We start from the raw sequence: 141,899 nt of genomic DNA on the forward strand, positions 1-141,899 counted from the left end.
AATTAAGGACCAATTAAGGCTCATCTTTGAATCCATTCTCCCTGCTCAGCAAAGCCCTGGCTCGCTTTTAACGGCCAGCAATAGGTCAAGGTCCTTGTCCCTTTCATCTGAGGATCTCACAGCCCTTGATGAGGCTCGGCTGCCTCTCACTGTGGTAGGTAAAGGCCATAATGTTATTTTAATATCATGAGCCTCATTTATAAGGATAAATTACAGTGGGAGATAAAGAGCACATGGACCCATGTGGATAAAAATAAAAACCCATATTGCCCCATTATCTGGCATTGGTTAAGCTTCTGCTTGTCGAAGTTTTTTTGGCTAATTTCTCTCCTTTATTATTTTTTTTCTATTTTTTTTTAATGAAAAGCTATTTATTTATAGCTAAACGCCAACTTTGAAGCCCGAGCCAAGCATTTGGGAGCTGCTCTGATAGAGCCCTTAAAAAGGAGAATTATGTGCGTTTCAGATGTTTCCAGAAGTTATTGTTTCAAGGCAGAGAGGACCATGACATTTCTCCCGAGGAGCTCTCCCTCCCCTCGGCACTTCCAGAGGACACAGGCAGAGCAGATGTCTCCGAGCTGGGAGAAGAGAAGGGGTGGTGACAAGTGTGTGTGGGGGAAAGGCACCGGGGAGGGCAGCAGATCAAAGGGGGATTTAGACAGGAAAAGCCCAGAAGGTCCAGGGCTGGGGGAAAGTGTTCCGTGGTGCCCCACACGTGCTGCTCACCAGGGACACCAGTGAGGGAGATCAGCACTGAACCCTGGGATGGTTTGGGATTAAAGACTTCCCTTAAAGTCCTCCTCATTCCAGGGGCAGGGACACCTTCCACTATCCCAGGTTGCTCCAAGCCCCGTCCAACCTGGCCTTGGACATTTCCAGGGATGGAGCAGCCACAGCTGCTCTGGGAAATGTGGTCAAGGATCGTGAGCACCTCCTTCAACACTGACACCATCGTGGGCTTCAAGCTCAGGAACTTCTTGCCATGGAGTTCTCACAGGACAAGTGTCCTGGGTTGCAGTGTAGGATGTGCACACAGTATTTATCCCATCCCCATCCCCATGAGCTGCTGGAACCAGGTGGGGCAGTGTTTTCCCAGGCCCCTCCTTTGGGCTCTTCTGCTCATGGCCCATCAATGCCTTGCCCAGGACTCACAGGGAACTCCCTCCAGGAGCTCTCTCTGTTTAATGGGCCATCAAGGAGCCACTGCACGACTCCTCATCCCATTGGGAGATGCTCCCAATGCCCAGGGGGAGGAGCCAAGCATTCCCACCTGGAGAGAATCTGGGATTTGGGACAGGACAAGCAGCCCTGAGCCACTGGATTCCCAGAGGAGCAGAGCTCCCAGACCTTTCTGTGGGATCACTGCTTCAGGAAGAGCCCCTCACCTGGACTGCTCCCACCACCCTGCTCAGGGTGTGTTCTGACTCTCTCAGTGCTCTTTTGTGTTTTTGCATTTATTTTATTTTATTTTTACCTTTTTTCCTTTCTTCTTATTAAATTGTATTTCTGACTTGGAGCCTCTCACTCGTTTTGCTTCCAAACCATGACAGGTGCCCCCCTTGATGCCCCACACCTCCTTTCTCTGGGGCTCTCTGTGCCAGGGATACAGGGATACAACAGGGATACAGGGATACAGGGATGCAGGGATGCAGGGATAGAGGGATGCAGGGATACAGGGATACAGGGATACAGGGATACAGGGATGCAGGGATGCTTTTGGTTTTTTGTAACATCACAGAAGAAAGTTTCCAAACTGGAGTTGCACTGTTTGCAAACGTCTCAGTCAGAAAAACACCAAAATCCCAGCTTTTCATCCCGGAGCTGTGATGCCACTGCGGACAAGGGGAGGAATAGAGAAGTTCAGGCCTGTTTGAAGTGCAAATCCCAACTCCCCCTCCACTCCAGAGCCACCAGCAATGTGTCCACGAGCCAGAGATCTCCCGTTGTCCCCCTGGAAATCTGAAAGCCATCAGCACAACTCGGGAAAGGGAGGAAAGGGAAAATGTGTTTGCCAGTTGCAGCAGATGTGAGGGCAGTGTCCCGAACAGCTTTTATTATTCTATAAATATTGGGGGCAGGAGGTTGTTATTAACCATCAGTAATTAATGCAACGTGTGCTGTCCAATTAACGGCGTCCTGCCCTCCTGTGCATGTGGGGAATTCCCAGATGTGGCACAAAGCCAGCAGAAATTGGGAGCATCCCTGAAATCCAGTCCCCCCGAGCGTGGAGGATGAGCTGATCCGAAAACAGATGATGCCAAAGGCTGCAGACATCAAAGCCTGCACAGGCACCACCCTGCACATCCTCCAGGCACACGCAGGGAATGCCAGACCTGGAGAGGCCAGCATGGAGAGGTGGTGAAGGGAACAAATTCCAGAGCTGCAGTTGCCCCCTGCATGTTAATTAGCACAGCAGAGAGCTCCAGGACATCTGCATATCCCAGGACACTGCTGGCTCCCAGGAAACCCCGCCCTGTGCAGCACAAGGTGTGGAAATATCCAGAGGAAAACTCCTCTGGATGCTGCTGGAAAAGCCTGGAGAGCATTTTCATTCTTGCTCCTCTTCCAGAAATATCTGAGGCTGGATGTTTCACATGGTGCTCTGTGAAGTCAGGACTGATGGAGGAAGCCAAGGAGATATTTGGGGTGTGAAGGTGGACGGGTCACGTTGAGCCCCTCTGGGCTGGGTTAGTGCAGGGACCTTCTGCTGTGTGAAGGGAAGAAGCTCAAATGTGCTGGTGGAAAACTGGGAGAGTATCTGGTGCTGGTGTGGGGAATCAGGAGCTTTCAGAACCAGCCACGTGGACCAGGATGAATTTTTTCCATGTTGGGTTTGCCCACAGCAGCGAGGATGACACTCAGCACTCCAACACAAACCCTGTCTGAGCCATCAGGGCCAAAGAAATGATTTCAGGAAAACTGGGAGTCATTTTCCACTGCAGCCACATAATGCCAGGGCACCAAGTCCTGGGAGCCCACAATCCAGTGCCCATGAGGGATTTGCTCCTCTGCCCATTGATGGAAGTCCCTTAGAACATCCCCTGAGGTGACCTGTCAGTTAAACCCTCAGTTTAACTCCTGAGATGGGTCTGTGGGCCTGAGCAGCCAGAAGCATCCCTCGGGAGCAGCAGGACAGGCTGCGGGGTGGGAGTGTCAGAGCAAGGAAATACCAAACCTGCCCTGGCTGCTCCTTTCCAACCCAACTGCCAGTGAATGGGAGCCAATAAATGGGATCTGAACTGGCTTTGGGAAGGGACCAGCTCTGCTCCCTCATCCGTGTCTCTGCCTGGACCTTCCTGGGAGTTCCTGGATGGAGGGGGGACCCCTGAGCACCAGGAGCACTTGGAAACCTCTCCCCTGATCATCACTGGCAAGCCCAGGGTTTGTGACTCTGGAAAGGCTCTTGTTTGGATTCCCACCAGCAGATTTTGGCCGAGTGCTTTGGGAAGGCTCCTTGAGGGATGCTCATGGTGGGAGGAGAAGCCAGGCCTGGGTATGTGCCTGGTATTATCCTCTTTAGGCTTGGCCTGAAGTGCAAATGCATCCCTGAATCTGGTGGCTTGGGATGGAGTCCTGGGGACGTTTTCCAAGCCTCTTTCCTCAGCAACCTCCCACTTAACACATCACCTTCCCCAGACCCTTCATTTGCAGGCTCAGCTCAGGGTAATTTGCCATCAATTAAGAGCAAGGGAGAAGCACAGGGGGGTTGTAGCAAAGGGTTTAAAGCCCCTCCCCTGGAGGCACAAATCCCACACACAGCCCCTGCCTGAGCTTCCCACGGCCACGGGGTTTTGGCTTCGGGCTCCTGGTGCTGAGGTGTGAGGGAGAATGAGTCGCACCACGAGCACCTCCAGTGATTTATTTTATTGCCTGTGTGCAAAAGAGCCTTGGCACACTGAGGGGAGGTGGCTGCCAGCTCCAGGCCAGCCAGGCTATCCCTGGTGGAAAATGAAATGGATCAACGGGAACATTTTTCCATAATAGCGGAGCAAGGGAAGGAAATGATCCTCCTTGAACATCCATCTCTAATTCCCTGACCCTGGAGCAGTGTGGCAGCCAGGCCCTGGGATGAGGAGAGCTGATAAAAACTCTTGTTCCCAGCTCCATCTGGGCGATCCAGCAGGGAGAACTCGCCTCAGAACCACCCAAGGGCCATTTCCAAGCCTTTCCCATGTCCTGCATTGAGGCCGTGAGGTGACTTCTCTGGCACAAGACCCAGGCAGTGCCACCACCTCAACGCCTGGGGTGGGAGGAGGATGAAGCCCCCAGTGGGATCCACGTGCTGAAGAATTCCTGAACTCCTTCCTGCCTCGCTGGGCACTCAACTCAACCCAACCGAACCCAACCCAACTCATTTCAACTCAACCCAATTCAATCCAACTCAACCCAACTCATCTCAACTCAACCCAACTCAACCCAACTCATCTCAACTCAACCCAACTCAACCCAAAGGAGTCTCTCCTGAAGGTTTTAACTCTGAGCCTAAAACTCCCAAAACTCCCCAACTCATAAAATCTGTCAGAAAAGGCCACCTGGGTCACCCAGGGGTGGCAGAGGAGCATGCAAACTCAGGCACAAAAAGTGTGCCAAGGGGAAAATATCCATAGGAAAATATAATAATATATATTATATATAAAAATATATAAAAATAGATAATTAGTAGAGAATTAATAGATAATTAATATTCTCTCTGTTATTCAGCCTCACCTCGTGTCCCTGAGCCCACCAAAGGACCATTTTTCCCCCTGTAAAGCAGAATGGGGCACTGCTCTGAGCCCTTCCCTGCCTCTCCTCTATCTCAGATGGCATTTCCTCCAGTACAGGGGGACAAATCCTGAAAATTCCTTAGCTCTGGAATGACATTCCCAGCCTTTGCCAACCTGCTGCTCCCAGCGTGGACTCTCCTGTCACCCACTGCCCTCCAGGGCTCTGACGTGGTGCTGTCCCAGGCTGGGCTCCAGGGAAATCTCCTCCTCCTCCTCTCCTGGCAGGGCTGCTCCGTGTCCATGGGAGCAGCAGAAGGATCCAGAGCAGGCCTGGCAGGAGGATGGAGCTGGGCTGTGCTGGGGTTATCTCTTTAACAGGTTTCTCCTGTCCCTGAACATATGTGCAGGAACACATCCCTGGAAAAATATGTGAGTGGGTGAGCTTGGCCCCAGCTCCCTCCCAGATGGGACATTCCAGAGCCCACATCACAAAGCCGTCAGCCGGGCTTTGACAGAGCTGCCAGCACCTCCAGCCTCTATCAGAGCCCAAAAATGTCCATATGATCCCTGCTCCCCCCCAAAAAAAAACTCCTTCTTGCTCTCATTTACAAGCAGGAAATGTTGGCAAAAAGGGAAAAGTAGGGAAAAAAAAAAAAAAAAAAAGAAAAGAAATGAGAGGGAAGAACAAAGCTTCCAGAGGAAAATGTGGAAGAAGTGAGACATGAGGTGGACTGTTGATGAGCACAGGGATGGCACCCCAAGGGGCTCAGACACCAAATTTCACCCCCAGAGTGCCCAAACCCATCCAATGTGGGCCCATTCTCCATCAAACCGTGCAGGGTTGTTCCACAGCACCTCCTGCTCCTCTCCTGCCACTTCCAGGAGATGCTCCCAGGCTGCTCAGCCCTTACAAGCTGTAGCAGCACCTCTCCCTACAAAAGGGGTCTTTTGGCTTCAAGCAGCACCGGCCCCACAGTTTTAGGGGCAGCCCCAGGCTGATCCCGTTCCCATCTGCAGAGAAAGGAGGTTTTGCTGAGGCCGGGGTGACATCCCCCAGCTGGGATCCATTTCACCACTCCAGAGATTGTTCCAGGCTCCAGAGCTCTTTCCCTGCACACAGCCGAGTGTAATTCCCAGGAAAAAACCAGCTGAGCCCTTGGCCCCAGCTCAAAACACATTAGGAAATCAAAAGCATTTATTTTATCCAATTTTTCTCCCGAGCTTTGCTCAATCCTCCCAGAACAAGGAGCTTTAATAGACTTTGGTTTGTGACTGCAGACACCTTCCATAGCCCGGCTCTTTCATCACGTGGGAACTCGGATATCCATCATCTGGAATCCACTTAGGGCCGTGTTCTCCCTCCCTGCTCCTGGATTTGCATTTTGTCCACCGGTGCCTAATGAATTTAGAGCGTCAGGGCTTATAAATCATGGAATCCAGCAACTCTTTGCATCCCATTTTCTTCCAAGGATCCCCTGAGAGCCACGAAGACATTTAAAACCTCTCAGGGCTGGTGCTGTGGGGATAATCTCCAATCTGAGTGTTTGCTGGGCTCAGATTTGCTAAAATATGGCAGATTTGGAGGAGGTGCAGGAAGGAAATTGTTCACCAGCTCAGATTGAGCCTAAAATTTTGAATGAATTTGGCAAAAAATTGTCCAGGCAAACCTTACTCCTTCTTGGCATTGCCCAGAAGAATGTTTGGTGTAGGGTTTAAAAAAAAAAAAAAAAAAAAAAATTATGGATATCTTAGTCTTTAAAGCAGCCAGCACAGCAGGGTTTACTCCTCACCCAAAAAACTTCCTCTAGAATGTCAAAAGAACCGTTTGCTCCTTCCTAAAATAAATAATTTGGCACAAAAATCCCATTTGCTTTGACCTGGCCTGAACTTCCCTTGGCTCTTTCCTGCTGCTTTCACTCCTGTGCCTTGGCCCCAAACCCAGGGATGGCTGTGAACACCTCGGGCTCAGCTGCCTTGGGATCACATCCCCGACATCCAGGAATGGGAACCAGGAGCACCCAGATTTGAGGTGGGTGGGAGATTTTGGTGTGTTCCCAGTGATCCAAAGGCACATCCCAGAGACACTCCCAGGAAGAGAAACACCAACAGCCTGGACAAACCCACGTTCAGCCCCTCAAAACCTTTCCTATTTCCTTAAAATCAATATCCCATTGCTTTCCAAGGATAAAACAAGCCCCCACTGCTCACCAGGACCTGCAGGGAGCGGATGATGTTATTATTGGATTTTTCCCACACAAACCTGGATCCCTGAGGTCTCAGTGGTCAAACCTCACACATGATCCAACCGCATTGGAATTTTTTTTTCCCGTATTTTGAGCCACCAAACACCTGGTTGCTTCCCAAAGCCAGCAGCTCTGCTTCAAACCCCATAAATCCAAACCCCCAGGCTTGGAATCAGAGCTGGGCTCACCCAGATCCTTAAAGCAAATTTTGGGTTGGGGTGGGGTAGTGATTTACTTTTTTCCCCCATTGTTTCTCAAAATCCTTATTCTTTAACAAACTTGTTGCCAGCCAGAAGACAGATTTTCTTTGAATGTCAAAACAGGATGTTTTTGACAATCTCAGGACATTCAAAGAGCGGGGTTTTTTTTGTTTTCTTTTTGAAACAGGAAACTCGTCTGAGAGCCCTTTCCTGCAAATGGTTTCGGTTGTGACAAAACTGCCACTTTCTGACAGAACTTGGGGTAATTTTTTCATACAAAAAGATGCCACAGGTAAAAATTTTTGCAAAACCTATCCAGGTTACTCAATCCTGAAGGCAGGTGTGGATTCTTCTCCTAAAAAAAAAAAAAAAAATCATTAAAGGGGAATATGTTGAGATTGAGGTGTGGAGCAGCTGGTAATGGGAATGTTCATGATGGACATTTGGAGATCAAGGGCATTAAAGTGGGTCTGTCCATGGCATTGCCATCCAGGTGTCTCTGCTGCATCCCCAAATCCCCACAGCACCTTGTTGGGCTCAGGGGGACGGAGGATGCTGGAGAAACACCAGTGAAGCAGCACTGCTGAGATGCTCAGCTCTCAACAAGGAACCGAAACGAGATTTGCAAGTCAAACTCTCTCCCCTCTCTGCACCCAGAGGGAAACGAGGCTCCAGCAGCTCCAGGGGGCTGAAAAGAGGGTGGGGAGTTCATGGTGGGTGACAGGGGAGGAGCTGGTGAGGTCTGGGTGGTGGAAAATGCTGTGGGAAGTCCTGGGTGTTTTTCCTGGGTGTTTTCCATGTCAGTGTCTGGATCCTGCAGACCCTCAGAGCTGCTCTCTGAGCTCTGCCCCTCCCAGGTGCTGAACCTGAGCTGTGGGGGGATTGCAGCAGGAGGAAACCCCAGCCCTGTCACCACTGAAAATGGACCTGAGGCTCTGCATCCCTGGAGCTCATCACGTGAACCTGGGGGGATTAATGAAGCCATTCCAGGAGCTCTCCCCCTCTCTCAGCCTGGCTTTGACAACCTCCAATACAGGAATGGGAAAACCAATCTGGTTTACGCTCAGCCACAGATATTCCAAGACTTTGGTCTTTTATTTGCTTAGAGGTGGAATCAACTGATCCCAGCCTGGCTTCACACCATCAGCTCCTTGTGGGACCGACACATTCACACCTGGATTCAAACTTTGGCTGGATCCTCAGCAGGACGAGCACCCCACACTCCAAATGTCACAAGATTGTGACATTTGATTGAGTTGAAGTGGCTCCTCCAGAGGCTCCTAAACATGCCCTGGGCATTGCATGGCAAAGCTCTGGGATGTCTCCATGAGATCCCAGCTCTGTCAAAGCCCAGGGAGCACCAATGAGCCTAAAGGGGGACGGCAGGACCCCAAACAGAGAGGGAAAGGTGAAATCACCATTGAGACACGTCTGGTTTCTGTGTAGTTGGGTGGTCTGGAAGTTCTGGGATTAACGGGATCCATCCACAGTTTTTTGCATTTCTCCTCTCTGTTTTTGGCCAGGCTTCTGGGAGGACTTGCAGGAGAAGGCAGAATATCTGTATCAGGAGGAATGCGAGGAGGGAGAAGGATGAATGATGGAGAAGGATGGATGATGGAGAAAGATGGAATGAGGGAGAAGGATGGATGATGGAGAGGGATGGAATGGTGGAGAGGGATGGAATGATGGAGAGGAATGGAATGAGAGAGAAGGATGGATGAGGGAGAGGGAGGGAGAAGGATGGAGAGGGATGGCATCTCCCCACTAATGACTCCGGAGACCGGAGTGTGCAGCGCCAGCAGCCGCCTGGGCTGGAGTTAAAGGGACCGTAATTACCTGATTAGTGCCTAATGAAGGACAATTGAAATGGATCAGCCACGCTTGGAAAAACCAAAGGAGTTTCTAGGGAGACCAAACCGCTGAGATCTCAGCTGGAGGAGGGAAAGGGAGGCTGCAGGTCGAGGAGGACAATCCCATTTCTGACTCACGATCCCCAAATCTGACCCATCCCGGAGCCATCCCATGGAATGACCTCATCCCATAGACCCAGCTAAAGCCAAGCCTGCTCGGAAAAGAGGGAAGACAAATGGCATTTGCTGCCCCAGAGCCCCGGCGATCCCTTCTCCCCCGCGGCCTGGGGCGTGTTCCAACCACGGCGGCTTCCAGCACGTCTCGCAGCGCCCGGGCAGAGCTGGGAAATGATGTTTAATGTGTCTGCCTGGGAAGGAGCTGATTAATTTGTCTGGGGGCATGGAAGTGCTGCTCGTGTTTGTGGCCGTGGAGCTGCTTTCATCCAGGGAGGCTCAGGAGAAGCTGTGGACACCCAGGAGGAGTTTGGGGCAGCTATTTATTTGCTTTATTGAATAAATACATTTAATCCTTAAGCCTTGGCTGACCTCCTGCATGAATGGGCGCCCTGTTGGGAAAAAACCATCCCACCCAAAGCAGGGCAGCTCCTCTCCTTGCCCACATCCCTGGCTGGGGTGGGAATGCCGTGCCAAGGGGAAGGGCAGGGACCTTGGCACGACAAGAAACGATGCCGGGATGGAGGAGGAAGGCCTGCGGAGATTATTCCTCCCGGCGCACAGCTGGGTTATTTCTGCTGCCGCCAGATAAAAGGCTGGAAGTTTATCCAGGCCGGGGTGTGTTTCCTGCAGACAGGTGAAACACCACGGGGCTGAAGGGAGAGGAGACGGCGTTTGGGAATCCCCAAAATCCCACCGCTCCCCCCGGCACGAGGGGTCTGATAACAGCCCCGGAAACCCATCAGAGACACCCCCCGGCTCTGCCTCCCGTCACCGCGCCCTGCCAAGGAGGATCCTGCACCTTGTCAGCCTCCGGCTAATGGGAACCAGCTGCCCGCGAGGGACGGGGCCAGGCAGGACTCCTGATCCTCGCCCAGAGCCCCGGGGGAGGGAGGGATGGGGATGGGGTTGGGATGGGGATGGGATGGGGATGGAGATGGGGGGCCCAAAGAACCTGGCTGGGGGATGCTGAGGATGTTGAGGATGCTGAGGGTGATGAGGATGCTGAGGATGATGAGGGGGCTGAGGGGGCTGAGGATGCTGAGGGGGCTGAGGATGTTGAGGATGTTGAGGATGCTGAGGATGTTGAGGGGGCTGAGGATTCTGAGGATTGAGGATTCTGAGGATTCTGAGGATGCTGAGGGTGATGAGGATGCTGAGGATGATGAGGGGGCTGAGGGGGCTGAGGATGCTTCCTCCCCCCCAGAGCCAGCCCTCAGGCCCTGCTCACCTGTGGGCACAGCCGACACTTTGCTGAGCTGTTTCTCCACCTCACTGGCGTTTCCCATTCCCCGGGGTGGGTGTGAGGTCCCTGCCCCTGTCCCAGAGGGATGATTTGTACAGAGGGAATTCCACACCCCAGAGCTCAAGGCTAAAGCTCACACCCAAGATCCAAACTGATATTTTATCCCAAAATATCCACTTCACTCCTCAGACTGCAGCAGAGCTCAAATCACTGCTCTGCACAGAGAAAAGACCTCCCAGGAGATCTGTGGAGAGGATTGTGCTTGGTAAGTGACAGAATCCTCCTTCCCTGTGCCCCCACTCTCCAAAACCATGCAACACCCCAACATCTCGCCTTTCCTTTCAGGATTCTCCCCCTGTGTAAGCTGGGAATGGGAGCAGGGTGAGGATTGACACCCGAGCCCAGGCTGGGCTTCTGGGAAGAGCAGCATCTCCAAGGAACCGGCTCCATAATTGGGTTAGCCACGCTCATTTTCAGGAACAGGTTGCCGTTAATGAGTTTTAATTAAAACCATCTCCACGGTGTCAGCAAGTTGAGACCGAGGGCAGCGTTTCATACCCACAGTGATTTTCCCAGCTGGATCCCAGGCAGGGTGTCTGCCAGCATTCCAGTGTTGGGGAAAAAAAAAAGCCAGTTTTGGGGCAAAAAAGCACCAAATTCGCCAACCCAAGTGGCTCCAAGCCCTGCCTGGACCCTGAATGGGTGATCTCTGATTCCATGGACATTTCTGGGAAAAGCTGCTGCTTTGGGGGGGGGAATGAGGAGGAGACCAAATCTGACCTGCAGTGAAAATCCAGGGGAAAAAAAAATACTTTATCCAGAAGTGTTTTTTTTTTTTTTTTTTGTTTTTGTTTTTTTTTTTTTTTTTTTTTTTTGTTTTGTTTTGTTTTGTTTTGTTTTGTTTTGTTTTTGTTTTGTTTGTTTGTTTGTTTGTTTGTTTGGTTTTTTTTGTTTTTTTTTTTTTTTTCTGACATTCTCCCTGCACAGTGTCCTGGGCAGAAAAAAAGACCAACCCCAAAACCCTTTTCTTTTGCCTTTATGGGACTGGGACTCTGCACTCCCAAATTCCTGCTGTTCCCTTCCCAGCCCAGCCTTGGAGAAGAATAACCCCACTGAATGGGCCAAGTTAATCAGGTGAGCTCCTGACTCACCTCATTTATCTTCCCCGAGCCCGGGAGACCCAAAAAAATGGGATTAAGAGCAGCGATAAACAAAAGATCCCAGACGGGCCGAGAGATTTGTGGATTTTCCCCTGATCTGAACTCCGGGCCCAACATTTGGTTTTTATTTGGGAATAATGGGAAGTGACAGAATTGGGCTTTTTCTGCCTCGCTTTCTGACTGATAAAAATATCCTGGAGGAGGTGAGAGGAAGGTCTGGGAAGGGGATGGACACTGGGATCCACTAATAAATATTTTTTTGGGATTTAATGGAGGTTCTTCTCCATCTTCTTATTGCAGAGGGGTGGGAGCTCCCACCTCCCCTCTCCTGGTGCTCCCCTGGATCTCCAGAGGGGAACAGGAGCTCGTTGTTGGGTTATGGAGAGTGCAGGGCTCGGGATGAAAACACTCCCCAAACATTCCCAGCCTCCAGGGCCACCTCCATCCATCCATCAGCCCCAAACATCCATCACCCCCAGAGCCCTCCCTGCATCCCTCTGATGCCTCACAGACCCCACAGCAAATCCCACACCAAATCCCACAGCAAATCCCTCAGCCAGCCCTGCTCCCCCTCCAACAGATCCAACAGAAATCCCATTTTCCAGCTAAAAAACTCCTTTCCTCACAAACATTCCCAGTTCTGCCTCCACCAGGGAATTTTGGGTGCTGTGGATCAGAGGCTCCGTGTCTGTAGGACATGGAAATGCATCCCTGGACGTTTTTGGGGACAAATGGAATTTTCCAGGAATTGTAAGGAATAAGAGACGTGGGGAGGGGGGTCCCAGGGTTGCTGCAGTGACAAACAGAGCTGGATCCGTGGCCTGGGGACGTGTTCCAGGCCCTTCCCATCCCTCTCCTTTCCCTCTGGCAGCCCCAGGGTTTGTTTTCTCCACCTTGAGTCCTCAGGGCTGCAGACCCAGCACTGGGCTGGGCTCTCCATGAGCAGAATTCCCACATTTCTTCTCATTTTCCCCCTCCTTTATCCCACAGTCCACAGGGAGGGAAGAACAACGTGTTTGGAGATTAAAACCCACCCAAACGAAGGGAAACCCCCTTTTCTCACTGATTGTTTGATGCAGCTCAGCACCCTCCTAATCTTGGGTGTCCAGGAGCTTCTTCTCTTTTAAAATCCAACAGAAGAGGAGCTTGGGGGAGAATCCTCCTGTTTTCCCTATCAGAGCATCCCCCGTGGCCGCAGTGTCACAGCTGGAGCCCTGTCCCGGCTGTTATTGTGAGTGTCACCTTACAAATCCCTTTTCCATGCCCAAATCCCGGGGGGAAATTAAAGGGGCCAAGGTCAGGACCTTGCCAATAAACAGGACCCGGCCCCCCTGGGGCCTCCTGCAGTGGGGATGGAGGGGTTTGTCAGCCTGGCCGTGCAGAGCCGGGCTCTGGGGTGGGCATTGTCCATCCCTGTCCATCCCAGGACACGCTGACCCCTGGAGCAGCAGGGCAGGGAGGGGCTGGAGTCACTCACAACCCTCTGCAGGTCGAGCTGGAATCGATCATCTCACAGAGAGACAAAGGGGAATTTGTTGGATTTTTTTCCCCAGAAATGTCGATGGCCGAACTCCATCATTTTCCAGGGAATATTCCTAGAAAATATTCCTGGAAAATATTCCTGGAATATATACTCCTGGAAAATATACTCCTGGAATATTCCTGGAGTGTTTGTAGGCATGGATCACACTCAGGGGGGTGGAAGCTCCTTTGAGCAGAACAAATCATGGAAGGAAACTCAAAGCTGGGGCTGTGGGTCCATTCCTGGCCCTCCCCAGGGTGGGTTTGCAAAGGGGTTTTGGCATCTGCTGAGGCAAAGGGAGGGGGCAGTGCCCAGGCCCAGGAGATTTTGGGTGCTGCCCCTGAAACCCCCAAAGAGCCTTTGGGTGCCCTGGGGATGGAACAGGGACCTGCCACACCTGGGACCTGCCACACCTGGGACCTGCAGGGGGCTGGGAACAAAGAAAAAACAGAAAAAAATGAGGAAAATGAGAGAAAGAGAGAGAAAAAAAATGATGTTTTAAAGAGAGAAAAGGAAGGGCTCAGCAGCACGAAGCTGATCAGGTCAAGGAGCATCTGGAGCTGGTTTTAGGTCCAAATTGGAGCAAAATTTTAACAGACTAAGTCTGGTTAAACCCAGATTTTCATCGCTGCAAATTGAAACTTTGCTGCATCTTCAGGAGTCAGTAAAGGACACACATTTCGTGTTATATTAATATATATCTCATATCTTCAGGAGCCAATAAAGGACACAAATTTCATATCGTAGTTATAGAATATTTATATAATATTTTATATTTTCATGAGCCAATAAAGGGCACAAATTTCATATCATATTTATATAATATTTCATATTTTCATGAGCCAATAAAGGACATAAATTTCATATCATAGTTATATAATATTTATATAATATTTTATATTTTCATGAGCCAATAAAGGACACAAATTTCATATCATACTTATATCATGTCTGCCATCTCCAGGAGTCAATAAAGGACCCACATTTTATATCATATTTTGTATCTTCAAGAGTCAATAAAGGACCTATAAATTTATATCATATTCATATAATATTTCGTGTCTTCCAGAGCCAATAAAGGCCCCACATTTCAGATCACATTCGTATCATATTTTGCATCTTCAGGAGCCAATAACGACCCACATTTTGGAGCAGATTTTGCATCTTCAGGAGCCAATAAAGGCCCAGCATTTTGTGCCATAATTTGTATCACATTTCACATCTCCATGAGCCAACAAAGGCCCCACACTTTGGGCCATATTTGGCTCTATTTTCAGAGAGGCCCAGGCAGGTTTTGGGTGAGATGCACCCCAGCCATGTGAGCAGCTCCAAACCTCTTTTTCTCTGTGTTGCACCTCCCCAAAAAGCAAACTCTGCAGATGCAGAGGAGAGATTTCTGTGGGTCCTGCCCTGCTGTTGCCAGGGGCAAACCCCAAACTCTGAGCAAACAGAGCGACACCAGTTTAGGGCTGGATGTGACAGAACTCCCCTCTCACTTCTGCCTCACTTCAGCTCGGTGCTTTAAAGGCACAAAGGTGGGTTTTTTTTATTTTTTGGAGGTTTTTTTGGGTTTGGTTTGCAGCTGCAGTGAAACTCTCGAGATCAAGATAAAGGTTGCGTGGCAACCCAGCGCCCTGTGATGGGTGAAAAGTGACACAAACATGATCTGAAACGTGGGGCCGTTATTGGAGCCTGAAGACACAAAATATGGTCTGAAATGTGGGTTGTTATTGGCTCCTGAAGACACAAAATATGATCCAAAAAGTGGGTTGTTATTGGCTCCTGAAGATGCAAAATGTGATATAAATATGATCTTAAATGTGGGGCCTTTATTGGCTCTGGAAGACACGATATATGATATAAATTGTGTTGATAAATTGTTGTGTTGTATGAATACGATAGAAATTTATGGGTCCTTTGTTGACTCTTGGAGATACAAAATGTGATCTAAAATGTGTTCCTTTATTGGAACTCCTGGAGATGGCAGACATGATGTAAGTATGATATGAAATTTGTGTCCTTTATTGGCTCCTGAAAATATAAAATATTATAGAAATATGATATGAAATTTGTATCCTTTATTGGCTCCTGAAGATATGAGATATATATGAATATAACACGAAATGTGGGTCCTTTATTGTCTCCTGAAGATGCAAAATGTGATCTGAAATTTGGGTCATTATTGACTCCTGAAGATGCAAAATGTGATATAAATATCATCTGAAATTTGTGTCCTTTATTGGCTCCTGAAGATCTGAGATATGAATGAATATAACACGAAATGTGGGTCCTTTACTGACTCCTGAAGATGCAGCAAAGTTTCAATTTGCAGCGATGAAAATCTGGGTTTAACCAGACTTAGTCTGTTAAAAGTTTGCTCCAATCTGGACCTAAAACCAGCTCCAGATGCTCCTTGACCTGAACAGTTTCATGGTGCTGAGCCCTTCCTTTTCCCTCTTTTTCTCTTTTTCTCTCATTCCAGGAGCTGCAACCACAGGAGTCAGGACAGGGGAGGGTTGGAGGAACCTCCAGCTCCTGAGGGTGGAGGAGAAAATTATTTATGAGCTCCAAGTCCTTCCTCAAGATTTGCTCCTTGATGAATCCTAATGGTTGGACTTCTCCTTAATTTAAAGGATTCTATTATTCCATGATTTTCCCATAAAAACTCACAGATCTCTGCAAATCCACTGGAAGGGGCCGAGGTTGGAGATAAAACCTCCAAAACTTCAGAGGCTCAAATAAACTTTCTTTTGGAATTTTTTTTTTTTATTATTTCTTTGCAGAGTTTTTCAGGAGGATGGCAAAGAAAAAATCCCTGCTTGGAAAAACAGGGAAACTACGGCACAGGACTTGAAAAATCCTGGCCAGCTCAAACATTCCACATTTATTGGAGGATTTTTTTGGAGCACATTTCTGGGTGGAATGAACCAGGGAGCTGGTGATAAACCAGTAAGAAAATAATCCCGTGTCCAGGGAAACTTGGGCTGCTGGATCAGGGGAGGGAATTGTGCTGGAAAGGTCAAGTTCAACTCCAAAAAAAAAAAAAAAAAAATCAACCCCATGTTTGGACAAGTTTCCCCCTTTTCTGGAGGAAAAGGAGATTTTCCCATGAAAAATTGTGTTTTGCTCATTAAGAGGAGAAGCTGCTCTGCCCCTTCAAATATCCTGATAAATGCTGGATAAATAAATCTTAAAGGAGCTGTTTAATAAATGATATTTTTAGGCTTCCTCAGCAGGTCCCTTCTGATCCTTAGAGAAATTCAGAAGATGCCTGGGAGCAGCAGGAATTTCAGAGGGAAATAAATTCTCCTCTTCCTTTCCCTCCCAATCCAGGTGCTCCTTTAGGAATCTCCAGGATCAGAAATATTCCAAATTTTCAGCTTTTATTTTATGGGTCAGCTGGGAAGGAAGGATCCACCCCCAGGGACAATTTGCATTTTGTGAAATCCTGATTTTCCATGGATTTATTAATTTTTATTGTGATCAGCCACAAGCCCTTCCCTTCTACAAGAAAATGTTTTAAAGGTCTCATAAAGAGATTTTTGGGCCCAATTCCACTCAAATACCAACAAAAAAAGCAAAGAGCCCCCACTTTTCCCTCCAGTTTTCCAAGCAGGGAAGGGCTGGAGCATCCTGGACCCAAGGACTTTGCCTGGATTCGCTCTTTCCCTGTTTTCACACACAAAACTGGTTCATTAACGAAGCCTGGTGGAATTATATCCCCTCCTGTAAAATCCCACAGGCTCCGAATGAAGGGAATTGCTGCATTTGATCCCCATTTTCCCCTCCCTCCATCCCTCCCACTCCAAATTTCCTCTTCCCCACCTCGTAAAAGGGTTTTCTCCCCCAAGAAATGCTGTTCCTGCTTTGCTGATGGGGTCAAGACCTTTCTTTTTTAGGTTTTTGGGTTTTTTTTTTTTCCCTTTTTAAATCCGTTTTATTGCCCCCAGGGAAGGAGGTTTTCCATCTGGGAGCTGTGTAATGTAATCCAAAAATAACAGCAGGGCCCTGGGGAGGGACCACCAAAATCCCTCTGGAATGATGGGGAGAAGGGGAAAAACTCTGGCAAATCCTCATTTATATAAATATATTGATATATGATATATTTATATATTATGTATATTTAAATATTCTATATTTAGATATAAATATATTTCTATATTCTATATTTACATTATATATATATTTAGATATTATATACTTAAATATTATATATTTTTATATATATTCCTATATTATATATTTATATTATATATATTTAAATAATGTATATTTATATATAAATATATTTCTATATTATATATTTTATTATATATTTTATATATTTATATTTATATTTATATATAATATATACGATGCATTCACATAAATATATAATAAATATATTCTGTATATTCTCTATATTATGTATAATATTCTGTGTATTGTATATATTAAATACTTGTAAATAATATATACTAAAATGTATAAATATTATAAAATAATATTAAATAATTGTAATTTTTTTAATAAAGAGATCTTAATATATATGTAAATATCTGCTGAAATAAATGCATATTCAAATATATATAAATATTTGAATAAATACCTATTTAAATTAATAATAATAATTCATAAACACTAACTAATAAATAATAAACACTAACTAATAAATAAGTAATCTCTATATTTATGTACAATATTCTTTCTATGTATTATATATATTAAATACTTGTAAATAATACATACTGAAATGTATAAATGTTATAAACTAATATTAAATAATAATAAATTTTCTTTAATAAGGAGATCTTTATATATGTAAACATCTGAAATAAATACCTATTTAAATATATATGTGAATATCTGAATAAATCCCTATTTAAATTAATAAATAAACAATACCTAATAAATAAGTAAATCTCATCTATATAAATATTTATCTAAATACTCCATTCTTGAGGGTCGCCTCCTTAAAGAAACTCTTGGATAATTAAAAAAATGAAGCAAGTGAGACTGGGAACATCTTTTTCCCCACAGAAATCTTGGCAACCTCTGGATTTGGGCTCTTTTCCCAAAAAAAAACCCAAAACACTGCACCAATGGAGATGAAGGGCCAGAGGCAGAGCTGAGCTGGGCAGCATTTCCTTGGAAAAATAGGGAAAAAAAGGAAAAAATCTGGGGAGAATTCACCTAAAAATGGAAAAAACCATAATTTTTTTTCATTTTTTACCAAATTTCTGAGTTTCCTGCTGTGCCTCATACCCCAGCAGGAATCCCTGGGGGGGATTAGATCCCACCTGGGACCTTCCCAAATTCCCAGATCGGGAATCACACTCAGCCCTGGAATTCTGCCTCAGGTCCCAGTTCCAGCCAGCAGGAATAAGGGATTTTTTATTCTCTATTTATATCTCACTTTTATATAGATATTCAACCTCTATCATATATTTTATACATCTCATCTATTTAATTTCTATGCCCTATTTAACTCCCAAATCCCCAAGGAAGGTGTTTTCCAAGTCACCTTTCCCCATTCTCCCCTTTGTCAAACCCCTCGTGGCTTCCAGGCAGGAAATAAAACTCAAATATTTTGCCCCTTTGCAGCCAAACTCAACCTTTGTTTATTTTAGAAACATGGCTTGGAGAGAAACTCATAAATCCCTCATCTCCCAGAGCTCCCAGAGCTCCTGGAACATCATTTTTCCTTTGAAGTGGAAAGTGGGGAAAGTAAAGGCTGGGAAGAGAGGCAGGTCCTGCACAGCCCAGTTTTTCCCTCTCCCCTTTCAGAGTTTCCAAAGGGTTTTTCTTCAGTTTTAAAATGAGTTTCACTCTTTGGTTTTGGTTCAAAAATTGCAGGAGAAAGATCCCAACCCTTCAGATTCATGGCTCCTCCCATAGGAATTCTTTAAGGAAAGAAGAGAAAACGAGACATTTGGCCTTTTTCTCTTTATTTGAGGAGAAAAATTTCCTCATTTGAGGAAAGATAGCAGGGGAAGTGTAAAAATTGGGATTTTCGGTGGTTTTTTGACTCTCAGCACCGCTAGAGGGCCCAGAAAGTGCTTTAAGTGATGCTGGTGCTTTCCTGGTTGTGCTTATCATAATATCCAGTGCCCTAAAAAATGCTTCTGCATCACTCGATCCCTTCGACACTCCCGGGGTGGGATCCTGGATAAATTTAGGGTGTCCTTGTTGGGGAGGTGTGACCCTTCACCCCTGGCCTGTTGGGATGTTCAGAGTTAAACCTTGGTGGGGATTTAAACCCAGCCAGGCACTGGATCCCCCGAGCTCCATCCACAACAAATCAGCATCCTTGGATGGATTCACCCTTTTTGAGGGAGTGGGAACCCCAAATCTGACAACAGGGGAGCTGCAATTGCCAAACCCAAACCCCAAAGGCTGCAAGAGAGCCCAGCCTTTAATGAGCCTTTCCAACTCCAACTATTCCAGAATTCAGTGATTTTCTGGGGGTTCACTGTGTGGTTTGAGAACAACTTTCTAGGGGTTCATCGTATGGTTTGGGAATGACTTTCTGGAGGTTCACCATGTAGTTTGGGAACACTTTCTGTGGGTTCACTGTGTGGTTTGGGAACGATTTTCTGTGGGTTCACCATGTGGTTTGAGAACGACTTTCTAGGGGTCCACCATGTGCTTTGGGAACAACTTTCTGTGGATTCCCCATGTTCTTTGGGAACACCATCACCCCACCAAAGCCCCATTACCCTGCAGGCCCCAGAGCTGCGTCACCGCCCGGCGGGGTGGCCTTGGCCCTGCTCTCGTCCTCTCCAGCCTTTTCCATCCTCCCGCTGCCCATTGTTCCCGCAGCCCGGCCCTGACCCCGGGTATTTATAATCCCCCTTTCCGGGCCGGCATTGTGTGCCTGGCCCGGGATGAGCCGCGCTCCGCTCCCGTTTCCGCCTTTCCTGTTTACAGCGCTCGGGTGGAGCCAGCCCGGCCCCTCCTCGGAGACCTCTGCACAATTCTGCTGCTCCTTCCAGCCTCTCCTTCCAGCAGGGACACGCTCGGTGCCTTGGGATGGATCCAGGAAAGCCAAAAAGTCCCCAAAGTTTGGGAATGGTTGGGTTAACAGGGATGAGCTCGAAAACACCTTATTGCTATTGTCACCAAGTCAAGGCGCTGCACCAGCTTCATACCATGGAGAGTTTTTGTCCTGGCAATAAAATCTGGGTTATCTCAAGTTCTCCGACCTCCCCGAACCACTTTGTGACCTCAAAACCACACCCAGCCTCAGATTTGAGCCCCAAATGGATTTTTTTTGTCACCCAGAGCAGGCAGTGCTGTAGCTCAGTAGGCCTTGGCCATGCCTTGACACAGGGCAGCCTTGGATGTGTTTTGTATTTTAAAAAGTGAGGAAAAAAAAAATCTCCATTCTGTGCTGCTCCTGTGAGCAGAACTGTTCATTCCAGCAGCAGAGACCTTTTTCCCAGATAGTTTTCATTGTTGGGGGAGGTAAATCAGCACTGGCAAAGGGCAGAGCTGGGGCTGCCAAGAGCTCCTGGTGACCTGTGACAGGATGGGCTTTGGGCTCCTCTCTGCTGCAGGGCTCCACTTCAGCCTGACCTAAAAAAGAACTCGGTGTTTAATGGGAAAAGGTGTGGCAAGAAAATCAGACCCGACCCCGGCTCCAGTCGCTGTTGTTCGGGTGAGTGGATGAGTGTGAGGGATCCCCAGCCCTCCCTGCAGTCGTGTCCCGGCAGAGGGAGAGCCAGGGCAGAGGGAAAAGGTGCTTGACTCGTGCCAGAAAGAGGAAAAATTGCAAAAAGGAGGCAAACCAACCTCTGGGTTTGCTCTGAACGGGTTGTGATGAGGAGGGTGGGCAGAAAAAAATAAAATTACAAGAAGGAGGCAAAGCAACCTCTAGGTTTGCTCTGAACGGGTTGTGATGAGGAGGGTGGGGAGAAAAAAATAAAATTACAAGGAGGCAAACCAACCCCTGGGTTTGCTCTGAACAGGGTGGGCAGAAGGGGGACCATCCCCACCCTCGTCCTCTCTGCACTGCGCTGGGATTTGTCCCAGTTTCCCCAGTTTTGGGTGACCAGGGCCCTGGTTAACCCCACAGTTTGCAGAGGTTACCACAGGGCCGAGCCCTGGGCAGCCCCAGGAATGGAACAAAGGCAAACACAGCCCTGCCAGTGTTAATCTCCCCCTGGCCGGGCCGGGTGGGGCCAGCCCTGCAGGAAACCCCCATCCCAGGCCATTCATTAATTAATCCAAACTGGATAAATCATTATCTCTGCTGCCCGTCCCCACCTGCAGCCGGGGCCGTCACCTCCATCCAACCCATCCCTGGAGGAACTCCAGGCGTGTTTTCCCCCTCGGATGTGCAGAGCAAACAATGGCCCTGACTCATGGGGCTGCCAGGTTTGTGTGGGTTTTTCCTGATCCCAAACCGTGCAGGGAGAATTTCCCCTGCAATCCCACCTGCAGCCCTGGCAGATGTGCAGAGCCCACGGCCGTCACTCCACATTTATCCTTTATCTGCCCCCGACAGGCCAGGCAAACACAATTCCAGATGTTTCCTACCCCGGAGCCCAGCCCAAGGTTTTGGGGTTTTTTCGGTGTTGTTTTGGGTTGTTCAGTGTTTGCTCAGCTCGCCGGGCACTGGGACATCTGGAGAGAGCAGCTGCCTGCAAACATTGATTTTAAATTTTTTTCCTCCAAAAAATAGGAAAAATGATATTAAAAATTCCATGCAGCTCCTGATAGTCAATATTTAATATAAAAATAAAATCTCATGTGCTGTCAAAAATAAAATCTCGTGTGCTGTCAAAAATAAAATCTCGTGTGCTGTCAAAAATAAAATCTCATGTGCTGTCAAAAATAAAATCTCGTGTACTGTCTAATTTGTTGGGGCATTGATACCATTATTTATGGGGAGAGGGATGGATAACAGGAATAATCCCACCTAAAGGAGGTGGTGGGATCACATGGAAGGATGGCAGGATCTGAATTCCCTTTGCTGGGAATGGCACCGGGATGGAAACCAAGCTGGAGGCTGGTCCATGCCCTCCACAGGTTCCCCTGGTCCCTGGGAGGGACGGGATCAAACAGCTCCTGGAATGGTTTTGGGATGTGTTGGTTTTGGCAGAACGAGAACTCCGAAGAAAAACAAATATTAGAAAAAGATATATATATAGATTTTAGTTTTTGCTTTTTAATTTTATTTTAACTCCGAAGCAAAATATTTTCCGTGGACAGCCCGTGTCTGGCTGTCGCTGCCTGTGAAGTGGAGCTGATGAAGCTGATCCAAACATCCCACCCACGGCCTGGGCCAGTGTGGGCTGGAGCTCCTCGGGCTGGGATTCCTCTCTCCTCTGCCAGACCCGCGCCAGGCACTGCAAACTGAGCTTGGCCAAAAGCACAAATCCCACCCTGCATCCCCCCCAGCCCCCTGAAAACCTCCCCAAAGCAGAGCTGGGGAAGGGGCTCCTTGGAAGGGCTTTTGGGGGAGCTGGTGCATCAGGGAATGTGGGAAGGGGTGGGATGGGGGAGTTTCCAGCAGGAAAATGTGGATTTTCTCAGGGTAAAAAGGAGGATGGGGCTGGAAACCTCCTTCAGATGAGCCGGGAAATTGGTGGAGGTGAAACTGGAGATGCACGTCCCTTCAGATGGCAGCCAGGAGACTGCTGGGAGTGCTGGGATTCCACCACGGGGCTATGCCAAGTGTCTTCTCTGCATTAATTCCCACTTAGGACCTGCCTGGGTGAGCCCCTGCACAAGTCCCCAGCAGTGCAGAAGGTTCTGGTGCTATGGATGAGCTCTCTGGAGACAGAGATTCATTCCCTCATTTGGAGGAAAATGAAATTTCTCCCTTGACCTGAATCCTGCAGTCACAGATCCATGGAATCATCACTAGTTTGGGTTGGAAAGGATCTTTAAGACCACCCAGTTCCATCCTCCCTGCCATGAGCAGGGACACCTTCCACTATCCCAAGTTGTTCCAAGCCCTGTCCAACCTGCCCTTGGACACTCCCAGGGATCCAGGGGCATAACTCCATCCCTAATTAATAAAGGGAAGCAGACACAGAACAAGGTCACACACTGATGGGGTGATGGAGAAACCCCCCAGTTCCTCCTCCATGTCCAGGAGAGACTTCCCAAGGCATCCCTGCTCTGTGGCCACCAAACCCTGATGGATTCATATGGAACATCTGAAAAAACAAGAATTAAAGGGATTGGAAAGGGAAAACTCTTTGTTTCACTGCCTGGTGAGGGGCAGCTACAGGGACTGGAATTTCCCTTTCATTTTTTGCACGAGCTGTGTGTTCCTTCCCCTCGTGGCCATCGAGGTGAGGCCTGGGCAGTTGTTGGTTTCTTTATCTTTCTTTATCTCCCAGATCTGTGGAATTGCTGGAGGAGTTCCAAAGTGCTCTGCAACCTCCACTGGGTTGTTGGGAGGAGCTGGTCCCGTGTCCTCATCCTCCCCACACGGAGCAGGCAGGGAACAAACTGGGACACACAGGTTCCCTGAACAGAAAAGGTGGAGAAGGACCAAAATCCACCAGGAATCAACAGCAGGGAGGAAACAGGAGCTGCCACCATAAATAATGGCCAGAGGAGCTTTGGAAAAGGAAAAAAAAAATTCCAGAGAAATTCCAGAGTGAGAGCTGGGCTAAAGCCTGGAGGGCTCCCCCTCCTCTGCAGCCTCCAGGAGCTCTCTGTGCCCAGACATAAAGAGCAGGACAATTTGGGAAGTGCAGGATGGATTTCCTCCCCAGGACCCTTTGGATCATCTCACCAGTGCATTACATCCTCTAAAGTTTATAAATCAATTAACTCAGGCCTGCTTAGCTAATTAGAGGCTGCTTACACTTCCAGCTAATAAAATATTTGTCATTTCTAAGGCAGGTGGGAGTTTTTCTTCAGCTTAACACAATCACCCTGACAATCCCTGCAACTGAAGAACATTCCCAGAAGATTTTTTTTTTTTTTTTTTTTTTTTTTTTTTTTTTTTTTTTTTTTTTTTTACCAGAGGTAGGAAAAAATCTGATTAGGTAAGATGACAAAAAACTTGCATTCCTGTAGTTTTTTCCCTGCTGGAGTGTGGATGGATGGAAATGATGATCCAGCATCACTCAGTGCAGCAGTGGGGATGGAATTTGGAGGAAATTTTGGGATTAAGTGTGCAGAGATCTGTTGGTCACTTGAGTTTAATGGATTTTATAATTTTGGTTTCATCTTTAAGCCAAGCTTTGCTGATTTTGGGAGGATTCAAACTCACCTGCCTGAATTTTGGTCTTTATCCATCTCCACATTTTTAATTCAACAAAAAAACTCTTTGGATGTGCTGCTGCACCCAAATGGGGTTTTTTTCCCCCTCCCATCTTCCCTTATTTTTTAATGGACTTAATAAAGACGGAAACGCATCAGCCAAGTCCAGCCCATGTGGCTTTAATACCTCAATTTAATTAACATCTCCCAAACCGGCTTATTAAAACTAAATTAAATCCCGATTTGAGAGGTTTAATAGATCACCCAGACCTTGTGCAGAGACAACTGCAGCTGTGGGAGCGCCGGAAAAAAAGGAGCTGAGCTTTTCCCTGCTCACCTTTGTGGGGCCAGAGCTGCTCCATCCCCATTCCCAGGCTGCAATCCAGGGATTTATCTCCTGCCGGGATAAATCAGGGTCTGGAAATAAATAGGCAGGAGCTCCTTGAGTTTATCCTGGAAAACAGGAAAAAATACAGAAAATTATGCAGAATATACAACCTTTTCCATTGACTTTTTAAAAATCCATTTACGTAAACCATATTTTTGTGAGATTGTTTTTTGACTTATTAAAAAAACAGATGCTCAGGTTGAATAAGAATTATCCTAAAAATAGCCCTGTTTGCCAGATGTGCCAGTGGGGAAGGGGTTTGGCTTTGGGGTTAGGTGGAAACTCACCTTTTTTTGGAAGGGAAGAACAAGCAAACATCAATATATTTTGGAAATTTTTGCTCCCAACAAGGAAAGTGTCGCTCAATTCTCAAGTTTAGGTTTTCTTTGCCCAAGATTCAGGCTGGTGGTTTGAGTGGTGGGTTTTTCTCTGCCCTCTGAAGGCTTTGGGTCTGGCACGAGAATGAACTGGAGTCTCAAGGTCTTGGTTTTCTGGTTTCTCGTGTTGTTTATTAATTCTTATCTCACAATTCTCTGTGTCCCCCAAGGTGTTCACAGCAGCCTGGACACGAGGGGACTGCCCTGTGATGGGAGGTCACTCTGCCTTTATACAGATAATTCTGTGGTTATTATTGACCATTCCATACCAATGCCCAGTGCCTGTACTAGAAGGGTCATCTCTACTCTGCCCCAATCCACTGAAACTCCCCTGTGCCCACGTCACTGCAGACAATGGATGCCAAGGGAGAAGGAGAAGAACTCAGGGTTCCACCCTAAATCCTCCATCTTGTCCCTTTGCACCTCCATTCTAAAAACCCCAAACTACAAAACTTTTCACCTGGTGATAAACCACACCACTGTCTGTCACACATTTGTGACTTGCAATTCTTCTCTCTGTTGGATGTTTTTCTCATGGACCAAAATCAAAGCCTGTGTCCTCCTGGGCTCTGTGCCAGGCAAACCCCCCTGCACAGACCCCAGACCCTCTTTTTTGGGTCCCAGATCTCTCTGAGGTCTGTGACTATCCAGGGTGCCCAGAGAGATGCCCTGGGCTCCAACACTCCATCAGCCTCTTTAATGGAGGAGCTGGTTCCTTGTCCTGGTGCCTCCCCCCATCCTTTGTGCCCTTTTCTCTCTATTTCCCTTTTCCCCTTTGCTCCCTTCCTGCTTCCTGGGGGTGTTCTGCCTTCCCCTTCTCCTCTCCACTTCCATGGGTGCTCTCCCAGCTGAAATCCTCCAGGAAAGGATTTTTCCCAGCAGGAAAAAGGCAGAGCCGAGAGCTGACGGGGGCAGCATCTGCTTTCCATCATCCCTGCCAGGCCGGGCTTAGCTCTGCTCCAGCCTAATCCCAAAGACATGCCCCAGGTTAAATCCCTGTTCCCACAGCTCTGCTCTGGAGGGTTTGGAGCCCCAGGGAGCTGCTGGGGCTGAGGCTGAGCAGGGGAAGCTCCAGGATGGGCGGGCAGGGCTGGAGCTGCTCCCTGGGGTGCTCCAAGGAGCGTCTCTGGGGAAGGGTTTGGTACCAGGGCTCAGCTGCTGCTTTCAGGGGTCTCCCCATTCCTGGGGCACCCGGAGTGGTGGGAATGGCCATCCCCAGGTGTCGGAGTCCAGGACATCCCCTGGGATGAGCTGAGACCCGGGAAAGGGAGTTTGAGCCCTGGGCAGGGGGTGTGGAGCTGGTCCAGGGGGTTTGGAGACCTTGGCACAGCCCAGGAAAACACCGGGATTGATTTTAGTCTCCAACACTGAGAGAGGAATTGCAAACCACCAGGATGTGAAAATAGTAGTTTAGCACAGTAGAAGATGAAAAATTCAGTAGTTTTGGGGTTCATAGAATAGAGGTAAATGGGGGACAAAATGGTGGGATTTGGGTGGTGCCTCGTGTCCCTCTCCTTCTCCCCCGCCCTCCATCCCCTGGGGTGGTGATGGCACAGGGCAGTGACAGTGGGTTGGCTCAGAGCAGAAATTACCTATTCTGCTATTATTAAAAAATATTAAGCATAGTGGTAGTAAGTTAATATAAGTGTACTTAAATTATCTCTTTGGTCAAAATAACATCCAATAAACATATAAAAAAGACTCTGCTACTGATGTACCAACTATCAGCATCTCCCATCTAAAAAAAAAAAAAAAAAAAAAGTAGGCCAAAGCTCAAACTAAAAATAATAATGAAGACACAGCCATGAAACACACAGGCTCTAAAAAAGCAACCCCAAAAAACGACCATACAAAACAGTTCCTGAAATATGGAAAACTAGTTTATAAAAAAATATAAATATTCAACAAACTAATGCAATAAAAAAGTATTTAATGAGGGTGTCTAATATAGCAAAAGTAGACTTTGCTGAGTGCCAAGTACTTTACCTTTTTATCTCCTAATTTTCTTAATTTTTTAATTAAATCTATCTCTTAAAATTTACTTTTAATCTCTTGAAAGTGAACCTCATTTTCCACAATCTCTGAGCCCAAAAAGTGCCCCTGCCCATCCAAACCAGCCCCGTGTGTGTCAACCAGCAGCGGGGAGAGCGTGGCCAGGATGGCTCAGACTCCAAATAAAAAAATATTTAAACCACATTAATTAGTTAAAACCCCGTTGTTTCATCATTTGGTAGTAAAATGATGATTTTAAACCAGCAGCTGCTCATTTTGCAATTGTGTTGACGAGGATTTTCCATCCCCTGCTGACGTTGGTGGGGTCGCATCACCTGGAAATCTTCTCCCAGTGAGTGGTTGTTTACTGGAGAGTTTTAATCCTGCATTTACAGCCCCTCTGCTGCTGGAAATCCCTGGAAATCTTCTCTGAAATCAGGGGAAAGGCATCTGCAAAAAAAAAAAAAAAAAAAAAAAAAAAAAAAAAAAAAAAAAAAAAAAAAAGCCAAAAAAATCCTTCGTAAGCGGAAGGAGATTTGAATCATCGAGTGCTGGAAAACTTCTCTCATCTATTTATTCCTGAGCCTGACATCTCCCAGAGAAAAGAAAAAAAAAAAAAAAAAATACCCAACCACTTTCCGAGCTCCAAGAGGGGTCTGGAAAGGTTAATCCTGGCAGGATTTTACCCTCAGCCCTTCTGGAAGCTGTTTCTCCATGGAAAATGTTCTCCTGGCCTGGGCTGGGCTGGGCTGGGGTGTCCCGGGGGCTGCGGGGCAGGAGGAGGGTCAGCCCCGGGCTGGGTTTGCTCCTCACTCTGTTAGTGGGGTGAGATAAGGGTCGTGTGAGAATTGCTGGGAAAGGGAAATATTCCCTAATACAGCTCCAGTCTTGGGGGACAGATCCCTTTGCCCTAAAAACAACTGGGGGAAATCTCTTTCCCTAAAAACCATTGAGGGAAAACTCCCTTTGCCCTAAAAAGCACTGGGGGAAAACATCCTTTTCCCTATAAAGCACTGGGGGAAATCTTTTCCCTAAAAACCATTGGAGGAAACTCCCTTTTCCCTAAGAAGCATTGGGGGAAATCTCTTTCCCTAAAAAGCACTGGGGGAAAAATCCCTTTGCCCTAAAGGAGCATCAGGGGAAAACATCTTTTTCACTAAAAAGCACTGGGGGAAATCTCTTTCCCTAAAAAAAATCAGGGAAAAGCTCCCTTTGCCCTAAAAAGCACTGGGGGAAAACTCCCTTTTTGCTCCCTTTTTCCTGGAGCTTCTCCCTCTCCCCCACAGCAGCTGCGATAACCTGAATTTCCCAGGGCAAACACCAAAGCCGGGGGGGTTCTGGGGCTCCAGAGGGGGCTTGTTTTGGGATTTGAGGCAACAAAATCATCCCAGTGGATCTCCAGTCGGAGCAGAGTTTGCTGAGGCCCTTTGGAGATGGAGCAGGGATCAGACACGTGGGGAGAGGGAAGAGGAGGAGGAACCCAAGGCTGCTTTTGATCCCTCTCAACGTTCCCCCATGTGCCCAGCACCTGAGAAAGGCTATTTATAAACCTGCAGGAAGAACAGGGGAGCCCATAAATCTTCCGGGCTTCCTTTTCTCTCCGGAGCAGCAGGAAAATTAAAACCACCCGTTGGATTTCCCTGGATGCTCCGTCCTCCTGCCAGAGCCTGGAAGTGCCCGCAGGGACCTGATTGCCCCGACCTGGGGACACTCAATAATCCGTCAGGAGGTGAATCCACACCCTGGACAAGGGGGAAGACAATTTTCTTGACTTTTTGAGGTTGTTTCATATAAAAACCCCAAAGCTCCTGAATGTTGAACTTTGCTGGTGCTGACATTTCCCTGTGCCACCCCCACGTGTGACGTCCCAGCAGCAAGAATGTAAAAAAAAAAAAAAAAAAGGGAAAATTGCCCCCAATCCACATGGAAAACTCTCCTGGAGGGAAAACTCCTGCAGGAGGAGGGACCAGGGGCGTTTGGGGCTGGTTGGAGCTCAGCATCCCCCAGGGACCAGCCCGAGGCTGCAGCAGGGGCTGGGATTGTCATCACGTTATTAAACAGTTCTATAAAACATCCAAGTTTTCTTCTGGTGGGAAAAAGCTGCAGGAGGGAGGATGAGGGATGCTGCGGTGGATTTTTATTTTTTTTTCCCTGATTGCAATTTTCTTTGCCTGGATGTCAAGCCCTGGTGCTCCAAAAACATCCCAGTGACTCAAAATTATTCTGGATACTGATTAAAAAAAAATCCTGTCACATTTTGGCATCACACAATAAAAATCTGGAGAATTTTCTCCTCATCATCTTCCAACCAATTCCTAGAGAGTGTGGAGTGGAGATAATTAACTGAAGCTGCATTAAGTGCTTTGAGAATCCTTCTCTCTAAAGTTTTCCTGTGATCCCTGCACTTGCAGCGATCTTTACCTGAGCTCATCCCAGCTGACACAGCTGGAGAAGTGGGAAAAATCCAAATGTGAGATGCCCAGGGATGGAGAAGGGTCAGAGGAAAGGATTTAGACCCAATCCTGTCCCCCTGGGTGACATCTCTGCTTCTCCTGACCAAAGAGTTGGGATGAGATGTTTATTGTCCAGCAGCAGCACCTGAAATCACAGAATCGTGGAATTATTTTGGTTGGAAAAGATCTCTAAGGTTATTAAATCCAACTAAAATCCCAGAGGGACTCACTGAGGTCTTGTAGGATGGTCTGGCTGTGACACCACCCACCCTCCTGTGATCCCCAGGCCATGGGGGATCATCCATCCCTCCCTCCATCCATCCATCCATCCATCCATCCATCCATCCATCCCTCCATCCCTCCATCCCTCCATCCCTCCATCCATCCATCCCTCCCTCCATCCATCCCTCCATCCATCCCTCCATCCATCCATCCATCCATCCATCCATCCATCCATCCATCCATCCCTCCATCCATCCATCCATCCCTCCCTCCATCCATCCATCCCTCCATCCATCCATCCATCCATCCATCCATCCCTCCCTCCATCCATCCATCCATCCATCCATCCATCCATCCATCATCCATCAGCTGGATCAGAAGAGGCTTTTCATGGAATCCTGGAATTCCAGAGTGGTTTGGGTTGGAAAGGACCTTAAAACTTCTCCAGTCCCATCCTCTGCCTTGGGCAGGGACACCTTCCCCTATCCCAGGTTGCTCCAAACCCTGTCCCATCTGTCTTTTTCTCTTCTCCATCCTCCTTCCTCCCTGCTCCACCATCCCAGCTGAGCTTTGTGTAGGAGTGGGAAGTGGAATCCAGGGAGCTGGAAAAGGGTGGGAGAAGAGGAAGAAGAAGAGGAAGAGGAGGGAGTTTCAGGCCCAGCAGCTCACTGAGGGTTTTGCCATCGCTGCTTTTATTTTTACTCCCTTTATGTTTGTTCCAATTTTGAAATTCCACTTAAAAAAAAAAAAAAAAAAAAAAAAAAAAGGAAAAAAAAAAGTCAAAGCCCTGCCTGGAATTCCTTCAGCTGCCCCTTCCCAGCCTGTGAATTTCCCAACGCCTCGGCAGGGGCTGCCTGGACTCCGTGGGCCCAGAGCCAGCTCTGGTTTCTATTACAGTGATTGATGCCAGGGACACGCTCAGATCCCAGGCCTTCCACGCTGCTCGGGGATTTGGGGAATTTTGGTACCAGCTCTGGCGAACCCCTTCATTCCTGCGGGGCAGCCGGGTCGGGTTTCCAGCTGGAGTTTGTTGCTCTCCAGGAGGGTGGGATAAGGGCAGAGCAGGGCAAGCCCAGAGCTGCTGGGTCTGCCTGCTCTCTCTGCTCTCTGCTGGGGATTTATCCATCCCCAAATCCCAGATTTCTCCATCCTCAAATCCCAGTTTCTCTGCTCTCTGGGATTTGGGACAGGACAAGCAGCCCTGAGCCACTGGGTTCCCAGAGGAGCAGAGCTCCCAGACCTTTCTGTGGGATCACTGCTTCAGGAAGAGCCCCTCACCTGGACTGCTCCCAGCACCCTGCTCAGGGTGTGTTCTGACTCTGGCAGTGCTCCTTTGTGTTATTGCATTCATTTTATTTTATTTTATTTTTACCTTTCTCCCTTTCTTCTTATCAAATTGTATTTCTGACTTAGAGCCTCTCACTCCTTTTGCTTTCAAACCACAACACCAACCCAGCCCACACTTCTGTCTCTGGAGCCTGAGCAACCAACTGGATCCCAGCTTTGTCCCTCTGGTGATGATGGGGATGAAGAGCTGCATTCCCTCCTCGGAACCAGAGTGCTGAATAACCCCACACCCCTCATGTGCTTCCTGCTGGCTTCAACAGGACCTCTTGTCTGCTTTCCTGGGGACAGGGAAAGTGCAGGGAAAGTTCTTTCCCAGGGCACCCAGCTGGCTGCAGCAGCAGCCTCACCCCTGGAACAATGCTTGGAAAGGAGGATGGGGGAAAAAATAGCCCAGGATGACGATGTATGAACCATCCAAGCAGCAGCAGTGCATAGTTTGTGGTGGAAGTGTCCCGGAGTTATTTCCTATGGAGGTCTGGGTTGGGTTAGGCAGCCCCACTCACAGGCTGGGATTGTCCCAGCTCAGAGTCCCTGCGCTGGGCTCATTCATTGCTCACCAGCTTTCCTGCTCCAGGCTTTGCTTTTCCCAAGGAAATCCACTCCCAACACGCAGCTCTGGAGGATAATCAGCTGCTCTGTGCTGGTGTCCCCGCTGTGTCACCTCATTTTGGTCCTGCCCAAGGATTTGGGGTGAAATCTTCAAATTCTTCTTGCACCCAGATCCCTGAGCTGATCCAGCCCTTATCTCTGAGGGATTATCTCCATCTCCACACTGGGGAGGGACTCCCCACTTGCAGATCTGTGCAAACCCCTGGTTTAGGCTCGAACAAACCACCCCCAAGTGATTCCTCTCAGCTTTTCTCGTGCGGTTAAACAAGTTCGAATCACCACCCAAATTGTTTATTAAACTAATTTTCACTAAAATGCGCCACTTCTGGAAGCAGCCTGTGCCCCAGTTTCCCCTCTCAGAGGGGGAATCCAGCGCTGCAGCTGCTGAGATTTCTAAATCCACGCACCAAACCTGGATTTGTTCTGTTTATCATTTCCATAAACCTTCCCAGTAGGAATTGCACATTCCTCGTTGCTAATTTTATCAGGGAAGAGCTGCAGAGATTCCCCAGGCTGATATCAGGAATGCTCCTGTGGAAAGAGCGTCGTGTTCTCCTGCCAGTGGCTCTTCCTGAGAGGGAATTGCAAAAGGATTTTTTGTCGAGTTGTTGGGCAGATCCCAAATCCCAAACCTCCCCTGGGGGATCCCTGCCGGCCCCCCCTGCCCTTCAGACAGGAAGCAAAGCCTTTTCCTGCTGCCAGATCCCCCTGCTCGGCTTCCTGGGTTCTTCCAGCAGAGGATTCTCCCCCCTGGAGCAGAGCCCCTGGCACAAGGACCAGCACCAGCTGGGAATTTTGCAGGAGCAGCCAGGACAGGGAAGGGGAAAAACATAAAAACCCCCAAGAAAAACCTCAGTGTGGGGAATTTTATTTTTTTTTTTTCTTGGAGAAGATGATTCCCTGGTCCAAAAGAAACCCCTCCTCTGGCAGGGCTGGAGCTCAGCAGACTTTGCTCTCCCCTCCAGCCTCCCCAGGCTGCTCCCAGCTCCCTCCAGGGCTGGATTTGGGCTCAGAGCCTCGGGCTCTCGGGAGGTCTGTGGTGGGCACCTCGGTGGTCTGCCCCAAGCCAAGGCCCTGCGTGGCTCTGGCTTCACCTCCTGCTTTCCAGCTGGGAAATGTCGTTAATCGGAGCTGGAAATCCACGGCACCGTTCCTGCCATTCCGTTTCCACAGAGCTGGAGATGGAGGATGGGGGATGGAGGATGCCAAGGATGAGCTTGGGAGGAGTCTGGAATATTTGGGATGGTGGGAGGGGTGGAGGAGAAGGGGAATGTGGGGAGGCAGTTGAGGGATGAGCAGGAAGGAGGAGGGAGAGGCTCTCCTGGGTCCATCAAGGGCAAGCCAAGCTCAGGGAATGGGGAATTGGGAAGTTTACCCCATGGAAAGAAAGCCTTGTCTTAAGGAAAAGATAAACTCAGTTCAGCATCAACATCCCTTCCCTTCCAACTCTGAAGGCAGGAGGGTGATGCAGCATCTGGGGAGCATCCCCACCTCAGGGATACAGAATTTTGGGGAACATCCCCACCTCAGGGACACAGAATTTTGGGGAGTATCCTCACCCAGGGATGCAGCATCTCAGAGAGTGCCCTCACTCCAGGGATGACGTTTTTGGGGACCATCCTTCTTTGATGGATGCAGAAATTTGGGCAGTATCCCTACCCCAGAGATGCAGAATTTTGGGGAGTATCCTCACCCAGGGATGTATCACCTATGGGACTATCCTGACCCTGGGGATAAAGAGCTTTGGGGAACATTCTCACCCCATTGATGCAGAATTTTGGGAAGAATCCTTCTTTGAATTCCAGGGAACATCCCTGTGCCAGGGATTCTTGGTGAGCATCCTCTTTGCCAGGGATGCTGCACCTTGGCCACCATCCTCCCTGCAGGGATGTGGCACCTTGGGGACCATCTCTGCCCCAAAGATGCCGAATTTTGGGGGGACTATCCAAGGGACTCTTGGGCACCAGGGATGCCACACTTTGGGGACCATCCCCACCCCAGAGATGCAGATTTTGGGGCCCTCAGCCCCTGGCATGGGCGGTTTGGCCCCGGCAGTGCCGAATTCCTGCCCTCCAGAGCAGCCTGGCACAAAGGGCTCATTGTGGGAGCAGCTTTCAAGCCAGGCCAGGCACCGGCCGCGCTCCCGGGAGCGGGAAAAGGCCGCTGGAAGAGACGGAAAGTTGCTGTTGGATGAGGTTCAGAGGCCGGGGCTCGGCGGGAGGGAACTGGGGGAGGAAAGCAAACAGCGGAAAGTGCTGACTCCGAAAGGCAACCCCGGCAGCCCACGGCGGCAGCCTCGGCACGGACGGGGAATGGGCACCAGAAGTGTCCCCTAAATCTGTTTATTTGGGGGAAGGTGCGCGCTGTGCCTGGGAACCACCAGAGCGATGTGTGGAAGGGTGGGCATGTCCCACATGGAGTCATGGAATGGTTTGGTTTGGAAGGGATCATAAAAATCGTGCAGAAGGGATCACCCAGGAGGGAGCCGAGCTCATTCCCTTATGCTCAGAGCCTCCTCATCCTCATCCTCCTCATCCTCCTCCTCCCACCTTTCCCTCTACTCCCCTTGAATTCACCCCTCTCCTCTTTCACTGCCTCCCCTGGGAGACCTCAGGGATTCCCAGAGAGCTGCCCCAGCCCGTGGGTGTTTTTAGTGGGAATGTTCCACATTCCCTGGGAATGGGATCTGGGGACCTGCAGCATCCTCGGGGCTCTGCAAGGAGGGAAAATCCCCGAGGGCTGGGACACCTTCATTCACCCCTTGGGGGTTCGGCTGCTGCCCCTCCAGAATCTCCCTTGGAAGCGGCACTGGGAAAGGAGCGGGAAGGAGCCAAAAGGAGCCTCTGGATGTTTATTTTCCTGGGAAAACCGAGCACGAGCCCCGGCGGCTCCCGCTGAGATGAAAAAGCCGCGTCAGGATGAAAATCCCGCTTGGGTGGAGAAGGGAAAGGCCAATCCCACTTGGAGCTCCAGGGAAAGGACGGGTTGGGTTGGGGGCTCTCCCAGCGCTGTCCCCGCTCTGGATCAGGGATGTCCCACCCTGTGAGGACCACCAGGATTCTCCATCCTCATCCTTCAGCATCCCGGGATGTCGTTTCCTTGCGTGGCTAAAAAATTGTTATAAATGGAGATAATTCCTTCTCCTGGATCTGCCCTCTGCTCTTCCCAGTATCCGAGTGTCTCATTCCTGAGCGATGGGTCTGGTCCTCGGGGTGCTGAGTCAGTCCATGTGGCCACCGGTGTCCTTTGGGAATTTCCCACTGCTATGGATGGTCCATAGAATTCCATTATGGAATTTCCCAGCTGCTGGTCCATGGACGTCCCCCAGATGCCGGAGTCATTAATCACCATTTCAGGGGCTCCACTCGAGCCCCAGCAGAGTTTTCCTCCTGGCTCCATGAGCACAAGGAAACACCAGAACCAACATAAAAATCCCTGGAAAAAAACATCCCGACTCTTGCGCAGCCTTGGGAGTTGGAATCCTTGTGGGTCCTTCCAAGCCGGGGTATTCCATAATGGATCAAACGTGGTGTTTTTCCAGGATCTGAAGCACAATGTGAAGGATTTCGAGGTGGATTTCTCCTCCCCGAGGGCTCCAGGAGGAAAGTGAATTCCCAGCGCATTTTCCCGGTCTGGAGGTTGGTCACACCCATCCCCGAGTCCTGCTGGGGAAAACGCCCCTCTAGGGCTGGTGAGCCACAGACACCCCACACTCCCAGTGAGGATTTGGGGTGAGAGAGGGTTTGGAAATCCTGGAATGTGGATCCACGATCCCAAAGTGAGAGGGAGCCACAGGAGCATCACCCCAACCATGAGCTGCGGTGTCAGCCAGGCCCTTCCTTCCCTTAAAACCCCATTTCAATAATGGAAAAACAGAGAAATTGCTGGAATTTCTACGTTTTTGCATCGTTTTCCCACTTTCTGCCCCAAATCCAGAGAGGAAAGGCAAGGAATGAATAACCACACAGGCACCAAGAGTTAGGAATTATTCTTCTTTTAATTTCACATGGTTTAAAATACGATATGAAATAAGGCTACGGTATATAAAAAACTCTCCAGCAAAATGATGTGCCAGCATCAGCAATTAAAACGAAAACCAAATCCCTTCCTTCTCTAGGAATTCAATGGAGGAGGGATTTTTATTTTTTCTTATTTTTTTTTAATTTTTTATTTTATTTTTTTTTTTTTAATCCTTTAAAAAAAGAAACGAACGGAACCAGACACAACACACGGACACACACACACGTCGCTACATCTCTAAGCTACCTCAGCTCAGGTTTTTGTTTTTTTTTTTTAAAAAAAAAGCACCTGCTTTTTCCTTGTTTTTGTTTTTTTTTTTTTTTTTAATATCTCACTTTTAATTTTTTTTCTTCCCCCCGCTTTTAAAAAATATAAATTATATGAAAATACACCGTTGGAAAATAGTCGAACAGCACAATATAACAATCTCTTTTTTTTTTTTTACTTCTAAGTTTATCAGCTTAAAAAAATGTGTAAAACCAAAATAAAACAAAAAAAAAAAATCCTTTTTTTTTTTTTTTTTTTGGCTTTTTTTTTTGTTGTTGTTATTTTTTAATTTTTTTTTACTGAGGCAGTTAATTCCTGGAGATATTCCATTATAACATATATTGTATACATAGATTTATCCTTTATTTAAACCTCTTTGGAATGTAGACAAGAGCTCCTGGGTGTTACACAGACCCGACCAGGGAGCACAAGGCATTCCCAGTTTTCCCAAAGTTTTAAGGAACCAGCAACTAAATCTTAAAAACTCAGAGAAAACCCCTCCAAAAAAAAAATCAAAATTCAAAAGGTGGAGATGTTTTCTGCAGCATCTGGATTTACTGGTGATTTCTGGGAGCGCTTTTTGTTGGAGAAAGTGAAATTTGACATTATATTTTTGCCCTGTTTGGTTATTTCTCCCCCAGTGTCCCAGGATTATTGTGATCCCGCACGTGGAGATGGGGAGGGACTGGCAGCAGGAAAGTGCTTGTGGTTTTTTGTCATTATTGGTGTGGGGTTTTTATCATTTTTGGTGTGGGTTTTATCATTATTTGGGCTTTTCCCCTCTATTTTTGAGTTCTCAAATAGCAACGGTTTGCAAGTTGAGCTCAGGCTGTGCCAGAGGAGACACCAACCCACATGGAAACATCAGGAAATGAGCAGGACACAGAAAATATCCCAAAAAAACTCACCCAGAGCACCTGAGACGTTCCAAACCAAGACAAAACAACCCCGTTTCCAACGGTACCTGCCAGGGGAAATTCCCTCCTGCACAGAGAGAGCCCCAGCCCTGCCTGATCTCCATCATCCCTCCTAAATCCATCCTTCTGGGCCAGCAGGTGGGAATTCACCAATTTTTGGTGGACTTGGAGGAGCTCAGAGGGTTTGGGTTGGGCTCCTCTGGCTCAGCACAGCCCTCGCCAAAGGCCAGCAGGGAAAAGCAGGAGGGAAAAGGAACCAAAAGCAGAAGGAACAAAGAGAAATCTGCACGTTTCCAGTGTATAAACAGCACCCAGCTCTGGGATGGCCTCTCTAGAATGGGAGTGAAAGCAAAGGAAAATGGGAAATGGTGGAGCTGACGTGTCTGGGGTTGTTCACAGGCTGTGAGATGGGAGGGCAAAGGGAAAAATGATCAAGAAACTCCAGCCAGAGGATTCTCCCAAAAAAATCCAGATCTGCTCCCCATGGCTCACCCTCCCTGACCTTTAACCAGCTCCCCAAAATCTCTGGGAACTCGCAGGCTCAGCTTGGAAACCTGGAATAGGCACAGTGGGTGAGGGATTCAGCCGGGGATGGGGCTGTACCCAAACCTGCAATTCCTCCTGTTGTAGGGAAATGTAATCCCTTTCTTTTTATTTTTCAGCTGGAGCATCCGAGCCAAGCAGGAGGGATGTCCTGGGACACGGCCCGTGCCAGGGGCAGGATCTGGGATGTCTGGCAGTCCTTTGGGAGGGTGGAAAGGGGATTTAAGTGACTCATGATGGGCAAGCTCTGGGCACTTGGCAGCAACTCTGAACATCCCAAAAACCCCCCTGTGATTGCTGGAAATCCAGCCCTGCCTGTTGGGATGGTCTTTAGCAGCTCCTCCCTGTGCACTCTGTGCCCTCACACATCTCCTGGCTCCCTGTGCAGCTGCCTTGGCTGGGGCTGGATCTCAGCCTCACCTCTGGGGGTCTCATCCATGATTTGATATCCCAGTTTTCCTTTTCTCCCTCCAGCTTGGCCAGGCTGCCTCCATCCTCCTCCTCCTCCTCCTCCTCATCCTCTCTCCTGCCCAAGGAGATGAGCCCAAATTCCACTTCTCAGTGGGCAAATTTCCTTTCCTCCTTTGGGGTTCCCTTCCCCTTCCTTCCATCCCCTCTTCCCTCCTTTCCCTCCATCCCACCCTTTCCTTCAGACAACCCACAGCACCTGGGGGTACCAACCTCCCTCCACGGACCCCCCTCTGCTTCCACCCCCTGGGCAGGAGCTCCCCCCTGGCCTTCCCATTTCCCCTCCAGCACCACATTTTATAGGGACACAGCAATTCTGGGGCTGACTTTCCCTAAAATGACCAGGTTTAGGATACAGAGGGGCTCCATTTGGGGATTGGGGTCCCCTCCAGCTCTGCCCCTGTGTGGGGGGATTTGTGCCTGAATATCCTGACTATTTTACACAGATTCCTGATCCATTGGGATCAGGCAGGAATCACCTCTGGAAAGGCTGTGCCCCCCTGATTCCCAGAGCTGCCCCACTGTGCCTCTGCCATGAGCCCTGTGCCCCAAAGACACAGACAAAGCACACACAGAGAAGGGATTTTAGCAAAGTACAAAATGCTGCCTTTAAATGCAAACACCCAGGGGGTCAAATATTCCCTGGGGCAGCCAAATCCTGCGGGGATCTGCCTTTGGGGTTGGAAACAACCCAAATGGGGATGGGAACAACCTCTGACCCTCCAACTCCCACCCTGCACATCCAACCTTATCCTCAGCCTGCCCAGAGCACCCCAGGGAGCCCTGGAGTGACCCCTCGGAGCAAAGCAGCTGCAGGAAGGGTTTGGGGGCCAGGAAGGGTTTGGGGGCCAGGAAGGGTTTGGGGGCCAGGAAGGGTTTGGGGTTCAGAGGGAGCAGCTGCCCCAGGACTGATCCCAGGCCATCCCTGGTGACACCGGCAGTGCCCCGTGTCACTCACACCCCGACAGGAGCGCTGGGAGCAGCAGCCCAAGAGCCATAAAGAGCCCATTTGCAGGGACAGTTTCCTTTCTGCTGTGCCCACACATGGCCATAAAGACAGAGCTGCTTGAAATAGGAAGGAAAAACCATTTCCCTTTGGGTTTTGAACGTTTTCCTGATTTTTTCCCCTCAATTAACTTGCATATTTTCCATTTACCGCATTGAAAACATGGGGATTTCTCGCCATTCCCCCTCCCAATTTTTTTTTTTTTTTTTCTGTAAGCACCAAAGTGTCCCTTGAGCAAAAGAAGTGATTTGGAAAACGCAAAAAAAGACATTTTGAGAGGATTTGTGCAGCCAAACATTTAAAAAAAAAAAAAAAAAGGCGGGGATTTCAACCAGCATTATCAGCACAGCGTGTGGGGCTGGAAACACGAGTGGCACCCCCAGCCAGCATCAGCACAGCCACTCTGGAGTTCATTTTCCTTCCCATCCCAGTCCCAGCATTCCGATTCTCCAGTGGGGTCTACATAAACTAATTCCTCTCTTTCGCTTTTTTTCCTCCCTGGGATAAAACTCTCCGTTGGCGGAACAGAAACAAACACACAAAATATTGCAATACTGAGACCATCTTAGAGCTTAAGACTATTTAGAAAAAAAAAAAACCCAAAAAAACAAAACAAAAAAACCCCAAAACAAAACAAAAAATAAAATAAAAAAAAAATACTGGCACAAAATTTAATAAAAAAAAAAAAAAAAACAACTTAAAAAAAAATATAAAAAAGTCTTGATCCCTCCAAGGAAAAAAAAAAATCCATCTCTCGTAGAAAAGAAGACAATGGACAGAAAGGTGATGAAACAAGAACAACAGTCCTTGGCTTTTTTCCTATATTGCCCCTCCCCAAAGCAAGAATATTCACCCATTTTGGTTTTCCAAAAGTAAAAAAAGTTTAAATTCCTCAACTCCTCAGGAAGATTGTCATTTCTGACCTGTCAGTTTGTGTGTGAGCAACCAAAGGGATCCATTTGATCGCATTTTTTTTCCCTAAACAACCAAGGGTAGGGGAGGGGGATTGTCGGGTTTTTTTTAAAGTGAGCTACATTTTTCTGGCTTTCTTAAAACTCAGAATTTTTCCCTGTCTTGGAGCTTTCAGGAAACCAACAAAAAAAACCCCCCAAAAATTCCTCCTCTTCCTCCCCCCTGACATCCTGAAAGCCGCGAATCCGCGTGGCCCTTGAAACGAAAACAAGCAGAAAAACAGCGAAAAAATCGGTAAAAAAAAAAAAATCAAAGAACCACCAAACACGAGTCCCGTGGGCTCTCCTGGAGGACAGGTGGTGTCCCTGTCACTCTGTCACTCGTCGGCGTCGGGTTTGACGTCGAGCATGGCGTGCAGCTCCTCGGGGGTGTAGCCCAGCAGGCTCTGCAGGTCGCAGACGAAGCGGTACACGTAGCGCTTCCCGGCCGTCTTGTGGATGATGTTCTTGTCGTAGTAATAGCGCAGCCCCCGGCTCAGCTTCTCGTAGTTCATCTTGGGCTTGTTTTTCCTCTTGCCCCATCGCCGGGCCACCTGTCGGGGGGAGGGAAGAGTCAGCCTGGATGGGTTGGGACATCCCCAACCATGTCACCTTCCCATCATGTTGTATTTCTCAGGGGGATGGTTTTTCACCCAATACCCCTGAAACCATGTAGTTTGAGCCTTCCTTCCTTTCTTGACCTCATTGGCTGAGGTCCAGTTATCTTTCCCTGAGCAGGAGAGTAGATAAGGCCCTGTTCTTCCTTGTTCACCCTCTTTCCCCCAGCTTTGAGAATTAACGCCTTGGATTAATCCCAGGGGAAGAGCCTCTTTTGGGATCTTTTGTCTTGTCCCTGAGATATTCCTCCAAAGCCTCTTAAGGAGCTGAGCAAGCCAAAGAGCCACGGGAGGTTGCGGGGGGATATTTCACCATGAGGGAGGGGGAGGATTTTCCTCGTCATTAGGAATTGATGGAAAATTGGGAAAACCAACCTCTGTGCAATGGCAGAACGTGGCAGAGCGCTCCAGGAGGATTTATTGGGATAATTTCATGTCCTATCTCAGATACATCCTCATATCCCAAGCCCTTCACCCCTTTCCCAAGGTTCCTCCTCCACCATCTGCCAGTTCTAAACCAGATGACACCAACATGCAATGGCCCAGTGTCCATTACTTTGCACTTTGGCAGGCTCCAGTCACTCATGGAATTATTTAGGTTGGAAAAGCCCTCTAAGGTCATGGGGTCCAACCATTCCCCAGCACTGATCCATGTCCCCAAGTGCCACATTCACACAGCTTTTAAATCCCTTTGTCCACACCAATATTTCTGAGGAATTTGGGTTGTGCACTGAATTCCAGGGCGCTTTACCTCGTCTGGGTCTGAAAGTTTGAATTCCCAGCCGTCGCCTGTCCAGCTGATGAAGGACTGACAGGACTTGTCGGTGAGCAGTTCCAGCAGGAATTGCCACAGTTGGATGGGTCCACTGCCTAAAAGACAAAGGAAACACAGGTTATTAATGCCAGGAAAAGCACAGCTTGTTCTGTCTCAGAGGGGGAAAAATCCCCATGCAAATGTGAATAAAAGTGAATAAAATAAAACATCCTCCTGTCAAGAAGAGCCACCAGCAGCCACAGGGCAGGAGCTGAGCTGGGAGTTAATCCCCACAGGTAACAGAACTTCCTATTTGCAGGAAGAGCTGAATATTCATGCCCCGGAAGGCTTCACGTGGAGTTACATAAATAGGATTATTTTCCTGGCACACAAACAGGAGGAGCCACTGCCTTGGCAGCGGAGCAGCACCAACCCCTCCGTGCCAAAGAGCCGCCGGCCACGGCTGAACTCGGGCAGACTCCACTTCCCGACCGTGACTCTGCTACGAGCTGCTGATGGAGATAAGGGAGACCCAGGTACGAGAATTCCTTGGCCTCTCTCCAGGGCGTGTTGCTACAGGAATGGGCTCGTGGGGAGGGCGGGGGCACACAGAGCTCCCCAGCCCAGGATCTCCTCATCACCACCTTGGCACAGCCTCGGCAATTCCGTAAGGAACTCCCTGTGGCTGTGGCTGCCCTGACCCAGCTGGAGAGGTGTGAGGTGATGTGGAACATCCCATGCCATGGGCATTGCACCCCTCCTTCCACACCTGGTCTCCACCTCCCCTCCAATCCCCCACTTGGGCCATCCCCAGTTTGTCCCAGTGCACTCAGTCAGAGCCTGAGGCTGGGTTTGGCTGAAGTCATGGAGAATTTTGAAATCCTTATCTCTCCCTTGGGCTTGTGTCGCAATCCAAGGTAGAGGAGAAGCTCTGGGGCTAAAATATCTTTGATGAGCAACTTCCAAACGTGGCCATGCCCCAAACATTGCACTTAGCCCTGGGCAAGGTGTTTTGGGAGAGACCCTGCCATGGTTTAAACCAGCTTGCAATAGATCACTAATAGTGACAATATTTATAACGAGACAGCCAGAGGAGAGAGGAAATTATTTATCCCATGGGGAATTGCACGGGCTGAATTAGATAGGGCAATCCCTGTGCTGACAGCACTGAGCAAAGCTTCAAGCAGGGAAAAAACGAGTTGTGGACTCAGAAAAAGGGACGGAGCCCAGGCTGTTTCAGGAATGACAATGGATGAGCTGTGGCTGTGGGATAACCCACGGAGGGAAGGGAGCACTGCTCCCCTTCCCCACAAAGTTCAACATCACTCAAAAGCTGCTGGGGAGGAGGAAATGAGAGAGCTGGCTCCAGGATATGGGAATTGCCATGTCCCATCCAGCCCTTCCCAAATTGTTGCCCTCCTGTTATCCCATGGAACCGCTCCAGGGGTTTGTCGGCGCCAAGGCCGGGGGTTATCACAGCCACGGGCAGGGCAGGGCAGGGCAGGGCAGGGAGCTCCAGCTCCTTCTGCTGGAAATGGGAAAGGACTCTGCAGGGAAAGGCTCCAGCCCGTCTCTCCTCTGGAGTTTGCCAAGATGTTGGCTCCACAACACTCTCCAGTGGGGATGGAGCAGGGTTATCCTGGCCAGGATGAGGGAGGAAATTCAGATGACGCCTTTGCCTCTTGTTGAAAGGGGAGAGTGAAAAAGCCTGGCCTGAAGTGTCACCACATCTCCAGGCTCAGCCTTATTGATAGCAGTGAGCTCGAAATGCAGAGAAAACACTGGGGAAAAGGTTTAGTGGCTGCCTGAGGTGTTCCCCAGGTGAATTCCCAAGGGGATGAGATCTCTTGGCCCATCTGGCCTTACACTGACTCCCCACACACGGCCAGGGAGCATCCAGCTCCCAAATCAAGTTAATCAATCACAGCCCAATGAGCCCAAGGCCAGGCCCACACCCTCCCATTGATTTCTCTCCTGTCCAACTGAAGAATAAGGATTTTTAGTTGATTGGTGCCCTAAAATAAGAGGGACAGAAATTCATCACCTGGGGGCCAGGTGCTTTGGTGAGGAACTGCCCCCAAAACAGTCCTGGGCCATCCTGGCCCTGCAGGACCTTTGGAGGTTCCAGCCTCACTAACCCTGAGCCAACGGCCAGTGCCATCCCTGTCTGGTTTCCAGCTGGCAGGGAGAGGTGTTGGGAAACCCAGGAATTCTTGCCCTCTCTCCAGCAAGCAAGGTGAGGCTCCTGCCACCACCCCCGGGGCCTCTCTGCTGGGTATTTCGGGATTTCCAAGGAAGTGGTGTCATCCTTGGAACAGGGATTCCCAAAGTCTATTCCCAGCTGCCTGCAGGACAGGCGTAAAACCCCAAATTCCTCTCTCTGGACAGGCAATTATGCGAGGAATGTGTTTATGTAGGGCTCCAGGCATGTCCCAGCTCCTGCAAACACCCCTCCCTGCCCCAGGGGGAGGCAGCCGAGCCTGGCAGATGTGGCACCCTGGAGATGGCAGGAGGTGGCAGGAGCCAAACCCCGGCACATGCCCGGGCCTGTGCCCCAAATCGAGGCTGGCAGGGAGGAGAACAGAGCAGGGAGCAGTGCTGGAGGTCAGGGCATCATCTGTGCAGATGTAATTAGTGCTGGGAGGGGCATCTGCACAAATGAGACACTCTGCAGCCAGCCAGGAGCAGGGAATATCTTTCCATGGGATTTCAAGGTTCTCGTGCAGCAATTCCACTCCCTTCAATGTCACAGGGCAAGCAGGACTCCCCCAGGCTTGTCCCTGCACCCCAAACCTCCTCCTCATCCAGTGCCCATTTTCCATCCCTGCTGCTCCAAGCCTTCCCCTCGTCCCTGCCAGGGCTGGAAATCCCCATCAGGATGGGCAGGTTGGGATCACTCCATGGCACAGGCACACACAGCCAGCCTGTGTACGAGGCCAGAGGGTTCATCCCACCACAGGGTCTCCTGCCTTGGTTATCCCAAAACCTGTCCCCACAGCCTGGATTGGGATGGTGCAGGGGCACAAGGCAGCTTTTATGTCACACACACACCCAGGGGCTTCCCAGAGCAGACCCAGCCCTGGCCCCACACAAGACAAGGGGAGGACTCAGAGGGGAGGGGGTGTCCTCCCACCCTGCCACGACCTCCTGCACCCACGGGGCTGCTAAAAATAGCCCCCCACAATGGGGGCCCTGTCTGGCCCCGGTGGCACTGAACAGGCTCCTTCTGCAGGGACTGTCACAGCACAGGAATTCTGCGGCGTCAGGGGGAAAATATTCCTCTTGAGGCAGCTGACGGCCGGAATTGTGGGAACTGGGAACTGCCTCGTGGGGCTTCCTCAGCACCAGAATCCCAGAATCACAGAATCCCAAAATCACAGAATCACAGAATGTGCAGGTTGGAAGGACCTTCAAGATCATCGAGTCCAACCCAGCCCTGACACCACAACCAGGTCATGGCATCAAGTGCCACATCCAGTTTCCTTTTAAACACATCCAGGGATGGTGACTCCACCACCTCCCCAGGCAGACTATTCCAATTTTTAATCACTCTTTCTGTGAAAAACTTCTTCCTAATACCCAACCTGTATTTCCCTGAGACTGTGTCCTCTCGTTCTGTCAGTTGCCCTGATGATGTCACCAGAGCTCAGGGTTTGGTGCCATCCCTGTGCCATCCTGACAGGTCTCCCACCTCTTTCCCAACCCCTGGGACACCAATCTCAGCTGGATGAGGCCGTTCTGGTGTCACAGTGATGTGGCACCACCCGGGGAGGGCACAGCCCCAGCCCAGGCACCTCTCTCAGGACGGTTTTACACATCCACCCCTCCCAACGGCCTCTGTTTTGTTCCTCTTGGTTCAAACAAGACAAAAAGACCAAAAAAAAAAACCCCACCTACCAACCCCCCCCATCGAGGCACCTTTGCCTGGCGCTCTGCGGTTTGTGGTTCCAGCCCCACAAAACAATCAGCCCTGGCAACGTCTCCAAAACAGCTCCTGCCCTGCTCACCTGCCCACCCTGCCCGTCCCCTCTGATGGCACCAAGTCCCCCAAAGTGCTGGGAGTCCCCATCAGTCCCTTGTCAGAGCTCCCACAGCTCCTCCCCAGCCCCTGCCCAGGCATCAGACACTGCAGGGTGGTGGAGCTTGGACAGAGGCATCTGTTGGAGATTTTCTTAGAGAACGAGGGCATGATTTATATTTGGAGTAAGGTTTGAACTAACCCAGCCTGGGCCTCACTTTGAGGCCTGTGGCGCAGTAAGAAATTAGTTGGTGAAGTTGGTGACGCAGTTAAAATTAGGGATTAAGGTGTTAGTGGGAGATAGTGGGTTTTCCAGGGGTTAATAGGTATAGGTATTACTGTGAACCCTTTAGCCACCTTAAGGAGTGAGTGAAACAATATCTATTTACATTCTTTCTGTGCTGTGAGCCAGTGAAAATGTGTTTGCATTTGTAAACTATATAGAAAAGTATATATCTGATGAGTGAGACGAGACCTACACAGATCATCAACTCCAGCTCCTGGCCCTGCATGGGACAGCTCCAAAAATTCCACCCTGTGCCTGAGAGTGTTGTCAGAGGCTGACCCCAGAGGCACCTGGAGTTTTGTGAGCTCCACATCCCCCTGGCAATGGTCCTGCAGGCCAGGAGCTGCTGAGCAGCACCAGCTGGGTGTCTGCAGGAGCAGCCAGAGCTGTGCCCCCCATCATCACCCCCAGCCCGGGCTGGAGGGGCCCTGGGGAGAGCTCTGAGCTCTGCCACGGTTGGGCAGCAGAGCGTGGGGCTGGGTTTGCTCTCCTTTGCACATCTGGCAGGTGGGGCAGGAGCCACTGAAGCAGCCCTGGTCCCACCCTGGTGGTGTCCCCACCCTGGGGAGGCCAGGAGGGCACTGAGCCCATCGGGGAGGAGCTGCTGGGTGGGTGGTCATCCTGAAATCACCTGCAAGGGCAGTGATGGTCGTGAGCCAGGAGGGATGGGGTGAAGCCAGGAGGGACAGGGTGAAGCCTGGAGGGACAGGGTGACACCATCCCCTGCTCCCAGCAGGCTCAGAGGAGCTGCTGTGCACAGGGAGGGGGTCCCTGCACTCCCCAACTCCTGTGCTGCAGGACAGACACTCTGCTCCAGCAGTGCAGGCAGGGAGGATGCTGGTGCTCCCAGCAATGCTCCTGTGCAGGCTGGGGAAGGCAGGGACAGCCAGACCACTGGGGTGTGGCAGGAAAAGGGACAGCAAGGCAGATTTTTGGGTGCTGATGGCCACAGCACAGGGGGGAATGTCACCTGTGGAGGCTTCAGAGCAGCAGAGGGAGGGGCAGCAGCACCTGAAGTGCCACTTTCCTTGAGACTGCCTCGACTTTCTTGTGAAACAGCAGTTGTTCTTTCAGTGCTGGGTCACAGATAAGCATCGCTCACAGACAGGGCCCGGGGAGGCTCCAGGCTGTGCAGCACACACAGCTCACACTGCACTGGGGCTGAGAGGCACATCTGGGGCCCTGACACAGCCCTGTGGGTGCTGATAGCCAGGTCAGGGCCAGGGCTGGCCTGGGCAGGCCCAGCTCAGTGGAGAGAGGCTCTGGGGGGGATAATGTCTGTGGAGGAGGCTGTTCCTGCACTGCCCCCTGAATTCCCAGTGCCCAGCAGGATAATGAGGATAAAATAAAATAAAATAAAATAAAATAAAATAAAATAAAATAAAATAAAATAAAATCTGCCTTAACGTAGAATCTCAGAATCAGAGAATTTCCTGAGCTGGGAGGGACCCACCAGGATCATCCAGTTCAACTCCTGGCCCTGCACAGACACCCCAACAATCCCACCCTGTGCACCCCTGGGTGTCCCAAAGGCTCCTGGAGCTGTGGCAGCCTCAGGGCTGTGCCAAACACTCTGTGGGGACAGAACCTTTCCCTGATCTCCAGCCTGACCCTGCCCTGGCTCATCTCCAGCCATTCCCTCAGGTAAAATCCAAGCTGGCCAAGCTTTGAGCAAGCTTCAAACCCAAGTGTCCAGAGCTGGCCCTCCCTGTAATAATGGAAACTTGAAGTTCACCAACTCCTGAGCAATTACATTTCTCCTTCAGAAAAAAAAAAAAAAAAAAAAAAAAAAAAAAAAAAAAAAAAAAAAAAAAAAAAAGATAAGAAAATTGCATCAACCTCTCTCTGCGAGGCAACCATGGCAACTTGTTAAAATAGGTCAAGATGTGGGGGCAGATAAGGCAGCTCTGAAAGGCCTCCAGAGCTGGGTGAAGAACACACCAAACACATCAAACGCAAGCGGAGCTTCCGCCAAAATGCACCTTCTCACCCCCGAGCGCGCCTGGGGGGCAGATACCATCAGAGCCTGCTGGGGCCACCTCCCTGGGCACCGCAGCAACAGGGCCTGGCACACAGAACCTCAGCGAGAATGGCAGGTCCTTGAAGGGCACAGAAAGCTCTGGGGATGAGGGATGAGATGTCCCCGTCCGTCCCGCCAGGTCTGCGGGGTCACCTTGGTGTGTCCTCACACCTGGAGGAGGAAATGGAGCCCCAAGGTTGGGGTGGTTTGGGGTCTTGGGCTGGCAGAGGCTCCACCTCCTCAGCAGAGCCCAGACTCTGAGTTCCTCTGCTCTGGCTGCCAGACAGAACTTCCTCCACTGAGTAAAGCAAGAGTAGAGCACAGAAATCCCAGAGCTCTGCCTGAGTCCCCACCCTGAGCTCAGCGGGGCCAGGCCAGACCTCCAGCACGTCCCAGGGGCAGCCTGAGGGGGGCATTTCACCCTGACACAAACACAGGGAGTGGAGAGCCCCCAGTTCTGCTCCAGTTTCAAACCCAACACGTTCTGCTGGCAGTCCCCAGGAGCTGCTCTCACAGTGACCCAGCTCAGCTCCCTTGGCTTGGAAAACCCAGTGCTGAAGGTCTGGGGGCTTTGAAACTCTCAGAGGACATCTCTGGAGTCCCTGCCTGCCAGGGTCGCCTCTCCAGGGACCTTTTCCAATGGCAAAAGCTGGTTTTGCTGGCCAAAGCACTGACTACTGCTGGAGCAGGCACACAGAGCCCCAGCTCAAGCATTTCCCAGTGATTCCAGATTTTCCTCTCCACATTTAAAGCCTCTTAAGTGAAGCAATGCAAAAAAATAAATTAAAAAAAATCAGGTGTTCCCATTTATTGATCCCAGCAAAGTGCCTGGGCCAAGGGATTCTCTTCCCAGCTCCAAGAGGGATTGGAAAATATTTCACAGAGCAAAGCCTTTGGAATTGTGCTCTGGCACTGAATGAGCCCAAGGTGAGGGCGCTGCTCCAAGGGGAGCCTTTGGGGTGCTAATTCTCCTTGGAAACTCACAGGGCCCAGCCACTGACTCCAGCTCCTTGCCTTCCTCCAGGGGTGGTTCTATTGCACTCTTTTCCCCGAGCTCCAGCAAACGTGGAGGGAAATATCCAGCTGGGAAAAGGATGCTCCTGGTTTGGCCAGCACCGCGGTGCCTCAGTTTCCCCAGCTGCCCAAATGGGCTCCTGCACACCCAAAGCACTTCCAGGGGCTGTAGGGAAAGGCGTTGTCAGGGGAAAATAGGAATAAAAATAGGAATAAAAATTTTTTAAAATAAGAATAAAAATAGGAATAATTTTTTTAAAAAATAGGAATAAAATTTTAAAAAATAGGAATAAAAATAGGAATATTTTTTTTAAAAAAATAGGAAAAAAAATAGGAATAATTTTTTTTAAAAATAGGAATAAAATTTAAAAAAAAATAAGAATAAAAAATTTAAAAAATAGGAATAAAAATAGGAATAATTTTTTAAAAAATAGGAATAAAATTTAAATAAAATAGGAATAAAAATAGGAATAAAAATAAAAATAGGAATAAAATGAGCACCCTGTGCTCAGTGGTCTCTTTTCTCAGGAACACCAATTTCCACAGCACAGCAGAGAATAAGCCCCAGGTCACAGCCCCTCCTCTCCCTCTCCCCCACATCCCCCATCCCCAATCCATCCAGGAATTTCAGAGCACACTCATATTTTGCGTGAACCTGGTAGAGCCTCATTCAGCAGGAAGGGCTGAGCTCTCTTTCTAACTAAAGCTATAGCAACAAACCACTTCCTTTTTTTACACTCCTAAAATTATCTCCCCACCTTTCCTCCCTGGTGCACCTCTCCCCACCCTGAGCAGGGCTGGGTGTCAGAGATGAGCCCTGCGTGGGAGGACACCCAGGGACAGTCACATCTCGGGATCTGCTCTGAACCTGGGCACGATCTTTATCAGCACAACCTTCTTTCCACCAGCAGCTGCCAGCTGGGGCAGGGCAGATCTGAGTGTGAGTGTGCAGAGCCAGGGGGAGCTGGCAGGAGGTGCCAGCTGGGGCAGGGCAGATCTGAGTGTGCAGAGCCGGGGAGAGCTGGCAGGAGGCTGCCCCAGAGTTCTCCTCAGATTAAAAGGGAAAAAGCCGTGGCACAGAAGGGCTGGAAAGGATTAGCTCAGCTTTAGCTGGAAGTCCCATCCCACTAAGTGTCTCTCCTTGGAGGTGCCAGATTGCTGAAGGGCTGTCATAAAGAGCCAGAGTTTCCGTGGCCTATCACCTTCTCATCTCTCCCAGAGCAGGGGATGGAAAATGTTTGGGATGGCCCTGGCAGAGGCCTGTCCCTGCCTCACACCAAGGTACAGAGCACTCCCTGTGCCAGAGGGGAGAGGATTTATCCCCACCACACACACAGCAGTGCTGGAGATGAGGCTGCTCCTGCCCTGGGGGGGAAACACAACCGAGATACCACCAGTGACCACCACAGGGGCTGGGGGCTCTGCTGCAGCACCTCAGGGTCAGGAACCAAACCAGACCAGCTCCTGCCTGGGTGAAATGGAGAGCAAAGCACTGAGTGCTCTGTGCTCAGCCAGTGCCACACCCCCCAGGAGGAGTGGGATGTGTGGGACGCCCACACTCAAAGAAGATGAATTCCACCAAAACCCCAAAACCCTCCTCACACCAAACTGGGGCAGCCCAGAGCACCCCGAGGCTCTGCCCCTGGGGATGGGGAGCTGCTCCTCGAGGGAGGCACAGGTGGGTGTCCCCAGGATCATCCATCCATCCTACCTGTGTACCCAGCCAGGGCAGCAGCAGGGATGACAGGCTTGTCCTTGTTCATGTCGGCCCGGTCCCTCACATAGTCCTTGAAGGTGCCCTTGGGCTTGTGGCTGGGCAGGGTGGCAGGGTAGTCCTCGGAGTCGAAGCTGTCGTAGGACGGGACGCGCTGCAGGCTCTGGAAGGAGGACTGGCTGCTCCAGGACTGCGTCAGGCGGTCGCAGCTGTCGTAGCTCTCGATGCTCTCGAAGGAGTCCTGGCCTCCCAGCTTACCTGGAGGGGGCACAGGGGGTGAGATGGGCATGGGCAGCACGGGGGGTCTCACCTGGGGAGCCCAGGAGGTTTCACCTGGCCAGAACAGGGTGTTTCACCTGCCTGACACAGGGTGTTTCACTTGGGCAGCACAGGTTTCATCTGACCAGAACAGGATGTTTCACCTGGACAGCACAGGACACCTGGAAAGCACAGGGTGTTTCACCTGGCCGGCACAGGAGGTGTCACCTGGCCAGAACAGGATGCTGCCTCACCTGCCTGGCACAAGATGCTTCACCTCTGCAGCCCAGACCCGCAATACTTTCACCTTTGCCATTCAGAGCAGGGCTGAGCCCTGGAAAACTTCAGGCAGAAGAGCAAGGCAGAGAGAAAGAGGGGAAAAACCCAAATCTGGCCTCTCTACCCAGGATTAGTGCCTGGGGCTGACTGGAAATGGTCCCTCATTTCCAAAGAGAAATGTCAGAGATATAACTAATTTTAGATACTCAAGGCTGAGCTCAGGAGCCTGAACATGGGTGCTCCAGGACCTCTTTATTCAGAGGGTGGGCAGGGCTGGCACAGGGTGCCCAGAGCAGCTGGGGCTGCCCCTGGATCCCTGGAGTGTCCCAGGCCAGGCTGGACAGGGCTTGGAGCAGCCTGGGGCAGTGGGAGGTGTCCCTGCCCATGGCAAAGGGTGGAACCAACTTTAAGGTCCCTCCCAAGTCAAACCTTCCTATGACTCTTTTATTTCTGTGATTCTCTTGCTGCTGAAGGATCTTGGGGGTCTCCAATAAATCCCCCATTATTTCATCTGCCAGCCCTATTCAAACACTGCTCAGGCACACCCAGCTCCTTTAATTTGGATGTTTCTTCCCAACCTACACATCAGCCTTTTGCTGCCATCTGCTCCAGCCAGCCCCAAATCCCCAACCAGCAGCAGGTTTGATGGAGGAGGAGGAGAGCCAAGGGCTGAGAGCTTCCAACAGCTTTTCCCAGCTCTGGTAAGGTGAGCACAGCTGGTTCCTGTCAAATCCACTCTCTGGGGTATTTTTAGTCAAAGCCCAGAACACGAGAGGCCAGATCCTGAGCAGGGCTGATTTACACCCCCCAGGGCCAGCCCGTGCTGAACCAGAGCTAAAAAAGGACCCAGAGAACAAACTGAAATCGCTGCCTCTGATCTCCCTACGCCGCCGATTGCTCAACGTCTTTCCTGACAAGCCACGAGCGTAACAGGATCATTCGAGTTCACTAATTTCCCAAACCCGGCTAAAAACAGCTGCTGGGATTGTGCAAGAGCTCCTGGAGAAATTTCCATTGGCAGAGTCACCCACAGCCCGGGCCCAGAGAGCAAATCCCGGGGGAAGGGGAACGTGGAAGGGCCCTGGCACACGGCCCCAGATGTTTGTTGTGTTGTAGTTTGGAGAGCACTTTGCTGTGAAAAGGCTCAACTACTGCAGGCCTGCCCTGATTGCTGCCCGGAGTCACTGGGAGCTGGGATCCGCCGCTTTCATTTGCTGGGACAGCTCTGTTTCAAAGCTTTTTCTATTTTATTTTAGTTTTTTTTGAGGATTTCACACTCCGATCCTTCCCTGAGTCCTGCTATGCCGCTCTGTGTGTGTGTGTACATTAACTGGCATAACCAACTCCTGCAGCTCAGGACTCATTCAGAAAAGGAATTCAGACCTGACAGAGACGTGATTTGTGTCAGTCCATGGCAAATTCACTCAAGTTCCACCGAGCTGGAACAATCATCACGCCCTGCACTTACTCAGGAGGAACTGAAATGAGTTTGGGCAGCTCCACTCCTCAGCCAGCCACCCCCTCGCTGACAGGGCAGGGAGGAGAAACTGCTGTGGAACCCCAAAATTTCCTCCTGAAGGCCCCACAGAAGGCGCCTGTCTGCAAAACCCTCACCCTGAGGTGATGCTGAAGGGCTTGACTTTGTGTCAGACTAACCCTGTAAGACAGAGCAAGGTAAAGAGGGACATAAATATAAATTAACCAGGCTCTGTTATATTATATATATATTTATTATAAAAATTTATATATTTATTATAAATATATATAATATATATTATAAATATATATTTATTATTAATATTGTAATATAATATATATTTTATATTATAAATATATAATTATATATATATTATAAAAATCTAATTATATATTTATAAATATATATATTTATTATATAAATTAACCAGGCTCTATTATATGAGCTATCTCTATCTATATCTATAATATAAAATTATATATTGATATATATAATATCTATATAATATATTTTATATGATATATATTATAAAATATATTTTGTAATAATATATAATATTAATACATAATTATATATTATGAATATATAATTATATCTTTATAAGAATATATATTTATAATTTTTTTATTATATAAATTAACCAGGCTCTGCTTTATATTCAGGCTTTCCCCCAGCCCTGGGAGGATTTGTGTGAACTGCAGCACTGGTGTGAACACAGCCCTCAATTCTGTTACCAGCAGCACCCAAAGCTGTCTCTTCCCTCCCCTGAAACCATTTTTAGTTTTTCCACTGAGACCAGGCTCGAGGTACAGTTGCAAAAGCCTTCCTGAGCCATTGCACTGTGAGAGTGATGAAATCACCTGTGTTAAAGAAAAGGTCAAGAAAAGGGAAAGACGCTGCTGAAAAACAAGCCCAAAAAGAGAAGTTTACCCAAAATTAACACCCCGCTGCCCTTCTGGCTCAGGTCACCTCTGGCAGAAGGAGAGGCAATAACACAAATAACAACTTCTCTGTAATTACAGAGAGGAATAATTGGGAAAAGAGTGAGAAAGTTCAAATGAGCTGAGGTGCATTGCAGCCCTGGAGAGCAGCTCTGGCTTTGCTGGGAGGGCAGCTCATCTCAGCTCTCTGGATAAATGGGTTTATCTGCCCCACATCAAACCTGGCCCACAGCAACACGTCACTGTAACCAATTCTGGGCCTGGGGACACCTGAGTTCATTCAGGGGATGGCAGGGGGGTCACATCTCTTCCCCTTGCCTCAGGTTCCCCACCTGGAATCCGGGATAATGATCCCACTTGTGAGGGACTTTGAGCTCTGTGGATTGAATTTTTGCTTTGAGCAGAGGCAGAGCCTCATCCCCAGCCTGGCACCGCTGATGTGATCACAAAGCACTCAGATATTTGAGCCCCACGTGTTCCCAGCCTCAAAGCATTAATTGGGAAGGAATTTGGGCTCAGATCCTCCAAAGTGTTCAGGGGTTTAAATCCCACCCTCTCAGACAGGAATCATGGACCTGTAACTCTTTGGAGAGGATTTGGGGGGTCTTTAGCTCTGCTGCTGCCTCAGCCCCTGACATCTGCACCTATAGCAAAGCTCAGGAATTGGCTGCAGCAGAATATTTCAAACGAGCAGCCATCAAATCCCTGGGCATAATGGATAAAGACTTTGGATCTCAGAGTGCAAAACCCTTCAGAGTCTTGAACAGCAATTCCTGACAACTTGTGAAGAATTTGTGGGGCTGCTGAAAAATGGGTTTTCTGCAGGCACCCAGCAGTTTGTCCTCCCTGATAACATGAAACTCAGCTCAGTTTCACTCAGGTTTGACATCAAAGCCCTTTCTGCAGATGGTGTAAAAACAGGGAGGAGAGGAGAGGAGAGGAGAGGAGAGGAGAGGAGAGGAGAGGAGAGGAGAGGAGAGGAGAGGAGAGGAGAGGAGAGGAGAGGAGAGGAGAGGAGAGGAGAGGAGAGGAGAGGAGAGGAGAGGAGAGGAGAGGAGAGGAGAGGAGAGGAGAGGAGAGGAGAGGAGAGGAGAGGAGAGGAGAGGAGAGGAGAGGAGAGGAGAGGAGAGGAGAGGAGAGGAGAGGAGAGGAGAGGAGAGGAGAGGAGAGGGTTTCCTGGAGTTTTCCCTGGAGAGAAGGGCAGGGAGGGCTCAGAGCCACCAGGGAACCCAGAGAGGGCTGTGTTAGCAAGGTGAGAACAGCACTAACCCCATCCATCCATCCCCAGCTTTAGGCCCAGCTTTACCTCTGCTGGCACGGCCCATGCACATGTTGTCGGGGGTCACCACCTCCTGCTTGATGGAGAAATAATCCGTCTGCAGCGAGTCCTGCGGCGGCTCCCGCAGCAGCACCGAGGGATAGTCGCTCTCGTACTTGAGGGACAGCAGCTCCTCCGAGCTGATGGGGTGCAGGGTCTGGTAGGACTCGGTGATGAAGCTGGGCTCGGAGAACTCGGAGGGGGGCACGCACTGGGCGTGCTCGATGCCGTAACCTGGGGGCAGAACTGGAGTTAAACCTGTAATCTGGGGGCAAAACAGGAGTTAAACTCAGCCCAAAACCAGCCTCAAGGGACCAAAGAATCCTCCAACCCCACCCTGGGCAGTGCTGTGGGTAAAGGGTTCCAGGAGATACAGAGATGGGGGGTAAAAAATGCAGGGATTTAGCAAAATAAGACATCCCCAACCATCCGAAATGTGCATTGCACTAAACTCTTCCCAGGGGAGCTGCCAGAGCTGGAAAATCCTGGGGAGTGGAGTGTCAGCAAAAGCGGAACAGGGCAAAAAAAATGTTTCCTTGCTGATTGGGAAAGGTGAGTCCCCTCCACAGCCGCCTCTCCCCACTGCCAGAGCCTGGAATCCCAACCCACAGGATCACGGAATCCCAAATCATGGAATCCCAGAAGGTTTTGGATTGGAAGGGAACTTAAAGCTCATCTAATTCCATGGGCAGGGACACCTCCCACTATCCCAGGGGCTCCAAGCCCCATCCAGCCTGGCCTGGGACAATCCCAGGGATGCAGAGTCCACCACCTCTCTGGGCACCCTGTGCCAGGGCCTCCCCACCCTCACAGAGCAGGATTTCTCCCTCACACCTCATCTAAATCTCTCCTCTTCAGGTCAGTTGGGCTTTTTGCTGGTTCATGAAATATCCCCCAGATTTCCAATGCCCTTAAAGAACATCTCCAAAGCAATGGGAAGTGCAGGAGTGGGTGGAGACTCATCCCTTTCCTTGCTGGGCTCCTCCCTGACAATACAGAATTAAGCCTTTTCCCCCTCATTCTCTCCCTTTTTAAACAGTTTTTTTCACAATTCCCAATACTCAGGTGTGCTGAGTCTGCTGAGCTACAACTTCAAACAAACAGCGCTTGGAAAAAAAAAAAATCAAATTTTGGCCCACCAGGAAGCCACCAAAAAATTACAGAAAGCTTCCAAATCAACCCTAAACCCTTGGAAAAACAACATCACCCTTTGCATGGTGCAGCCATATTTCTGTGCAGAAAAAAGGGGCTTACAGACATGATAACGGTGCTAATTGGCACTGCTAATTGAGACTTACTAATGAAGTAGTCTGAGGTGTAGCGGGACTCGGGGTAGGTGGTGCTCACTCCGTTGGCTGGGAACGGTTTCACCTCCTCTGCAGAGAGGAAAGGAAGGAAATGTCACCAGAGTGAGGGCACACGGGGCTGTGACACACACACAGAGCCCTGAACTTCCCAAAAAATCTCCTCCTTGGGTTAAACTGGGACGTTCTGAGCAACAGAGATGAGTCCAGAGTTAAAATCCTACAGATCCTTAGGGAATTCCTGCTGCAGGTATGGCCGGGCTTGAACAAAACCAACACAACCCAAACAGCACCAACGTTCTCAGTGGGGGCTCCAGGAGGCTCTGAGCATCATTTCCTTGCTTGCCTCAGGCTTTGTCACCTGTCCTTCTCCTGGGGATGCTGAGCACATTTCTGTGTGTGAGCTCCTGCAGAACTCCCCACACAGGGACAGCTGTTTTCCTGGAAAAGCCCTGTTTTCAGAAGAGCAGTAGGTGTGTGTGAGGGAGTGAGGAACCCACCCCAAACCCAGCTCCTCTAACCCCAAATCTGTGAATTCCCAGCCTGTGCAGCACCTGGTGCAGGTAGAAAATTCCGTGTTCAAACTGCTGAGTCTCACTGTCCCTGGCCCCACCCCTGACACTGACTCCTCCATGGTCAAAATGCCAAATTTCAGCTTTCCATGGGCATAACTCACTGGGGAAGAGCACGGAGCACAGGAAACCATGGATTCCCTGCTTCCCATGGCTTTCCCCAAGTGCTTTTCTCCTCCTGGGCTGAGCTGAATTTGCTTTCCCATGTAACACCCACCCTGAGCAGTTTCTCCACGAACACCTGGCTCATCCCAGCCTGGAATTCCGGGCAGGGATAACTGGGGTGGGACATTTTCTTTCCTTTAGCCACAGCAATGCCCCAGCTCCGGGCTGGGATTGTTTCTGGAGGCTCTGGAGAGGCACGTTCGCCTTCGAGGAGCCTAAATTTGGCCCTTTCCCCTGGGGATTGCAGGCTGGAAAATATTCCCTGACAAAAGGAGGGGTTGTGCAAACACAGGGGACTAATGAGAAATGCTCTGTCCCTCCCTCCAGAGTGGCTGCCAAGGGCCAGGGGGTGACCACAGAGCAGGGGAGAACCTTTGGCTGTGCTCAGAGTCGAGTGCAGGGCACTGCTGACTGCTGGTAACCGAGGAGGTTATTTTAGGGAGAATTATGGAAAAATAAGCCTGAAAAATACCTAAATCCACGCAGGGAGAAGGTGCCCGTGTGCTGTTTTTAAACCCTGAGCAGGCTGTGAGTCACACAGAGGGGACAGAGGGGTCACAGCCTGTCCCAGCACGACCCAGGGCCACCAGCACAGGTAAAAGGCATTTTAGGGGTTTAAAAACCACTCCCAGCACCAACACCCCCAGTGATGATGGTGGGGAAGATGGAGAGACAAGGTGGAGGCCTGGCTGAGCCTGGAGACACCTAGATCTCTGCCCACACCACATCCAGGTGCAGAGGGGACCCCCAGCTCCTCCTGTGAGCAGAGACCTGGCAGGGACAGCTCTGCTCAGGGCTGGGGATGAGCCCCAGGAGTTACAGGGAACAGGAACCAGCCCTGGCTGGGGAGGGTGGTTGTTTCTTGGAAGGTCTTTGTTGCTCACTAAATACCTCGCTGGGAATGTGCTCAGAGCCCACCAGAGGAGCACGGGCCCTGCTTGTGCAAGAGTGGCAAAGCCACCAGTGAAACCCAACAGGGAACGGAGATTTCTTGGTTCCCAAGAGGGTGAAGACACAGAAATTCAGCTTTATTCATTTTCAGCCTTTCAGAGGAGGAGTTGCAGCAGCTTTTCAGATTCTTTGAAAAACTCCTCCCCATCCCAGGCCTTTGTCCCATCAACTCTGCAGTGTCTGAACGCCCACAAGTGTCAGTGCTGTCTGAAATTATGATTCCTGCTCTGCCACAGATTTACAGCATCGAGTCCAGCTCCCTGTGTGGGGAATCTGCAGGAAGGAGGTGCAAACCCAGCCCTGGTTGCCTCAGTCAGTACCTGCAGCACATCCCACCCTCTCCAGTGGGCACAGCCCCCCCAAAAAAATCACAGAATTATCAAATCCTGGGATGGGTTGGGTTGGAAAGGACCTTGAAGACCACCTATTCCCAGCCATGGGCAGGGACAGCAGGGAAGAAGAGCTGTGGGAAGGTGCAATGGAGAAACTGGGCTGACCACAAGGGTTGGCTTTGTTTGGTTAAACTCCTTGCTGTTGATACAAGCACTCCATGAATAAAAATATGCAAAAACAAAAGGGACAGACCAGACTTAGAGCCCAAGAGCAGGAAAACAGCCTGGCCTGGCCAGAGCCCGGGAAGGGCCCGTGTTTACCTTCAGCAAACCACAGGTAGCAGTAAAATTAGTAATGGGCAATTAACGTCCATTTGTCAATGGTTTCCTGGAAGGAATAACTGAGCTCCCCCTCCCCTTCCTGCCACCAGGGTCAGTAGGACAGCACGGGGGACATTCCAGGAAAGCTCTGCAGAGAAAGGAGCTGGGAGAAGAGTCCAGGTGTGCTGCAGCTCCTGCTGGTGGCTCAGGTAGAGGTGCTCAACCTAGAGACCATCACAGTGCTGGGATCCATCCCATCCAGACATGGAAAATTAACACCCTGAATCCAAGTGTGTGTTCCAGGCACTGGAATTTAATGCCCTTGGATGCCGTAATTCAGGGAATGGCACAGATGGCTTCTCCTCCCAGAAATGATGGTTTTGGGGACGTGAAACACTCTTTTTTTTTTTTTTTTTTTTTTTTTTTTTTGGGGATATGGAACAAAGCGAAACAGCTTCCAATTTGCCACTGGGAAATTCGGGCAGGATTTTGGCCGTATTCCTGTACCCAGTTCCAGTGGAGGAAATAGTAAAATTCACAACAGGAGCTGAACAGGCTGAGGAGAAGTGCTTTGGAAAATCCCACCATGGATTCCAGGCAGGCACAGAGTCCCTGCCCACTGGGGCTCCCTGCCAGGAACCAGCACAAACACTCCGACTCTTTGAGGCACTGCCAGGACCTGCCTTGCCCGCTGCTCTTGGGATGCCCATTTGCAATCCTGCTGAAAAGCTGGGCCTTTGGAAGATGTTTTTCCTGGGATTAAAGCTCAAGGTGAACATCTCTTGGTCTGTGGAAAGCCCCAAAACCAGGATGCCGGGAATTGTTCACCCGGGAGACTCCAGGACTCACCTTTCTGCAGGATCTCCAGGTGTTCCCAAAGGATGTCTCCCACAAAGTCAGGCGCCAGCTCCAGGAAACACTCCTTGCCCAGGGCACAGAGGGCAGCTCCGTTCATACAGAACTTCTGGAAATCCACCTCCTTCAGGCTGAACTCGTTGACCGCCCACATCACCCAGTCCCGCACGTGCGTCTCCGTCCACTGCTGGGGGTCTGCGGAGGGATCCGGCACTGAGCACCCCCGGGGAGTTTTCCCAGGAAAACAGGGCACAGCCAGTGCTCCTCCAGCTGCCCTGCACCAGCACAGCCTCATCCACGGAGATGGGCAGCTCATTGCCATCAGCAGGTGTGAGGAGCACCGTGCCTTAATGGCTCAGCCTTAATTAACGCGGACACATTTCATCCAAGGAACAAGCCTTGGGTTTGTTTGGGATTCCTAAAAGTCCCCTCACTTCTCTGACTCCCTTCTCCCACCCATTTCTCCAATTTTTTTGGTTTCTCCCTGTCACCAGCCTCTGGTAAAGGAGAGGCTGATTCTCTGTTTAGTGGAGATGACTTGTCCACATTTTTCCAAGAAGCTTCAAGGTGGTATTTGAAAGGCAACACCACCTGAGCAGAACCAGCAGGGCAGACAGGGAGAATTCTGGGCAGCCTGGAAAGGGGGACACAACCCCTGTGGGAGCTGTGGCTGCTCACAGGAAGCCAAGTCTTACCTTTGGGGATTCCCAGCCGCTGCTGCTCCTTGGCAAAGCCGCTGAAGGTGGCTTTCAGCGCCTGGGACATCATTTCTTTGCTGCTGGGCGTTAATAAAGGCACATCTGCACATTCCATGTCTGGAAGAAGAGGAGAAAAACACGGCCATGAGGACACAGGGCTGGGGAAGGTGTCAGGGAGGTGCACAGGGTGTCCCTGCACTCCTGGAATGTGTTACTGGGTGACGATATCAAGGCCTTTCCAGACATCAGCCTGCTCAGCTGCACCATCCCAGGTGTGTCTGGAGCCTGGGAAATGGCTCAGCAGCTCCAGGCACCGAGGAAGGCAAAGAGTCCCACACCGGGGTGAGCAATAAACAGGGAGAAAAGCATCCCTGGATGACCACTCTGTCAGCCCAGTCCAAAGAAAAGCGAGGAGAAAATTAAAGAATTCTAGAAAATTCTTCATCCCAGGAAATTCTTCCCTGTGAGGGTGGGCAGGCCCTGGCACAGGGTGCCCAGAGGAGCTGAGGCTGCCCCTTCCCTGGAAGGGTCCCAGGCCAGGATGGAACAACCTGAGATAGTGGAAAGGTGTCCCTGCCCAAGGCAGGAGGTGGAAGGGGACGGGCTTTAAGGTCCCTTCCATCCCAACCATCCCATGATTCTGTGACTCCATGAAAAAGGAGCTGACAGCAGGCTGGGACAGGATGGAGAAGAGCAGAATCCCCATTTGAGGGGAGGGGAAGGGAAACAAAGAGCTGGAAAATCCCACATTAGCCCAGAGTTACGTCAGGCACATCCACGGCACGGAGCGACGGGTGAGTCACGGCCAACGCCATCCCAGGGGACACGGGCCAAGCCAAGACTGGCTTTAGGCCTGGACTAAACCCTGACAAGGACCAAACCTCTGCCTTTCCTTTTATAATCCCTTTTTCCAATTGATTTGGAAGGATCTTTGCAGCCAAAGAGTCTCACAAATAAAAGCAATAATTTGAGGCAAAACGTCTCGATAGAGGTTTGGCTCTTTTTCCTGTTCTTTCAGTATTCCTGAAAAACATCTTTGATGGAGAACAAGCACCATCCCAAAAGCTGCACTTGGTCAGCAGAGATGGAAATCTCTGACAAGGAGGGTCAAGGACCAAAATTCTTCCTTTCCTTTTTTTAATCCCTTTTTCTAATTGATTTGGAAGGATCTTTGCAGCCAAAGAGTCTCACAAATAAAAGCAATAATTTAAGGAAAAATATCTGGATAGAGGTTTGGCTCTTTTTCCCGTTTTTTCAATATTCCTGAAAAACATCTTTGATGGAGAAGGAACGTCTGGAACAAGCACCATCCCAAAAGCTGCACTTGGTCAGCAGAGATGGAAATCTCCCACCTGAGGCTGGTTTAGCTCTGCGGCCTGGTGGAAATTTTCCATGAGAACTGAGTGGTAAAATGACACTCCGGGCAAAGTCTTTGGCGCTCTCAAGAATTTCTGGGCGCAGACATTGAAAAATCAAAGAATTCTGCGTCTTGTGGAAACTCAGCCACCGCCGTTTTCCATCGCTCTGAGTTCATTAAGGCCCTGATTTAATAAACCTTTACACCTGCAAAGTGCTGCTGAGGGCTTGTTCCAGGCAGTTTTGGGGTGTTCCTGACAATTCCCAGAGTCAGGGATGGAAGAGCCAGCCCAGCTCCTTCCCAGCCTGCCCCAGCCTGGAATTCCTGCTCCACTCAACTCCTCCCCAGCCAAACTCATGGGCATCATTTAAAGCTCAAACAACCCAACACTGGGGTTTTTTTCCAAGTGGGAATCTGGGGGTTGGGTCAGTAGAATTCCAGGGCAGTGGTGGAACCGTCACCCCTGGAAATATTTAAAAAATGTGTGGATGTGGCTCTTGGGGATATGAGCTGGTGGTGGCCTGGCAGTGCTGGGGGATGGATGATTGATGGATGATTCCATGATCTTGGAAGGCTTTTCCAACCCAAACAACCCTGTGATTCCGTGGATAAACCTCCACAGGCAGCTCTGCAGCACAGGGTGAGGGTGACAGCACTGCAGAGCAGCCCCAAATCATCCACTGGAGCCAAACAGAGCAACTTCTCTGTGCCCACTTCTGCCCCTTCCACCTCTCAGCCCCAGTTCAAAAATTCCCCCTTCCCTTTGCAAGTCCCCAGGGCTCTCAATAAACGATTTGCAGACTCTTGGCTCAGGTAGAACAGTGAAATTCCCAACATTGAGTCCCTCAGGACACAATTCCTGCCCTCAGCCCAGCACACAAATCCAGGATTGCCTCCCCAGTGGCAGGATCAGGACCTCTGAAAGCAAACCCCACATCCATCCAAAGGCAATTTGGCAAATTACACTTTGTTATTTACTGGATTTGGCCGGAGAGGGCACAGAAAATGAGCAGCCAACGCGGCTATCTCAGTTCCCCATCTGCTGCTTGAGATAACACCAGGAGAAAGTGGCCCAGTGCCCCTTTCCCTTCATCCTCAAGTTACATTTCAGTGCTCTGCCCTCCCTGCTCTGTGGCCACAGGGACCACCCAGGAATCTGCTCCCTCCTCCTGCCTCAGCAGCAGCTCCTGCCTGCCCTGGGAAGATGAGTCAGAGCCAGGCTGAGAAAACAGTTCTAACCCCAATTTTAACACTGAATCACCCACGAAAAAACCTGTGTGGAGGTGAGTTTCTCAGGCCAGGCACCAAGAGCGGGGTGGAAAATGGTATTTTTATCTCTGCAATAGCAAAAAAACCATCCCTGGTCCTGCTGTTTGGTCGTGCAGGATCCACGGGGTCAGATCCTGCTTTGCCCAAACCCAGAGAATCAATTTTTCAGTAGCAGGAGGATAAGATTTCGGTTTGGGAAGGTGAATGCTGAGCTCTGCACAAACAACCTGTCAAACACAGGGGAGACTTAAAAGTGATTCCCAGGGAGAGGTCACGGGGGAGCAAACAGTCTGTTCCCAAATAAAAAAAAAAAAAAAAAAAAAAAAAAAAGGCAGAGGACGGTTTCTATTTAAACACCCAAAATCAACCCAAATGTGCATTTCAAGGCTTCTGCAAAATCTGTTGTGCTCGGCACATTCAGGACTGAAACATCATCTGCCTTTTTCTTTTTTTCCTTTTTTTTTTTTTTTTTTTTTAGCCACTTGTTCAAATTTCTGCTGAGGACAAAGTAGCCCCAAAAGCCCTGAGCCTGCAGGAGCCTTGGTTGGGTCAGCAGAATCCCAGAGCTGGGGGAACTCACCCAGGGAAAGCCAAACGTGTGTGTGAAGCTCTGCAGACACATTTGGGGACAAGGCTTGGCGGGGTGGATTGAGGAAGGTGGGGTGGATGGACAGTTTTTACCCTAAATTCTGCCTCTTCTGCTTTTGGAGGTGCTGAATTTATTTAAATAATTTATTTATTTAATAAATTAAATAAAAAAATAAAATAATTTATTTATTTTATTTATTTATTTGAAAACTGGGTGGTTCATGTGCAGGGCCAGGAGTGTGACCTAGGTGAATCCTTTCCAACCTGGAATCTCCTACAACTCTCTGAACTTTGCTGGGTGCAGGGAAATAAATTCCTTCTCATGGAGGCAACCCCAGCCCTGGCAATGTCCTCCAGCCCTTCACCTCCAGCCTGGGGTGCCTAAAGGTCAGAATTGAGCAGAAATTTAGGAACAAAAGCAACAAGCCCGGTTTAACCGCCCCCGGTATCACCTTTCAGCGCCATCTGAAACCCTTTGGGGAGATTTTAATCAAACTTTGCACCAGTGAAACCTCTGCCCACAGAGCACAGGGCTGTGTGCAGGGAGCCAGCTCCAGCCCAGCTGTTCCACCCAAACCCAGCTCAGCAATGCCAGGGCTTTAATCCCGGCAGCAGGGGCCGGGCTGGGATTTCTGGCTGGTTTTATGAGCCCATCAAAGCCCCCCTGACACGGCTGCCACGTGCACTCGGCTGCTGGGATGCCCCATCCTCGTCCTGAGCCTTTGATTTCCCTCCTGGGAGAGCAGGCAGGGAGTGATGGTTGGACTCTTAAACGGTGCCAGGAGTTGCAGCTGCCCTGGAGGATTCTGTCAGCAGCATCTGCAGAGCAGAGATGTGCAGGGTTTGCCTCGCACGGGGATGGATTTTATCTGGATTTTGTCTGGATGTGTCTTTCCAAGGCAAAGAGGGATCTGGGGGCTCCATGGATTCTCCAAACTGGGCCCTTTCAGCTCCCTGACATCCCTGGGGATGGAACTTCAGAGACACAAGAGGATAAAACACCCTGACATTGCCCTGGGTGGGTTCTGTGCTAAGGGGGACCTGCCCAGACCCCCCAGCCAGGGGCACATGGAGCCTGAGAGAAAACCAGGAGCAAAGAGGCCAAGATCACCAAGTTCATCTCCCATGAATTCCCACTCTTGCTCCCACCAGGCCTTGCATGTGTAAACTATTTCCACACATCTGATCTTTTTAAAGGACTCGGATTTACAAACTTTAGGGATTTTGACCTTCAGATGCACAGAACTCCTCTGCACGCCAAAGCCATTTGCAGCTGATTGCAGAAGGAAAATAAATGGCAGACAGGGAAAAAAAAAAAAAAAAAAAAAAAAAAAAAAAAAAAAAAAAAAAAAAAAAGATGCTCTGAGCAGAAGGATGGGAGCAAAGTCATTTTTCACCCGAGGTCAGTGACTCCTCCAGGCTCCCCTCGGCCACTCACTCTGTTTTCCATTGGAGCCCCAGTGTGTCCCTGTGTGGGGTTTCACCCAGTAGCTGCTGGAAATGGATGTGGGGAGGGTCAGAGTGGAGCCCCCTGACCCTGGCACCTCCAGGCCCTGATGGATGGATGGATGGATGGATGGATGGATGGATGGATGGATGGACACTGAGGTCTCCTCAGCCTCCCCTTCCCAGGCCTGGAGCACAGGGATGTCATGGAGGTTCCTCTGCATGGCTGGGCAGAGGCATGGGGACCGGGGGGAAAGGCTTTAAAATGAAACAGAGTAGAATTAGGTTAAATTTTAGGAGGAAATTGTTCCCTGGGAGGTTGAGCAGGGTGCCCAGAGCAGCTGTGGCTGCCCCTGGATCCCTGGAAGTGTCCAAGGCCAGGTTGGACAGGGCTTGGAGCAGCCTGGGACAGCGGGAGGTGTCCCTGCCCATGGCAGGGGTGGCACTGGATGGGCTTTAAGGTCCCTTCCAACCCAAACCTTCCAGGATTCCATGTTTAAATTAGGAGGGAAGATGCACGTTGGTTTCAAACAAGATCATTTGCAGGCACTGCACATCCAAGAGCTCCATGAATTTGTGCCTGTGTCCCCCAGAAACCTCAATCCCTGAGCCCCGAGATCCCCCTGGAGCCCCCACCCCATCCCTGTGGAGCTGCCCATGCCCCAGGATGTCCCCCCACTGCTGGATGACGACGGGGCAGGAGTTTCCCAGCGGCTCCGCAAGGGCTTCACCCTCCCCCCCTCTTCCCACGAGCCCACACCGAGCCCGTGGGTTTCCCATTCCATCCCACTCCCAGCTCCCCTCCCTGAGCCCCCCCTGCCCCAGCTCTCCCCAGGACCCCAGGCAGGGCTGGGGGAGGCTGGAGCACACATTTCCCAACGTCCCCCAGCTGGGAGGGTTCAGCAGCCGAGAACTTTTTCTCAGGATCAGAGGAGGCTGAGGAGAGGGGGGCCGTGAGCTGAGACCCTTCCCACGCTCCCCACCACATCCCCACCACGTCCCCAGCTCGGGTTTCCAGCACCCCCAGGCACCCCCAGCCCCTGGGGCAGCTCCTCCTGTCCCAGGTGCCCCCCCAGGCCCTGGAGCAGGGACAGCACCCGGGCAAACAACCCTGGCTGAGCCCCCTGTTATTTAGGCAGGATTAAGCAAAAATTTGTGTGCACTTTTGAACTGTTTTCACAAGCGTTGCCTCTCACTCCCACGCAGGAAGCAGGAGAGGAGCCGGCCTGTTCCAATTAGGGCTCCTCAGGCCCAAAGGGCAGCGAGATTCGAGGGGGGGGAAAGGGAAAGTGGGGCAGAAAGCTGGAAAAAAAGGGACCAGAGAGAAATCTGGATGGGGAGAAGGGATGAGCACAGCAAGATGTGTTTGCTGGCACTCTGAGGATGCAGATAGGGGGAGATTTTGGGTTCCCCTTCCTGCAGCAATTTGCCAGAGACCAGCCCTGCTTCCCTCTGCAAGGATGGCACAAAAGGTGCAGACATTTGCTATTTTGATTTAAAATAAATATCTTACTTAAAAAAAAAAAAAAAAAAAAAAGAAAAGAAAAATAAGTCCTTTTTTTTCCCTCCTTCAAGCAGCGAAAAATAAATACTGAGAGATGAAAGCTGGGCTTCAAGAGAAAAACAAGAGAGGAAACTGAGAGCCCACAGTGCTTAGCGCTGCAGAAAGCCCAACAAAGCCGGCTTTTTTCTGCCCCTCAGCAGTTTTCTCAGGGAGATGTGGCGTGCCATGGGGGGCCAGCTTTTCCCCTAAAAAATGGGCCTGAACACTGTCCTCCCTGAGTGCAGATAAAAGTGTTTTGTCCCAGGTTTGGGGCAGCAGAGGGGAAGGTTCAGCTGTGGGTGAGGAGTTGGGATGTTCTGCTCAGCTTTGGGTTTTGGGGTTCAGCCCCGTGTCCCATGGACACCCTGCCTTGGTGGGTTTCCATGAGGAAAGCTGGGCACAGAGCAGCCCCCAGGTGAGGGAGGGCTGGGTTGGGCTCTGGGGATGGGCAGTGAGAGGAGCCAGGCCCAGGGAAAGGATTCTGTGGCCACCATCAGTCACAGCCCGCCCTGCTCAGGCTGCAGCTCCTTCTCCTCTCTCCCTCCCTGTCCCTGCTCTGTGATGTGGGTGTTGGATGGCAATCCTGGGAAAGCAGCATCCTTGAGAGTCCCAGGAGCCTGCAGGGGAGCAGCCTGGTGGGCAATTCACTCTGTCCTTGGCTTTTGTGGGAGAGAAGAGGGAATTGAAGTGCTGGAGAAAGGCCTGAGCTAAACCACAGCCCCTGAGTCAACACTCTGCAGTTATGGGATAGTTCCCCCAGCCCTGCAGGGCCAGGGCCCACAGCTCCTCTTCCTTCAGCAGCTCAGGGGCTTCCCTCGCCTGGGGATTCACATCACCCTCCCCATTTCAGGTGCTGGAAGGAGCACGGATGGGTAAAGCAAACCCTGGGGAGAGTCACCCCTGAGGTTGGGGAACATGGAACCATCAAAGAGTCAGAAACAAGACTGGTCATCAGTCAAACCCCATCAGTGCTGCCCAGAGAAGCTGTGGAAGTGTCCAAGGCCAGGCTGGACAGGGCTTGGAGCACTCTGGGGTAGTGAAGGGGCTGTGGAATGGGATGAGCTTTAAGGTCTCTCCAACCCAACCCATTGAGGGTTCTGGGATGAGATGCTACAAGGCTGGGGTGATCCAGTTCAGCATGAGACCCTCCCACTCCTGAATGGCCTCTGCAATTCCTTTGGATTGAACAGCACCACAAAAACCCCACCAGCCTTTCCCAGCCTGAGGGCAGAGCCCAGCTCAGTCAAACCTCCAGGCCAGGGGGCTGCAGCCAGTGAGGAACAGCCCCTGTCTGCCCAAATCCTCTCCTGGCAGCCCTTGGAGCCCTTCCCTCCCTGTTCCCCAATGGAATATCCCAGGAGCGGCCAGGATTAGCACCTCTGGCTTCCAGCAGGGCTGGGAGGACCCTCCCAGGCTGGCGCAAACCTGTGAGAGGCACTGGCTTCCCCCGGGATAATCTCCCTAATCCCTGCTAACCACAGCCGCTAAAGAGCCCTAATCCCCGGGCACGGGCACACACGGCTGGAAAATCCTGTTATGGACACCCTGGGAAATCCTGTTATGGACACCCGGCCCTCCTGGAGAATCCTGTCCTGGACACCCGACTGGAGAATCCTGCCATGGACACCCTCGGAAATCCTGCCATGGACACCCAGCCCAACTGGAGAATCCTTCCATGGACACCCTGGGAAATCCTGCCATGGACACCCAGCCCAACTGGGGAATCCTGCCTTGGACACCCTGGGAAATCCTGCCATGGACACCCAGCCCAACTGGGGAATCCTGCCTTGGACACCCAGGGCCCTCCCAGGTTGTGCCCATGGCACTGCCCCACCTCCAAGAGATGCTCCTCTGAACCAAACCCGGCTCCTCACACCCTGCAGAGCTCAGATTGCTCAACAGCAATTGGGGAAAAAAGGGAAAAGCCCTTGCCAAGCCCCAGCAAACAAGGACGGATATTCCCGTGCTGCTGGCACAGAGCCTGATGTGTTCACCAGGCTCATACCTGTGACCAGGAGCCACTTGGAATTCCTCACTGTCCCCCAGGCTGGGCCAGGAGCCCTCAGTCCCTGCCGTGGCCCTGGAGGCTTCCAGGGCTGCAGGAGCCCAGCCTGAGCCTTCCAGAGCAATCCCACCACGCTGGGCTCCTCAGGGAGGACACGGGGCTCCAGGTCATCCACTCCCTCCATTCCCTTCCAGGTTAAACCCAGGAGTTCTGCCATCCTCTCCTCCAGGCCTGGCTGATGGTGCCATTTCTGGCATCTTTGATGGGACTGGAGGATTTGTCCCAAGAGGAGGATGAACCCATCCCAGAACCCTGACACGGATTTTTTCCTGGGTTGCAGAAGCTCCCAAGGCACTCCCTGGACAGTTCAGAGGGATCATTTCTCCATCCATCCATCCATCCATCCATCCATCCATCCATCCATCCATCCATCCATCCATCCAAACAAACCCTCAGACCCTTCTGCAGTTATTCATCTGCCTCCCCTTCATCACCACCCAGACACAGAGGGGAGTCAGGTCCAACACCTCCAGCTGCTGCTGCAGCCTGGGGCTGCCAAACCCCACAGCAGAGTGTCCCAGCAGGGGAGAGCAGGGCTGCAGCACGGCCGGGGTGAGGATAATTGGCAGAACCCCGCAGCAGAGTGTCCCAGCAGGGGAGAGCAGGGCTGCAGCACGGCCAGGGTGAGGATAACTGGCAGAACACTGTGCGGGGAGGATCTGTCAGGATGGGAAGTGTGAAAAGGGAAGGCTGAGAGCTCTTGGCAGGGCTGTCCCCTCGCAGCAGGAGAAGGGCCAAGGAACCCTCACTCAGGCTGAGCTCTTTCATCACCCACAGAGGATCCCAGCCCGCTGAGCTGGCTCAGACACACCTGAGGAACAAACTGTGCCAGCACACTGAGCAGCCACGCCATGAGCTCAGAGCTCAGGGTGTTTCCATCCCACAGTCCCCACCATCCCAATGACTCCGTGCCCTGTGTAAAACCCCACCATTTGTCCTGCCCGGGACACGGGACATTTCTGAGGCAATGGTGGAGTCCAGAGCTGTCCCTGCTGCTGGGAAATCACCGGCTCCTCAGTTATCCCTGCCTTGGGAAGGGATCAGACAGGGAGCTGCTCTGATCTGCCTGTCCCCAGGAATTCCCCATCCTGCACAGACTGATCCCTGTGTGTGTCCCGGCCCAGCCCCTGCCCCCGGGCCGGGTCACAGCAGGCACGAGGGCAGCACATGGCACTGCCTGGGGCTGGGATGATGCTCCAGCCCCCAGATCTGCCCGTCCACATGCACATCAAAGCTCTGCCCCGCTCACAGCCCCCATTCATCCCCCGGGAATGTCTGAGGGGCCGGACCTGCTGCAAAGACACAGTGGAAGCTCCTCAGGGATGTTCCCCAAGGCCAGAGCATCCCCACAGGGCTGTGCCGTGCGGGAGGATCACAGGATGACGGAGGCAGCTCCAGGTCACCCCCGCTGGCAGCCCCGGGCTCCGGGCGAGCCCCGCACCCTCGGCAGCTGCAGATTCCTGCCTGTCGCACCCTCCTCCTCCTCCTCCTCCTCCTCCGCTCCCCCCTGCCCGCAGGGCAATGCCAGCAGACGGCCGGGATTGCTCAATGGCAGCGGCAAGTCGCGGCGGGCAGGGATGGGGCAGGGATGAGGGATGGGGCGGCCGTGCCTGCAGACAGCCCCGCTCCAGGCGGGCCCTTCTCCTTCTCCTTCTCCTTCTCCTTCTCCTTCTCCTTCTCCTTCTCCTTCTCCTTCTCCTTCTCCTTCTCCTTCTCCTTCTCCTTCTCCTTCTCCTTCTCCTTCTCCTTCTCCTTCTCCTTCTCCTTCTCCTTCTCCTTCTCCTTCCCTTTCCCCTTCCCCTTCCTCTTCTCCTTCCCTTTATCCTTCTCCTTCCCCGCCCCTTCCTTCCCCTTCTCTTTCCCCATCCCCTTCCCTTCCCCTTCTCCTTCCCTTTCCCCTTCTCCTTCTCCTTCCCCATCCCCTTTTCCTTTTCCTTTTCCTTTTCCTTCTCCTTCTCCTTCTCCTTCTCCGTCTCCATCCCCTTCTCCTTCCCTTTCCTCTTCCCCTTTCCCTTTCCCCTTCCCTTTCCTCTTCCCCTTCTCCTTCTCCTTCTCCTTCCCCATCCCCATCTCCTTCCCCTTTTCCTTTTCCTTCTCCTTTTCCTTCCCCTTCCCCTTCCCTTTTCCCTTCCCCTTCCCCTTCCCTGCACACCTGGGACTGCTCCAGCTCTGCCCCGTAGAGCAGGAGGAAGAGGATGAGGAGGAGCCCAAGATCTCCTCCCTGCCCTCACCTGTGCCCACCATGTCCCCGTGTCCCCCCCCTGTGCCCAGGGGATGTCACCGCCCCCGGGGTGTCACTGCAGGGCTGCCCCCCCCCATCAGCCCGAGCTGCGGTTCCCAAAGGCACAGAGGGAAGATTAGGATATTTAGCTTTGAAATCAAACAAATAATTGCACAGGCCTTTCTGCAAACAGATCAGGGTTGGGGAGGTCAGAGAGCAGCTGGTAAATCTCAGCGCTGTTTGCTCTGCCTAAATAATATTAGGCCGAGGATAATCAATCATTTTAATCAACAGAATTATTTATAACTCTTTAGAGCAAACAATCAACTCCTCTGGCAGCTGCCAGGGGATGGCAGGTAACGATCCTCATGCCTCCAATCCCCTGTGTGCTTGTGCATTGACCCCTTTGCATCCCTGGAGTTACTGCCCTGAGGATTCTTTACTGCCCTGAGGATTCTTTACTGCCCTGAGGATTTGCCCTGACCCTCTCTGGGGGTGTCCCTGGGCAGGGCTCACAGGTACCCACTCAAACACACTCTCAGACACACAGAGACACACCCAGCACCTCCTGCAGCTGAAACCCTCCCCAGGGCAGCTCATGGAGCAGTCAATGCACACTCCAAGTGCCTTCCCGAGCTGCATCTCCCAGCACAGCAGCATCTCCCAGGGAAGGAGGGAGGGGAGGGAGAAGAGGCTGGACAGGAGAGGGAAAAGGTGCTCCCTCTGCTCTGCCACCCGAGCCAGCCCCACCTCCTCGGGGCTGTGGCTCTGCTGGTGTCACCTCCTGACACCTCCACTCGTGTCCCTCACACTGCTCGTCCCCCCAGCCCCAGGACAGGCTCTGCACAGCCTCAGGTGATCCCAGCAACAGGACAGGAGCCTTTTCCTGGCTGGGCTGGAGGCTGTGAAAGCCAAGGGATTGCTGAGAGGAGAACAAGGGTCAGCTTCCCTTGTGGGACCAGGGACAGGGACATCCCTGGGTGCTCCTGCCAGCCCTAAACCATTTCAGCCCCCTGTCCCCTGTCCAGGCTCAGCTCCCCCAGTGATGGAGGCCAGGAAGGGGCCTGGGGGAAACCTGGGAACCAAAGCTCTGGGAACCAAAGCCCTGCAGCCCACACCAGCCTCAGGAACAGCAGTGCCAAAGTCATTTCATTTCACAACTTCCCAGGAAAAATTCTCCTGGTTTCATTAATTTTTAAGCAGACAAGAAAACCAACGAAGGGAGATTTCCAGGAGAGGCCCAAGATGAATCCTCTCCATGCCAGGCTGAGCACAGGGTTCCTGGGCTTTGCCCAGGTGTGTTACACCATGCAACATCCACATTTCCAGTTTCCTCAGGCACAGGAGGGAGGATTTTCCCAACTGACCCCAGGAAATTCTTCTTTTCCAGCTCCTACTTCTAGGAAACTTCCCACCAGGGAAGGGACCAGTGCAGGGATCGGGCCAGCCCAAGCCCTGGGAAGATGAAGGTGGGAGTGAGCTGGGGAAGGAAAGCAGCCAAGGAGGAGCTGGGCTGCCCCATCAGCCTCAGCCATCCCCATCCCAGAGCCAAGCCTTGGCCAGGACGGGATTATGTCACTCCTGGCCTCAGCTGGGAAGAGCGAAGGGCAGGCAGGGATAACTCTGAGTGCTGGAGGGGCTCGGCTCTGCCCAGAGGAAGCCTGAGCCTGGAAACCTCTGCGAGGGCTGGGGGAGAGAGGCTGAGGCGCTCCCAGGCCTCCATCCACCCCGCGAAGCATCCGGAAGCCATTAAGGCATTACAGCCTCGCTGGCCCCGAGCCCTCCCCGGCAGAAGCGCCTGGGAGCAGATGGTGAAAGGGCTGATTGAATTCGGCTGCTCCAGCCAAGAGGCTCTTCAGGAGAGGCTCCGTGGAGGAGGGGGCGGCATTTGGGACTCGGGAGCTGGGAGCCCTTGCCAGGAACTCCAGGAATCCTCCATCAACCCCAACGAGGCTGGAGGAGCCTTGGCAGTGGCTTGGACGTGTGGCTGGAGGGGTGTGAGATTCCCTTGGGAGCTGGGCCCAGAGCTCCTGGTGCTCCAGGAGTGGCGACTCAGTGATCCAAGGCTGGTTCCTCTCCCTCCATCTCCAAGGGCACCGTGATCCCATCCAGGGAGGTGGGATGGCCCCAGGAGCTGTGTGATCCCAAACCTTGATCCCAACTGAGGAGGAGGCACAGGGGCTGTGGGACCAACAGCCCTGCCCACTCCCAGAGAAATGCAGCTTTGTAAAGATCCCAAATTCCCAATCTGGTGTCATCCCACCCCATTCCCAGCACTGGCTATGGGACCAGACCTCCCAAAGAGCCCCCAGAAAGGGATGGGACTCCAGTTACTCTGGATCAGGAAAAAAGACCAGGATGAGAGAAATGTAGGATGAAAAAGAGCCAACAGGAGGGGAAAAAAAACAAACCCCGAAGGATAAATGTGCTTCGAAAGTCATCCTTGGTGCCAGCCCTCCCTGAGGTGATGCCAAGGCCTGGGCAAAAAACACAGATGGAGGAACCAAAATTGCCTGGGGATGAAAGAGAAGGGTTTAAACCTTCCCTGGAAAGTGGAGGGGAAGAAAAGGAGGAATGTCCCAAAAAACAACACAGCCTCAAACTCTGGGCTCCCTGCCCTGCCAGCTCCTGGAGGGGACAGACACCAGCCCCGAGCCCCCCGTGCCATCCCCAATCTCCAAATCCATCCCTGCTCTTCCAAAGGAGAAATCTGCAGCGATTCCCGCCGGGATCCTTGGCCGCCTGCCCGCGGTTGGGAAATCGGGAGCCTGGTCATGTCCAGCCCGAGGGGCCGGCACCGAGAGCTCCGTGACCGTCCGGGGAATCTTTGCGGAGAAATCTTTTCCGAGACAAGTCATGAGATTATTTCTTGCCTGGAATTTGCTCCCGCAGCTCCCATCGGCCCCGGAGTGCTGAGTCAAGAGACCGCCGGGGCTGTGCCCTCCAGATGAGTAAATAAATTGCCCTGGGGAGTGCGGGGGGCCAGGGGGGGGCTGGCGCCCGGGATGGGGCAGGGAGGGGACCCGATGACTCCCGAGCCTTGGGCTGGGGATGGATCCTGCCTTGGCAGCCGCGCACCGGGTTAGTCACCACATTAGCCAGCGGTTACACACGAGGCTTAAAGGCACATCATCCTCCCCTGCCCTTCCCTTTCCTTCCCTCCTTTTCCTCCAGGCTTTTATCCCCCTTTTCCCTTCTTCTTTTAGTTTTAAAATTTCTTTCAGCCGAGCTTTGGCTTTCAGTGAGTGCCTGGCACGGACAGACAGACAGCCACGGAAGACAGAAACCCTTGGAGAGGCCAAATGGGGGATAAAAGGGTCCAGCCCAGGGGTGACACAGCTCGGGGCAGCCCCTCCTGATCCTTCCCTGCTCTGCTGGGCACTCGGGTCACTCTATAGGATCCATATGGCCCCTGCCCTGCTCTGCTGGGCACTCGGGTCACATATAGGATCCATATGGCCCTTGCCCTGCTCTGCCAGGCACTGGGGTCACTCTATAGGATCCATATGGCCCTTCCCCTGCCCTGCCCCACACTCGGGTCACATATAGGATCCATATGGCCCTTCCCTGGGTCACTCTATGGGATCCATATGGCCCCTGCCCTGCTCTGCCAGGCACTGGGGTCACTCTATAGGATCCATATGGCCCTTCCCCTGCCCTGCCCCACACTCGGGTCACATATAGGATCCATATGGCCCTTCCCTGGGTCACTCTATGGGATCCATATGGCCCCTGCCCTGCTCTGCCGGGCACTCGGGTCACATATAGGATCCATATGGCCCTTCCCTGGGTCACTCTATGGGATCCATATGGCCCTTCCCTGGGTCACTCTATGCGATCCACATGGCCCCGGCTGCTCTGGAAGCAGGAACGGTGCGAGTCATCCCGCTCGAAGGCAAACAGGCTCATGGCCGGGCCTTTCATGTTCCGGCCTTTGGAGCCAAATTCAAATCTGGAGCCGCTTAAAGGGCTGGGAAGCGGCGCAGCGAGGAGCGGCCGCGGCTACCGGGACAGCGCCGGATCCCAAACGCCGCCGCCGCTGGAAAGGGAAACTTTCCCAGCCTTCCCAGAACCCGGCACAACCCCGGGCACCGAGCCCGAGCCTTCCTGGCAGCCCTTCACAGGGACGGGCTTGGGAAATGCCACGGGCTGGGGGCACCGCGGGGCCGCTCCCGAACCTGGGGCTCAGCCAGGATGGAGCAAAGGAGTTTGTCCTCGTTTCCAGCAGGAATTGCGTTTTCTGACCTCATGGAGCAGCCGGGATGGAGCAAAGGAGTTTCTCCTCCTCGTTTCCAGCAGGATTTGTGTTTTTTGACCTCATGGAGCAGGCAGTGATGGAACAAAGGAGTTTCTCCTCCTCATTTCCAGGAGGAATTGCATTCTCTGACCTCATGGAGCAGCCAGGATGGAGCAAAAGTAGTTTCTCCTCCTCATTTCCATCAGGAATTACGTTTTCTGACCTCATGGAGCAGCTGGGATGGAGCGTTTGGGTGACGAGCCTCGAGCATTTGAAAAGAGAAAGCTCTTGGTGTCGCGTTTTCAAACTGATTCTAACAATAATGGGGAAAAAAAAAGGGAAAAAAAAATGCCCGAATTTCACGTGTCCCACTCCAGCTTTTTTTAATTTTCCAGTGGAAAAAGCCAGGACTACTCAGCTCTTGCGAGTTGTTTCTTCAGAGGGTTCAGGTTTCGGTAAACAATTGCTCAAAACTAAAAAGGTAAGAAAAGAAAAAAAATCCCCTTTTCTGCTTCCAGAGCAGTGACCAAAATTCGGCAGCTTTGCACAAACACACGCAGGCACCCCTGAAAAAAAATACTTTCATGTGGGTCACAAACCCACAGTTCGATTATTGCGATAAAAAGTGCTGACAACAGGGGGAGAAACAACAGCAAACAACCCCCAGAGCAGGGCCCAGTCCAGCTCCAGATTTTGGGGTCTGATGGAGGCACTGGCACCTTCCCTGAGGCAGCAGGGCCATCCCAGGAGAGGCAGAATCCCAGTGGGAATCCCAGCAAAGCCCATCCTGCTGTGCCAGACACGATTCCCAAGGGATGCTGAGGCTGCCCCAGTCACCCAGCACCCCAAACTGGGAATTTTGCGGGGCTGGAGGGGTCCAGGCCTGTTTGGTGCTGCAGAGGAGCCAGGGAGGAGCTGGACAGTGGAACACAGACCGTGGAAAATGGGAATCCTGCAAGCAGAGGGAGACCTGGAGCACCCAAGTGAGGATGCGGCAGAATGGCAGCGCTGTGCCTCAGTTTCCCTAAAAACAAGGTCTCATTGAGCCTTTTCTCAGCATCTTTTGGGGTCAAAGGCCCCAGAGGTTTAGAAAAAAAAGCTTTTAAAGAGAAGCCCAGGGCCTGGGCTGGCTTGTCCTGCCCTCCCCACCAGCCGTGTGAAGAATGCCTTGGAATCACGTCAAGTATTTGGGATGGGATGGGGGGCGAGGGGAGAGGGGGAGCTTTTGACTCAGTGTCTGGCTTCTTTCATCAATCCCACATTCCTGCTGATGCCATCGCCCTCCGGGGGAGCGCGACAACCTACGGGATCCATGTGGAGCCAATTTAGGATCCCCCTCCGTGTTAAGAAAATGCGTTTTGTTCATTAAAAAAAAAATCTCTGGATGCTCAGCTGGGCCCAGGAGGGAGCCTGCAGCCCCACAGCCACCCCAGAAATGTGGGGTGCAGGGGGAAAATACCCTACACACACAGAGCCAGAGGAGAGCAGTGCTCCCTGCACACCCTCCCAGGATGTTTGTCCCAGCCCAAATAACCCAAATAACCCAAACAACCCCGGGGTTCCTGCCCCAGCTACCTGAGCTGGACATCTCTGCTCCTCCTGGTTTTGTAGGGAAGGTTTAACATGAAGATAAAAGGTGGAAAGCAGGGAATTGCTGGAGCAGCCATGGCTGTTGTGCCCAGCAGCAATTGGGAGATCAATGAATGGGAATTCCAGAGCCCAGACAGAGCCCGGGGACTTTGCACATCCCAATCCACAACCGGGGCTGTCACAATGACTCCAATCCTCATTCCCAACGAGGGGGATTTTCCTCTCTGGGAAAGGAGCTGCTGTGCATTTGTGATGTTTTTGTGGCAGGTTATATTTATCCACAGGCTCCAGGAACCAGATGTGGGGCCGAGGGGCTGCACCAGCTTCCTGCTTTCCTGCAAAGAGCGGCTCCACCTGCCCTGCAGAGAGCGGGACCCGGCCTGGAGAGCCAGGAAACAGCCAGGTCAGCTCAGCCAGGGGAGGGCACGGGGGAAAACCTGTCCCCTGCCTGGTCCTGCACAGGGGGTAGAGCTGCCACCAGCTGGTGCTGCTCAGGGGACAGAGGAGCAAAGCAGCTCTTGGATTTTTGGCGGTTGAGTGAAAAAAAAAAAAAAAAAAAAAAAAAAAAAACCCCAAAAAAAAAAAAAAAAAAAAAAAAAAAAAAAAACTCAACGTAAAAAAGGCAGAGTTTCGGTTCAGAAAGAGACGGTGGTGAGAGAGCAAGTTTGACCCATCCAGGGCTCCTCTGGGGAAGGAGGGAACACCTTGGAGCCGCTCTGAGTACAGCACTGAGGGCTCTGCCTGCCCTCAGCACAGCCCTGCAGGGCTCAGGCTCTGCAAGACAACATTTCCAGCCCCTGAACGGCTCCAGTGCCCCGGGGGCGGCTGCACTGAGACACCAGGGCTGAGCCTCTGCACCAAATCACAAACTGAAACCACCCTGGCAGTGCCCAAGGCCAGGCTGGACAGAGCCCTGAGCCACCTGGTGCAGTGTGAGGTGTCCCTGCCCATGGCAGAGCTGGGACTGGGTGAGCTTTAAAGTCCCTTCCAACCCAAACCATCCTGGAATTCAAGGATTGATTTTTTTTTTTTTTTTTTGCCAGCTCCCTGCATTTGGCTTCTAACTCTGTGTCCATCCCAGACTCTGTGTCCATCCCAGACTGTCTCTCCCCTATTCCAGGAGATATTGTGGCACAATAAAGCAACTGTAGATTTCCACATTTTCCCATCATTGCACAAATTCCCAAACCTGGGAAAACTGGACTGGAGAGATGAAAGAACCCACCAGGACCCTGTAGGCACAAATCCCCAAACCTGAGAAAACTGGGCTGGAGAGAAGAGAGCACCCAACAGGACCCTGTAGGCACAAATCCTCAAATCTGGGAGAGCTGAGCTGGAGAGATGAGAGGACCCTGCAGGACCCAGAAGGCACAAATCCCCAAACCTGGGAAAACTGGACTGGAGAGATGAGAGGACCCTGCAGGACCCTGTAGGCACAAATCCCGAAATTTGGGAAAACTGGGCTGGAGAGATGAGAGCACCCAGCAGGACCCATCCCAGCTTCCCAAAGTCACCTTTTCAGGATAAGATCCCCGTTATCTCCAGAGCCATCTCCCAGCTCTGCCATGGGCAGAGCACTCAAGTTGCTTCTTCCCCCCCCTCTCTTCAAATTCCACTGCACCTGGGAAAAATGTAGGAGCTCGTAGGAGAATCAATAAATATTTATTGTTTAACCAGCAGTATTTTGACTGGAGATGTAAGCATGGCCCCGTGCCAGGGAAACAAGAGCTGCCTTGGCCAGCGCCGCAAACAAATTTTTTGTCTGTATCTCGTTGGAAGATTATAAACTACACAATGAAAGGAAAAAAAAAAAAATAAAAAAGAAAAAGAAAAAGAAACGCAGCCAGCGAGCAGCTTAGTCACGGAAGAGGAACAAAAGAGCTGAGATGGATAACTGTGGCGTGGGGTTACAGAAAAAAAAAAAAAAAAAAAAGGGCTGCAGGGCTGATTTTTGGCTGTGAGACAGTTGTGCTGCTGAGATCAGCTGCAGACAGTGCCACTGGCTGGGATGGGGCTGGGAGCTGCACCAGGAGGCACTGGAGACACACTGGGATCCACCAGGAGCTCCCAGGAAAGAGCAAACTGGGGGGTCAAGGCTTGGAATATCCCAATTCCCACAGGAATCCCCATTACAGTGGGATGAAGAGTCAGGTTTTGGCTCCAGGGGAATTTTAGTGCTTAAATAGAGCAGATTATCCCCTCCTCATGCACCTCCTCAGAGCCCTGGCACTCTCCTGCCCAGCACAGGAGCTCCCCCAAGCAAGATTTGCCAGCCTGGAGGGGCCAGAGCTCCATCCTTTGGCTCAGGGGCAGCAGTGACACTTGCTGTCCCCAGTCATGCCATTCCCTCACCTCGTGCCCTGCAAGGACCTGCTGAGAGTGATAAAAGGAAAAGACTCTCCTGCCTTATCTGGGACAGATTTAGCTGGATTTGTTCCCTTCTTCTCCAACATCCCAGAGGATCCTGGTGGCCACAAGTGACAAGAGACTTTTAGGGCGACATCCCTGACGTGAATTCAGACAGTCTGAACTCACACCCACCTGAGGGTTTGATCTACAGGACACCCTCTGCCCCCTGAGCCTGCCCCAGCTGCCCCCAGCCCCTCACAGAGCAGGACCCATCCCAGAGGAGCACCCACTGCCCTTCCACAGCAGCAAACCCACAGCTGGGGCTGCCCCATCCCTGGATGTGTCCAAGGACAGGCTGGACGGGCTTTGGAGCACCCTGGGCCAGTGGGAGATGTCCCAGGTGGGATCTTTAGGGATTCCAGCCAAGCCACTGGACAGGGTTTGGAGCAGCCTGGGCTACTGGGAGATGTCCCAGGTGGAATTTTTAGGGATTCCAGCTCAAGCCACTCTGGGATTCTGTGATAATCCCATGGCAAAACTCAGATTTTGCCACAATCCTGCAGCAGCCCAAGCCCAAGCCACTGGACAGGGTTTGGAGCACCCTGAGCTAGTGGGAGATCTCCCAGGTGGAATTTTTAAGGATTCCAGCTCAAGCCACTCTGGGATTCTGTGACAATCCTGTGGCAAAACTCAGATTTTGCCCCAATCCTGCAGCAGCCCCAGCCCCTCTCTGCCTGCCCGCAATTTTGCTCTGGATTTGGGAGCTCAGGAACCCTTGGGTTGCTCAGAAAACTCCAGCTGCTCTGGAGATCTGGAGTGTGGAGTTCCAGCCTGAGCAGGGCCCAGCACAGCACGGCACTGCTGCAATTACACGGCGAATTAGGGGCCGCTCGGTGTAAGGACGGTGTGATTACACACTGGGTGTGTGTGTGCTTTGGGGATGGGAACGTGAAAGGAGCGGGGATTGCTCCTGCTCCCTGGAAATCTCCTTCCCTGGATATCACCATTCCCAGAGAACTAATTCCACAGCACTACACCTGGACCCAGGTTAAAAACCAGGGATGCGCCTTGGTGGATGAGCTGCCCTCTTTCCATCCTTTGCAGAGCTTTGGTGTGAGGCTGACACTGAAAAGGCTGAAGCTGGTGGGGTCCAAGTGCAGCAGTCCCCCCTCCTGGGAGCCTGTCCCTCCCGCACCCCGGCTGGATCCCGCACTGATGGGCATTTTGTCGCAGTGATGGGCATTTTGTCAGTGATGGGCATTTTGCCGGCGCATACAGCGGTGATTGCTGTCCCCCAGCAGAGTTCTCACCTCCTCCCCGGGCGATCAGCACGGAAAATACCAGAGAGCTGCCCCAAACCCTCCATTCCTGAGCCTCGGCCTCGCTGCTGGTGCTCCCAGTGCACACTGAGCATCCCCAGCTCTGCAGAGCAAAGGATTCCCAAATATCCGGGAGCAATTCCCGCATCCCTGGGAACACCAATCCTTTCCCAGGCCCTGGCGGGCTCTGTGCGCCCGGGAGGAGCGGGGAGAGCTGTCCCAGCTCCAGGGAGGGACACAGAACACGCCGGGAGGGAAATGCCGGGACTCTCTGTTGTGTTTTATGGAAATAAAACACGGCCAATGCAGCAGGAGGGAAACTGAGTCACACAGCAGCTGGCACAGCTGGAGGGCTCAGCCCCGCGGGGATAACGCACCATCAAATCTTTCTTTTGGATGGGAATAATGTCCCAAATCCTTGAGCACTTTTACCTCCACCTGTGCTCAGCAAAGTGACCCCGGTCGGGCTGATCCAGCTGTGACCCCGCTCCATCCACATCTGGAGCCAGGGGTGGCTCCAAACTTGTCCTCTCTAGACAAGGCAGAGGACAGAAGGAAGGATTTGCCCCTAAAACCTAAAGAATGTGGATTTTCTCTGCCCCTTGCCCGCGGCGGGGCTCTGCGGAGGAGCTTTGCATTTGCAAACTCCCTCATTTGTCTGGGCTGAAAGTGAAAGCAAAGCCTGGCCTGGCTGTGGGGAGGGGGAAAAGCAGGATTCGGGCAGATCCCAAATTCAAAAGCAGCCTGGAAGAGCTGGGAGCGGGAGAATCAGAATCTCAGAGGTCTGGGTTGGAAGGGAAAATCTTGCCTCAGCTCTAAGTGATGTTGCCCCCAATCCCAAACAGAGGGAAAGGTTTTTTTGCCAGATAAAAACACACCCCTGGGATGCCACCCACGCACAGGCCAATGGAAACAACGTGTCCGTGTCCCAGCTGTCCTCAGGGTAGGCATGGGAAGAGATGAAAAGACAAAAAATCCGGATTTCTGTGCTGCCTGTGCACGGAGCAAATCCTTTTTTCCAGGAGCAAACCCAGCCCTGGTCCCATAACACACCCCCAGGGAAAGGAGGGAAAAGGAGGGCTGGGGGCAGGATGGGGAGCTCGGCATCCCTGTGACACCTGGGACACCCAGGAGTGACACCTGGGATCGCAGCCCTGCTCTGGGACCTCGGGGGTGGCAGATCTGCAGCTTCCTCAGCCAGAAATGAGCATTTGGGAGCCCCAGTTACACCCCAGAGCTCCCTGCAAGGGCAGGGAACTGCTCCTCACTCCCAAAAAGGGCAGGGGAGCTGCTCCCCACTCCCAGCAAGGGCAGGAGAGGTGTTTCCACCTCCCAGCAAGGGCTGAGGAGCTTCTCCTCACTCCCAACAAGGGCTGAGGAGCTGTTCCCCACTTCCAGCAAGGCCTGGGAGCTGCTTCTCATTTCCAGCAAAGCCCAGGGAGCTGCTCCCCACTCCCAGCAAGGGTCAGGAAACTGCTTCCCACCCCAAAAAGGGCAGGGGAGCTGTTCCTCACTCACACCAAGGACAGGGAGCTGTTCCCCACTCCCAGCAAGGGCTGAGGAGCTGCTCCCCACTCCCAAAAAGGGCAGGAGAGATGCTCCTCACTCACACCAAGGGCAGGAGAGATGTTTCCCACTCTCAGCAAGGCCTGGGGAGCTGTTCCCCACTCCCAAAAAGGGCAGGGGAGCTGTTCCCCACTCCCAGCAAGGGCAGGAGAGGTGTTTCCACCTCCCAGCAAGGCCTGGGGAGCTGTTCCCCACTCTACCCACAGCCAACAAACGCAGCCTGGCGGAGCTGCAGGAAACAGAGTGATTTGTGGAGGGCAGTGCTCACCAGTCCCTCCAGGTGAAATCCCCCTTGGGGTTGAATTTTGCACGGTTTGGGGTTTTTCTGCCTCAGAAGGTGCTTCACCAGGCCACTGGTGGATCAGCCACGTCGGTACAACCACAAGTGTTGGTACCACCCTCCCCATCACATCCTCATAAAAATATCCCCACACAGAGAATTGTATCTTGATGGAGAACCCACCAACCACCAGTTTCTGGCTATGACTTGCTCATCTCACTCACACATTTCTGCTGCTTATCACGGGGCTGGGAGAGGCTGGATTTGGCTTTGGGAAGATTTCTACAACTCCACATCCCTTCCAAACCTTCCATCCCTTCCAAACCTTCCATCCCTTCCATCCCTTCCAAACCTTCCAAACCTTCCAGGTTATTTTTAAACCCTTTGGACACACCATAAATCTCCCCGGGGTTTTGCAGGCAGAGCTGTGGGGTGGAGCAGGGTGAGAGGGGACAGAGGTGCAGCTCCATGGGGCATCAAACATCCTGCACAACAAAATCCTGTGGCTGCAGGGACCCCCCTCCCTGCCCAAATTTAACCCCATGGGTAAATGGCTGCTTTGTGAAGGGACAAGGGGCTGGAATCCTTCTCAACCCATTTTGGGATTAAGAATAATTTGGTGGCAGATTCATGGCTGGAGGAACCATCAGGGAGCAGATGAATCTTCCAGGAGCAGAGAGAAGTGATGGATACAACCCAGCAGCATCCCCACTCCTCCCCTCGCCATCAATCCCGGCAGAGCAGGGGCTGCAGGCCTGTCCCCGGGGCGGAGGGGAAATGAGGTTAAGCCGGTTAATTGACAGCAATGACCTTTGTGGCTCCCGGCGAGCGCCGCCAGCAGCCCAGGAGCGGCTGCAGCTGAGCCCGGGGGGGCACAGCCCCGCTCCACCTCGGCGCTTGTGTTTTTCAGAGCTCTTCCTGCCCAAGTTTAAACTCGGGGGTCAGCTCTGAGAGCTGTTTGCTGACATCAGCTGCGCAAGAGATTCCAGGGACAGGAGAAAATGGACTTAAGGGCAGGGTGAGACTCTGAGTCCTCCCTTCAGGCAGCAGGGAATTGCAGGGAATTGCAGGGAATTCAGACACCCCGAGCACACAGAGCCCCTGTGGGAGCTCTCACCCGCACCAGGGGAGTGCAAATTTAACCAGGTACTTCACTCTGGGGTGAAAAGCAAACCCCATCCCGGCTGATGCTCCAGGAGTTTATTCCCGTCCCTTTTTCCTCCCCTCCCAGCAAACAGGGCAGGAATGAGCCTTCACCAGAGTTTTAGGAAATAGGCACAAACAGCTCCTCAGCCTGCTCCAGCCTCCTATTTCAGCTGTTTAGATACATCCTCAGCATCTCTTGGGCACTTTGAAGCCCAGGGCTGTGAGCCAGGCTCAGCCCTGATCCCTCTGACCATCCCAGGGAGGATCCCAAGGGATCCCTCCTGCCCAGGACACTCCCCAGCCCAGGCCGGTGCAGATTTTGGAGCTCTGCAGCCCCTGATGCTGCACCAGCATCGATTGAAGTCTAAACACCAACCCCCGTGTGGCTCTGGCCCTTCATCTGTCATTTTATTTCCACACACAGTCCAAAACCCCAGTGCCTGGAGGAGCTGTGCCTCCCTGCTGCCTTTCCTAGAAACTTCCCAACCAGCAGAGAAACGCACAACTCAAATCTTTAATTTGATTTTCTTCCTCGCACAAAAAAAAAAACCCAGCAAACTTCCAGTTGGGAATTGCAGCGGGGAGAGATGAAGCAACAGGACTGGTTTTATACAGAAAAAATAAAGGGGTTGTTTTATTTTCCTGCGAGTCCTCCAAGCTCCATCCTCCAGCTGGGCTGGGCAGGCAGAGAGGATGGAGCTCTGGGGTCAGGGAGCAGGCAGACACCGCCAGGGTGAGAACAGCAGCTCCTGTTCTGCTCAGGGCTGGGCTCGGGCAGTAACCACAGCCCAGCAGCTCAGCTCACTCAGCTCACTCAGCTCCCCGCTACAACACACAAAAACCCTTCTCGCCTCCCTCCGGTAACGTGCTGCTCTCTCTCTCTGCGCCCTCCCTGCACACATTTCTCCAGAAAGGCAAAAAAAAAAAAAAAAAAAAAAAAAAAAAAAAAAAAAATTAAAAAAAAAAATATATATATACACACACACACATATATATACACATATATACATATACATATATATATACACACATATATACACATATATACACATATATACATATATATACATATATATACATATATATACATACATATATACACATATATATACACATATATATACACACACATATATACACATATATATACACATATATATACACACACATATATACACACATATATATACATATATATGTATATACACACATATATACATACATACATATACACATATATATTATATATATATATATATCTCAAAGCGGCGGGTTTTCCTGGATTAAACGCTCTAAACCCCGAGCAGTGACCGCTCTGGATTTGTGTTTCCCGAACCCCTCGAGCGCCCGGAGCACAGGAGGCATTTCCAGCCGGGGATGGGGGAACATCCCGGTTAACGCTGGGACCGCCGGGGAGTCCCGGGAGCGCCTCCCGCCCCCCTCCCCGCCCGGCCGCTCCCCACATCCCGCCGAGGATGGGGAAAGGAGGCTGGAGGGGCGGCGGGGAGGATTTTAACACAAGGAGGGGGATGGAAAGTCATAAAAAGCGCCTGGGAAAGTCAACCCGCCTTGGGCAGCGGGCAGAGCCCGGGCGGCGCCGCGCTGGGGCTGCGCTCCGCGTTCCCTTCCCAAAACCAGCCCAAAACACCCAAAAACAGCCAAGAGAGACCCCCGGACCCCTCCCCGGCCTTCCCAAAAACACCCTAAAACACCCCAAAACACCCAAAACCAGCCCAAAACAGCCCAGAGCGACCCCCGGACCCCTCCCCGGCGGTCAAACCTCTCCCCCGGGCAGGGGACAGGGGCCGGGGCGCGGCGCTCACCGGGGGACGGGAAGAGCTCCATGTCCACCTTCTCCGTCTTGATGATGGTGAGATCCACGGCCGCCTTCATGGCTGGGGCAGCGCGGGGAGCGGGGGCCGAGCCCCCAGAGCGCGGAGCGGAGCGCCGGGGAAACGCCGCTTCTCTCCTCCTGCTTATCCTCCTCCTCCTCCTCCTTCTTCCTTTATTCCTTATTTCCTTCCTCCCTCGCCCCGCTCCCGGCGCGCCGCTGTCCCCGCTCCGCTCCCCAGCCCGTCCCGTCCCGTCCCCGCCGCGCCCCGGCCGGGCTGAGCGAGGGGAGGGCGCTGGGCCGGCCCCGAGCGGTGACAGCCCGGGAGGGACCCGCCCCACCCCGCCCCAGAGGCGGCACCGGCACCCGGAGATGCGGGAGAGGAGTCGGTGCTGCTGGGGAGAACCGGGGGGCCAGGGAGAACGGGGGTCCGGGGATGGAGGGGGTCCTGGGAGAACGGGGGTCCCCAGAGAACGGGGGTCCCCAGAGAACGGGGGTCCCAGGGAAGAGTGGGTGTTCCCGGGAGAATGGGGGGTTCAGGGAGAATGGGGGTCCTGGGGGAGAACGGGGGGTCCCCAGAGAATGGGGATCCCCAAAGAACGGGGGGTCCCCAGAGAACGGGGGGTTCAGGGAGAACAGGAGGTTTGGGGATGAACGGGGGTCCCAGGGAAGAACGGGGCTCCCCAGAGAACGGGGGTCCTGGAGAGAATGGGGAGTTCAGGGAGAATGGGGAGCCGGGAAGAACGGGGGTCCCCAGAGAACGAGGGTCTCCAGAGAACGGGGGGTCCAGGGAGAACGGAGGTCCCGGGGAAGAGCAGGGGTCCCCAGAGAACGGGGGTCCCGGGGGTTCAGGGAGAACGGGGGGTCTGGGGGAGAACAGGAGTTCGGGGACAGAGGGGGAGCAGCACATCCAGGGCTCCTCCACCCCAACCTCTGCCCCCACCCCATCCCGACCCCAAAACACAACAGGATAAGAGTCTGAGAACGCCCCATCCCCAGCTGGACCCGCTGCCCAAAACCGATCGTCGTTGAAAACAGCCCAGTTGTCTTCACCTGCCTTGTCTCATCATGAACCAATGCCTTTCACACTCAGCCCTTCTGCTCCCATCGCCCCCACATCCCCATCACCCTGATCCTCTCCCACCCCCCAAACTCAGCCCGGGCAGAGCAGAGCACACTGTGCCGTGGTGGGTCACAGCCAGGCCTGGTTGTTCCCAGGCCTGCTTGGAAGAGCTGGGGGAGGCCAAAGGGAGCTGGATAAAAAAGCATCTCGAAGATGCAAGATGAGTGTGATGTGATGCCAGCGCGGCACGGAGTTAACAGAACAATCTTGGTTTTCGCATGAAATCTGTTTGATTGTGTTTAAGCAGCACAAACTCGCGACCACAAACGGCCCGGCAGAAGGAGGGTATGACTCACAGCTGTCAGCTTACCGGTACGGGGAGAAAAAAAATCATTAGCAACCAGCTCTTGTGGTTCTGTCACTCCGAAAGTCTTTAACAGCTTCCGATCCTGGCGTAGATCAGGCTGCTCCCATCAAAGATGGGCTCAAACCAGCCCAGGCCTGCAGGAGCAGCTGCCCGGGGTCACAGCACTGCCCAGCCCTCGGCATGGACCAGGGTCCTGCCTGGAAACACCCCTGAAACCTCCCAAGGCCCCAAAAGGTGAACTGCGGGTGCAAACGCTGCAGCTCAGGTTATTTCGCTTCTGCAGCGCGGCCTTTCTCAGCCACCGCGGGCGTATTTATAGCTGAGAGTTTGGGCAACTGAAAGGAGCTCTGGGGTGCTGGGGCCGGGCTGGGAGAGGTGCACACATCCAGCACATCCAGCACAGGAGGGCTGAGAGCTGGGAGAGCAGGGAGAGCAGGGAGAGCAGGGAATCCAGCCCAAAGCTCGTCTTCCTCACCCAGTGACAGCCTCTCACGTTCTCAGTTTTACAGAAATTCTTGTTTCCAATTTACTCGCAAAGCTCAGTTCTGGTCAACCCATCCCTGCAGCAGTGGAGTGGGACCAGGGATTTGCTGTGGTGAAAAATTTCGCTCCAGTGATTCCCCAGGGCTCGTGGGACCAGGGATTTGCTGTGGTGAAAAACTTCCCTCCACTGACTCCCCAGGGCTCGGGAGAACCTGGGCAGGGCTCAGGCAGAGCACAGGGTTGGTGGTTTGGATCCCACCACAGGAATGAGCCTTGGAATCCGAAGGTGGTAAGAAAGGATGGCTGCAGGGATGAAATGTGGTCCCTCCCCAGGATAGGATCATGTACCTGCACCTGCCCTCGGTTTGGGTTTCCTCCTTCCCCGTTCAGCAACGACTGAAGGGAGAAACTACAGAGAGGAGATTGAGCACCACATTTCCAGCTGAAAATCAAAAAGGGGCTTCAGGAGAAACAGCTGCTTTTCTGTCTGATCTCTGATCCCTCCAGAGCAGGCTTGGGAAGAGAAACCTGACACAGTTATCAGAGCCCCCGGTCCTCCCCTTCCTGGGATCCCGGGGCAGGGAGAGGAGCCGGGGCTGGCCGAGGATGCCGGTTCGGTTTGTGCAGCTGCCCCAGGAGGCGGCACGAAGCACCTGCGGTCCCAACCGTATGGAAATGACCCCCCCGGGCGGGTCGTTGGGGCGCTCGGCTGCAGCAAACCACAAGCCCCGGACTGAAACAGAGCAGCAGCAGGAGGAGGAGGAGGAGGAGGAGGAGGCGAGGTGAGGTCAGAGGGACTCGCCCAAACACGGCCTGGGACAGGCTGGTGGGGACACACAGCACAGGGGAGGCCCTGCATGGAGCTGCCAGGGGTTGAGATGCAGAAACAGAAGAGGCAGAGGGTGCCCTGAGGTGTCTCTGCTTTAGCTTTGCCCCCTGGGCTGATGCTCTTGGCTCAGCCTCCCCTGCAGGGACTGGCTGGACTCCAGGGCACCTGTACTGGAGATCCTTCTCTCCTGCACCGGGACTAATGGAGGCTCTAATGAAGGCTTTTCTCACAGCTCGTGTGGTTTTTATTAGGAGAGATCCACACACCCCAGCCCTGATCCCACGGAGCCCATGACACTGAGCCCAGCCTGGTGCAGGGTGGCTGCAGAGGAGCTCTGAGCCTTTCCTCACCCCCCTGTGCCTCCCCAAAACGTGTGTTCCATTCTGCTGGTGCAATGCACAACAACCCCTACACCCAGGAAAACTGGAAATGCTTCCAAAAGTAACACCAGGGCAACAATCCCCCAAATGAGGAGGAAGAGAACAGAGAGGCTGCGGACAGAGCTTTCCTCCCAGGGCAGCTGAGTCTCTCCTTCGAGCTCCATCCCAGCAGCCGCTTTAATTTGTGTTCACTTCAGAGCTGCGACATGAAAGGCCCGGCTCTGAGCTCCAGCTGAGCCGCTCAATGGCTCAGTGTTCGCAGAAGGCATGGAAGGAATCCATTGATTAGTTTCCTCAGCTGGGATGTGACCATTCCCAGCCCAAGACCTGCCAAACATGACTTCGCCTCAGCAACTGGTTCCTATTTGCTGCTCGCAGGCTTTAGGAAAATCTTTCCTCTTCCCCCATCCAAGTCTCACCCCCGTTTTTCCACTGTGTCGTTGCCGAGCGTTAATTCCCGTTGGGGCTCTGTCCAGGAGGGAGGATGGAGGGCTGGAGAAGGGCCCTACGGCCCAAAGATGGGCCATAACCATCTGCCCTCCCTCTGCTGGGCTGCCCCACTGTCTGTGACTGCTGGGGACAAATAAAGGATGGGCAGCAATGCCCCAGTTGTTCCCAAGGCCACGGACTAACCTTGGCTTAATAGAACAAAAATAATTATTATTATTTAGCACTGAGGAAAGGTGGTAGGAGAGCAGAGCCTTTGCTGCGATTGCCCAACGCAAGGATGGCTCTTCCATGGCCTCTCTCCTGGCTGGGATGGCTCTTTCCCTTCTCCACGGCCAAATTCACTCCTGTCCCAGCCCAGGGCAGCGTCTGGCTCTCCTTCAGATGTCGTGGAGCTGGGACAGCTTCTCCTTTCCCTCACATTTCCTCATTCTCATTCCAGCAGGAATTAGGTGTAACTTCTGGTCTGGAGAGGGAGCTTTTCCCAGCACTGCTGCCACCAAAACTGGGGGTGAAATAATAACACGGAGCATCCACCCAGCCGTAATGGGCAGGAAATGAAGAACACCATTTCCAATTAAAACTGCAGGGGGATATTTATGGCAGAACGTAATTAGCCAAATTGGAGCCTTCCCCCCAAAAACTGCCATGGGGATTTTTAATGACGGCGAGCGCTCAGGGGATTGGGTTTGATGTTTTTGTCAAGTAAACAATACCCAGAGGGCACGAGACAAAAATCAGGAGCAAAGGGGAAAGGAAAAAGAAAAAAAAAAAAAAAATCTCTTGCAATTCCAGGGAGGAACGGAGACATGAAAGGATTTATCGTAACGGGGACATTGTTGGAAGGAGCAGCAGCCACCACTCCAAGAAAGGAAAGAGCAGGGAGGTGGCCCTGGGTGTGGAGGTGGCCCTGTGCAATGAGAGGAAAGAGCAGCAGCCGCCGCGGCCGCTCCCCTGGGAAATACCTTTCCTGGAATTTAAAATTATACGAGAAATTCCTTCAAGCGCCGTTAATAGCTGGGAAGTATTGGGAGTATTTTGGGGAGGAGGAGGCTGGATTAGCCCTGCTGACTCCAACCCTCCCGTTTTTGGCTCAGGGGTGGAAGCAGAACTCGTTGGTGGTTCTAACCCAGGCCAGGGCAGGGGTTGGTGACCGGGGTCCCCTCTCTGCGGGGCTGGAGGCACTGACACCAGGGCACTGTCCCCGCTGGGATCCCCAGCCCCGAGCCATCCCTGCCACAATGCCCTCTGTGAGCGCCTGTCCCCGGGCCGGAGCCTCCACGGCTCCTGCTCTCATTAATTCCCGCCAGGGAGGGCTCACAAAAGCCGCTTTGTGGCCAGCGAGGGGTCAGGGCTGGGCACGCAGGGCCCGAGAGGAGCTGCAGCCCCGTCACACGCCGGGGGACCCCCAGGCACCCTCCCAGGCTGCTCCAGCATCTCCCAGTGCCTCCTGCTCCTCGGTCCCCACAGAGCTGCTCTGGGCCCCAGCAGTGCCATCCTGACGGGAATTCCCTTGGCAGGGGTGTTGTCACTCGCTCATGGCCCTGCTGGATGGAAAATCCTCCTGAGCTGCCCCGCAGCGCTGTTTGCTCTCAGGACATTTCCCAACTCCCCTCCAGTCCCAGCACGGAGCTCTTGGTGAGCACATCCTGGAGGGTTTTGCTGTTGAATTTCTGATGTTCTCCATGACACCGAGCACACCCAGCCAGGACACATCAAACCTCACCTGCAGGACACCCCTTGCTTTGCTCGAGTCTCTCTGGCCTCAGTTCTGTCTCCAGAGCACAAACAAAGCAGCTCACTCAGGTTTAATCAGCTCAGCTCTGCTTGTGGCTGCACCCTTGGCGTTCACCACTCTCTCCTTACTGAACTGATCCCTGGGAAATTCCCTTCCCTGGGATACGTGGAGGAATTACAGAGGAGAGGCAAAAGAATCATTGCTCATAAATGGTCTCCAGCCATTATTATCTATTATTATTAACATTATTATTATCTCCACAGCCAGGCTGTGATCACTGATTATCTGCCCTTTCCAGCTTTCCAAAAACCCATCACCACCAAAACACCACCCACTGCTCCACCAAACACTTTATCGAGGTCCAAGAGATACAGAAACATCTCCCAAGGGAGGCCAGTCCAGCTCCAACCCTGGTACAGAATCCACATCCCGAGAAGTGGCAGCCACCAGGAAAATCCCATCCGTGCTCGCAGCCATGGAAGTGATCAGTCACAGGGCTGCAGTGACCCCCAGGTTAACTCTGGGGCCAGGACAGGGGGGTTAAAGTGATGGAAATTTAATTTCTGGTCAATATTTCCACCTTTGTGCCACCATCCCTTTTTTAAATGACATTTTCTCCCTTCCCCAGGAGCTGGGAGTTCAGCAGTCCCAAAGGAAAGCTCAGGGGTGAGGGTCTCACCAGAGGGAGATTTGAGGCCAGAGCTCAGGAGAGAGAATGGGAATTTCCATCCCTTGCTCCACAGGACCCCGGGAGGCACAACCAGCCAAGGTCCCTCCATCCCAAACCCACAGTCCTGCTGAGCCCAGGAGGTGACAGTGCACAGAGTCAGCCCAGTGGGACAATCCCCAGCTGGGCACCATCATCCCACTGTGTAGGGAAATTCCAGGGTGAGACCCACAGCCCTGGACCCGCGAGGAGAGACACCCCCAGCATCGCTCCTGGGATGATGGATCCACCTTCAAATGCATCTCAAAGAGCGAAAAACCCTCTCCCGGCGCTGGAAATCCTCTCCCTCAATTGTCCTGGCTTGGCAACCTGGCCTGGCAGTGAACGAAGGCCGGGGAAATATCCCTCCCTACACGTGTTTGGGTTTTTGGGGCTGGTTTTCTTGGCCGCCTCTCCTGGCCCCGCAACAATGCCCGCCTTGTTCTGCCCCGCGCTGCAGGGACGGGCTTGAATAGATCGGTCTAAAATTATAAACGGGGGGCAGCCCCCGGGGGCTGTGCCAGATCACAGAGCCCACGCTGGGGCCGAACAAAGCCCCCGCTATTCCCCGACAATTAGGGCGGCTAAAAGGACAATCTCTGTGCTGCCAGCGGAGTCACCACGCGCCTCCCGGCCGGCCCGTTGTGCGGGTAATTCAATAACGCGCCTCTCTCGCCCCGGGAGCGTTCCCTGATCAGCCTGGCCCAGGTCCTCAATCCTCGCGGGTGTCAGTGGGAGCAGGGAGATGCTGGGATGGGGACGTGGTCACCCCGCGACGGCCACGGGCAACGCTGGTTTCAGGGGTTTAGGGAGCTTAAAGGTCATTCAGTGCCGCCCCTGCTGTGGGCAGGGACAGCAAGGGACACCAGGGACAGCAAGGGACACCAGGGAAAGGACACTGAGTGACACCAGGGACACCAAGTGACACCAGGGACACCGAGTGACACCAGGGAAGGGACACCAAGTGACACCAAGGAAGGGACAACCAAGTGACACCAAGGAAGGGACAACCAAGTGACACCAGGGACACCAAGTGACACCACAGGCACCAAGTGATGCCAGGGAAGGGACAACCAAGTGACACCAGGGAAAGGACACCAGGGACACCAAGTGACACCAGGGACACCATCCCAGGGGGCTCCACGTCCTGTCCAACCCAGCCTTGGACACTTCCAGGGATGGAGCAGCCACAGCTTCTCTGTGCCAGGACCTGCCCACCCTCACAGGGATTAACTCCTTCCCAATATCCCGTTAAACCCATTAAACCCACTCTATTCCAGTCTGAATCCATTCCTTTCTACCATCTTCAGGAAGGAGAGATTAACTCCTCCCCAATATCCCATTAAATCCACTCTCTTCCAGTCTGAAGCCATTCCCTTCTTCCATCTTCAGGAAGGGGGGATTAACTCCTTCCCAACATCCCATTAAACCCACCCTCTTCCAGTCTAAATCCATTCCCTTCTCCCATCCTCAGGAAGGTGTTGAACAGAAATTCTGGGATCTAAGAGGGTTCAGCACACTCAGCTTCCCTCTCCACGTCCCTGCAGCAAAACCCGTGAAAACAGATGATTTATTTATTATTTTTCATGCTTTGTTGGTGGCTGGAGGAATAAAAAAAAAAATCAGATGCAAATATTTTTTTCTAAATGTGTTCCTGGCTGATACAAACCAGTTTGTTGTAGGATTTTTTTTTTTTCATTTTCCCACACTTTTCGTTGGGTTAAAGCAGTGGGAAGAAAATAAACAAGGAAAATGTTGTGTCATTCAACCAGAACTAAAACTTTCTATTTTTGCACTTTTAATATGGGAAGGAATTGCAAAATGGAAAAAAAAAAAAAAATAAAGGCCCATTAAAAGTAATTTGTTAACGAGCTCTTTTCACCCAGTTATTTCACCTCCTCCAGGAGGATTCTGTGGGAGGGGAAGGTCTTGGATGAGGATGAGGCCAAAGGGAGGCTGATTTGTGTTTTGTGAGATAAACAAAATAACCTCTGGGGCTTGGAGTTTCCTCCCAATCTGAAAAGGAGCTCTGGGAAGTGAAGAAAACCCACTCAGATGATGCATCAAACACCTCAGGGCTGCCTGAAATCTCCTGGGCCACCACGACCATCCTCCTGCACACCCAACCTGCACCAGCTCCAGCCAAAAGCCACGGGAGCATTTTCTCCCCATCCCAGCCCAGCTCCTGGGGCTGAGCTCCAGCACAACATCCCAAGACTCCTAAATCACTCCAGATGTTCAGCACCTTCCCTCACACGCTCCCAAGACCCGGAAGAAATTCAGTTTCCTTCTGTCAAAGCCCCAGTCAGCAATAGCTGCAAATATCCCTTTTAAATCATAATTTCCCACCTCTGGCTATTTCAGTCATGGTTTGCACACTGGGAGAGCCCGGCTGGAGGGCTGGGAAAGGTGGGGCAGGAGATTAATGAGCCGATTTCCTGCAGACAGAGCTCCATCCACCCCAGGAAAAGAGAAAATCCCTTTTCCTCATCCCTTGTGGGGAGGAGGCAGAGGGAGGAAGGACCCAGAGGAGGAGGAATTTTGTTTCATTCTAATGGGAACCAAAGGTGGCTCCTGGTCTCCAAACCCACCCTGGGGAGCAGCTTGGGTGGGAAAAGCTGAGGAGCTTTAGGGATGTATCAGGGAATTATTAATCAGTGCATGTGCACACGCAGAGTGTTTCATTGGAAGAACACACAGATCAGTTTGATGCACGCTGTTGTTGAAATCATATTTGCACTCAGGAAATGCAAAGATTTTACACCAAATTTTACAGGGGTGCACCCACAGGGCCAGGAAAAACACCATTAAAAGTTGTGCCACAGCTCACACAAAGGCTCAGAAGGGGCTACACCAGAGTCCAGCCCCAACCACAGTTAAAATAACCCAGGAGCAGCTTCCTCATCCCTCCAGCAGCCTCCAAACCCCAGAGCCAGCTCTGAGAGCTCCATTCATCCCAAACTCCCAAATAAAGGGCAGGAGCCAAGGAAAAGCTGCCTCCCCTCACCCGGCCCGTGCCCTCCCTCCCAAAGCTCTGGGAATGGCTCCACAGCCACTTGATTAATAAGGGCCCAGGGGGGAAAAAACCGTTTATATAAACCTCATCTTCTCTAAACTTCCTAAGTGCTTCGGAAAAGTGGCTGCCCTGGAAACCCAAACTGGGAAGGGAAAATATTATCCTGCCATTTATAAACATCCCTGGTGCTAATGAAGTGAGGGGCAGTGAGGGTGAGGTGCTCTTTGGCAGGCGTGGGAGAGCCCCAAAAAAACCCTGAATTCAGGTGGTTGTGGAGGGGAAAAGTCCTCCTAAACATGATGCAGTGAGGCCCCCAAGCAGGGATTAGGGATGAGGGATTTTTGGGGATATATGGCTGGGAGCAAATGTTCAGGGGGAGAAGGGCAGGGTGGTCACAGCCAGAAACCTCTAAAATCATTCCCCCAGCTCAGAGTGTGGCCGAGGGGTGCAGCAGCACATCCCACTCCTGGAAAGCACAGGGAGGGAATCTCAGTGCCTGTGGGATGGACTGGCCCAGGCCTGGCTGCTGGGGCAGGTCAGCAGAGCAGGGGCTGTTTACACCACTGTGCTCTGGGTAAACACAGAGCAGCCCAAATTTAGCTCCTGGGTTCAACCACCCCTGCTCCTCTCAGCCCCTGAGCCACAGAGCCCAAGCCCAGAGAGCCAGGACAGCGGAACACCCCAGCCCATGGCTCCATCTGCTCTCCCTGCTGCCATTTCCCACGGAGGTTTTGTTTGTGCTCCAGCACCAGAAAACGCTGAGGTTTGGCTGGAAATATTTGGATTTGGTTTTGACAAAATATTGATGATTTCCGCCCCCAACAGTCTGTCAGTTTTGGCAGCAACGAGGAGAGAAGTGGGAAAAAAAAAAAAAAAAAAAAAAAAAAAAAAAAAAAAAAAAAAAAAAAAAAAAGATTTTTCCTCAAGATATGGGGACTGAGCTCACACCCAGCCTGGGACTCGACAGGAGGGGAAGGCAAAGCAAAGTTTTGGGCTGCCTCGTTATCCTGTCAGCCTGATTAGTGCAGAGCAAGGGAAACTGCTCCTGCCTCCATGGAGTGCCTGTTTGCCTGGATGGAAACACAGCCAGGGCTGCCAGACACGGGAGGCCTCTGCTCCCCTGGGCTCAGGCAGAGCAGGAACAGGTCTGGTCACCCCTGGAGATGTCTCAGATACCCCCAGGTCGGTGAGGAGCTGATCCAGGGCAGGGGGAGATGCCAGTTTTATTTCCATCACTGCCTTCCACAATTAGTTCTGTCTCTGGGGTCTGGAAAACTGGGTTGAAATCTCCCCAGCGCAGTCCCTGCTGCAAGATGCCTGGAACTGACCAAATTAGAATTTTTTCCATGAACAGGCTCCCTTGTGGCATCTCTTCCTTTTTTTTTTTTTTTTTTTTTTTTTTTTTTTTTTTTTTTTTTTTTTTTCCCTTTTCTACCCCAACACTGACATCAGTTTGACCAAGCAAGATGCCCCTGGCCCCAGTTGAACCTCAGATGTGGAGAGTGAATCACACAGAGATGTGGGAGAAAGGCATTCCTGACTCCTGAAAAGGAACTGCTGCTGAGTTAAGGAGAAGGGGTTTGGGCTGGATCTCCTTAGAAATCAAATCTCCCCTTTGGTGGAGCAGTTCATTTTCTCCATTTTTCCTAAATACCAAACCCTGGCACGACTTGAGGCTGTTTTCCCATGTCACCCGTGAGAAAAGACCAACCCTCAGTGGGCTCCTCCCTCCTGACAGGGATTTGTGGGGATCCCTTGCAGCATCACAGGGGAAGGAAAACCAACAAAAGACAAGCCCTGTCTCTGAGAGGGGAGCAGAGCTCTCCAAAGGCAGCTCCCAGAGAATGGAGCAGCTCCTTTTGTGAGCCTGGAGCTGGAAATGAGCCCATGTGCAGAGTCCAGCCTCCATCCCTTCCCACCCCTCACTGGAGATGTTTTGGAGAAGGCAAGGGAGTGTCCCATGAGTGTCCCCAGAGAAACCCAGAGAAACCCAGAGAAATCCAGAGAAACCACCATCCCAGCACACTCAGGACCTCGTTATCCCTGCCTGCTTCCACAGAGCCCTGGCTCTCCCCAGGACCAGCTGCATGGAGAGAAACCACCTTCCAGCTCTGGTCAAACAGCCCACAACTGACCCAGTGCAGCTTTTCCAAACCTATTGATCCCAAAGCCCATGGGGGAAGGTCCATCTGGAGGGCTGGGAAGGTCCAGTGAGTGTCCCATGAGTGTCCCCCAGAGAAACCATCACCCCAAACACACTCAGGGCCTCATTATCCCTTCCACAGAGGCTTCCACAGCTCTCCCCAGGAGAGAAACCACGTTCCAGCTCTGATCAAACAGCCCACAACTGACCCAGTGCAGCTTTTCTGAGCCTATTGATCCCAAAGCCCACGGGGGAAGGTCCATCTGGAGGCTGGGAAGGCCCAGCACGTGCAGGGCAGGCTGCAGGCAGCTCCAGGGCTGGCCAAGGCAGCAGCCAAGGATCACTTCAGTCATCTCTTTTTGTGTGTAATCCGAAGCACTCGCACGGCCTCGCTCCCTCCAGGGACCCTCAGCCACTCTCCTGACCTCACCGAGTTAAGTATGGCAATAAAATGTGCACTGAATTCATCATCTGCAGCTCCAACGTGAGAAACTGCTGCGCAGGGGCTCGCAGGAGCAGGGACTGAGGGTCTCACTGCAGGGGAAGGCAGGGGGGTTTGGATGCCTGGAGACTTTCTGGTGATGCAGCCAAGGCCTGTCCCAGCTCTGAGACTCAGCCTGGCCTCCTGAATCTTATTGTCCCATAAAAAGCCAGGCTGGGCAGGACTTGGAGCAGGCTGGTCCAGGGGAAGGTGTCCCTGAGCAGGGAACAGGATGAGCTTTAAGGTTCCCCAGCCCAAACCGTTCTGGCATTCTCTGATCCCATTCTGGCATTCTCTGATTCCACTCTGGCATTCTCTGATCCCACTCTGGCATTCTCTGATTCCACTCTGGCATTCTCTGATTCCACTCTGGCATTCTCTGATCCCATTCTGGAATTCTCTGATTCCACTCTGGCATTCTCTGATTCCATGACCAGGAGCACTGGGCAGAGTCACCAGGGCTGGGAGTTTGGGTGAATGAACCCCCCAATCTCTGGGAAGAGGAGGTTGCCCTGTGGGGTCCCTGCAGTCCAAGAGCTGATTGCTGCACACTGGGGTGAGGAGGGAGCTGGGAGAGATCAGGGACCCCCTATTCTCCCCCAGGTGAGGTGGGGAACATCCCAGGCACAAAGCAGGCTCTGGAAACAAGGTGCAGAGAGCTCCTTTGGAAAGCTCTGCTGGGAAAAGGAGGAGGAATTTCCATTCCCGATTGACAGCAGGGCTGATTTCTGTCTCATTTAGAGCAGAGAGATGCAATCCCTGATAAGCCTTTCAAGGAATATCCCTCCTAGTGCTGTCCTGATTTCCCTGAGCCTGGCACTTCTTCCTGCTCTTCCCTCTGCAGCCTGGACCAGCTCCCGGGGCTGTGCCGGCCCACAGGGCAGTCCCATCCTCCTGGAAGAGCCTCTGTGTTGGAAATAACAATTAAAACTCCCGACAGACCATTCTAATTGCCCCCCTCCTCCCCCCCTAAGCGTCTGACAGCAGTTTCTCAGGCTGAAGTGATGCAAATAGCTCAGATAAGGCTCAGATAAAGTATCTGCGCTCTCGGGGGCTTATCTGAGCCCAACACCAACTCCAAAAATCCCGAAATTTGCCCCGTGGGACTGTCTCTGGAGGTTGATTTCCATCTGAAGCCCCCGACCTCCAGAGGCTGCAGAAACAGCTCCTGTTCAAATGCATTCCTGAGATAGCAGGGTGGGACAGGCAGGTCTGCGGCTCCCCCACCGCGCCTATCTGGGCTCTGCCTCCCGGTGGGAATGTCGCAACAGCGGGGACTGATGGCTCAAGGAACCGGTGACGGCACCTTTCACCACCCTGCCCACACTCCCAGCGCCGAGGGAAAACCTTCCCTGCTCCCATGGAAAGATCACTTTCCCCTGGCTGGAGATTGTTCCCTGCTGGGTTTTGCTTTCAGGCTCCGGGCAGAGGAAAAGCTCGTGGGAAACCTCAGAGTGATGGGAATTCCCTCGGGGACCAGGGCAGGGATGAGATTTGGGGGTCCTGGGTTCAACAGGGACCTGGGTGCAAAGTCTGCCCGGGTTCTCTGACAATCCCAGGCTGGCAGGATGCAAAGGGATGTGCAGAGGGTGCAGAGGATGCTGAGGGATGTGCAGGGTGCAGAGGGATGTGCAGAGGATGCAGAGGGAGTCAGCAATCCCTGGGTCTGATGGAACAGACCCAGCCCCCAGCCATGGCCAGTCTCTGATATTCACTCTGATATTCTCTGGTATTCACTTATAAACGTTCCTGCTCAGAGATCAGGATGATCTCTCTGTCCAAAACCACACAGAGCTGCAAAAGGTGTGAGGCCTGGGAGTGACACCCATTCCCAGTGCACAGCTGGGGATGGGGAAGGAGCTGGGAGCTCCAAGGCTCTGAGGAGGATCACTGGGATCACTTTGTAGGCTGTACAAAGTCCCCTGGGCTCAGACCATTCCTTGTCCTGTGGGAGCACCAAGGATCTCCCATCTCCTGGGGCCAGATCCCACATTCCATGTGCTCTACAGAGGGATCCCTCCCTGGAGGGTTTGAGACCAAAGAATCCACAATCCAATCATTTCTACACCTCGTGCAGATCTGGCAAGGATGGGGAAATGGAGCTTTCTGCAAACCTTTCAGAGCTCTGCAGAAATTGCCCAAATCCCGCTGATCCAAGCAGAGATTTCCTCTCTGCAGAGGTTTGCAGCCTCTGCAGGCAGAGTTCTCAGGCAGGAATAACGATGAAATTCTGTAGGATGGCTCATAAACCAGGGGGGGGGGGGAAATTCATTTCCTACTCAAAAATTCCCAAGGGCTCATTCCCAAAGGGCCACGGGGCTGCTGTGGAGTGCTGGCTCCCCTTCCACCCCACGGCTCAGCCTGGACACAAAACTGGGACTGAGGGAAAAGCTGCAGGCTGGGTCCAGCTCACAGAGCTCCACTGGCAGCCCCAGGGTTAACCACGAGCCCAAAATCCCAGGGACTGAGGGAAAATGGGTGGGCAGGGTCCAGCTCCCAGCACTGGGAGCACCAGAATGAACCCCAAGGCACCAAATCCCAGGGACTGAGGGAAAACCAGGGTCCAACTCCTAACACTGGGAGCACCAGGATGAACTAAAGGCACCAAATCCCAGGGACTGAGGGAAAACACTCCATGGCCCTGGGTTAACCATGAGGCACCAAATCCCAGGGACTGATGGAAAACAAGTGGGCAGAGTTTGGCTCCCAGCACTGGGAGCACCAGAGTGAACCACAAACCCCAAAATCCCAGGGATTGAGGGAAAAACTGTCCATGGCACTGGGTTAACCATGGGGTTAACCACAAGCCCCAAAATCCCAGCGTTTGAGGGAAAACCAGGGTCCAGTTCCCAACACTGGGAGCACCAGGATGAACCAAAGGTACCAAATCCCAGGAATTGAGGAAAAACTGTCCATGGCCCTGGCAGCCCCAGGGTTAACCACGAACCCCAAAATCCCAGCGATTGAGGGAAAATCAGGGTCCAGCTCCCAGCACTGGGAGCACCAGAGTGAACCAAAGACACCAAATCCCAGGGATTGAGGGAAAACTCTCCATGGCCCTGGCAGCCCCAGGGTTAACCACAAGCCCCAAAATCCCAGGGATTGAAGGAAAACTCTCCACGGCCCTGGCAGCCCCAGGGTTAACCACAGCAGCGCCCTGCGAGGCAGCAGCGATTTCTGCTTTATTTCAGCAGGGGAAGTGTGTCCCGGCCTGATTAGCCCAATGGTTTCCTCTTTTCCCATAACCTCCAGACCCCCATGGCCTAAGTGTTTACTTTCTGAAATAAAAAATCTGCCAGTGTTTTTCTTTTTTGCGGGGCATGTGTATTTTGGGAGGACTCGGGGGGGGTTGAATGGGACGGGAGGGCTGGAGAACCCCTCCCTCCCCTCTCCCACCCCTCACCCCCAGCGCCTTCCCAGCTGCAGCCTCGGAGCTGAGACTTCTGGCTTGGATGTGAGGAAGAGAGAGAAATGCATTAATGAGAGAGTTCAGGCTCTTTCTCCAGCAGCCATAAACACGGGGAACATCTGGAGGGAGGGAGGGAGGGAGGGAGGGAGAGGTGCTGGAGCTGCCAGGAGCTGAAGGGATCAGGCTGTGGCTCTTTGCAGGGTCCTGGATTCCCCACAGCCCCTCTGCCAGCCCTGCTGTGCATCCCACTGTCCATCCAAGGGGGAAAACACAACCAGAGAATCCTAAAGCTTGGAGAAACCCTCTGAGATCATCCTCCAGCACTAAACTGTGTCCCCCAGTGCCACATTTTTTGAACAGCTCAAGGGTCAGGGATTCCACCACTCCTCTGGGAAGCCTGTCCCAAATATCTCCTCATTTCTGCTGCCCTCCCCTAAGTGCTGCCACCAGGGCTGGCCATGGGGAACCAAACCCTCTGCTCATGGTTCTGAGGAATTTTCTCGAGAAGGCTCAACCACCACACCCCCCTCTCCCTGCCCAGTTTCCCTTTGTGTGGCCTGGTCTGCTGGTGGAGGATGGTTTCTGGTGGTGCAGGATGGTTTCCTCCCCTGGAACACCAAACAGGTACATCCAGCTGGCTCCATCCCTGCAGAGGGGTCAGTGCTGCTCCAAGGGCACCCCAAAACTCTGAGAGCTCTTCTGCAGGGAGCCCCAGGGTATCACAGACTGGGCTCTACATCCTTTTATCCCTTCCTGCAGCCACACTGGAGCTCTTGGTGCTGCTGCTTGTTTTCCTGGCTGGCCCAGGGCTGATCCTGGCTATTCCAGGGCTGATCCTGGCTGGCCCAGGGATGATCCTGGCTACTCCATGGATGATCCTGGCTGCTCCAGGACTGATACTGGCTGGCCCAGAAAAGGCCTGACTGCTCCAGGGCCGATCCTGGCTGGCCCAGGTCTGATTCTGGCTACTCCATGGATGATCCTGGCTACTCCAGGGCTGATCTTGGCTGGCCCAGGGATGGTCCTGACTGGCCCAGGGCTGATCCTGGCTACTCCATGGATGATCCTGGCTGCTCCAGGACTGATCCTGGTTGGCCCAGGGAAGGGCTGGCTGGCCCAGGAATGGTCCTGGCCGTCCTGCAGCCATCAGCAGCAGCAGCAGCAGCAGCAGCAGCTGTGCGTGCCCCCGGAGAAGGCGCCCATTCATCTCTGAGCGTGCGGGGGAGGCAGCACAGCACAGGGGAGGGGGAAGTGTTGGAGGAGGCTGAGAAAAGGAAGGAGGCTGCAGTTAAAAATAGGATAAAAGGACATGAAAAAAAAAAAAAAAAAAAAAAAAAAAAAAAAAAAAAAAAAAAAAAAAAGGAAAAAAGCTTTGCTTGGAAAATGCTCTGCAGCTGGAGAAACCATCGGGCTGAGCCTGGTCAGCTTTACCTTCACCCCCTCCTCCTCCTCCTCCTCCCCAAGCCCCTTCCCCTGAGCGTGGGCCTGGAATAAAGCCCAGAAACCGCCCACGGAAAACCTTTTCCTGTGGGTTCTCCACTGGGACCAGAGCAGGGAGAGGAGGGCACACGTGTGGAAAATCAGGGAGGTTTGGCCACAGATCTGGGGGGAACTGTGGGACATTGGGAGGGCTGGAAATAGGGATGGGAACAGGGATGGAGCAGGGATGGGAACAGGGATGGGAACAGGGATGGAGCAGGGATGGGAACAGGGATGGGAACAGGGATGGGAGAGGGATGGAGCAGGGATGGGAACAGGGATAGGAGAGGGATGGAGCAGGGATGGGAACAGGGATGGGAACAGGGATGGAGCAGGGATAGAACAGGGATAGAACAGGGATGGAGCAGGGATGGAGCAGGGATGGAACAGGGATGGGAACAGGGATAGGAGAGGGATGGAGCAGGGATGGGAACAGGGATGGGAGAGGGATGGGAGAGGGATGGAGCAGGGATGGGAACAGGGATGGGAGAGGGATGGGAGAGGGATGGAGCAGGGATGGGAACAGGGATGGGAGAGGGATGGAGCAGGGATGGGAACAGGGATGGGAACAGGGATGGGAGAGGGATGGAGCAGGGATGGGAACAGGGATGGGAACAGGGATGGAGCAGGGATGGGAACAGGGATGGGAGAGGGATGGAGCAGGGATGGGAACAGGGATGGGAACAGGGATGGAGCAGGGATGGGAACAGGGATGGGAGAGGGATGGAGCAGGGATGGGAACAGGGATAGGAGAGGGATGGAGCAGGGATGGGAACAGGGATGGGAACAGGGATGGAGCAGGGATGGGAACAGGGATGGGAGAGGGATGGAGCAGGGATGGGAACAGGGATGGGAACAGGGATGGAGCAGGGATGGAAGGAGGATCACAGGGTCAGCAGGGTGGGGGCACAGGGGAATTGTCCACCCCACCCTGTGAGGGCAGAGCAGAGAAAGTGAGGGGTTTCAGCACAAACTGAGGGGTTCCTCCAGCTGCAAGGGCTTGGCTCTCCTGGCCCGACCAGCTCAACACCAGGGCAGCCCAGGCTGTGAGGAATTGATGTCTGTGAAACACCAGCTCTGCTTTTTGCTCTTCAAAAGATCCCTGGAATTGTTCAAGGCCAGCCTGGATCAGGCTCAAAGCCACCTGCTCTGGTGGAAGGTGTCCCTGCACATGGAATGAGATGATCCATAAGGTTCCTTCAAGCCATTCCAGGATTCTGTGATTAATTTCTCAGTGAAACCACGAGCAGTCCCCCAAATGCTCCAAAAATATCCCAAAAGCCTGTGAATACCTTCACTCCAAGGGTGCTAATTCAGCACAACAGTTGTAGCAATTCCTTCCGCTGGAGTCAGGGTTGTTCCATCCCTCAGTGCCATTAACAACAGGTTTATCTCCCCTGTCAGTCAAGAAAACAAACCCACTCTGAGGTCTGTTAAAGTGCCCTTGGCTCCTAAAGGCAGCACAGCCAGCACTGTGTCCGTGCTGAAACTGTAATGGAATCACAGAATCCTGCAGTGGTTTGGGCAGAAAGGAACCTTAAAGATCATCCTCATTCCAGCCCTTGCACCACCTGGTTGCCCCGCCCCAGATCAGGTTACTCAGAGACCCACAATAATTTGATAATTCCACTGGCAAATATTTTCTTCCACTCCAGTGTTGCCCTGATTTTTCTTGCTTTCAAGTGTTTGAATTTTTGCAGCACGATTCTCACACAGCTTCATGTAAACTATATGTATTTTTAGAAATTATCTTGTGTTTTGCATAGTTCTTCTCTGAGAGGAGAATTTGATTGATAGTAAGAGTGACCAATGAGGTCCATGAGGTTGTGACTTTCTTTGGCCAATCCTGGCCTTCTGTAAAAAGTGTATATAAAGTGATGGAGTCAGAAAATAAAGAAGTTTTCCATGTCTGACCTGCTGCTGCCTGCTGTCCTCTGTGTGGCTCTGCACCCACATCACAATTCGTGTCCCCTCTGAGTGAGGCGACTCCACTCCAGTTTTACACCCAACATCACATAATCCAAAAACCATTCCCAGGGAGGAATATCAGGATCCCATTTCCTTACGGATTCACCATCAGGAAATAAATGTGGCTTTGGGGCAGCTGCAGTTGTGTCTCAGACAGAGCTGCCTTTACAGTCCTGGTGCAGAACTCCTGCCACAGCCCCCTCTGGATGGCCTTTTGTCACCTCTGGGATGGTTCTTTCCTTCCCTGGGCAGTGACATTCCCAATGTGGGCACCACACATTGTGGTACAAGCTGACAAATTAAACCGACTCCAGTCCATTTTTAAATGTTGGCCTTCCAAGCAAAAATAAAATAAAAAAAAAAAAAAAAAAAAAAAAAATTCAAACTCCACCCCTTCTTGCTTTATCTATGAGCTAAATCCACATCAGGCTTTTCTTTATCCATATCACAGGATAATCTTATCAGCTTCAAGCACAATGCAAATAAACTTGCCCCAGCTTCAAAGGCAAAAAGCATCTTCCCTAAACATAAGCAGCCCTCAAACTCTTCGAAATGTTGTGGGTTTCTATTGCAGGAGGATATATTCACACTTGCATTTTCCTTGTTGACTTGTTTCTTTCACCAACATCAAGACCATGAAAACCAAAATAGCCTCTGGTGCAGCAGAAGAATAGATGACAAATGGTTTTCATGTGCAGCCGAGACACAAAGGAGAAATGAAAGGCTGTTCCTGGCCCCATATACAAATAAGAGTTTCCTCTCGTTTAAAATTAGAAACTGCTCTAGACTGAAGAAACAGCGACATTAAAAAATAACAAATCAGAGAAAGAGCACCTTGCATTGCAATGGGAAGAACTGAAAAGTCATTTTAGGTATTACAAGAGACCCAGGGGCCTGTCCTGCTCATCCCAACTCACTAGAAGAAGGAGCAAAACCTGTAAAAGACAGCAAAACTTGGATTTTTTTTTTCCCCCTGGCTTCACTAATGTTTGAGTCAGGCTCCAGCCTCTGCAAGAAGAAAGTTCACAGAGCCATGGTGGGGTAGGGCAGATTTGGGCTGCAGATATGCTGGTCCCTGGAGAGAGCACGTCCACAGAAAACGGGAGAGGGTTGGGAAAAAAAAGCCCTAAAAAAAAAACTTTCCAGGCACAGACTTGCAAAATGTTTGAGCAAATCCAAATGCTGCCAGGGCAGATTTCATCAGAGCAGAGCTGACATCACGCTGAGAGAGGTCACCCACGGGAGCTGAGCAAAGAGCTGGAATCAGGACGCCTGGGAATAGCAGAGGGGCTTTGCCCTGGCCACAGGCACAGCTCTCTGTGTCCATCTCCTGCTCACACTCAAGTGCTCACCAAGGGAGAAAGGGGAAAATAAAAATACAAAACTCCAATGCCTGAACCTTTGCCAAGGAGAGATTTCAAACTGCACATTCGACCTCAGCAGTGGCTGGTTCTGCTGAAGTGCTCAGCTGCAGAAAGTCTCTGCACACCAGGGCTTTCCTCCCCAGGGGCCAGAGAGTGATACTAATGAGCAGGAGCAGCTCACAGGAGAGCAGAGCACACCACAGAAAAGCTTACACGGGGTTTAAGCGCTTCAGGACAGGCTTATGTGGGGCTGAAGTGAAACATAAACTTCATCTTGGCCCTTGGCAAAGGTCACTGCTGTGCAATTCAAGCTCTTTCTCTTGGTTCTGTGGTTGGGCTGTGCTGGGAATGCCTGAGCCTTGAGCTGCTCCCTCCTCACCCTCCCCAGGCCAGGGAACATCTGCCCTGCCAGCTGCTCACACAGAGGAGTCCTGCAATCCCAGGATGGGCTTAAAGTTATCTCATTCCTCCCCACCTTCCATGTCACGAGAAACAGCCCAAAGTCCAAGCTCAGCATGAAAATTCATGTGTTGGGGCAAGAATCAGACTCTGGTGCTTTTCTAACAGCTTCCAAACCATAAAGGTGTAGGAGGAGAAATCAGTTAGACCCAGGTGGGGAAGATATTCCCTTGGCCCAGGCAGGGAAGACATTCCCTGCTCCCAGGCAGGGAGTTGCTTTAGCTGATGGCCCATTGTGGCCTCTCATCTCCAGCTCTGTGACCACCAACCCCCCAAAGAATCATAAAATCCCAAAATGGGGTTGGAAGAGACCTTAAAGCCCATCAAGTACCACCCCTTGCAATGGGCAGTGACACTTCCCAATATCCCAGGCTGTCCCAAGTTCCAGGGCTGGGGCAGCCACAGCTGCTCTGGGCACCTTGTTGAGTTACAGGAGACCCAAATTTACCACCAGGGTGGAATGGAAATTTGGGAATTCCCTGTTTCCCTTCAAGCCTTCATGGACGCCACTTTCCAAAGGCACCAACCAGGAGCCAGGACATCAGTCCTGCTGCAAACACCAGGAGAAATGCAGAGGATGCAACAGCAGCTTGGCAGGTCCACCCTGCCCATGGGACCCTCCCAAAGCCCCTGATGCTGCTCTGGCATGCAAGGGAGGTGCACACAGAGCTTCAAAACTCCAAAAATCAGCAAAAGCACCAGCTGAAAGGGGAAGGGAGTTCTCCCACACCACGACAGAGAAGAAGGAATTTTCCATCCTTCAGCATCACTTCCACAGGAGGACAATAGATACAGAAAATCCCCATATTTCAGGTTTTTTTCTGCTTTCTGGGCCAATCTTCACTAAGGGACAAGTGACACCACCAGGGCACAGGTACCAACCTTGTTGCCCTGCATTTTCTTGCTTTCAAGTGTTTGAATCTTTGCAGCCTGATTCTCACATTGTTTCATGTAAACTCTATGTATTTTTAGAATTTATCTTGTGTTTTGCATAGTTGTTCTCTGAGAGGAGAACTTGACTGACGGTCACAGTGACCAATGAGGTCCATGAGGTCGTGCCCCTTTTTGGCCAATCCTTGGTTTTTGTATAAAGTGTTTATAAGTTGATGGAGTCAGAAAATCAAGATTTCCATGTCTGACCTGCTGCTGCCTGCTGTCCTCTGACCCACATCACAACCTGTGACCCCTCTGAGTGAGGGGACCACACAACCTTGTGATGCTGTGCCTGAGGGAGTCACAAAGGGCAAAAAACCCCAATAAATGAAGGGGATTTTTTCTGCCCCAAGGACTAGGGGCAGAAAGCAAATCTGGAAGGACACCACAAACAGAACCTGGTAGGGATCCAGCCTCATTTTTTCCAGCCGAGGCTGCTCTGAGCCCCCCCAGCACAGGGAAAATGCCACCCCCATGTCACATCCCACCCCAACCCCAATGTCCTACCCGTGCTGTAGTGCTCCAGCCCCGTGGGCACCTCCTGCGTGGTGGCCTCATCCCACAGAGGACAGCAGGGCCGGGGAGGGCAGCAGGACACCTGGAAGCCACACGTCACCCAGGGCTCCTCGCAGGGACCTTGTTTCTGGAAGGAGCAGAGGGGAACTGTCAGCAGGGGAGAGGGACCCCAAAATTTTGGTTTTCCCCCAAAGTCAGGCTGCAGGTCCTGCTGTGGCAGATCCCAGCTTGTCTGGCTGAGGGTCAAAAAGGGTCTTTTTTAAACCAGTATGAGGAAAAATTGAAGGTCAGAGTGAGGCTGAGCTTGGTGGGATTTCAGCCTGGGGGACACTCTCTGTGACAGGGGTTTGTTTCACTCCCCATAATTGGGATTATAATTTTTAGGCAGCAAAAGGCCCCAAAAATCCCCCAAAATGTGGGGACAGTCTGCACCCAGCCCTGTGGGGGAGCCTGATCCCAGCTGTCAGATTTATGTTCCTCTTTATAGGGATATTATTTGGGATTATTTTCTTGATATTTGGGTATTTATGTTTATATAAATATTTATAAATATAAATATAAATATAAATATAAATATATTTTATTGTTGAGTACACAGACATGTTTATACATGTGGTGTGCACACATGGGTATGTGAGTTACAAACATATAATATAATATAATATAATATAATATAATATAATATAATATGTCTTATATAATGTATATAATAAAATGTATTATTATCCAAACATTATATAATTATTATTATTATGTATTATTATACTATATAATTATTATTATATAATGTATTATTATGTGCTAACACAATATATATTTTAGATATACTGATTATATGTGTGATATGAGCATTTATACACCCACACCCATGTAATCCTGGCTTATAACTCAATATAAATTACACATTTATTTTTATTGTATATGAAGCCAAAATTATAAGGAAAAATATTTATTAGACATATATATATATGAGGTCTTTATTAGACATATATAGAGAGACATATATATGTCTAATATATATTTTAAATATATATATAAAAATATATAAATATACATATATATAAGATATATATATATATCTTTTTAGATTGGGAACAAAGCTTTAATAAATGATCCCAGGATATAATTTTAATTTTATTTTGTACACACCTATTTTATACATATATATTTATATACATAATGTGTGAATATACATATTTATTACACCATATTTATTACACACATCTGTATATACATATATATATAATATATATAAATATATAAATATATATAATTTTTAATTTTTTTTTTCCATGGGCACACACACATATACAAATATACCATACAATAAATGCATTGCATTCCTTTGTCTCCCTAGAAGAAGACAATACCATGCACACATCTATAAATAAAATACAGGATGTTTGAATTTTTTATCATTGTTACCATTTCCCTGCGGGGGAATAGATTTCCTTGATGGCAAATCAATATTTAAAAGCCAAATGCTGGCTTGGAACCATTTAAGGGAAAGCTATGGAGCTGCCTTGGGAATATTTCCTGGCTCAGGGTGGGCTTTTCTTCCTGATTTGGGGGAAATGTTGGGTTTTAGCACAAGTTCTGTGCAGCCTGAGGTGTCAGCCCAGAGCTTATCTGACCTCTAACGCTCAGCAGTTCTTTGGAAAAATGGTTAAAAATATCATTTTTCTAAAAAGAGATCTGATTTCCCTGAATATAGCTCTGATTTATTTAAATATGGACCAGATTTCCCTAAAAAAAAAAAAAAGGCTCAAATCCCTGCCCAACCTGTCCCAGGATCACACTCCAACCTTTATTTTACACAACCTCCCATCAGCTGTGAACAGAACAGAGCTGGTTTGGGATGGGGAGCACTGGGGTGATCCCAAAACTCCAGAACAGGGTGGGAACCTTTCCCAAGTCCTGCCCTGCCCTGTGCTGATCCCACTGATCCCAAACCCCAGAGCACCACAGGAACCTTTCCCAACTCCTGCCCTGCTCTGTGTTGGTCCCATTGACCCAAAACCCCAGAACAGCACAGGAACCTTTCCCAAATATTGCACTGCCCTGTGCTGATCCCATTGATCCAAAACTTCAGAACACCACGGGAACCTTTCCCAAATCCTGCCCTGCCCTGTTCTGTGCTGGTCCCATTGATCCCAAACTCCAGAGCACCATGAGAACCTTTCCCAAGTCCTTCCCTGCTCTGTGCTGGTCCCACTGACCCAAAATTCCAGACCAGCACAGGAACCTTTCCCAAATCCTGCCCTGCCCTGTGCTGGTCCCACTGTTCCCAGGAGCAGGTCAGCAGACGGAGCAGGCAGACAATGCCCCCCTGCCAATCCTCCCGACACAAGCGCAGGAAATCCGATGCAGGGTCCCGTTTCCAGGGGAGGCTTGCAGGCTCCAGGGGAGGTTTGCAGGCTCCGGAGGGTCAGGGAAGCTCTGGGTAAACACTTGGAGTTCAGGACTGCTCTGAACCACTTAAAACCTTGGATAGTTAGGTCAGGGCTGGAGGAATCACAGCAACCTGAGAGAAAACTGCTGGGGGAGGAAACCAGCCCCAATTCCTGTCTGTTATAGGGTCATGGAGGGATTGGGATTGGAAGGGACCCTAAAACTGTCTCACTCCAACCTCTGCCATGGGCAGGGACACCTTCAACTGTCCCAGGCTGCTCCAAGCCCCAAAGTCCAACCTGGCCTTGGACACTGCCAGGGGTCCAGGGGCAGCCACAGCTTCTCTGGGCACCCTGTGCCAGGGCCTGCCCACCCTCCCAGGGGCAAATTCTCACTAAAATCCCATCTGTGCCCACCCTCATTCAGTGCAAGGCCATTCCCCCTTGTCCTGTCCATTCCTTACCATCATTCCAGGCCGAGCCAAAGGATAAGGAGCTGAGTTTCCAATGGTTGTGTCCATATAATAACTCATCATCCTGGGGGTGCCTGCAGGAGTGGAGAGGGGCATTAGATTTTCCATGCCATAAAAACTGGCAGAACCAGCTAAATCCATACTTCCCACAGCTGCCTGAAGCTTGGAGCAGACTGTCACCTTAGGGAGTTTAGGCTGGGAAAGTTGAGAGGGAAAAAATACCTGGATTAATAGGAAATATTGTGATTAGAGGGGCGGTATCAACAATGCAGCCCCCAGATGCAGGAGTGTAACCAGGGCAGGGCCTGACAATGGGGAATGAATTATCACCTGCAAGCCCAGAGAGCTGCTCTGATGGAAGATGAGATCATATTTCCTTTGCTGGAGAATAGGTGGGAAATCGTTGCCAGTTTTTTTTTTCTTTTGAAAGAGGAAAAAAAAATAATAAAAAAGGCAGTTTGTTGAGATCAACACCTTTCCTGTGAAAGCTTTGTCAGGCCCAGCCTGTCTCACAAAGAACTTTGCTGTTTGCAGGACACATCCCCTGTTTTTATCCACACGAGCTTAGGCTTCCCTGGCTGAATTTCTGCCGTGAAATTCATGGCATCCCTCACAGGGGATTCACTCCCCTGGGCAAATCATCCTGCCAGAGCTGCTCATTAGCTGAGATTTTTAATCCTCAGTGAAGACATTTGTGTGGCTGGGGCGGAGGAGCTGAGATGTGGGTGTGATATCAGAGGTGTGGGTGTTTCTCCCTCTCCCCTTGCAGTGCAAGGGAAAGTGCAGGGCCAAGGCAGTGTCTGTGCTCTGGGGGATGTGACTCCGAGGGAAAAGGGAAGGGGAACAGCCTGGCAGGATGGGACTGGAGCCAAGGGGATGCAGAGGAGCTGCTTTAACCTCCCTGAGGACACGGCTCCAGCTCCTGGGGAGCATCTCTGTGTCCCTGCAGAGCCCTGGGCTGTGAGCACTGCAGCTGCAACCCCTGCCTGAGTTATTACAGCAAAACCCCAGAACCCTCAACCCAGCACTGCCAGGCCCACCACTACCCCAAGTGCCACTTTAGACATTTTTTTTTAACACTTCCAGGGGAGGTGACTGCACCATGCCCTGGGCAGCTGTGCCAGTGCTTGGCAAACCTTTGAGTGAAGGAACTTTCCTGATATCCAACCTCAGCCTCTCCTGCTGCAGCCTGGGGCTGTTTCCTTTACTCCTGTCACCTGTTCCCTGGGAGAGCAGCCTGAACTCCCCTGGATGTCCCTTCCTTACAGAGCCAGGAGATCCCTCTGAGCCTCCTTTTCCTCCAGGCTGAGCCCCTGTCCCAGCTCCCTCCCCAGACTCATTCTCCACACGGTTTGTGCTCAGCTCCTGTGAGAGAGGAGCCTCACGCTGCAGGTTGGGACTGCAGGGATGGGCTTATGTGACACACGGGGAAACCCTGGGGATGGAGCTTCAAAATGAGTTATTGGAGCCTTTTCCCAGCACAGCAAAGGCTCCAGCTCCCCAGTGCCCAGAACACCAGAGGGTTTCATCTTCACACCAGCCTCAGCTCCCACCCCACAGCCTGTTGGGCTGGAAGTGCTCCAGCTCTGCAGTTTCTGCTCACAATTGCACAGCAGATCTCCTGGTGCTGCCTCAAGAGCCATTGCAATGGCAGCCCTGGCTGTTTGTCCATCCTGAGTGTGTCTCAGGGTGGGACTTTTAAAAGGCTGCAGTGGTTTTAATTGATATTCTAAGTGACAGGAGCTTGGTGCTGCCTCATTGCTCCAGTCTGGGCAGCAGCAAAGCACCTCTGCCTGCAGAAAGCAAGTGGCTGCCTCCAGGAGAGGGAGGTGGGAGATCCAGAGCAGGCAGGAACGATCCTGGTGTCTCCTGGCAGCCCTGTGTGCAGTGTCTGTGCCCCAAAAGTGCCCCCAAAATAACAGAAATGATGCTCTCCCTTTCTCCAGCCTTGGGTAGAGATGTGCTGCCACAACCCTGCCTTCTTTCTGACCAAAATCTGGATTGTTTTCTTGAAAGCAACGACCTCCAGATACCTTGAGAGCTTTCCTCAGGAGAACCATCACAACCACGTCACCTCCAGCCTCCACTTCTACCCTGGACTCTTGAACATCTCCTGGGGGCACTGGGATCCCCTCGCAGCCCTCCCTGTGCTCCTTTTCCCTGGAGCTCTGGGATCCCCTCCAAGCCCTCCCTGTGCTCCTTCCCCCCCTGGGGGCTCTGGGATCCTCTCCCGGCCCTCCCTGTGCTCCTTCCCCCCCTGGGGGCTCTGGGATCCTCTCCCGGCCCTCCCTGTGCTCCTTTTCCCTGGAGCTCTGGGATCCTCTCCCAGCCCTCCCTGTGCTCTTCCCCCAGGGCTGTGCTGCTGTCTGGGCTCTCTGCAGTTCTCCACCCTCCAGGGAAGGGCAGGGCTGCTCTGGCTGTGTCTCACTCATCACCTCAGCAAACAGGGACCCCCCAGAGCATCTCCCCTGCGCCCTGTGAGTAATGGCCCAGCACAAAACACCTGCGTGTGCACGGTATTAAATTATCATCATCATTTCCTGCTGGTTATTACTAACGCTGCCTCAAACACCAGCAGATTTTTTTTTATTATTATTTTTTCAAACTTCTCTTTTTTTTTTTTTTTTTTTTTTTTTTAATTCACGAGACTGCAAAATCTACCCCCCCTCCCTACGCGGTGGTGGAAGAACAAGCAGCTGGTTTCTCTTTGTACCCAAGAAACCACACCGAGTGTGAGTTAGTGTGGCTGAGAAGGTTTAACTGAGCTCAGCTCTGTGCACGCCCTGCCAGCCCACCCCGACCAGGCGTTAAAAATCTCCCTGCAGCTGGGGCAGGCAGAGTGTGTGTGGAGCCATTGCTGCACCCTGAGCCAGCACACAACCTTTGGGGTCCAAGGAAAAAGCTCATCCTGTTCCACCTCATTCCATGGGACATTTTCCATGAGATCAGGGTGCTCCAAGCCCTGTCCCCACCTGGCCTTGAGCATTTCCAGGGTGCAGCATCCCTTTGTTATAAATGTATATTATAAAATTGGCTTTTTGCAAGGTGGGTGCTGTATGATTAATAATGTTGTGGTGAGGATATAGGATATAAGTTTTGTATTTCTGCTATTAGTAAAAGAAGATTAGGCATAGTGGGAGTAGTTGATATAAATATGCTTAAACTGTCTGTTTGGTCAGAATAACATCAGTGAACATGTAAAGACTCTGCTGTTGATACACCAGCTATCAGCATCCACCACCTAAAGAAAGTCTGGACCAAAACCCAAGCTAAAGGCAATAATGAAGACATAGCCCAGAAACACAAATGCTCTAAAAAGGTGAACCCAAAAAGAGACCATGAAAAACAGTTCCTAAAATATAGAAACTAGTTTATGGAAATATATGAATATTCACAAACTGATGCAATAGAAAGGGTGTTTAATGAATGTCTCTGATATGGCAAAGTGTGGACTTGGCTGAGTCAAGTCACCTGGCCATACTTTGCTTTTTTTATCTCCTAATTGTCTTAATTTTTTAAATTAAACATATTTCTTCAAATTTACCAAAAAGTGACCCTCGTTTTTCACACCTGGCACGAAGGGCACCCCCTAAGGCAGGGCAAGGTGCTCAACCCAGCCCACCCCACACCTGAGCCCATGGGAACACATGGGAACCATCTCAGGGCTGGCCTTGCCCTAAAACAAAGGCTGATGAAGCCAAAGGAGGTGAGATGGAGCCAGGGAGGGCTGTGGGCTGCTCACCACAGTGACACGGTGACACGGTGACATGTCACTGATGCAGTGACACCCACGAGTCCCAGAGAGCAGCCAAAGAGCAGGAGCAGCTCTGTTCTCTGCCTTGCAGCTCTGTTCTCTGCCCTGCAGCTCATGCAGCATCACCTGGGGTTTGGTTTGGGGTTTTTTCCCCCCTTTGATGGAGCAGCAGCTCTCGAGAGCCGCCTTCACGCCTGGCTGGGTGTCGTTTGCATCTTTCTCAGGCTGAACCTTCCAGCAAGGCACCGCACGCTGCTGCTCGAGGCCGGGGCTGTGCAGTGACAGCAGCACCACCAAACCCATCCTGACACCCAGGACGGGCCTCACCCAGCCAGGAATAGCAATAGGATTTAAGCAGAGCTGCCAAACAGCCCCAGAAACTCCCACAGCAGCCTGCAAGAGGTGAATTAGCATCTCTAGACAGCAGCTCCAGGACATTAAGGGCCAGTTGCTTTCTGGTTTCTCTTCCCCCTCCAAACTGAGCTGTTAAAAAGCACAAAGAGAGGGGCGGGAGCACAACACAAAACTCAGCGAGGATTTGCATCCCCATATCTGTGGGTTCAAGAGAAGTCCTGGTTAAACACAAACTAAACCAGTTCCCCAATCTGACACGGGTTTTGTGGGTTAAAGGACAGAGAAACACGGGCTGGAGGATGTGGAAAGGACCTGGAATTGTGGGATCTCTGAAGGAGGAATCCCAAAAGAGACCAGTCCAAGGCCTCAGAAGGTGCCAAGCCCTGCTGGAAAAGGGGAGTGAGCAGATCCTGTGCATGGAATAATTCCTGGAAAATCTGGAAAAGCAGAATTGTACTTGTGGAATAATTCCTGTGCTCTGGAAAAGCACAATCCTGGTCATGAAATAATTCCTGTGCTCTGGAAAAGCAGAATTGTGCTTGTGGAATAATTCCTGTGCTCTGGAAAAGCACAATTGTGTTCATGGGATAAACCCTGTGCTCTAGAAGAGCAAAATTGTGCTCATGGAATAATTCCTGTGCTCATGGAATAATTCCTGTGCTCTAGAAAAGCACAATCCTGCTCATGGAATAAACCCTGTGCTCGTGGAATAAACCCTGTGCTCTGGAAAAGCACAGTTGTGCTCATGGAATAATTCCTGTGCTCTGGAAAAGCACAGTTGGGCTCATGGGATAAACCCTGTGCTCTGGAAAAGCACAGTTGTGCTCATGGAATAATTCCCGTGCTCATGGAATAATTCCTGTGCTCTGGAAAAGCACAATCCTGGTCATAGAATAAACCCTGTGCTCTGGGAAGGAACAATTGGGCTCATGGAGTAAACCCTGTGCTCTGGAAAAGCACAATCCTGGTCATAGAATAATCCCTGTGCTCTGGAAAGGCGGCTGTGGAAGGGGAGGCAGAGGCAGCACAGAGGGAGCTCTGCTTTGCCTTGTCCAGGCTAATTTTAACAGACCTTCCACCACTTCCCAGAGGAAACTACTTCACAGCCCAAAACGTCTCTCGCTGTCAGCAAGTTTCCCTGATGGCTCAGTGATATTTTGCCTCTCCTCAGCTTCCTCTAACACGAGCCCACGGAGCTGCTCTCCTCCCCTGGCTGCTGTCAGGGCTCAGCTCAGCTCCACTCCAGCCTGCAGCTCTCCGGGCAGGTAATTTGGCTGGTTCTGAGGAAATCACTGCAGATTTACATCGAGATAATCCAGAGGCAAGGCTTGCTGAGGGCTGCTGGAAAATACAGGGGGATCAGAAGCATTTGGTAAAATCCTTAATGACTGAACAGCTTGATTTCAGCCTTATTGTTTGCTCTGATTATTCCTGTCCTATGGTGAAAACATGTGTGGGAGAACCAGCATTAATTCTGGGGCTTGATCAAGCACCAGTCAAAGCTATTACACTCCTGGGTCATTTCTAAACTAAATTAAAATTTTAATTTCATTTCAACGTCCATCCCTCCTCTTTTACAAGGTTGGATTTGTTGGTTTTTTTTTTTTTTTTAATTTTAATTTTAAGTCAATTACCAAGCTTGGTTCAAAAAGGGAAAAGCTGTTTGTGCTCATGATTAACACACACATACACACATCCCCCTGCAGGAGTTGAAATGAATAGTAGAATATAGTGAACTTTTTTTCTGATGGATATATAAAGACATTTAAGGGATTTTTCATGCAATGTTTTAGTTTTACGTGTTTTTAGGGATAGGAAAAGGGAAATGGAGCAAAAGACATTTCAGAGTATTTTCATACAATGTTTTAGTTTTATGGTTTTTTAGGGATAGGAAAAGGGAAATGCCACAGTGAGTTCCCAGTGAGAAGAGACGACTCCCATCTCTATTTTTCCAGCTTAATGCTCCATCCACGGCTCTGCTGCAAAGTCCTGAGGCTCAGAGTGTTCCCAATTTCTCAGCTGCAGGACCACACTGAGCTCAGTCCCACATCCCCCAGCCCAGCTGGGCCAGCAGGGGAGGTGTCACACCTGGGACAGCACCAAACCCTCCCTGGGTGGTGTCACACTTGGGGAGCCACCAAACCCTCCTTGGGACACCTGGGACAGCACCAAACCCTCCTTGGGAGGTGTCACACCTGGGGCAGCACCAAACCCTCTCTGGGCACTTCCCTCCATCCCAATAAACCCAGAAAATCCCTTTTCCGTGGGGTCTGATAAAAATCCAGGAGGATGAGGCAGCACCAGCAACACCACCAAAGTATTTCTGGCTCCAAGCAGGTGAATCGAGGATTTAAAACCTGCAGCAACCCCCGGGCCGCCTGTGCGACCCAGCGCTGCTCAGTGATAACCAACTCATTTCTGCATCGAACAATAATTCATCATCTTTGAGAGGGTGGGGCAAAGAGCTGATGGAAATGAACATCCTTCCACCAGGCTTTAACCCTTGGGCTGCGGGCACTTTCCACCCCTTTCCTGGGGGAATTGGGGATTGTCCAGAATCCTCCTCCCATTCCTCAGCCCCGGACAAAATGAGCATCCCTAAGGCAGGAGCGGAATGATGGACAGAAAAGTGCTTTACCATGGTTTGGGACAGATGGGCCACGCTAAATCCCATGTTTTTAAAGATTTTTATAACTTCAGAGTGCTCGTACCCAATTCCCCGCAGGGCAGGGCAGTGGGTGATGCTGCAGTGAACAATGGGGCGTGTTCTGCATCCCTGTAAACACCCCGGGGGTCAAAGGGCAGGGAAAAGGTCACCCAGGGAAAGTCAGGGGGCGATGCTGAGGATGTGATTGCCGGGGGATTGGCGCTGGGGGGAAGGATGGGGCAGGAGCTGCCTCTCAGAGCATCCCTGGCTGCTCCTGAGGGGCTCTTCCCTCCCTCGGTGCCCCAGGGGATGTATATATATAAAAATTTTTGCCCGAGGGGGATGTATATACATAATTTTTTTTGCCCCAGGGGGATGTATATATATAAAATTTTTGCCCCAGGGGGATGTACATATATAAAAATTTTTGCCCCAGGGGGATGTATATACATAAATTTTTTTGCCCCAGGGGGATGTATATATATAATATTTTTTGCCCTAGGGGGATGTATATATATATAATTTTTTGCCTGACTGGGATGTATATAAATAATTTTTTTTTAAAGGGAAGCATCGTCTGAGACATTTACAGAAGATCCCGCGGTAGCAAAGACACAAATCAATTACTGGGCGAAACTTGGGATCCCAAGAGCCTTCCCCGCTCGGCTGGAATGGATTGGCATCTCCAGGGTGGTTAAAGTTTGGCCGAGGCTCACACAGCCCTCCTCGCTCTCTGTGCTTGCAGCAAACTGATTTTTCTCTACGTTTCTCCTGCTCATCCATCGATTACTCAGCTCTAATTGAGCCGAGATAAAGCCCCATGAGCAGACACAGAGTGAGCTGAGAGCAGGGGGCAGGCGGGACAGGCTTTGGGTGGGATGTCAGAGCTGTGGGCATTAAATCAGCCTGTTCTGGCTCAGGGCAGGCGGGACAGGCTTTGGGTGGGATGTCAGAGCTGTGCCCGTTAAATCAGCCTGTTCTGGCTCGGGGCAGGACGGACAGGTTTGGGTGGGATGTCAGAGCTGTGCCCATTAAATCAGCCTGTTCTGGCTCGGGGCAGCCACTGGGAGCTGCAGGGGGGTGTGAAGGGAGGGTTAATTGGGTCAGTTGTGGAATTGGCCTCTGTGCAGAGGAGACTCACACAGTGACACGGGCCAGGCTGGGGCAGAGCAAAAGGGGAAAGAACAGGGTCAGTCTGTCCCACTTCCCCCTGGGTGGGACCTGACCCCTCACACCTTCCCCATCCTCAGCCTCTCCCCTGGCACAGGGGTCTGGGCAGGGCTGGGAGCCCCCAGGATCCCTGTGGGACCTTCAGCAGGACACCTGGCCCATCCTGCCCAAATCCCCCCAAACCCTGCTCTTCACAGGGCTCCAACCCCTGGGGAAGGTGGGGTCACCTTGTGTGTCTCTGTCCCTCGACTTGCCAGGTGGGAAAGAGTTCTGTCACCTGGAGGGACACACAGCCCCCCCTAAAGCTCTGTGGTGACCTGAGGACAAGGGACACGCACATCCTCGGGCTTACATACACCCCCAGCCCCTGGGCAAGGAGAAAATGCCCCAAAAACTCAGGCTTGGCCCAAAACTCAGGTTTGGCCAGACATTATTTACACGGGAGGCAGGGGAAGGTGCAGACCCAGCGGGAATGGGCTGGAGGAGGAGAGAGCCCAGCCCCAGCCCCTGGGCAAGGAGAAAATGCCCCCAAAATTCAGGCTCACCCAAACCTCAGGCTTGCCTGGATATTATTTACACAGCAGGCAGGGGAAGGTGCAGACCTGGTGGAAATGGGCTGGAGGAGGAGAGAGCCCAGCCCCAGCCCCTGGGCAAGGAGAAAATGCTCCAAAACCTTGGGCTTGCCCCAAAACTGAGGTTTGCCCGAGAATTATTTACACGGCAGGCAGGGGAAGGTGCAGACCCAGCGGGAATGGGCTGGAGGAGGAGAATCCCCAGCTCAGCCCCAGCCCCCAAAGGCTCCAAGCACAGGATGGAGGCTGATGGTGACTCTGACACCCAGTGAGGGTGCTGGGGCAGTGATTTACAGCCCAAAGGGAAGGGGAGGCCTTGGCTGGGCTCCCCAGGGACTGACAATCCCCCTGCCTGGGCTGGCCGGGCAGGACTCTGCTCTTCCCGAGGGATGGCAGCTCATCCCTGCAGCTGTCACTGTCCCGCTGGTCCCCAGGGCAGACCCCGGTCCTGGGGCACTCAGGGCCCTCCAGGGGGGGCATCACCTGGAGGGGGCACAGCAAATCCCTCCAACCCTCCCTGCAGAGCAGGAACCAGCCCTGGGTCTGTCTGACCAACCCCAGGTAGTTCAGCTCTCCCCTCCCTCACAGCAAAACCAAACCAAGTTACACCAAAACCAAAGCAAATTACGCCAAAACCAAATCCCAACTCACAACAGCAAAGGAACTGCAAATTTAATTTGCTGTGCTAATGCCAGTGCACAGCCTTCCACCTCTATGGAGAAAATAATAATAATGTTCTCCTAAATCTCTCTATAAAAATCATGTACCAAATATTTATATATATATACATATTATATATATATTTTTTATACATATAAATATATATATATATATATTTTAAAGGGAAGCATAATCTGAGACATTTACAGAAGATCCTGCCGTAGCAGAGACACAAATCAATTACTGGGCGAAACTGGAAACTGGAGAGAGGAAAACTGGAGAGAGGAAAAGCAAATCGACCACAAACCAGACCTGACTGCCCTGAAAAATCCACAGGTCCCTCCAACCCCCTAAAGAGCCCCAGAGCCTCCCCCGGCACCACTTACGGCTGAAGGACCCGATGGGAAAAGCTCTTTGCTCCCCACGGCTCCCCACAGCGCTGTCCGCTCTCCTCCCCAGTACCTGGCGCTGCCGGAGCCGGGAGGATGGAAATAGCGATAAATGTTCCAGGCAGGGCTGTTATTCAGAGGGAGGGGGAGTGGTCAGCCCGAGCCCGGGACAGAGCCACCTCCGGCCGTGTCACAGCGCTGGGGACACAGAGCAGCCCCTGCCCCGGGTGGGGAGGGGGCACCCAGCCCTGCCAGCCCCGCTATGGGCGGCCTTTGGGTGCCCAGCCCTGGAAATGTCCACCCAGGGCTCCAGCCTGTCCGGGAGTGCTGCTGCAGCCCCGGGGTGCTGTGAGTTTATTCCTGCACAGGGACCGTGGTGGGGCTGCTGCAGCCCCTGGTGCCCAAATCCCAGCCCAGGTGGTGCCCCATGGCAGAAATCCCTCCTGGAGGGCTCCTGGCATTGATCCTGATCCTGTGTGTGTCCTCCTCTCCTCTCCTCTCCTCTCCTCTCCTCTCCTCTCCTCTCCTCTCCTCTCCTCTCCTCTCCTCTCCTCTCCTCTCCTCTCCTCTCCTCTCCTCTCCTCTCCTCTCCTCTCCTCTCCTCTCCTCTCCTCTCCTCTCCTCTCCTCTCCTCTCCTCTCCTCTCCTCTCCTCTCCTCTCCTCTCCTCTCCTCTCCTCTCCTCTCCTCTCCTCTCCTCTCCTCTCCTCTCCTCTCCTCTCCTCTCCTCTCCTCTCCTCTCCTCTCCTCTCCTCTCCTCTCCTCCTTCCCCCAGACCCTACAAACCCTCGGGATGTGCCTCTGGGACCAAAAATACACCCTGGTAGCCTCTGCTTGATTTAAAACCCTAAAAGCTGAAGGAAGAATCCTGCAGTGAGGAGCTGGAGAGGGAACTCACTGGGGCAGCACTGGGGGCCTCTGGCTCAGCTCAGACAGGGCTGGACGGTCCCAACCCGCATCTCTCCGGTCCCAAGGCAGGTAAAGGTGTCCGGGGCCTCTCCACACAGAGAAGGGCAGGAGGCACATCCCCGGCCGGCCAGACCAGGGAGTGGAGCAGACACAGCCTGCAGTGCTCTCACCCCTTTAACGCCCCTGTGAGTTATCCCGAGGCTCTGGAAGAGCCTGATCTGGGATTGTCATTGCCCAGCACCCCTGTTTTCTTCTTCTCAGCCTGCCCAGGGAGCTCCAAATGCCAGCACCTCCCCCAAATCCTGGGTGGACGTGTCCATCCCTCCTCTCCCTTTTCAGGCAGCAGAGGTGCCTTTTCCTCCAGGAGAGGGCTCCAGGCTGGAAATCCTGCCCGGCTCCAGCAGGGATTCCCTCCCGGATCTCCATGAGCAGCCCTGGACCAGCCCCTGCCAGGGCCAAAGCCCCGAGGGTTCCCTGTGGGGAATGGGAGCAGCTGCTGGGATTTTCCCTGGAGATCTGAAATGCAGGGAAATGTAACAGAAGAGCAGCAAAGAGCCCCCAACTCTGACACCCTGAAGTTCTGCTTGCAGAGCATCTGCAGGAGGGGCTGATTTCCAGGGAATTTAGCAGCACCCTCAGGAATAAAACAAAACAGCCTGGACATCTGAGCATTGTCACTGCTGGGGGATCAGTGTGTGGGGAGAGGGATAACCCCTGGAGACTCTTCCCCAGGACAGCCCTGGGTATTTTGGGCACTCTCAGTTTGTACATCTGAGCATTGTCACTGCTGGGGGATCAGTGTGTGGGGAGAGGGATAATCCCTGGAGACTCATCCCCAGCACAGCCCGGGGTGTTTTGGGAACTCTCAGTGGACAGTGGACATTTGCAAAGTGCAGCCAAAACTGTGTTTGCTCCCCTGTGGATAATTTCTGTCTTCACTGGGCTCCTGTGGCATCTCCTGAGAAATCAGATGTGCCAAACAAGAGTTTATGGGATAAAGGTCCCTCCTGTCCCCCTCTCCCAGAGCAGGGAGTTGCTAAACTGCACAAAGCGACAAATAGCAAAAACCCCACCATTATTTATACACATAAAACTATTCCCAGCCCCTTCAGGAGCTCCCAAATGACGAATGAATCCCTCCTTTAGCCCTGAATTTAGAAACACAGAGCTCCAGGTGGCCCAAACCTGTTACCTGCAGGACTGGCCAGGCACGGCTCCCTCTTGTAGCTGTTTCAACACAGGAAATGGTTTACAGGGTTCCACCTCCCCAGGAAAGTTTCCAACCTCCTGGGCTTTGCTACAAAGGCTCTGTCACATCTGAGCTCCAAAGGAGTGGGAATGTGTTCAGCCATCAATTTATTTTATCTGGGCAACTCTTCCCGGGATAACCCCGCTGGCAGCTGCGAGCAAGATGTCCTTGCCTGGATGTTCTGCTCAGGAGGGAGCTGGGATACAGAAACCCAGACATGAAGAGCTCTGTGCAGCCAGCTGGGACATTGTCGTGGCTTGAAAGCAAAACCAGTGAGAGGCTCCAAGTCAGAAATACAATTTAATAAGAAAAAAGGTAAAAATAAAATAAAATAAATGCAGTAACACAAAGGAGCACTGACAGAGTCAGAACACACCCTGAGCAGGGTGGGGGGAGCAGTCCAGGTGAGGGGCTCTTCCTGAAGCAGTGATCCCACAGAAAGGTCTGGGAGCTCTGCTCCTCTGGGAATCCAGTGGCTCAGGGCTGCTTGTCCTGTCCCAAATCCCAGATTCTCTCCAGGTGGGAATGCTTGGCTCCTCCCCCTGGGCATTGGGAGCATCTCCCAATGGGATGAGGAGTCGTGCAGTGGCTCCTTGATGGCCCATTAAACAGAGAGAGCTCCTGGAGGGAGTTCCCTGTGAGTCCTGGGCAAGGCATTGATGGGCCATGAGCAGAAGAGCCCAAAGGAGGGGCCTGGGAAAACACTGCCCCACCTGGTTCCAACAGCTCATGGGGATGGGGATGGAATAAATACTGTGTGTACATCCTACACCACAGCCCAGGACAGATGTGGAATCCCAGAGTCATGGAATGCTTTGGGTGGGAAGGGACCATGAAGAGCAGCAGGTTCTATGCCTGGTTTCAGGTTCACTGCTGTCACATCACTCACTTCCTTCAGCTTGCAGCAAAAAAAAAGTTGGGTTAAATTTCGGGCAGCTGGTGGAATTGATCATAAAGTCATTGCACTTTCCATGGCAGCTGCTTTCGGTTTGCTCCGTGCTCGTAAAAAAAAATAAAGCGATCCCTTAATGTTTCCCTGCAACCGTTATTGATGGTCTCACCAAACTGGGGATGGCTTGGGGATGTTTCACAGGTTCTGCACTCATGGGCTGCTTCAATTTGGGGGCACCCAGGCTCCTGCTGAAAGGTGTTGGCAGAATTAATCTGGGGAATCCTCATCCCTGTTTGGGATGGGGCAGCATCGCTGTCAGAGGGGCTGGAGATGGTGCTGGTTTGCCTGCTGGAGCTGGGAACTGGGTTAGGGTTAGGGTTCATCTGGATCATCTGGGCAAAACTCAGCCCAGTCCTGAGTCTGTCACCCACCCCAATTCCACTCCCTTGCAGCCCCCGGGTTCCTCCCGAGGGAGAGACCCCTGAGCTCCTGCCCGTGGATCACAAACCTCTAAAGGGGAGTGAGGAATGTGCAATGAGCTCCCAGAGCCCTCCATGGATCACCATTCCCATCTTGCTCTGGGAAAACAGAGAAGGAGCCAACAAAATGATCCTGAGCACCCAAATCTCTGCTTTTGTTGTCACAAGGGATTTCCTCCTGAGCTGGAGGAACCTTCCCAGTGCTTGTCCCGGGAGAAGGTGACACACCAGAGCAGGAGCCGCCTGTGCCTGGAGATCCGTGGCAGGTTTGCCCAGGGAAAGGTTCCCTCTGCCCCTCCCAGAGCCCAGCGGTGACTCACAGCCTGTGCCCAGATGTTCAGTGCTCCCAGGGCTGGGCACATCTGGGATCCAGGTGCTGACACCTCTGGAGCTGCCTGGCCCCCAAAGCCAATGGGGGCAGCACCAGAGCTGTTCCCTCTGGACCCACCCCAGTGAATTCTCTCCTGGATGGAGCCCAAAGGTGCTGAATGTCTGAGATAAGGAGAAATTCCTGCCCTTCAAAGCAGGAGAAGGATATTTTTTCACCCTTGGGTCAGACAGGAGCTCAGATCTTGGATGTCCATTCCCTTGGATGTGAAGGTGCAGAAAAACAGAAAAATTTGGGGTGCACAGGAATGTCCTGAATGCTTAAACTGCCCCAAAAGTGACTTTTGTGATGCTCTTTTCTGGTTGGGAGCTGCTCCACGTGGGTCTCCTCCACATCAACCACCATAACTGTGATGAGCTGGCCCATCCATGGTTTGTCCCACTTTTCTAAGGGAGACCAAATTTGTGTAAAAATGGGCTTTAAACAGGAAATATCTGAAGCTGTCAGGGCTGGGTGAGAAACGACATGGGGAAAATTCCCTTTTCATATCTGTCCACATGGATAAAAATCCAGGGATGTGTATGGAGGTGAGAAAACCCAAAATCACAGCGATGACAACATTTCCTTCCCTGTGAGAGTGGGGAGCCCAGAGCAGCTGGGGCTGCCCCTGGACCCCTGGCAGTGCCCAAGGCCAGGCTGGATGGGTTTGGAGCACCTGGGATGGTGGGAATGTCCCTGGGATGGTGGGAATGTCCCTGCCATGGCAGGGGTGGCACTGGGTGGGCTTTAAGGTCCCTTCCAGCCCAATCCATTCTGGGATTTGGTCGTGTTTTCACTCTGGAAGGGGAAGTGAGAAGTTTCCACTCAGCTCTAACTCTGCTGTTAGGAAACATCTCTGGGGAAGTTCCAGGCAGAACATCCCCAGCCTGAGCCCTTGAGATGCAAACTTGTGGATTTTGCTTCGTTGGCACCAAACCCAACCTGTTTTCTGGAGGCCAATGGGAACATTTCCATTGCAAACTCCCCTGTGCAGGTGCCTGCCCTGCTCACACCATTAACAAAGTCCTGAGAGCTGCAAGAACGAGGTAAATTAATTATCATTTCTGTCAGTATTAACTGGGAAATCAACCCTTACTCAGTTCTCCCATTGCAAGAAGAATTTGGCCACTTGGTTGGAAAAAGATCTTTGATTAGTCTGATACACTCAGATAAAAAACCCAGTGAGGGTTTCATCACACACACACCCTCTTCAAACTGTGAATGAAAATCCTCATCCAGAATCATTTAATCGAGGACTATAAAGCCAGATTTCAGAAGTGCTCTTTTCCCAGGCAGGCACAGAAATAGAGAATCAGATTTATTAAAATGCTCTCAGCCAACAATCCCTGCTCCAACACATCTGGCCAGATATCAAAACCAATTCAGCAACCAGTTAATCACTTGCTCTTTATTACTTAACTTACTATTAGCATTGAGGGTAAAAAAAAAAAAAAAAAAAGAGATATTTTTATTTTATTTTATCTGTTAAAATATTCCCTGCATTCAGCAGGGTGGAATTCAAAGCCTTGATAAAAAATCATGACATTTTTTTAAAAAAGTCAACCACTTCTCAAGCCCGTATAAAAATGCAGGGAGGGTGAATTGAGATAATTTCTCTGCTTCCCTTTGCATCTTCTTGTTCAAAAAAAAAAAAAAAAAAATAAAAAAAAAAAAGAGAGATTAGCACTGCACTGAGAATGTCACATAAAACCCATTCAGAAAATAATCAGCAGCTTAAAGAGGGAATGAATGGGAAGTTGGAATTGTTGTTATTGCTGGTGGTTCTCTGAGGACACCAGGGCCCATTTGTGTCCCCAGAGGTGTCTGGGGTGGAGATGGACAGCAAAGTCTGGTGGCTTCATGTCCTGGGTTTGGAATTCCTCCTTCCTGCCAAGCAGCAACTCCAAAAATATCAGGGAAGGGTTGGGTGGTGATAAAGCTCCTGAGGATGGAGCTGGAGGGGTTTAGCAGAGGGGAGGTGGCACCTGGGGCAGGTCAGGGGTGGGTCCTTGGCGGTGCTGGGGGAACACCTGGGTGGTCACAGAGAATTTCCCAACCCAAATGATCCCATTTTCCCTTGGAGCAGAGTCTGGAAAAGGCAGAGCTCAGGTTTTGCCCGTGGCTCACTCAGAGTGGTCCTGGGGGCCTCGAGGGGTCTGTTCCCCCAGGACAGGGACACTCTGGGAGCAGTGGCCAGCACAGGTCCCAGCTGGACCCCTGGACCAGCTCCTTCCCCCCAGGGGAGATCCCAGGCTCCATCTCCGTGTTTCAGCACTCGTGGCTCAATTCCAGCCCAGCTCAGCTCATCCCTTCCATGGCTCAACGTCTCTCCCCACCAGAAATGCCACAGTGTGGGGAGGAGGAGGAGGAGAAAGGACGTGGGTGACGTAGGAACGAAGAGATTTCTCTGCCTTGGGTTCCGTGGGGAGCTGATAAACCTGGGAAATGCTCCTTTTCCTGAGGCCTTTTCCCAGTCTCAAAGTGACCTTTGTGCTCTCCATCAGCTGACAGACACAAGGAGGGCTCAGGGCCTGGTGACCTCAGCGGGGCCGGGGTGGGAGCTGAGCCCTCCTGGGTCCCACCACCCACCCGGGAATTCCAGGGATGGGAAATGGGGAAATGTTCTCCTGCTTCTCCCATGTGGAAGGTGTGAGGTGTTCCCAGTGGAACAGAACCTGGACATTTTTCAATGCTTTATTTGCATATCTAAACCAATGTAAAATGATCTGTACCTTAATAAACACTTTTTGTTACAGGAGCAGCAGCAAAGGGAAAAATTCCAGTAGCAGAAAAGCGAGGCCGGGGTTTTGTGGAAATGAGTTATTAACGTGTCCTTTACCTCTCTGTTTATTTTCCACACAGTTCCAGGTCAAGGCAAGTTTGTCTGTGACAAGGATTGGGCTTTGGGAACAGCTGGATCTCTTCATATTTAATTCCTGAGCTGCGTGGAGAGTGTTTGGACAGATTTTGTCTCCTCTATCGAGCTCAGGCAGGACAACAGGACACAGGTGACATCCCCAGGGGGTGACATCCCCTCCATGAAGGACACCCGCAGCTCCAGAGGAAGAAAAGGGATAAATAAGGCACGTTCTGGCTGAATCCAGGCCGTCCCTGGTGCTGCGGGGGTTATTTATGGCCGGGCTGGGATTGCAGGGCTGGGTCCCACATGTGAAGTGAAAGTGGAAGTGTGTGGGTGGGTGGGAGGGAGGGAGGGGAAGCAGCAGCATCCCATTTATCAGCGTTCCCGAGGCCCAGCAGCTTTCCCGGAGCTCTTCCCATCTCCCGGGCAGCGCTGCAGAGCCCCAGGGGCACAATCCTGTCCCTGGACCCGTCCTGGGGGATGGCAGGGGCAGGAACACCTCATGGAGCATTTCCCATCTCCCAGGCAGAGCTGCAGAGCCCCAAGGGCACAATCCTGTCCCTGGACCCGTCCTGGGGGATGGCAGGGGCAGGAACACCCACCCTGGAGAGGAAAACCCTTCCCACTGCCCTGCAGCCTGCTCTGGGTGCTCCATCAACCTGCCCAGCCTCAGTGCAGCTCCCAAAAAAGGCATTTGGGAATGGCCCAGCCTTCCTTCCCCCTCCCCAGAGCCAGGGGGGTCAGTGGGGCTGCAGGGCTGCAGGGAGGGGTCACCCCGGGGTGAGCTGATCCACAGCAAACAATCCTAATTTATGCCAAGAGCAGTCTGGAAAAAATGACATTCCTGCTCGTCTGCATGGGTGACATGCAGAGATCCCAAAGAAAGGAGCCAAAGACGTGCCCATGAATCAGGGCTTTATCCCGCCAGCCCCCAGCCCGTGGCTTTGGGGCACTTTGCCTTGGAAATTGCCCGGCTCTGCAGCCCAGGCTGCACCAACGGGGCCCTGTTGGAATCAAACCTCGGATTTGCTCTGGTTTTCCACCCTCTTAGACAACAAACGAGCCATTAATGTCTGGAAACACAGTCTGGATTCTCACTGCAGTGCAGGGCTCCCGTCCAGTGCCACATCCAGTCCTGTGTCCCAGTGCTGAGTGATCCCTCCCTGCCCACCTCCACCTGGGCCCATTTTATCTCTGGAAATAAGATTCCAGCATGGCTTTTCCTGATGGAAATCTTCCCACAGAGAGCAAGCACAGAGTTTACTTTTGGCCCCTTTTTTGCTCTCCACTGGGATAAGGGAGTTTGCAGAGGATCTCTGGGCTGATTGCTGGATCTGTGTCTTCATTAACGGGAATCTTCTCTGCCTGGTTCCTTCTCATGGTGAGTTACAGACTCATGGAGTGGTTTGGGGTGGAAAGGACCTTAAATCCCACCCAGTGCCACTCCTGCCATGGGACACTGTCCCAGGTGGCTCCAAGCCCCAATGTCCAGCCTGGCCTGGGACACTCCCAGGGATCCAGGGCCATTCCCAGATTCTCTGGGCAGCCTGATCCATAACCCCAAATCTTTACTGCTCTTTCCCTGTCTGCAGGTTCTCTGCCCAAATCCAAACCCCTGGGCACACGCCCCGAGTGCTGAGCTGTGGGAAGCTGCAGCTTTTCCCCAGGTTTTCCCTGGATGTCCCCAGGCACAGTTGGCAGGTCCAGCTGGATGCCCAGCAGCAGGATGTGGGAATTTTGGCTCAGGCTCAAGAAGGGGAGGAAGGAACCACGGGGCAGCATCACAGGGCTGTCACTGCTGCTCCAGAGGCTTTTCCCAGATGGGAACTGCCCCAGAACTCACCAGGCAGTGATGACACAGCATCAGCTTCCCCTCAGTCCCTTCAGAGAGATCCAAGTGTGATTTTCCCCATTTTCCCACCTGGATCTGCCGTGCCAAGTGGTCCTGTGGGCATTGGGGATGGTGGTGCCTGTGGATGGCAGGGAATGGATTTCCCAGGGGGAAATGGTGTTCTGGGCCAGCCTTTCCCAGCCCTGTGGGGATTTCCCAGCCAGGACCCAGCACTGGGTGCAGGGCCCAGCTCAGGGCACAGAGCCCAGCTCTGTGTGCAGGGCCCAGCTCTGGGTGCAGAGCCCACCTCTGGGTGCAGTGTCCAGCTCTGGGTGCAGGGTCCACCTCTGGGTGCAGGGATTTCCCAGCTCTGTGTGCAGTGCCCAGCTCAGGATGCAGGACCCACCTCTGGGTGCAGGACCCAGCTCTGGCTGTTGCTCTGGTGGCAGGAGGAGCACACACCCCACTGGGGACACTGTCCCTGTCCAGGGGGACTCAGCTGGGGCCATCCTGGGCCCTTTGAAGGCAGCAGGAGCCCGGCCTGGGGAAGGTCTGTGGGATGAGTTCTGGCAGTGCTGATTGAAGCCGTTTCCAGCACACCCAGAGCAGCCTGAACTGCTCCTCCAGTGCCTGTGAATCTCCCCTGAGAATTCACCAACCTCACCTGGGGGGGTTTTATCTCACTTGGGCCCCCTGGGCACTGCCATGGGTGTGGATAAACCTTGCAAACAGGGTGAGGAATTATCCTATTTCAACCCCATCCTGTGGGCTGAGAGGGACCTCGCTGGGACCCAGCTCAGGCTGGATTCTCCTCCTCCCTCCACGAGCTTCATTAGCTCCAGCTTTTTATGGATGCAGCAAACGAGAGAAATAAAATAAATACTACAATCAAAGTGCTCAGACCTGTGCCTCGCCTATGCCAACACAAACCCTGAATGGGAGGAAGTATTAGGGCTAAATTTAGCTCCTCAAGCAAAATCCCAGAGCTTTTATTTTTTCTTTAATTTTTTTTTCCCTCTAGGTTCGTACTGTAAAACATCTGCTGAACAGTTTCCTATAACTGTTTTTGGCTTTTAAATCAAAGAAAGAAGAAACAATGTCCCATTTTTTTGTAGAGAGAAAAGGAGGAGGGGAATAATAGACCTTCCTCTCAAAGGAGGATGACAATGAGGATAGAAATAGAAAAGGGGGGGAGCTTTGAAACATCTTGAGTCCAGACAGGGAGTGGGTGGAGGGCAGGTTCAGGTGTCCCTGCTTGCTTTGGCTGGTCCCCATTCCCAGAGGAGCTGGCAGAGCTCCTACAGCCAGAGGGAAAAGCCTCGGGCAGGGCTGGATCTGCCCGCGTGAAAAGGGGCTGGAAAGGGGCTGCAGGGGGAATGGGGGTGCACAGGGGGGGCGTGGAGGAGGGAAAACAAAGTTATCCAGCAGGGATAAAGAAAGAGGAGCTGTGCTCGGTTGTGCTGCCTTTTCCCCCAGCCCAGGAGAGAATTCCCTGCTCCTTCCAGCATCCCTCGGCCCAGCTGAGCTCCTCGGGGTGTCCCACAGCTGCAGCCACCTCCAGCCACCTGCAGCACCCCCGGGGGTGGCCCTGGGCTGCCCCATCTGGGCTTGGTCCCCTGCCATCTCCTGCCTGGAGAAATCTGTTCTTCCCTGCTCTTCCCTGCCCTTCCCTGCCCTTCCCTGCCCTTCCCTGCTCTTCCCTGCCCTTCCCTGCCCTTCCCTGCCCTTCCCTGCCCTTCCCTGCCCTTCCCTGCTCTTCCCTGCTCTTCCCTGCTCTTCCCTGCCCTTCCCTGCTCTTCCCTGCTCTTCCCTTCTCCCAGAGACCACAGAGCCCCTCCCCAGGAGGGATGTGCAGCCCCAGGAGGGATTTGCAGCCCCAGGAAAGATGAGCAGCCCAGGAGGGATGTGGAGCCCTTGGGGGGATAAGCAGCCCCAGGAGGGATGTTCCCGGGGGGAACATGCAGTCCCAGGGGGGATGTGGAGCCCCAGGGGTGAATGAACAGCCCCTGGAGCGATGTGCATCCCTCAAGGGGGATTTGCAGCCCCTGGAGGGTTGAGCAGCCCCAGGAGGGATGTTCAGCCCCAGGGTGATGTCCAGCCCCAGGGTGATGTCCAGCCCCAGGGTGATGTGCAGCCCCAGGGTGATGTTCAGCCCCAGGAGGGATGTTCAGCCCCAGGAAGAATGTGCAGCCCCCGGAGCAATGAGCAGCCCCAGGAGGGATGAGCAGCCCCAGGGTGATGTCCAGCCCCTGCACGGACGTGCATCCCACGCTGTGACACCTCGCGGGCTCCTTTGGCCGCCGGCTCTGAGCACTGAGGCCTTTCCTGCCAAGTCACAGGATGCGATGACGGCGCGGCCGGGAAAAGCTTCAAACCGGCCCCAACAATCGGGGATTGTCTGCGCGGAGCGGGCTCTAAAATTGGCTCCTTGGAGCGGCACCAGGCGCAGCCCGGGGCTCTGGCGGAGCGCGGGGCCGGCAGCGCTGACGGGGAAGGAGCTAATCTCGCTTCCCATCTGGGATGGGGCTGGGATTAACCCGGCCCGGCTCGTCCCTCTGTGACACCCAGAGCCCAGAGAGCGGCTCCCCTGGGCAGGAGCCCTGTCCAGCTTGGCCTGGGACACTCCAGGGATCCAGGGCCATTCCCGGATTCTCTGATCCATAACCCCAAATCTTCACTCCCCTTCCCCTGTCTGCAGGTTCTCTGCCCAAATCCAAACCCCTGGGCACTCGCCCCGAGTGCTGAGCCGTGGGAAGCTGCAGCTTTTCCCCAGGTTTTCCCTGGATGTCCCCAGGCACGGTTGGCAGGTCCAGCTGGATGCCCAGCAGCAGGATGTGGGAATTTTGGCTCAGGCTCAAGAAGGGGAGCTCAGGAGCCAGAAATCCCATCCTATTTATTGCCCTAAAAACATTGCCCGGCGCTGTGCATCCCTGTTCCTGCGAGGGCTGCGGGATGGGGGAAAGAATTGGGGTTTAAAAAATGGATTTAGGACAGGTTGGGCTGGATTTGGTGCTTTTAAATAAATCCCAATTAGGTGGTGTCGGGATGGGATGGGATGGGATGGGATGGGATGGGATGGGATGGGATGGGATGGGATGGGATGGGATGGGATGGGATGGGATGGGATGGGATGGATGGATGGGATGGGGATGGGGTGGGATGGGACGGGATGGGATGGGATGGATGGATGGGATGGGGTGGGATGGGGTGGGATGGGGTGGGATGGGATGGGATGGGATGGGGTGGGGTGGGATGGGATGGGGTGGGATGGGGATGGGATGGGGTGGGATGGGGTGGGATGGGATGTGCAGGGGATCATTCCCTGCCACCCCTCTCCGGGCACTGCAGGCTGGAGTAGCCACTCCCCTGCCCCAGCCTGTGAGAGGGTGAGGGAGAGGAGACACCAGAAAATGTCATTTTGGTGGAAAAACCCCTCTGTGGATGAACTGCTCAGCCTCCATGGAAAGGGCTGAGGTGACAGGGAGGGGACACCAGGCCATGTCCCTGCCCCAGGTGACAGGAGGTGACACCAGGAGTGTCCCAGCCCCAGGTGAGAGGGAGGGGACACCAGGAGTGTCCCAGCGCCAGGTGACAGGGGGTGACACCAGGAGCGCTCCCTGCAGAGCCCAATTCCCAGGCCGGGTTTACATTCCTGCGGGCTCCCTTTGCCAGAGGCTGATTGCAGGCAAAGCTCTGCAGCTTTGGAAACTTGGACGGCTGTGGCTGTTTTCACTCCCTCCCTCCCTCCCTCCCTCCCTCTCTCTCCCAGGCTCGTTCATTCATGCTTCCTCTGTCTTTTCCCCAGTGCATTTCTCACTCACGCTCTCATTCATGCTCGCTCATTCTCATTCTCATTTTCCTGGCTGTATTTTTAGCTCCCTCGCCGCTCGGAGGATGTGAACATTATCCCTGAGTCATGACTTTGTGAGGAAGCAGCCAGCCAGCCAGGGCTCCCATTACAGCCCGCCAGGGGCTCTTATCAGCTGCGGCACAGCCTTGCAGGGGAGGGGGTTTATCTCTCCGCTCCTCTCCCCTTCCTTTCCCTCCAGCTGCTGCAGCTCCGGCCCCTCTCCCAGCCCAGGAGCCTCATCCCCCCCCGGGCCGTGTCGTGATGTAGAACCCGAGGAGTTAAATCAAGATTGGCAGCCAGGAAATGGGAGTTAAAGCGTGGGGGGCAAAGAGCATCATCCACCCTCCACCTCCACTTTCCATATTCCATCCTCCACCTCCATCCTCCACCTCCATCCTCCATCCTCCACCCTCCACCCTTCCATCCTTCATCCTCTATCCTCCACTTCCAACTCCATCCTCCACCTCCATCTCCATCCTCCACCTCCATCCTCCACCCTCCACCCTTCCATCCTTCACTCTCCATCCTCCACCCTCCATCCTCCACTTCCAACTCCAACCTCCACCTCCATCCTCCTTTCTTTATCCTCCACTCTCCATCCTCCATCCTCCACCCTCCATCCTCCATCCCCAGCCCTGGGCACTCCCAGGATCTCAGCCAGGGATCTCAGCCAGGGAAAAGGTGTCCAAAATCTGCCGGGTTATTCCCAGCCCGAGCAAACAGGTAACGGCACCTGTGGGCCGACCCTGCATTTGCAAACACAAAATCCCCCCACCGAGGGTTTCTCTGGCTCGGATCAAGTGGAGGCAGCGGCTGTTCCCACACCGGGGATGAGCTGTGGAAATAAAAACCATCCCATGTAGAGAGGATTGGAGGCAATCATTGATTTGGTAAAGTGGAGGCAGAGGCTGTTCCCACACCGGGATGAGCTGCCATGGAAATAAAAAATATCCCACGTAGAGAGGATTGGAGGCAATCATTGATCTGGGATTTGTTCCCAAATGCCAGAGGCACGCTGAGTGTCCTGTGGAGGGAACAAACGGGCGTTCCCTGGGGACAGGAGCAGCCTTTCCCTGCCCATGTCCTGCCCTCGGTGGCCCAGGGGACAGCGGGGATGGTTTCCAGGTGTCCCCGGGTGGCCGGCGGGGCCAGGGAGGGCAGAGGGCAGATGTCGGTGTGTCTGACGCAGCCCCGAGCACCACGACAGGGTTTGTCTGATCACGGCGCTGGGCGGGAGGCGCAGCTTCACCTTTCCATGACATCCCGGCTGTTCTCGGCTCACTTCCTCTGCCTTTCCTCTCTAACCTTTCCGTTATCTCCGCGACACTCTCTCCTCCCTTTTCCACCCCTCTGCTTATTTTAGCTGCCTCTTCCTGCCGGCTCGTGTGGCCCTGCTCCGTGCCAGAGGAGGGGTCACTGTCCTGCCCTCAGCTCCAGGGCACACTTTGGTCCCTTTTTCATCCCCATTCTGCCTCCCATCCTCCCCAAATCTTCCCTGGCAGCAGAACTTCTTGTCCCCTTTTCCGTGCTCAGTGCCAGGCACGGGGAGTCCCTGCAGCCTTTTCCTCTGGCACAGAGTGGTTTGTGGTTATCCCTCACCATTTCCCAAATAAACCCCAATTTCCCATCCCAGACACCTCTTCCTGCTCGTGCTGCCCACGCTGACGCTCAGCCTCAGGCTGCTCTTTCCAAGTTTAAAGGGATCCTCGTGGTCCCCTCTCCCCATGGATAGTCCTTCATCCCAGCCCTTCATCCCAGCCCTTCCTCCATCCCTGACCTCCATCCCAGTCCTTCATCCCAATCCTTTATCCCAGTCCTTTATCCCAGTCCTCCATCCCTGTCCTTCATCCTGTCCTCCATCCCAGTCCTCCATCCCAGCCCTTCATCCCAGTCCTTCATCCCCGTCCTCTATCCCAATCCTCCATCCCAATCCTCCATCCCAGTCCTCACCCTGCCCTGCAGCGATGCTGTTCCAGCACCAGGAGCCAGATCTTGCTGTGTCCCACCCTCGAGGCCATTTGTCCACCCCAGGAGAACAAAACAGATGCCACTGGGACCTGCCAGGAGGGATGAAAGGCTGACACGGCATCAGGAACCAGCTCAAGGAATTCAAGGAAGAAAAATCCACCCCAGGGCCAGGAAATCCCAGTGCTGTGGCTCCTGGAGCTGGGAGGGGATCCCGGGGATGGATCAGGAGCCAAGAGTGGAGCTGCTGGTTTGGCTCAGCAGAATTGTTTCTCCACACCCCTCCGAGCTGGGAGTTCTCTTCTATGGGACAGAACTCTGGGGAAAAGGGATCTGGGCAGGGAATTTTTCCATCTGGGGCCACGACAAGACACAAGGCCATGGAGGGGGTGCTGGTGGTGCAGGACGTGTCCCTGTGACACCCTGGGGGGCAGGAGGGGACCCGCAGGAACCCGGGGACTTTGCTGGTCGTGTTTGTGCAAGGAACGAGCCCTTTGCAGCCCCGAGTCAAAACACTCCACAGTGGAAGCCGGGGCTTCCTGGGCTGAGCCCCGCTGCTGAATAAAAGACAAAAGACAGAGTAATTAGGTGCCATTAATTGTTGTTAAGAGGATTTTTGCTGGCAGCCAGCGCTCCCCTCCAGGGACACAGCCCCGGCCTCACCCAGCGCGGCTGCAACAACACTCACCATGGCTTGGGGATGTTTCCAGTGCCCTGAGTGGCCCTTTTCTCCCAGCCCCAGTGGCCACCAACCCTCCCATCCTCCCATCCTCCCCAGTGGCCCCAAACCCTCCCATCCTTCCCACCCTCAGTGGCCACCAACCCTCCCATCCTCCCCACCTGCTCTGGCCGTGCTCACACAGAGGCCAGGGGTGCTCTGGGATGGGGTTGGCCAGAAAGGAGAGGACAGCCCAGCACCACAGCAGGATCTGACCCATCCCAGGCTAACCTGGAACAGCAAATCCATGGATGTTCCCAGTGGGGCAGCCCTGGGAATCTCAGCTGCCCTGTTTGTACAGGGATGCAGTGCAGGGGAATGTGGAAATGATATTTCTGCAAGGAGAGGCTGAGAGAATTAGGATTGTTCAGCCTGGAGAGGAGAAGCTCCAGGGAGAGCTCAGAGCTCCTAAAGGGGCTCCAGGAGAGCTGGAGAGGGACTGGGGACAAGGGATGGAGGGACAGGACACAGGGAATGGCTTCCCACTGCCAGAGGGCAGGGCTGGATGGGATCTGGGGCAGGAATTGTTCCCTGGGAGGGTGGGCAGGCCCTGGCACAGGGTGCCCAGAGCAGCTGTGGCTGCCCCTGGATCCCTGGAGTGTCCAAGGCCAGGGTGGATGGGATTTGGAGCAGCCTGGGACAGTGGGAAGATGTCCCTGGGACAGTGGGAGGTGTCCCTGCCCATGGCAGGGGTGGAATGGGATGGGATTTAAAGTCCCTCCCCACCCAAACCATTCCTGGATTTCATGAAAATGCTTGTGGAGCGTTTGGCTGTGAAGGCTCAGCCCTGGGGATGTTAAAAGGCTCCCGAGCCCCTGTCAGTCACCTGTGCTCTGGTTTCTATGAGCTCCCATTAGAGTTCATTAATTCTGATGGCTGTTATCTCACTGTGTGATGGACACAGCCCTCGGCAGGCCCTGGGACACTGCTGAGGATCAGGAGCAATTTAATAACGAGGAGCCAGCACTTCCCTCTGCCTTCCCTCTGCCCCACTGCTGAGAGTCCCCCTGCTCCTCATCCAGGGCAGGGCTCAGCCAGAGCTGTGTGTCCTCAGCTCCACCTGGTGCCTCCACAGCGCTCCTGACACTGAGAGAGAGGAGGTTCAGATGGAAATCAGGAGGAGATTCCTCTCTGGGAGGGTGTAAAGCTCTGGCACAGGGTGCCCAGAGCAGCTCCATCCCTGGCAGTGCCCAAGGCCAGGCTGGACACTGGGCTTGGAGCAGCCTGGGATAGTAAAAAGTGTCCTGCCCATGGCTGGGGTGGCACTGGAGGAGTTTTAAGTCCTTTCTGACCTAAACCGTTCTGGAATTCCGTGATCCTGCTCAGACCCATCACAGATTTGTGAGGCTCAAGGGAGGATCCAGGCCCTGCCAGAGCTGCTGCCCAAGGTGGGGAAGGGGATTCCGGGAGGGAAAACAGCCCTGGGGGAGGAAATGAGGGGGTTTGGGGCTGAGACTTAAACTTTCTACAAATTATTTGTATTTTCCTTTGAGCCCTTCCCAGGCACTCCCATTTCCCCTCCCTCACTCAGGGCAGGTCTTCCCTCCCTGGTTTGGGTGAGGAGGGGGGACACCCCACTGCAGCCCCTGCTGGGACACCAGAGACACCCAGAGCCCTGCAAACCACCCCAAACCACCCCCTGGGGAGCGGACACCACCCCAACCTCCATCTCAATGAGGAAAAAACATCCTTTTAGGGACCCCTTATGTCTCACATCAGACCCCACTGGGGCCAGGGTAACCCCACACCCCCCAGGCAGCCAGCTCAGACCCCCAGTTATTGTGGTTATTGGCAGCCCAGAATGTGCCACCCTAAAAGTGGGGTTTGCATCTCCTGAGCCCCCAAACCTTTGTCGTTCCCCACTAAAAGCCGCTCTTTGGCCGAGCTCAGACCGGCGGGGCGGCAGCGCCTCCTCTGAGCGCCAGAACTCCGTGTTGGAGAGGAGAGAAGCGGCTGGGGAAGGACAAGGTCGCCCCCTGAAGGCGATTCTGGCCCAGGCTGCTCCTCTCCAGCTCCTCTCAGCTCCTCTCAGCTCCTCCGGCAAAATAAATTTATTGTGCTCAGGCAAAACAATCCCTGCGCCCAGGAAAAATCCCAGAGCTGTCCCCAGGTTTGGGCTCCCCCGAGGTTTGGGCTCCGGGGATCAGGTCGGGAGAGCCCAGGTGGGGTTTTGTCCTGCTCTCCCGGGTTGTTTTTTCCCCTCTCTGGGCACCTGGAGAAGCTCAGAGCCTGGGGGCTGTTGATCTCCCAGCACATCTGGAGGGCACATCTGGGGCTGCTCTCGTCCCTCCGTGGGGAAGGAGGGGATTGATTTTTCAGGAGCTGCAGGGAGAGGTCGAGTCTGGCCTCGGGAACTGGGGAATGGTGAGGGCTGGAGCCCCCCGAGTTCCTGGGAATGGGGGAATGGGACTGGAGCCCCTCAAATTCCCGGGAAAGCAGGAATGGGACTGGAGCCTCCCACTGCCCGGGAAGGGAGGGATGGATGGGGATGGAGCACCTTGACTTCCCAGGAATGGGGGAATGGATGGGATTGGAGACCCTCAAATTCCCAGGAATAGGGGAATGGATGGGAATGGAGCCCAAATTCCCAGGAAAAGAGGGATGGATGTGGCTGGAGCCCCCCTAATTCCCAGGAATGGGAGAATGGAGCCCCCCAAATTCCCGAGAAGGGAGGGATGGATGGGACTGAAGCCCTCACTCCCCAGGAAGGGAGGGATGAGCTGGCCCAGCCAGGGCAGCACAAACCACCCTCCATCCCGAGCTCTGGCAGGTGCAGACAGTCTGGGGCTGAATAAAAGCTCCTTTTCTCTCCCTTTCCCCCTCAGGGAGGCAGGAGCCACAAGTGAGATGCTCCTCTCCCATTAAATCATGGCACACATGTCCAAGGATCAAATCTCCCAAACTCTGGTCTCTGTGCCCTTTGCTTCACCTGTGCAGGACCTGGAGCACCTGGAGTTAACAGGCCTGGCTTGAGCTTTTCACCTTCATTTCCAGCTCAGTGCATTCCCTCCCTCCTGGTTTTCCTGGCTCAATTTCCACATCCATCTTCTGAGTGCTGGGAAGAGCCAAAAATAAGTTCTCCAAGCTCTTCTCCTTTTGGCCACCGCTCTGCAGGCTGGGGAGTGTGCACCAGCTTTCCCTGCTCCAGATTAATTATTCTGAGTTTGTTTGGGGTTGGAGGGTGGAGGGGAGCCACCTCCAAGTGCTGGAAAGCTGGGGAGGGGATGGATGGTGGGGAACCTTTGGAAGTCATCAAGTCCCCAGCCTGGGAGCTGGAATATTTGGAATATTTTGGGGGTTGAGTGGACTAAGTGAAGCCCAGAGCAGAGATGATTTCCTGGGCAGTGACAGTCCCTCAGGTAGCAGTGAGGATGAACCCCCAGGCACTGGGAGGGGGTTCAGAGGGTCTCCCCCACCCCAGGGCGCTGCTCTGCCACAGGCACGGCAGAGCCTCCCCCTCTGGCTGCAGATCTGAACCTCCCCAGCCCCGGGAGCCAGGCAGGGCCGTAGATTATCCAGCCTGACTTCCCCCTCTAACACAGGCCAGATGAGTCCAGCCCCCTGTTCCTGCCCCGAGCTCCTGCCTGGCTCCTCTTCTCCTCCAAAAGCGGCATCCGGTCCTGATTTAGAGACTTCAAGAGCTGGAGAATCCATCACTTCCCATGGCAGCTCGTGCCAATGGTGATTTCTAATAAAGGAGGAAGTGATTTAGAGCCGGGCTGACATGTCAGGAGCCTCTCTGGGTAAAGGATGGCTCCCAGGCTGCTCCCCCTCAAATAAAGCACAGAAGAAGGATTTGCCCCCAAGTGTGTCTGTTCTCTCCAATGTTGCAGTGCCTTAAGTTGGTCTTTTCTCTACCAGCATCATCTTTCAAAGCCCGTGGTGGCTGTGAAAACATTCCCTCAGCACATTCTTTAGAAGTTGGTTATTTTTCCTGGAAAAAAATAAAATAAAATAAAAATCCCAGCACGTTTTGCCAATGGACACAAGGAATCCTCCCTGGGAGCCTTGAGCCACCCTGGTCCTTCCAGCCCCTGGGGGGCTGCAGAAAACACCCCCAGAACTGCCCCAATCCCTGTTAATCCATGGCTCCTCCATCTCTTTCCCACCCTCCTGGAGGAGCAGGAAGAGCCCACTGGTCCCTGGGTTATCAGGACAGACATGGACACCTGGAGCTGCCTCAAGGATTTTCTGAGTTCACATCTGTTGTGGTTTGAAAGCAAAATGGATGAGAGGCTCCAAGTCAGAAATACAATTTAATAAGAAGAAAGGAAAAAAAAGTAAAATAAAATCAAATCAATGCAATAACACAAAGGAGCACTGCCAGAGTCAGAACACAGCCTGAGCAGGGTGGGGGGAGCAGTCCAGGTGAGGGGCTCTTCCTGAAGCAGTGATCCCACAGAAAGGTCTGGGAGCTCTGCTCCTCTGGGAATCCAGTGGCTCAGGGCTGCTTGTCCTGTCCCAAATCCCAGATTCTCTCCAGGTGGGAATGCTTGGCTCCTCCCCCTGGGCATTGGGAGCATCTCCCAATGGGATGAGGAGTCGTGCAGTGGCTCCTTGATGGCCCATTAAACAGAGAGAGCTCCTGGAGGGAGTTCCCTGTGAGTCCTGGGCAAGGCATTGATGGGCCATGAGCAGAAGAGCCCAAAGGAGGGGCCTGGGAAAACACTGCCCCACCTGGTTCCAGCAGCTCATGGGGATGGGGATGGGATAAATACTGTGTGCACATCCTACACCGCAACCCAGGACAACATCCCTCAGCAAGGACAGTGGGACAGCCCCTGGACAGGGCACTCAGCAGGGGGAGCAGGGAAAGGCTCAGGGAGAGCTCCTGACAAGTGGGACTTGCCCTGGAGGTGGGACCTGTGTCCCCTCCCTGAGCTCCTGCCCTGGACTCACCTTTATCCTGGATTCCTGTTGGAGCTGACAGGGAATTTGTGCCTAGACAGGCTCAGAGGACCCTGCTGGCACCCTGAGGTGTCCCTGGTGTGGCCCAAAGCTGGTTCCTGTCCTGGTTCCTGTCCTGGTGCCATCAGACAGACAGGAGTGTGCAGAGCCAGATGTTCTCCTGCTTCTCCTGGGTTATTTATACCCCTGGAATATTTGATGTTTCCTGATTAATTAAAAGGCTCCAGGTGCCCCAGTCATTTATCAGAGCAGGGAGGCCGCAGGAGCTCCGGGAGCATCCCAGAGTGTGTGTCCCTGCCAGGAGTGGGGCAGGGTGGGAGGGAGGGGAGGTGATTTAATGCTCTGAGAGAAGATTTGTGCATCCAGGAGGGCTCTGGGGGACGGGATTTGGCACCCACTGAGCACCTGGGATGGGACTTGGCACCCACTGAATCCACCTGAAGCTGCAGCTGTGGGAACTCCCGTGTTCCAGTGGATGAAACAACCCAACCCTGTCCCTGCTGGACGAGCCCTCCCTGCACTGCTGGCCTTGGCTCAGGGTCCATCTGGAAAAAGGAGTTGGAGAAGATCTGGGCCAAACCCACAGAGATTTTTCACCCTAGTCTGGCCCTGGCTGGAGGGGGGACAGAGCTGCCATCAAATCCCTCAGATCTCCCAAACTCAGAGGGGAGAGATCTCCAGGATGGGGGGAAATGTCTCATGTGGTCTCAGCCCTTGGGCTGATTGACACAGACCCCCGGCCCAGAGACCACAGGCTGGGCAAAACCTGCACGGGGGAGGAACGGGGATCCCAATCCATCTGGGGAGTTCATTGTAGGATAACCACATCCTCTGGAGGGCCAGAGCTGCTGCAGGCACAGGTTTCCACATCCCTCCTCTCCCCGGATAAACGCACCCAATTTCTCCCTTTGCCAACCCAAATTCCATCCCCAAATTCCATCCCCATCCATCGGGATCCCAAACAACCAGGGGTTTCTCACAGCAGCACCAGCGGCTTTGGGCTCGGTAGGAATGTTGTTTTCCCGAGCTGCCACAAGATGCCAGCATTTCAGAGAGATCCTCAGCTGGGAGGGAGCCCAGGGCTGAGCTGAGCCCTCTGCTCCTCCAGCTCCCCCTGGGATGTCCCAGGACCCTTCTGTGTCCTCATGAACTGGGGACAAGGGTGGGCGAGGGGCAGGAAAGAGTCTCCATGGGAGGTGGAGGGAAGAATCTTCATTGGAGGTGGAGGAAAAGGATTTTTGTAGGAGATGGAAGAAACATCTCCATGGGAGGTGGAAGAAAACATCCCCATGGGAGGTGAAAGGAAGAATCTTCATTGGAGGTGGAGGAAAAGCATTTTTTATTGGAGATGGGGAAGAAAACACCTCCATGGGAGGTGGGGGCAAACACCTTCCCAGGGAGATGGAGGGAAACATCTCCCTGGGGCATGGAGGAGAGGAAAGGCCCTTCCTGGGAGTGGAGCTGTGGCTGTCCGGGCTGCAGGAGGAGCAGGTCCAGCAGCTCTGAGCTCCCTCCTGGTGCTCAGCCCTGGCCCCGCTGCCATGGAGGTTTGTGGGTGCAGGGAAGGGCACCCTGAGCCCGGGGCTGCCTCTCTCCTCCTCCTCCTCCTCTCTGGATCCTTCCCCAGCCTCCCCAGGCACTCACAGGGGGAGTTTTCCCCTCTCACTTCCCCAAACGAAGGAGCCCAATGAAGCAGTTCCCCATTTTCTCCCATCAGTTACCCCCGGGGAGCTCCCTGCTCTCTTTCAGTTCTGTCCCTGCCCCACCTGCTCCACCCTCAGCCCCCAGCAGGTCCCAGCAGGAGCAGAATGACCTTTGTGGGCCCGGGTCTCCTTCAGGAGTCACTGCCCTGGGGCACAAAACTCCTGGATGTCCCTAAACCTGAAAATGCCACTGAGAAGGAGCAGCTGAAGAAGCTTTTCCAGCTTGGATGAGCTTTTTTCCTTCTGTGGAAAGACATGGCAGAAATACAGCTCCTCCCTCACAGTGATAACCTGCTGACCCCCCTTGTCCAGCAGCAGCTCCCTGCAAGCCTCGGGTAATTCCCTTAATCCTGCAAACATCCCGAACCCCTCCCAGCCCAGCCCTTCTGCAGGGGATGAGCCCCAGGAACCTGCTGGATCCCCCTGTGAGTCCCTAACAGTGCCCCTGGCACCCTCTCCAACAGTCCCAGTCCCTTTTCTGCCCATTCCCCCAGAGATGGGGAGATGGGAGCACCAACACCTTTGTTTTTATAGTATTTGTTCCTATAAATAAATGTATTCCTTCCCTTTTTTTTTTCTCTCCCTTCATGGATCTCCCACCCCACCCAGAGGGATAATGGAGATAATTGGAAATGATGGATAATATACTAAAAACCCCAAATCCTGCTGGATTCGAGGGCAGCCAGCTGGTTTGGAGCTTCATTACCCAGACCACAGCAGGGGAGGACAATTCTGCTGGGGAATTGGCCTTTGCAATGATGGAATTCCTCACCTCACTACAGCAAACCAGGACTGATGTCAGCAAAGAACTCAATTTTCACAGCCCGGAGCCCAGGCCAAGGACTTCTTGTACCTTGCCATGATTTTTATGCTTCCCAGTCTTCCAGCATTGTGCTTTCCACAGCTCCATGGAGGTGTTGGATAAATTTCCTGTTTCACTTGTGCAGCAGCAGCAAAGGCACAGGTTTATCAGGGGATGTTTGGGGAGGCAGACTCTGCTGTCTCCATAAAGGAGCTGTGAAACGGGGCTGTGCAATAATTCCTGCTCCCCACAGGCTGGCAGGTCAAACCCTCAGCTGGAGCTGGTGGTGTGGGCTGGCCTGTGGCACACAGGGATGCTCAGAAATGGAGCGTTTTTTCCACACACCCCCCAGTCCTCTTACCCCTCTTAGCTCTCTTAGCTCTTTTACCTCCCTGACCTCAGTGAGGCCCTTGTTCCAATCCATTCCATCTCCTTTTGTGTTGAATATTCTAATTTACAGTGACCAACCGGCGCCAGATACAAACCCTACAGACTTTGCCTGCAGCCCATGAGAACTGCTCTATCCCCACATCATCCTGTATTCTAAACTCTAAAGAGACTTTTCTCATCCACCTTTTCCCTGATGCTTTGGCAGGGTGGAGAGGGGC

At 52.3% G+C, this 141,899-nt stretch overlaps 1 protein-coding gene across 2 annotated transcripts; it reads right to left on the reverse strand.

The window, feature by feature from the left end:
• Window positions 1–35,675: 35,675 nt before the first annotated feature.
• Window positions 35,676–118,848, reverse strand: ETS1 (ETS proto-oncogene 1, transcription factor). Of its 2 annotated transcripts, XM_083877998.1 has the most exons (10): window positions 118,757–118,848; window positions 109,205–109,287; window positions 106,342–106,477; window positions 59,760–59,879; window positions 59,059–59,259; window positions 55,863–55,940; window positions 54,553–54,798; window positions 50,289–50,549; window positions 41,237–41,355; window positions 35,676–40,422 (listed from the first exon to the last, which is right to left on the reverse strand). In XM_083877998.1, the coding sequence occupies exons 2-10, from the start codon at window positions 109,274–109,276 to the stop codon at window positions 40,207–40,209; spliced, it is 1,449 nt and encodes a 482-aa protein (XP_083734124.1). In that variant the 5' UTR covers window positions 109,277–109,287; window positions 118,757–118,848; the 3' UTR covers window positions 35,676–40,206. The 2 variants fall into 2 exon arrangements, with proteins under 2 accessions (XP_083734124.1, XP_083734125.1); XM_083877999.1 differs by lacking the exons at window positions 106,342–106,477; window positions 109,205–109,287; window positions 118,757–118,848 and adding an exon at window positions 84,562–84,823.
• Window positions 118,849–141,899: the final 23,051 nt, after the last annotated feature.

The sequence above is a fragment of the Zosterops lateralis genome, assembly GCF_965231275.1.
Source record: "Zosterops lateralis genome assembly, chromosome: 25".
Lineage (NCBI taxonomy): Eukaryota > Metazoa > Chordata > Aves > Passeriformes > Zosteropidae > Zosterops > Zosterops lateralis.

Bases quoted from the DNA above. Each gene is read 5' to 3' on its own strand.
- ETS1 (XM_083877998.1), bottom strand. From the start codon at position 109,276: ATGATGAGTTATTATATGGACACAACCATTGGAAACTCAGCTCCTTAT. The intron at 59,260-59,759 runs GTAAGACTTGGC...ATCCCTCCGCAG, and splicing joins GCGGCTGGGAATCCCCAAAG to ACCCCCAGCAGTGGACGGAG. The intron at 55,941-59,058 runs GTGAGTCCTGGA...TCCTCTCTGCAG, and splicing joins CCTGGAGATCCTGCAGAAAG to AGGAGGTGAAACCGTTCCCA.